Source organism: Grampus griseus (genome assembly GCF_964374135.1).
Source record: "Grampus griseus genome assembly, chromosome: 1".
In the NCBI taxonomy this organism is placed as follows: domain Eukaryota; kingdom Metazoa; phylum Chordata; class Mammalia; order Artiodactyla; family Delphinidae; genus Grampus; species Grampus griseus.
Genome location: NC_139017.1, coordinates 91,330,521 through 91,474,699, shown reverse-complemented (window position 1 = coordinate 91,474,699; position 144,179 = coordinate 91,330,521).

Genomic DNA, 144,179 nt, shown 5'->3' with positions numbered 1-144,179 from the left:
CTTTGTTGTTTAAAGTAACAAGCTTCAAAGTACTTTATATTTTGGAAAGGACAGCGTATAATAGGTGCCCACCATGTGTAACAATGTGATCAAAATGAATTAAGATGATAAAGTGTTAGAAAAACATGATAGTATTTCATTTCTCACTTTCTTCTAGTTTTATTGAGATATAATTGACGTAACGTTGTACAAGTTTAAGGTGCACAACAGAAGGGTTTGATATATGTATATATTGCTCAATGATAGCCACAATTAGTTGCATTAACATCCATCGCCTCACGTAGTTACAAATTTTTTATCCTGTGATGAGAATTTTAAGGTCTACTCTCTCAGCAAATTTCAAATATACAACACAGTATTGTAAACTAGAACTTATAACTGGAAGTTTTTACCTCTTGAAAACTTTCACCCAATTCCCCCACCTTCTACCTCTGGTAACCACAAATCTGATCTCTGTTTCTGTGATTTTGAGTTTTTTAGATTCCACATATAAGTGATATTATACAATGTTTGTCTTTCTCTCTATGACTTATTTCACTTAGCATAATGCCCTCAAAGTCCTATTGTAAATAACGCTGCTGTGAACGTGGGGGTGCACATATTTATTTGGATAGTGATTTTCTTTGCTTGGGTATATATCTAGAAGTAGAACTGCTGGATCATATGCTAGATCCATTTTTGGAAGAGACTTGTGTTTAAATAAATATTGATAAAGAAAATGTCATAAGTCAAGAGAAATTAGTGGGAACCGTGGGAACTAGAGAATGCAGGTGCAATCCAAACTGTGAACAGTTTTCAGTATCAGCCCATTGTTCACTCGTGGCAATGTGGGCCCAGTGTTGACAGATTTTTCTTCTTTATTTTTCTCTTAAGAGAAACTGGCTTTGTGGAATTTTGTGTTGATTTACCAGTTCTTCAACCGTTAAATGATGGATCACTTTTTAACAATTTTTTAATGGTATGACACAAAACCACATGAGGGCCAAGTTGCTACCATGGATTAGCAATTTGTAATCTCTGGGTTATACACTTTAGACAGATAAAGCTGCTCTTTTGTTTATTTTTGTATTGAAGTATAGCCAATCTACAATATTGTGCTAGTTTCAGGTGTACAGAAAAGTGATTCGGTTTTATATCTATATCTATCTGTCTATATAGATATAGATATATAGATAGATTCTTTTTTAAATTAATTTTTATTGGGGTATAGTTGCATTACAACATGTCAGTTTCTTGCTGTACAGCAAAGTGAATCAGTCATATGTATAGATATATCTACATTTTTATTTTATTTTATATTTTTAAATTTTTATTGGAGTATAGTTGCTTTATAATGTTTTGTTAGTTTCTATTGTACAGCAAATTGAGTCACCTATATGTATACATATATCCCCTCTTTTTTGGATTTCCTTCCCGTTTAGGTCACCACAGAGCACTGATTAGAGCTCCCTGTGCTCTACAGTAGGTTCTCATTAGTTATGTTTTATACATAGCAGTGTATATATGTCAATCCCAGTCTCCCAGTTCATCCTACCCCCCCCCACCCCCTTGGTGTCCATATGTTTCTATTTCTGCTTTGCGCATGAGTTCGGCTGTATCATTTTTCTAGATTCCACATATAAGCGATATTATATGATATTTGTTTTTCTCTTTCTGACTTACTTCGCTCTGTATGACAATCTCTAGGTTAATATATTCTTTTTTTTTTTAATTTGTTTCCATTATAGATTGTTACAAGATATCGAACATAGTTCCCTGTGCTATATGGCAAATCCTTGTTGTCTATCCATTTTATGATTTTATGTATGGTAGTGTGTATCTGTCAATCCCATACTCCTAATTTATCTCTCTCCCACACCTCCTCCCCTTTGGTAACCATGAGTTTGTTGTCCATGTCTGTGAGTTTGTCTCTGTTTTGTAAGTAAGTTCATTTGTACAACTTTCTAGATTCCACATATAAGTGATATCATAAGGTATTTGTCTTTCTCTTTTTGACTTACTTCACTTAGTATGATAATCTCTAGGTCCATCCATGTTGCTGCAAAAGACATTATTTCATCCTTTCTTATGGCCAAGTAATATTCCATTGCATGTGTGCATATATATATATATATATATTTATATATATATTTAAAGTTACTGTCTATTTATATATATATAAAGTTACTATCTAACATCCTTTTGTTTCAACTTGAAGTCCTTCAACTTGAAGGACTTCCTTTAGCATTTCTCATAGGGCAAATCTAGTTATAATGGACTCCCTCAGCTTTTGTTTATCAGGGAAAGTCTTAATTTTTCCTTCATTTTTGAGAGTTTCTTCTGGATACAGTATTCTCAGTTGACAGATTTTTTTCCCCAACATGATATATGTATATATCATCCTACTGCATTTCTGCTGAGAAATTGCTTATAATCTTATAGAAAATAGCTTTTATGTGATGAGTCACTTTTCTGTTGCTGCTTTCAAGATTCTGTATTTGATTTTGACAGTTTGATTATAATATTTCTTGGTGCCTAACTCTGGTTTATCCTTCTATAGTTAATATGGCTTTTGTATTTGTGTATTGAATTATTTCCTCAAATTTGGGACTTTTGGGCCATTATTTTGTCAAATATGCTCTCTACTCCTCTCTCTCTCTCTTTCCTTTTTTGGATTCCCATGCTATGTATATTGTTCCATCTAATAGTGTCCCATAAGTCCCTTGGGCTCTTTTCACTTTTCTTTATTATTTTTTTCTATTTGCTCCTCTGACTTGATGATTTCGAATGATCAGTCTCCAAATCCACTAATTTTCTCTTCTGTCTGATCAAGTCTGTTATTTAATACCTCTAATAAATTTTTAATTCATTTATTGTATCTTTTACTCCAGAATTTATCTTTTTTTATCATTTCCCTCTCTTTCTGATATTCTCCTTTTGTTCTTAAATCGTAGTACTAATTTTGTTTACTTGTCTGTCTCCTTTTTTGTTTTGGTCATTGAGTAAATTTAAGACAATGTTTTCAAGTCTTTGTCTAGCCTGAATTTCTTTAGGGTTAGTTTCTGGAGATTTATTGTTACTTTGAATGTTTCTGTTTTTTATGTACCTTGTGATTTTTGTTGAGATTTGGGAACTTGAAAAACTAGCCATTTCTCCCAGTTTTAATGGAATGGCTTTATGTAGAGGAACACCTTCACAGTCCCTGCCCATAATCTCATACCCCAAGTTTTCTGTGGAACTGCAGACTCCCTGCAGCTCCAACAATACCTTCCATTGCTTTCAGTAGCCTCCAGTCTGATATCCAAAATATGCCACCACTCTCATCAGTGTTCTTAGTCAAGCAAGCAAGCAAGAAATCCCTCAATCAACCCCTTAGACAGGACAGAATGTTATAAGAAAGCTCCATCCTTTTCCTTCTGTCCCAAGGTAGAAGTTGAGATTTGAGCTGTTTGCTCCTAACCACACAGAGCTCTGTAGCATGAAGGAGGTTGGGAAAGGGTTCCAAAATGCCACAAACTTCTTGCCAGTTTGAGTTCAGCTTCTTCTTTGTTGGGTGTTCACTTGTTTGGTGCAGCTTCTTAACTGTTTTCTAGAGTTCTCAGAAAACCATTTTGGGTCTGTAAATTGTTGTTTATTCAGTGTCATCTTGCTGAACTTGAGGTCTGTAATGTTTTTGTTTAAACATATTTAAAATATGATTTTATATTTGTTCTTATGTAGTTCAGATTTTTGTCTTAAATAGAACCTTTAAAAGATTCTTTCAGCCTGTTTGTTGCTATCATTTAGAAATGCAAAATTTTATTTTAATTTTTCCTATAATCTTGCTAAACTTATTAATTGTAATAATTTATCTACAGATATTTTGAGGGAGTATTTCTATCTACAGACTCATAACATCTGTAAGCATTAAGATTTTTCTCTCTTTTTTTATTCCTTAGGCATTATTTCTTTTACTTTTTATACTATACTGACTGTGACCACTTTTAAATTTTTGAGGAGAAATAGTTATATGATACATCCTTGAATGATTTATCATCTCAAAGATAAAACTTTCAACATCTTACCATAAATTATGATGCTTGCTCTAGGCTTTTTATATTTAACACTAATTATAAGAAGGAAATCCTACCATGTTTCCTTTTTTTTTTTTTGGTTTAGCATGAAGGATGTTACATTTTATAAAATACCTTATATGTATCTATTAGGAATGTGTTTCTTCTTTATCCTATTACTGTATAGCAAATTACTTTCATTTCTTGAATATACACAACTTGGTTTTGGTGTATTATACCTTTAATTTTTTAACAGACTTTTTACACTTAAAAATAGCTTATTGGGCTTCCCTGGTGGCGCGGTGGTTGAGAGTCCGCCTGCCGATACAGGGCACACGGGTTCGTGCCCCGGCCCGGGAAGATCCCACATGCCCCGGAGCGGCTAGGCCCGTGAGCCTTGGGTGCTGGGCCTGCGCGTCCGGAGCCTGTGCTCCGCAACGGGAGAGGCCACAGCAGTGAGAGGCCCACATACCGCAAAAAAAAAAAAAAAAAAAAAAGCTTATTATTTTCCTTTCTTACAATGTTAATGTCAGGATTTTGTGTCAAGATTATGCTTGACCTCATAAAACAAGTAATTTTTCACTCATTTTTTATTTTTTTGTGTTTTTTAGTAATTTTACATAAGAGTGTTATTTCATCAATAGAAGTTCAGTGCTACTGCTAAATTCATCACAGCAAAGAATATTTGGTGGGGGTATTTTTAAAATTTATTTGTTTTTATTTTTGGCTGTGTTGGGTCTTCATTGCTGCACATGGGCTTTCTCTAGTTGCGGCGAGCGGGGGCTCTCTTTGTTGTGGTGCGTGGGCTTTTCGTTGCAGTGGCTTCTGTTGTTGCAGAGCACGGGCTCTAGGTGCATGGGCTCCAGTAGTTGTGGCACATGGGCTCAGTAGTTGTGGCTTGTGGGCTTAGTTGCTCTGCAGCATGTAGGATCTTCCCGGGCCAGGGATCGAACCTGTGACCCCTGCATTGGCAGGCAGATTCTTAACCACTGCGCCACCAGGGAAGCCCGGTGAGGGGGATTTTTAACGTAGATTTAATTCTTTTAGTAGTTAAATTTTTAATCACATATTCTATTTCCAAATACATTCCATTCACTATTTCTTTTAAAATATAGTGATGTAAAGCTTCCTTATTCATCTTCTTTTTTTGTTTAGTATTTGTGATTCTCTCTTTCCTCTTAATTCTTTTAAGTTTTTATTTTGAAATCATTGTAGATTCACATATATTGGTAAGAAATAATACAGAGGGATCCTGCATATCCTTCACCCAGTTTACCCTAATTAATGGTAACATCTTGCAACTGGGATAATATTTTAAAAATAGATCATTGTGTTTTTATCGTCTGCATTTGTGTACACATTTTTGCCATTAACTCAAGGTCTTTACCTGTTTTGGAATTGGGGAGGAAGAAATGGACAGAGGTAGAGAAGCCAGTAGCATTGTTAAGCTAGGAATGAAATAAAAAGAAGTAGTTACTGACTTGACACTAACATCATAAATAGAACTTCCAAGCAAGACATAATCTTGAAAGTTTTTACCTAAAAAAATGGATTTACAGTTGACTGTTGAACACATGGGTTTGAACTGTGTGAGTCCACTTATATGTGGATATTTTTCAATAGTAAATACTACAGTACTACAAGGTCCTGGTTGGTTGAATCCTATGATACACAGATATGAAGGGCCAACCATAAGTAATATGCAGATTAAGCTTTGCATTTTTCAAGGGTCAACTGTACTAAAATTACTAATTATTATTAATATATTAGAATCAAATTTAATGACCTAACAAATATTTAATAAGAAAATTTCTCAAAATACAGAAAGTGGGAGGGAGCTGTTATGCCCTTTCTGGCCCAAGAAATTGTGGGGAAAAAGGAACAGAATTAGGGAAGACAGATTGATAAGTATATGCTTTCCACTCTCTTGCTTTTAGTTGAAAGAAAGTTTTAGATAAATTGAAGGGAACACAGAGAACAGGAGAGTTTTGCATCACCCTGTAACCTGGATCTACAAAGAAATAGCATTTTATTCTTAAAAGTAACATAGGATAGCTTCTTCATAGTTTGTCAAAGTAAATTTGGCAATATAGGATAATTGTGTATATGAAGGCAACTATTAAATCCTTTTCTGAAGTCACCATCAAATTCTCCTTTGGCATGAATTAGACCCCAAATTTCCCAGATACTTCCAATTGATGTTATAGAGATTCGTGGAATGAAAAGCACCAGAAGTGCCATGAGACCTGCTAAAATGAGGATTGAATTAGACTAAAAAAAGTGACTTGCTAGAACATGGGTAAGAGCTGATTAGCACATAGAACACATGACAGCTAAGGTGAGGCCAAATCAGCCACAGATTACATTAGACCTGGATAGAGATACAAGACCACAGATTTTACAATTTAGCAGTAAACCCCTGCAGAGGGCTTGTAATTGAGATCACTTATACATTAGTGTTTACCAGTTCACAGAGCTTATCACTCCAGTGACTCCACAAGAGGCCAGGCAACATGAGGAATCTGCTGAGGTTTTCTTTCTCTTATGCTGCTAATAGGACATAAAAATCAATATTCCACACCACCTTGGAGAGGCGCAGAGAGACAGAGATACAACTCTGAGAGAATAAACAGTACTAAGGTTAACCTTTAAAAAATAAACATATTTAATGGATTAGAGTAAAATTAAGTATCTTCACTGCCCCATGAGTAGACCTTAAAGATGAGATCAGATACACATAAAGGAACTTTTTATTTGCAGTTGTGGTGTATCATGTGTATATGTTTAATCCAGGTATGCACCTATTGCCCTCTATTTTCTCTTACTGCTCCGCAGCTCATATGTCCCCAAATAGTTTCTTCGCTCACTCCCTCATGTGCTAATTGTCTTTTTTTTTTCTGGCTGGGCCTCGTGGCATGCAGGATCTTAGTTCCCCAACCAGGGATCGAGCCTGTGCCTCCTGCAGTGGAATCGTGGAGTCCTAACCACTGGACCCCCAGGGAATTCCCTCACTAATTGTTTTTTGACTTTTATTTGTACAGTACTTCTTCTTTGATCTTTACTTATACAAAGCATCATATATTCTTCAAAATCAAGGGCCTCTCTCCTCCACAAAGACTTCACTACTGACTTCAACCCATACAATTTTTCCACTTTTCTGAAATATTGTCTGTGGTTACTGTTACTTAGTTTAACATACAATTACAAAAAGCTTCATATATTTCACAGTTCTTTTTTCTCTCCCATCTATCTCATATAAAGTACACATAATAGTGCCTGGTACTTGGTAAGAAAACAATAAATTTTAGAAAGAAGTATTTTCTTATGAAAAGTAGTGTCCAGTGTCATGTCTTAGAGATTTTCTGGGTTTTCCATAGTGTCTAGTAGTCAGACTCCACCTAATTAAATAAATATTATTGTGTTTCATATATTTTCATAAGTTAATTTCTTTACCTAGTTTCACAGAATTTTGAGGAACTGTAAAATGTATAAAATGTGTGAAGTCTTTAAAACTAGGAATTGCTGCGCAAAACATCACAGGCTGTTAGATTTATTTACTGTCTTAACATTAGTGTCATCATTATGAACACTCAAAAGATTCATGCTATTAGATTACACAGCCATATTGTAAAATTATTCCTTTTAAAAATATTATGAAGTAAGCAAAGGAAAAAGTGATTAACAAATAATTAAAAACTTCAACCAATTAATAATTTTACTTTGTCAACTTGACACCAAAGTAGTTAATACAAGTTTTTACTGTATTGTCTGACTGATGTATAGTCAGGGTAATAAGTACTGTCTGGTTTCTTCTCTGTGTAACTGAGAAACTTACAACTGTGGTTAATTCACTGTTAACCTTGTGTGTTTCTGCACAGTTAATCATGAAGGCAGAGGAGATATGTGTGACTGAGAAGAGACAGAAAGGGAGGATAATGGAATTTATGATCCTTTAATAATGCATATTTCCCACATCATTCTTTCTCCTGTTTGCCTTATATTAGCACTGAAGAATAAAAGATATATATCATAGCTTTATAATATATACCACCTTTTAATACATATAAGCACAATAATATTAGTTTGTCATTTTATAATTTTATTTTTTACAAATGTTCTTATTTCTTTTACCCCATCTTCTAAGTCAGAGAATGTTTTTAAAGTGAAAAAAAAAAGAATATATGTCTTTTAAATTTAATCTTCAATCACCTCCCTTGTATGCAATAAAAAATTATGCAATAAAAAAGTTTATTGACATGCTTTGAGATGAATCATATTCATTTTGGTTTTATTTCTAAATAATCACACTTTTTTTTCACAGACATATTCATAAGAGTGAATAATGTGTGCTTTCTATGGAATATAAGTTTGAACTCATTTATTATGCTGAAGAATTTATTATTTAGTATCAGTTTAATTAAAAGTCAGAATGTTGATTTAGGTCACAAAGAAGGGATTTTAAATTAGATGCTGTTATAAAATGCAAGATAATTTCCTTTCAGTCAATATTTTTTATTTTTAACACTTTCTTCAGTTTCATAAGTGGTAGAGATATTGATTATACATATATTTTAATGATAAATAATTCTCTGCAAATAGAATACATATATCTATATCTGTATCTCTATCTATCTAATGTGTGTATCTATAGTTAGAAATTGCTCCCCCAAAGTGACACGCCACTATTAAGAGAAAAGATAAGACCTTAAAAATATTTTTTATAGTCGAAAAGGATATACTCTTTCATGGTATTTGTTAAACTCAATATGTCTCTTGCCATTTTAATAGAAAAATAGATTGATAATTAAAATAATCTCATTTTATGAGTTCCTTGTTTTTTTCCCTTTGGCAATGAGACCAAAATAGTTAAAATGTATTTTCTTAAAGAAGGACAATAAATATTATTTTAAGTGAATCTCAATATTTTAAATACATCCAAGACTGTTCTAGTTAAAGAGATGAGTTCATCATAGTTGTGCATGTTCATTTTCCTGTACAATAATTTCTTAAGAAATATGATTAGAATTTACCCAGCATAAATTATTTGTACTCATCTCATTACTTGCTACTTTTGGTGGCTGACAGGTCTCAATAAATCAACAGTTATGTAGCTCTAAATTTTCTAATATCTGATTGCATGTAAATGATTGTATATTCTGATTTATCTACAGTATTTAGATTAAGTATAAAATATCCTGATTAGATAGGTTTTATTAAAATAAGGCCAGAAATATTAATAAGAATGCTTAAATAAATGCATTTGGAAAGCATGCTCACTGACATATAAGAAGGATGTTTCTTCATATAAATGCAAATAGCAGAGAATTTTAAATGCCTTTTTGAAAAGCAGTATTAATAATCTGAGCTTTAATTTTTTACTTTTCACCTCTTGGGCTCATGCTTTTTATTGAGAATACAGATTTGATTTGAGAAACCAAGAATTAATGCAATTGTGAAGAATGTAGAGCTCTTTTATTGTTTTTATTTTTTAATGTAAAAATATATTTTTTTATTTTTTATTTTTTATTATGTAAAAACCAAATATCTTGGAAAAACAGGAGAGGATGAGTTCCCACATAATATTTTGCTGGTAGTATGAAGTATTACCTGACCAAATTTGAATTATGTATTAGAAGCCTTTATTTAACTCTCAAACAATTCATTTTAACTACCTGGTCAAGACTTTGCCCTAGAAGTAATGCTAGAAATAATCAGACATACAAGCTAAGGTTTGTTTTCAAGGCTGATCATCAGACTGTTATTTATGAGAATGAAAATTCTGGAGGAAACAAAATAGCAAACAACATAGAATTAAAAAAACATTCATACAATATTTAAAGGTTACTTTCCATTTACAGTTACTACAAAATATTGGCTACATTCCCTGTGTTGTACAATACATCCTTGAGCCTTACACTCAATAGTTTGTACTTCCCACTTCCCTGCCCTATATTACCCTTCCCCACCCTCCCACTGGTAACCACTAGTTTGTTCTCTCTGAGTCTGCTTCTATTTTATTATATTCACATAAATGCATATATACATATGCATATATATATACACACACACACACACGCATTGATGAAAATAATTCTTAGAAAGAAATATACAAACTATTAGTAGCAGAATTAAGGTTACTTTTTAAAATTAAATTTAATGTACAAATATATTAAGTACACATTGTGAGTTCCACAGTGCTCATAAACTTATCCCATATTCTCTACTCTCTCCTCTTATAGCTCAATTTACAGATATTGAAAAAGGCTACATCAAAAATGGTCACAGTTTTAAATTCAAGTAGTAAACAATCATACTCTTAACCTACAAATTGAGGTTAAAGAAACTTTGTAAAATATGAAAATATAATAAGACTTATGTGGTGGGGCGTTTTAATTTGAATATGAGATATCAACTGCGTGGATGCAGTGTTTAGAAAGAAAAATTATAGGGCTAGCCAGTCAGAAATTAATTGATGAAGAAATTCATAGAAGAATCCTTACCATAAAGAATAGATGAACTGAGGTACAAATAAAAACTTTGGCCTTGATGGGGAGAAATGATTCTAACTTTGTTCTTGAAGGTGTACACTGGACCAGAGAATGGAATGTAAAGCTTCTCATCAGCACATGATGAAACACAATTGAAAAATGCTGACTTCCTGAATTGTTATGGAGAAGGTGTCAGATAAGGTAAATTCCAAAAAAACAGATCTTGTATTTAATTATTTGTTATATATAAAGATTTCATATATCTACAATTATACATTTTATACTTTTTCAGTTTGTTTCTTATTTCCAATTATGCTCAATCAGTTTGTTTTTATTTGTTTGTTTCTTATTTCCAATTATTTCCAGTTTGTTTCTTACTTCCAATTATGCTCAATTCAGTTTGTTTCTTATTTCCAATTATGCTCAATCCAAAATAAGGTATCTGAAAAATGTGGAGATATATATATATATATTTATATATAAATATTTATATATATATATTTATATATAAATATTTATATATATATAAATTAATGTAATCTTTGATCATAACATTATTCACAAAATAATTCATATAGCATTATTCACAAAAGAGTAGAGGGAGTCATAGGAACAGTTTTGTGAGGAAGATTTAAGATTATAAGAGATGTTTTCTATTTCTTCTGATTCTTTCTTTTAATGGTACACAAAAAAAGACTGAATACATAAAATGTGCTGAGAAGAAAATCACTAAAATCTTTTTTAAAAAGTTTTCCACAAATACACTACTCCTGTTTCTCAGCATAGGTGACTTTATGCTCATTTAGTCATCTCTACAATCACTCTTTTTGCTAAACATTTGTGTTTTTCTATCTTCTTTTTCTTTGGAGAAACTATCCAGAGGGAGCCCAGATGTTGGACTTAAAAGAAAATAAAAGCACCTATTATAAATATGTTCTCAAAATATGAGTACTATAGCACTCATATAATACAAAGTATCATAGATATATTCAAAGAAACCATATTTAATATTTAAAGGAAAGTTTTATGCATTGAGTCAAAAAATTAATAATATCAGCAAAAGATAAAAGAATTATATTAAAAAATGAAAATTCTAAAATTGAAAGTTCAATAACTAAAATAAAAAATTGACTATGGGGCTTCCCTGGTGGTGCAGTGGTTAAGAATCTGCCTGCCAATGCAGGGGACACGGGTTCAAGCCCTGGTCCGGGAAGATCCACATGCCACAGAGCAACTAAGCCCGTATGCCACAACTACTGAGGCTGTGCTCTAGAGCCCGCAAGCCACAACTACTGAAGCCTGCGCACCTAGAGCCTGAGCTCTGCAACAAGAGAAGCCACCACAATGAGAAGCCTGTGCACCGCAACAAAGAGTAGCCCCCGCTCACCACAACTAGAGAAAGCTGTACGCAGCAACAAAGACCCAATGTGGCCCAAAATAAATAATAAATAAATTTATTAAAAAAAATATTGACTATAGGTGCTCACCAGCACATTACAGGTGGCAGAAGGAACAATTGGTAAACTTGAAAACAGGTCAAAAGAGATTATCCAATCTGAAGAACAGTAAAATTTAAGATAGTTTCTCAGAGAACTGTTGTCCACATGGCAAAGCACACATAATGGATAGACCAGAGAAGAGAGAAAGAGAGGTACTGAAAAATATTTCAAGACGTAAGGACTGAAAACTTTCTAAATTCAAAGAAAACATTAATCTACACATCTAAGAAGGTCAACAAACACCACAGAGAATAAACATAAGAGATTCACAACTAGACAGCACAAACTGTTGAGAGCCAAAGACAAAGAGAAAATCTTGAAAGCAAGAAGAGCAAAACAATTCATTATGTGTAGCAAACCACAGTAAGATTAGCAGCCGAATTCTCATCAGACATATTGTGGAACTCCTCTGAGGCCTCATATTAGTAAATAGTAAAGCAGATGTACAGATTTTGTGGCCATCATTTAGACTAGATAAATACCATTTTTCCAGAGTTCAGTCAGTGTCAAAAACTGCCTTACTTTCTTGGTCTCTGGAACCAAGTCTTTAGAAGAAGACTGACTTGCCTGGATCTGAGTGTAAGCCAGAACTTGAGGAAATAGACAATCCAAAGATTAAGTGAGAATACCAAGGTTGGTAGCCTAAAGGAACTAATATAAACAATTTGGTTTCAGATATAGCTGGTGAGCCAGAGTAGCAAGGCATGGAAGAAATAACAGGCAGAAACCTGTTCCAGTTATTAGAATAGATGAATGAGAAGATCATTTGGAAAGACCTGGAAGTAGCATAAATGCCCCATGATTAGATATATATATATTTTTTTTACTAAAGGACAATGCACAGTACACAATGCACATATGCTGGATCATTTCAGTGGTCAGAGTTGTAGTGGTAACAATGACCTAATCCTTTACTACTAGTAAATAAAGGGGAATTTTCTTAAAAGACTGGCATTTCAGCAGAGAGTAGAGAAGAATATGAAGGGTAAAATAAATATAATCATCAAAAGACTGGCATGTGCTGTGATGTTATTAAATATCATATTAAATATCATGTGCTGTGATGTTATTAAATAAATATTAAAAAGTGTAAGAAGTCTTTTAAAATGTTGAATATTACAAGGTAACTGCCAAGAAAGCAAAGTGCTAGGAATATAATCCAGAATTTAAAGGGAAAGTTTTGAAAGAGTATGAGCAAATGTAGACCCACAGTAGACATATTTCTGACTCAAGAAATTTGGGAAGACTTAAACCAATTTTGAAAGATCTACTGGAAAAGATTTGGGGTTTTTAGGTAAATACTTTCATAGGTCATAAAGATGTAGGGAGTGAAATAATTTGATGGCAGAAAATTATGAAAGAAATAGAAGGGGTTTAGGACAGATTCAGGAATGAAGACCAACATGAAGGGCATTTTAAATTCCTACACAAGAAGGGAAGCAGTGTAGACTACACAGTTTTTTGTTTTAGATTCCATATATATGCGTTAGCATACGGTATTTGTTTTTCTCTTTCTGACTTAGTTCACTCTGTATGACAGACTGTAGATCTCTCCACCTCACTACAAATAACTCAATTTCGTTTCTTTTTATGGCTGAGTAATATTCCATTGTATGTATGTGCCACATCTTCTTTATCCATTCATCTGTTGATGGATATTTAGGTTGGTTCCATGTCCTGGGTATTGCAAATAGCTGCAATGAACATTGGACTACACAGTTCTTTAAGACTTTTTAGGAAAGGAGTAAAGAAACAAAAATTTGACTGTTTATTAAAAGAAATGTATGCACTCTAATATAAAAATAACTAAATAGCTGTATTAATGTGAATATTTTTGGATTATATGGAAATGTATTTCTTGAAAATAAGAAATTTGAGGTAGTAGAATTCATTTGTCCTCTACCATTACAATTTGTAATACATCCCAAAACTTGCAGTAATGGCTGGAAATTTGCCTCTCCACCTTACTATTATTTAAATGTACATTGGCCAGTAGGTAAACTGTGGACATTCACTTAGAGTCCACATTAGAATAATCCCAAATTGTATTATTTGACCTAGAAGTTTTAAATATATCATTAGAGTGGACTTGTACTTTTACAGTTGTGATGGGTAAGCAGGTAGAAGATTTCTGTCAAATCAAAATCTTTCTATAGACATATTCTGTCTGTGACACATGCAAAGCTCAAGTGTCAGATCTGGGTCTTGAACATTGAGATGTACACTTTGCATTTTCACCATCTCATTATTTTGACAGGGTGTCTGGGAGAGCTGGGATATACTAGCTGTAATAGGAGTTGTGAATGTTGGCAGTGTAAGCACCCAAACACATAACTCCAGAAAACTTTCTTGGATCATAATAGTCTAAGAATTCTAGCAGGTTATGACTCATCAATTAGAGAGTTTGCCTTATAAGTAAGGAAAATAAGGCACCAGTGTAATATTGCTATTTTGGGTGGATCTTACTGTAAGCCTTATGGCTACTCATAAATATTTATGTGTGTGTGTGTGTGTGTATATATATATATATATATATATATATATATATATTCATGTGTCAAATATAAATGTAGGTAATTACTAGAGCAAGCTTGACATTGAATAGTTGAACTCCTGTGAGAACACTGTGGTTCTTTTAGACTTCAGCCCCATGGTAACTGACATTTTGCCTCCATTTTATTTGCTGCAAACAATGTGGGGACTCTTAAAATTGTGCGGTAATGAATTCCCTTTGGTTTCTCTCTCTTCCCCATGTATGCCTCCCATGCTTTTCCTGTTGCTTCCTGACTAGTCTCCAGATGCCAGTGGCCAAGTTTTAGCTCCCTTGCCCTTCTTCTTCGAAGACGGCTCCATCCAAGCTAGCCTTCTGCAATCAGCCTTATTTCCTGATACCGTCTTCTCACGAGAATATAATTTTAATTCCTTATCTTAACTAAGATTCATGTAATTAAACATGTCTGCATGTTAAATAAAATGAAGACCAGTCACACTCATTTACGTAAGACCAACCTCACCAAAATAATCACAGTGAGGAAGGTGTGTATTCATGGAAGGAATTAATATCTTTATAGAAGCATTTCAGGTCACAAGGCAGGCAATCCATGGAGATAGTGTGATCTGCGTTTGTGCAGATGGTGGGGGAAGTCTGCGCCTCACTTTTTTACCCATGTATGCCAGCACCTGTTTCATGTAGTACTAAAATATTCCATGGCTTAAGTATGACAATCCCAATTTTGGAATAGCACTGTGTGCCTTTACTGTACTGCTGAGATTTTTTCTTTGTTCTGTGTTCTTGGAAAAGTCTCCAGGGCTTATAGTCCTCTCTTTGCAAAGCCTCTTCTCCACTTTCCCAAGAGTAGGCACATTGGCTTCTTCTGTTTTGTGATCCAGCTCTTAGCAGGGTGCAGGCTTCAGGGTGTGCTCCATAAATACCTGCTCAATGAAGAAATTTAGCTGAGTGACTGACATATTTACTTACAAGGACTTTTTAAAACCTCTGAAGAAAACGTGTATAACTTTGTCAGGAGCTCAGCTGAGCTGGAAAGAGCTAAATTCTCAGGTATTCAAGTAGCTGATCAAAGCAACAAACCCCAAATGAAAGTAACTATCAAACCTTTAATAACTTACTAGATGGTATATGCAAGATGCTAAAACCAGAGTTTGTGCCTACTAGATCTGATCATTACCCCCTGCCCAAGAACACAGGAGGTTCCCCAGGTGAGGGGCAGGTGCATTAGCACCTCACTGTCCAGGGAACTCTGAACCATGACTCCTGTAGTTTTATGGACCCTGGGGCAGGGGTAAGGAGACTCTAGAGGCTAGGAGGGGAAAACTGACTGAGTACTAAGTCAGAGAAGGGAAGAAATGTATCTTCAACACTTCCCCCTCCTCCCCCACCTCATAAAGGTGCCTGTGGAGGCCCCAATAAATAGACCTAGGAATTAAAGTGCCTAGGCTAAAAATGCAGGTTATGTGTACAGGGTGCAGGCGGAACCTGCGCAGGCTCGCAGGGCCAACTAAGGGACGACTGTATGTACAAATACACAGAGGGCCCTGAGTCCTTGATTGCAAGTCTCGTGAGACTCTAATCCACTCACTGTGCACCACATCTGACATTGGGATGTGCAGCTTTTCCCCATGAAGCCCGTCAGGGAAAGTCTTTGTGGTAGTCTATGGTCAGGCCTAGAAAACCACACATAGATTTTTAACCAGTATTCAGGTTCCTCAAACTTAAAGTGTATTATTAAAAATCTGCATAAATGCTTTAGGGGTTGTTTGGGGGGGGGGCTTTCTTTAACCTTTCTTCTCTGTAGAGAAAATTATAAAACATTTCATTGACTATGAACATTTTTCTCTACCAGTATACAAGGAAGATGACATATATTTTAAATAAACAATGTACGTGTTTCTTTCTGAAATGGCTCACATAAATAGCATCCACAGTCTTATACGTTATTTTAAGGAAACAAGGAAAATCTCGTTTTATGGAATTGCAACACTGAGGATTCTGTAGCAAGCCATTTTCTCTTTTAATGGTCCTTATTTATGCCAAAACACATGCAGTGTTTATTTATCTAGGCATGACACCTCTCATAATCTCTCTTCTCCCTAATTTTGAAAATGAAATATAACATCTTTTCTTTACAAGTTAATTGTGTAGAAAAAATGGTACTACATTCCTGAAGACTAGAAAAGAGCATTTAGGGAGACACGTACTGCTTTAAATATTTTGAAGAGCATCTGGAATAATCTCAGGCTTAGTCACTCTTCACAGTTTTCTAACTCTCAGGATGATGCGCAGTATACATCTAATAAATAGTCACGAATGCATAAATGAATGAATGAGCTCCTTCGTCTTGCTGGTTTTGGTGCCCATTATGAATCTCTCCAGGGAACGACTTTGCACTGGCATCCACTGCTGTTATCATATAATTCTGCATGCTCTTCTCATTCTCTGCTCTGGTTGTAGTTGCAAGTATTAATACAATATCCTGTGTAAAAGAGGAAAGAGACTTGGCAATTATACAAAAAGCTAGTATGTAGCACACAGACTGTTTCCACATAGGAAGAAACTTATATTTGTTAAAACATATAGAGGAAGATGGCTCTAGAGCTGAATTTCAGCTGTATCATTTCAGTTTTACTGCACAGGGAACTGAAAAAAGAATAAAACCCCACATAATTCTTTTTCTCAAATGTGTTTGGGATGATTAAATAAATAGTAGCAGAATTCCTGGTGAAGTTAGAATTATATCTACTAAAGTGTGGCACAGACACACTCTAGTCAAAAACCTCAGTATGTACAGCAAGGTGATGGTAGTTAATAATACTGGATTGTATACTTGAAATTTGCTAAGAGAGTAGATCCTTTTTTTTTTTAATAGTGCTAAAATCTTTTTCTTTTTTTTTTAACATCTTTATTGGGGTACAGTTGCTTTACAATGGTGTGTCAGTTTCTGCTCTACAACAAAGTGAATCAGTTATACATATACATATGTTCCCATATCTCTTCCCTCTTGCGTCTCCCTCCCTCCCACCTTCCCTATCCCACCCCTCCAGGCGGTCACAAAGCACAGAGCTGATCTCCCTGTGCTATGCGGCTGCTTCCCACTAGCTATCTGTCTTACCTTTGGTGGTGTATATATGTCCATGCCTCACTGTCGCTTTGTCACACCTCACCCTTCCCCCTCCCCATATCCTCAAGTCCGTTCTCCAGTAGGTCTGTGTCTTTATTCCTGTCTTACCCCTGGGTTCTTCATGACATTTTTTTTTTTTCTTAAATTCCATATATATGTGTTAGCATACGGTATTTGTCTTTAAGAAAGTAGATCTTAAGCATATTCACCAGAAAAAAAAAAAAAGAAACTACGTGTGGTAATGGATATATTAATTGACTTATTTGTGGTAATCATTTCACAATGCATACATGGTATATCCAATTATCACATATACGTGTTAAACGTATACAATTTTATTTGTTAATTAACCTCAATAATGCCAGAAAAAATAATAAGGGAAACTTAGTGTGGACTATATGGGAACTTTCCTGCTTCCACTTCTATGCTGATTCTCCTGATGTTATAGGTGTTGAGTTCCATGGGGGAAAATGGCACAGGTTGAGGCGGCACTTCCTTTGGTTTTAGACTCTTGCTTATACCAATTGCAGTTAGTGATTAAAGGCTTAACTCTAATTTTTGGCTTGTTGCTTTAATTGGTCGCTCTGATACCTAGCAGCTCGGCTCTTCCAGCTCAGCTGAGTGCCTGACAATAATCACAGGTATATCGAAAACCTCTTTTGTGCAAAGTCAAAACTATTTTATCTCATTTAATACTCACACCCTCCTGCACAATAAGATGTACCTTTCCATATTGTTTTACAGTTGAATCTACTTAACACCACAGAATGCCTAAAGATTCAGGGTACCTGAATAATATTTGAGGTCCTGGTTTTGAGGCTGTGTCTGTGTTATCGTACCCTCCCTAAGTTTTAGCCTTAATCCCAGGCAGTGGTCACAGCTTTGTTCAGCCTTATTTCATAGGTAAGAAGTCCTATCCCAATTTCTTGCAGTGAGCCTGCATGACATGTTAAACATTTCTTATTCCTTTTATTAAGGCATCTAGTTCTTGGCTACCTCTGTTTGCTTTTGGGCCATCAGCTCAACAGCTTTAAGTTTCATTTCAACTTATTTGTATTCCTTTCTGGTTTTGGTGGAAGTGTTTTTCTTGATTTTGAAAATGGAAATTTTTTTTTTTTTTTTTTTTTTTTGTGGTACGCGGGCCTCTCACTGTTGTGGCCTCTCCCGTTGCGGAGCACAGGCTCCAGACGCGCAGGCTCAGCGGCCATGGCTCACAGGCCCAGCCTCTCCGCGGCACGTGGGATCTTCCCGGACCGGGGCACAAACCCGTGTCCCTTGCATCGGCAGGCGGACTCTCAACCACTGCGCCACCAGGGAAGCCCCTGGATATGTCTTTTTAATTTTCTTTTATGTATTTGTTTTCCATTGGAATGTATTTATAGTTATTGGTCAGTAATTTTTTTCTATCCTTTTATATTTAATAGTGATTATTTTTTAACTATAGTTATCAGAAATACAACCTCTATATAATTGAAGTTTTGTTGAGTTGAGAATTAAAAGCAACCAGTGGATTTTACACATAATTTTTAATGAAGAATAATTGACCAATATTTTTTAACTAAAACAGTTGCATCTTTATTCTGATTACATGACTATAAATGTCAATTTTCTGCATTACTTACCTACATTTTTTCTAGTCCCACCCGCCTACATTTCAAGTAAATTAATGTAATATTTATAAACGCTGTTATTATTCAAATACATCTTTCTAGATTTTATAACTTTAAGAGTTTGATAACAAAACAAGAGTCTTTGGAGAAAATATGGAATTTTAGAATACAATGGACCTTCTTATGCATTGTTTTATCTAATTTCTGCTCATTCTGTTAATTCTCATATTCTTAGAGTACATTATTCTCTACTACACTTCAATTAAGTGCATCCCAACTAAATTTGAGTATATATAAGCACATAATTAGAAAAAATAAGTAAACACTATCTTTAAATTATAATGCTATACATTATTTTAAATCCCCAGATAGATGAAACTGCATATATAAAGGATTGTGGCGCTAATGGTTTTTTAACTCAAAATTCTTGAATATCAGTTTTTGAGAATATTTAAACAGATAATAATAAAAATAAATTAACCTTTAAAAAATTTTAAGGCACTGTTCTCAGTGAAAGAAGTCAGACATAAAAGAATACATATTATATGATTTCACTTATATGAACTAACCAGAAAAGACAAATCTACAGAGATAGAAAAATAGAGTAATAGTTACCTAGGGAGAGGGGTGGGCACAAATTTTCTTTTTAGGATATGCGAATGTTTTAAATTGGTAAAAACATTTTAAATGTTTGGTAAAATGTAGTGATGGTTTTAGAATTCTTTAAATAGACTAAATTCATTGAGTTTTCAAAACATGGTTATTTTGATAGAAAAATTTGATATAAAATAGTTTGACCAAAAAAAAAAAAAAAAAAAAAAAACATGATCTGTGGCTTTAAAGTCAGAGTTAGGTTTACGTCATAGCTTCATCATTCATTGGCTATCTGACTTTGAACAACTTATTTAACTTCTCTGCGCCTTAGTTTTTCTCTATGAAGTGGGGTAATAGTACATACTCCACAGTGTTGAATTAGAGTTAACTGAGATAAGGTAGGTAAAACATGTAGCATATTTTCGAGCAAATAGTAAGGATTTAGTTAATGGGACAAGATCTGCTTGAGATATTTTGGCATGTCTTGCTGTAGGAAAATAAAATTGGCCTCTTGGACCCACATCAAATTTTTTTTTTCTGTAGCAAACATGGGGAACTAGAACTACCCTGTCCCCACCATGAAATCTTGCATAATGTATTTCTCATTCAAGTGCCAGCATTATTTTCTCAGTTAAAAATTTTTTTTCTGCCTCTTTAAGATCAAAATTGCACACAGATTTGAATATTAACATAAGGAAGGTTGGGATTTAATGTTCTTTGTTGCTGTTGTTGATGTCTTAGTTACAGAAAGGAGACAGCAGTAGTATCCCATTAAAACTTGACTGTGATTTGATTTGTTCAATACCTCTACACACCTCTTTGTGAATACATTTGATGTAAGGGTACCATGAGAAATGAAAAGTGCTGAGGCTCTAATTTAAAAATTTTGTTTCTCTTGGGCTAATAGGCACCACAGTTAATTTCAACTACTGGCAGTAAACAACTCCAATGTGAGGGCTATTAAACTGCAATCATTTTAGCAAAGCTTCCTGGGTGACAGAGCCTATGGCTCCAGCAACTCACTGAAAAGACTGAAGCCACAAATACTAAGAAAGTCTAACTGAGCCCTAAGGATTAATGAGATATATTAATGTAATGCAGAGGAGCAAGGCTTCATAGCCTGTTTAACTGGATGTGATTTTATTAAATATGCCATTAAATTTGAAAGCAAGGCATTAGATAGTCTTTGTCCCTATATCTATGTGTCTCTGAATTAAAAATGAAGAAACATATTCAGTTGTAAAATCTCAGAATATATGTGAAAAAAGTGATGTTCTTTTCCCTTGATATTTCCACTACTGTTTCTCTTATAAAAACCCAAAGGGGTTTTGTAATACAGACACTAAACTGATTCAGATATGGTAATGCTGCATTTCAATACTTTTTATCCTTTGTGTACTCAGAAATATTAAAAATCAAACACTTCTAGGCACTTTTTTCCTTACTCCCACAAGGATACTTTAAATTGTTTTGTGGTTTCTAGGCAAGGTAATGTTGTGGCTGCTTCATGCCATAGCCTTAGGCTGCAAATGCTCTGAGTCCTCCAATTTTATCCTTCAAAACTGTTCAGACTGTCTCAGTGGTTTGTTGAGCAGTAGCACTGGCTCTCACATTCAGTATCAGCCATGTGAACATCCCCAATAATTAGCACTCCTTCAACTTTTAAATAGCACATTGCCTATGACACTTAGGATATGCAGATCTCTGTGTTAAGTACAAATACTTCTGCTAAAGCTTTTCCAAAGACTGTAATGATTCAGAATTCAAAAGTCAGACAGTGAGAAAAAAAAAAGTTGAGACTGAACTCATTATTGATTATATGCTATCCTAGCAGTAACTGGTATCAATTTGATAAACTGAGATCGTTTATATTTGATCATTATTGATATTTTTTTCTGAACATGTTTTACAAGGTTCGCTTTTTGGAGTATTCCATTGGAGTATTACCTTTTAGATTTTCCTGTTTCTCAAATGGTTTATAATACTTGGTTTGCATATTACCTTAGAATACACACATAAGTTAGAGTTAGAAGAATTGTCCTTCACCATCAGTGTGCATATTATGGTGACAGTGAAGATAATTATGAAGATTTATTGTTTACTTTATTTTTAATTATATTTAAAAGATTATTTTAGAGCTGTTTTAGGCTTATAACAAAGCTGAGAGGAAGGCACAGAGATTTCCTCTGTAACCCCTGTCCCTATGCATGCATAGCCTCCCAGTTATCAAAAGCACTCGCGAGATGGTACATTTTTATGAGAGATGCATCTACATTGACACATCATAATCACTCAAAGTCCATAGTTTACCTTAGAATTCACTCTTGGTGTTGTATATTCTGTAAGTTTTAACAAATGTATAATGACATATATACATCAATATAATTTCATACAGAGTATTTTCACTGCACTAAAAAGCCTATGCTCTGCCTATTTATTGCCTTTTGCCAGTGTTTACTTTTTACCAGACTGTAAACTATGAATTTTCAATGAACTGTCTTATTTAAACCTTATAGCAAACTCCCTAGCTGAAGTTAATGGGCCAGGAGGATTTACTTCATCTGAACCAGTTCAAGCAGATTCTTTCATTTGGATATTTGGAATTGGTGTGGGACAAATTGCAGGAGCAAAGGATAAAATCTAGTGGGGCTGCCACCAGATGCTGTGGCCTCCTTATGTTTTTCCTGTGTGCAAGGAGAATTAAATAATGGATGCTGGGGGAAAATAATTAGGCAATCATAGAAGAGAAGCAAAAATAAAATGCATTAAGAGAGAATAGCCTGAGTTCTGGATTTCTGATGATTTTCTAGTTCCTGCCATTTATGAGACTCTACTGTACTTGAATTATACAAGATATTTCAGTATATGCTTTCCTTCCTTACATTAGCTTGAATTCTGTTATCTGCAGTCCACAAAACTTTGACTGAAGCTAATATTTTGATCTACTGTTTCATATGTACATAAAATCATAAATAAAGCACTTCTCCCATCATTTCAAATTACTGAGCTTTGTGTCCCAATGTAGATTTCAGTTAATCAGCCCAACCAAGAGTTATGACAACAAGAACAACAAAACGAAAATGGTCAATATACCTAGAATATATTCATTGTTCATTAGTGCATTGGGGATCTTGAATAAATCACCACTTTTTGTATGTTAGTTTCTTAAACTGTCCAAGTAGATAAGATTACATAAGTAGTTGCAATTATACCTAGGCTTGTCAGATGTTTACACAAAGGTGTTTTAAGAATTTCTTGAAGGGGCTAAGTGGGTAAGGAAAGTGAGTGGGTGGGGTCTTTTGTCCTTTGAAAAGCCCTGTTTTTACACACACACACACACACACACACACACACACACACATTCACACACACTTTCACACACACTTTCACACACACACATAAACTTACACATAAACATGTACTTGTAAATTCTGTGTGAAAAAAATTTATTGCTTTAATAAAATTTAAAAACCATTGACTTTGTAAATCTAAAATATTTTGTTACTAACATTCTGTGATATTAAGAGCATAGATACATATAACCAAGTGCAGTGTACATATAACCCATATGATTGGGAAGAGAAGTTTTAAGGAACAAAACAGAGGCCAGTCCTCACCAGTGGGAATCTTTAAGTCTAAATCTCTTCTTTTCAGTTAGGAACAGGCTTTGAAATTAGAAACAGAAATCCAAGAGTAGCTGGAGAGTTTGTTCAGGTCTTGAAGAAGTGTAAATTATCTAAGATCTGTGACCAGGAGTAGTTCTGAAAATAAAAAATATTCTGTTTCTTTTGACTTCAATATTTTTTTTTTCCAACTAAGACCCAGAGTTACCTGGCCATGAAAATGTATACTTTTTTCATAGGTTTCAAAGGGCAATGCGAACAGTGATAAAAGGAAAGTAAAAGTAGCTGCAGAGTATTTTACAGTTAAGATAGCAAGTGCTTCTGTAAGATAATTGGATACTGAAATAGAAAAGTGTCTCTTTTCCCTTTCAAACTTAATACTATTAAAAATAATTAATACAACAACTAGAACAATGAGAATGGTATAGGTCATTAAGAAAATGAGTTATCCAAAGGAAAAAAACGATAGTATGGAGAGACAACATGATAGAAAACAGAATAGGAAGCTCCAGGAATCAGTTCCTTCACCAAAACAACTATTGAGCTGGTAAGAACTGCCTGAAGAGAATTAAGAGAATGAGAAGACAAGCCACAGACTGAGAGAAAATATTTGTGAAAGATTCATCTGATAAAGGACTTATCCAAAATATACAAAGAACTCTTAAAACTTACCAATAAGAAAACCTAGTTAAGAAATGGACCAAAGACCTTAACAGACTTCTCACCAAAAAAGATGTACAGATGGCAAGTAAGCATATGAAAAGATGCTCCACATCATATGTCATCAGGGAAACGCAAATTAAAATGAGATACCACTACCAACCTAGTAGAATGGCCAAAATGGCCAAAATCTAGAACACCAATATCACAAAATGATGGCAAGTATATGGAGCAACAGGATCTCTTCTTCATTGCTGGTAGAATGCAAAATGGTATAGTCACTTTGGAAGACAGTTTGGCAGTTTCTTACAAAATTAAACGTATTTTACCAGATAATCCAGAATTTGTTCCCCTTGATATTTTTATCCAAAGGAATTGAAAACGTATGTCCACACAGAAACCTGCACGTGGATGTTTATAGCAGCGTTATTTATAGTTGCCAAAACTTGGAAGCAGCTAAAGGTGTCCTTCAGTAGGTAAATGCATCAATAAACTGCAGCACATCCAGACAGTGGAATATTATTTCTCAGTAAAACAAAATGTGCTAGCAATCTATCAAAAGACATGAATGAAGGAACCTTAAATGCATAATAGTATGTTTAAAAAGCCAATCTGTAAAGGCTTTCATAATACATGATTCCAAGTATATGACAGTATGGAAAAGGCAAAACTACAGAGACAGTAGAAAGATCGGGGGTGGGCATTAGGGGACGAATAATAGAGCACAGAAGATTTTTGTGGCAGTGAAAATACACCGTATGATACTATAATGATGGATTCATTGCATTATACATTTGTCCAAACCCACAGAATTTACAACAAGAGTGAACCCTAATGTAAACTATAGAATTTAGGTTTATGATGTGTCAATGTAGGTTCATCTGTTGTAACAGTGTACTGCTCTGTTGCAGTATGTTGCTACGACAGAGTCTCTGCATGTGTGGGGGTAGGAGGTAATGGGAAATCTCTGTACCTTCCTCTTCATTTTGCTGTGGACCTAAAACTGCTCTAAAATTATAAAGGTTTTTTTAAGAAAAGAAAATAAAGATTATTGGTATAGATAACTACTTAAGTAAATATAAACACTAGTATATTTTATTTTTGATATGTAACTCCTCTTTCTTGTTTCCTGTATTGTTTTAAAGCAAGTGCATACAACAATAACTATGTTACTGCACAAAAATAGAGTGGTAGAATTTGTGACAAATAACAACTAACAATATAAAGGTGGTAGCAGAGTTGGATAAGAGCAGCATTAATGTATTCTATTAAAGATACTTTGGTATCAATTCAAAATAAGTTGTTATAAAGTTAAAATGTGAACTGTAATCTTCATGGTAACCACTAAGAAAATAACTCAGAAAATATAAAGTAAAGGCAATGAAGAGGTGATTAAAATGGTACACTGGAAAAAATTTTTAAAACTTCAAAAGAAGGTAATATTGGAAAAATTGAAGAATAAAAATATGTAACAATAATAAATGGCAGAAACAATTACTCCATTATTAGTAATTACTTTAAATATAAACAGATTAAACTTACCAATTAATTTACAGATATTGTAAGAACGGAAGAAAACAACAACCATGATCCGACCAAGTGATGCTTGCAAGAGACTAACATTCAACCAAAAGATACAAAGAGGATAAAAGTGAAAGAATGGAAATAGATATTTCATACAAATAGTAACCAAAAATGAACCAGGATGGCTTTACTACTCTCAGAAAATATCAATTTTAAGACAAAAAATTTAGAAGAGGTACATTTTATATTGATGACAGAGTCAGTTCATCAAGAAGGGATATCAAGCATAAACATACATCTAACAGTAAAGCCTCAAAATATTTGAAGTAAAAATTCACAGAATTGAAGGGAAAAATAGACACTTCTCAATAATAGTTGGAGACTTTAAACCCCACCATCAATAATGGATAAAGCATCTTGAGTGAAGATCAATAAGGAAATAGAGAACTTGAACAATACTCTAAAAACAACTAGCCCTAATAATATACAGAAACACTCCACGTAACAATCGATTACACATTCTTGTCAACTACACATGGAACATCTTCCAGAATAAAGCAAATTTTAGGCCATCAAATAATTTTCAATAAACTTAAAAAGAATGAAGTAATAGAAAGTTCCATGTCTTGACTGCAATGGAATAAACCTAGAAAGAAATAAAAGAAAGGAAACTGGAATATTTACAAATATGTGGAAATTAAACAGCATACTCTCAACGAACCAATAGGTCAAAGAAGAATCACTAAGGAAACTATAATATACTTTGAAATGAATAAAAATGAAAACACATCATACCGAAACTTATGGGCTGCAGCAAACTACTAAAAGGACATCTATAGCTTTTATATATTTATTATTATTTATTTATATATATTTATACTTATTTATATTTATTATCTATATTAATGAGAAGAAAGATCTCAAATTAACAACCTGCCTTTATCCCTAAAGAGGTAGAAATATAAGGGCGAACCAACATAAAGTCATCAGAAGGAAGAAAATAATAAATATTGCAGTAGAGATAAATGAAATAGAGAATAGAAAACAATAGAATCAATGAAACCAAAATTTATTTCTTTTCATTATTAAAATGAACAGATGTTTAGCCAAACTCACTAATGAAGAGAGAGAGAGAGACACCCAAATAACTAAAATTGGATATGCAAAAAGGAATATTACTCTCCATTTTACAGAAACTAAAAGGATCATAAGAGAATACTATAATCTGTTATAAACCAACAGATTATACATTCAAGGACACATTTCTTGACATACATCCCAATTGCCTTTTAGCAGAAATGGAGAAGTCAATCCTCAAATTCACATGGAGCTGCAGTGGGCCTCCAATAGCTAAAACAATATTGAAAAAGAATTTAAAAAATTGGAGGAATTATGCTTCCGGATTTCGAAACTCACAACAAAGCTAAAATAATCAGAACAGTGTTGTACTGGTATAAAGATAGACATGTAGACCAGTTGAATGGACTTGACAGTACAGAACTAAACCCAAATATGTATCACTAATTGATGAGTCACCAAGCCTATTCAGTGGAGAAAGAATAGTCTTGTCAACATATGATGCTGGGACAACTGGATATCTACATGCAAAAGAATGAAGTTATATCACTCCATATACAGTAATTAATTGAAAGTGCATCAACATAAGAGCTAAAATTCTTAAATACTATTAGAAAAAATAGGAGTAAATCTTTATGATCTCCGATTTGGCAATGAATTCTTGATTTGACAATGAAAGCATGATCAACTAAAGAAAAAAAATTGGACATTAAAGGACTTGATAACATTTTAGTGAGATGGACAAGGGAAAAGGAAGAGTCAAATTTGATCCCAACATTTTAAGGGGTTTACTCTTTGTGTTCTACACTCTATGAGTCTTGACAAATAATGACATGTTACCACCATTATAATATCATATAGAATAGTTTCACTACTCTAAAATTCCCCTCTGCTTAACCTATTCATCCTTCTCTGCCTGCTCTGAAACCAAGGCAATCTGTTCATTTTACTATCTCTGTAGTTTTGCCTTTTCCAGAATGCTTTGTAACTGGAATCATATGGTATGTAGCCTTTTCAGATTCACTTCTTTCAGTTAGCAGTTTGCATTTGTTTCCTCCATGCCTTTTAGGTCACTTTTAAGAGCTCTTTCTATATTATAGTTTTAGTTCAGTGGCTGTCATCTGTGCTTCATAGAATTTTGTCCATATATTATTAATTATTTATGAATTTATTGACTGTTTTAGTATCTTTGGTTAACCAACATTTTTCAAAATATTTTTAGTCAATTAGATCAAATTAATATCTAGATTTATCTAACTTGCTTAACGTTCTCAAACAACTACGTGAACTTTCTTAGAGTTTACTAAAATTATTTAACATGTTTAACATTTGTTTAATCTAATTGAAAACTTTTGTAAATGTAGTAATACAGTGATCAAAATTAATATTTTCCTAAATGTACCAGGCTTATCTATAACATAATTTATCACTTTCTCATTAATTATGCCCAGTTTTGTCAAATATCAAATTTATACACATATTAAAAATTATTTCTGTAATCTTAAAGGGGAAAGGCTAAATGATAAATAACTGAAAAATATATATGGAAAATTAAACATCAAAGACAGGTAGAATCACACAAATCACCAAATACATAATTTTAGATAATCAATCCAGTGAATTATTGATTCAGGTATTCTGCTTTTTACATTTAGATATTATGTTTCACTGACCAGTTTCCCTTTGCCTTCATAGAGAGTATTATAACTGAAAGTCATTTGCCTACACTGGTAACTAAATAAAAATTCTAGTGCTACACCTGGAAAAGACTAGAGGAGAGAGATATGGAATTGAGGGGCACAATATTCTCATAAAGATATAAATTTATAAATACATTTATGAAAATATCTTCCAGAATATAGTTAATATTAAACAATCTTATGATCATGTCTACTTATAAAAAACTATATGTTGAACAAGAATGTTGTAAAAATAATCAAAAATTTTTTGATTAGTATCATTGCCATACCTAAATTTGCCACATGCTTTTCAATCCTTTTCTCTTTATGCCCCCGAATCTTTAGCAGCAGTAGCAAGCCAACCTAGATAAATTGAACATTCTTTTACATTGCATGACGAAGAAAAAATGAAAACTAGTTAACCAAAACCAACGTGTTAACATAAAATAAGTTTAGAGAAATGGTCATTCAACTAATGGGCCATTTTCAAATTAGTACAAATTGAACAATTACTGAACTGGCAAGAATTAACTTGGATCAATGAAAATTGCTCTAACAATCCCATAAACATAATCTCATAGCATTTAAGTGGAAAGGAATTCATAGGGATGCAGAGGAGTACCACAAAATAAGACAGCCAATGAAAAAGATACTATAAATCTTTTATAAATGTATTATAAATTTGTATTTACCTAAAAAAAAAGACATGAAATATATAAGCCAAATTGCACAAACTAAAAGAGCCACAAAAAGGTGGTGATATATTTTAAAAGGATTTAATCAGAAACTGATTAGTAAAGCTGTCAGTTTTTCTAAGGATTCAGAAGATTTAAACAATATAATAAATGCAATTAATTTAAAATATATTTTAGAAGCTTTTGTCCAAAAATCATTACAAATTGAGCATCTACAGAATCAATGAAATAAACTATAAAATAAGACACACTATCTGAAAGACATATTCTCTGACTAAAAATGCCATATAATAAGAAAGTAACCATTAAGCAAAGTCTGAATACGTCATGGATTAATAGAAAATTACATTGGATGCTGAAATAGTTATCAATGAATGACGGGGGAGACATTATATAATATAAAAACTTGTGTATTACAACATAAGTGGAACATTAAAAGATTTTATAATTATAATTTTAAATCCATTAATTTAAAAATATTTAAAATGAGTTCAGTTTTTAAATCATAGGATATTAAATAATAGCTGTATTAACCTTTTGTAAATAAAAGGTAGTAATAAAATATTGAAATGGAATAAAATAAGGCTCAAAAATATCAAAAGATGATTTTAGGAAACAACAGATAAAATAGACATTCATATAGCAAGATGAAAGTGATCAAAAACAAAGAGAAGACAAAAATAAACATTATGAGCAATATGCCCACATAACAGGCAAGGTATTAACATCCACAATAAAAAATCTAATAAAATATGTGAGGAACTACAACTCAGTCAAAAATTGAGCAAAGGAAAAAGGTAGGAAATCTATATGGAGAATAAAAACCTTTTGAAAATAGGAACTCTTGAAGTGCTTGTGGGAGGGTAAATTTTTTGTAAAACCACCTTACCACCTTGGAGTGCTGCTTAGCAATTGTGCAAATCTCCATATACTGATTCAAATTACACATATATGCTAGAGACATTTGGTGGATTTAAATAAGGAAACATATAAGGATAATCATTTCAGTTTTTTGGTAATTGTAAACCTTTAAAAGGAATCTAAGAATCCATTAGTATGGGACTGGTTAAATTTTTAGATATTTATTCATTATAGATAGTTTTCAAAGCTAATATTGTCCCATGAAAAACAAGTTTCAAGAAAATACAGTTTTTGGAAATTTAATTAAAAATTAAAATATTGTATATGTTATTCATATATATATACATATCTATCTATCTATATATACACGTACACACACACACACACAGATATTAAATGGCTTTATGCATCCAAATTCATGATAGTGGTTGGCTTTAAGGAGGGATGCAAAGGAATAGGATTATGAAGACAAAGTGTAGGAAAATATTTTTTCCATTAAAATAATCTATATCATAATATTCTTTCTATATGACATACTGTAAAAGGCAAAACTGTAGATAGTAAAAAGATCATTGGTTGCCAGGGGTTAGGGAGAGAGAGGGATGAATAGCTGAACCATAGAAGATTTTTAGGGCAGTGGAAATACTCTGGATGATACTATGATGGTGAATACATGCTATCCCTATGGTTATGCAAACCTATAGAAAGTATCAATACAACAAGAGTGAAACCTAATGTAAACTATGACTGATGATAATGATGTGTCAGTATAGGTGCAAATCTCTGTACCTTCCTCTCAATTTTACTGTGAACCTAAAACTACTCTAAAAAAAGGTTCTTAAAATTTTTGAAAAATGTAAATTATCTAGGATGATGTAAGATTTGGTTTATAATTTTGAATAAGCATGATTTCTTCGAGGAAGTAGAGAGTAACTCAGATGATTACTTCTGGTATTGACCATAACGTCCATCAAGCCTTATAAGAAGGAAAATTCTAAAGCTCTTGGCAGCAGTTGTACACTTTCTGGTCTTGATGTTTACTAAGCTTGCTGCCTGAGATGTTGTCTCTCCCCAAATAGTAAGGGATCTGCAATGAGCATTTACCCTGGTTTATTATCCTGCAACTGACTTTTGCTGATTCGAGTGCTTGCCCTTTGGCTAGGGCCTGCTTTACTCACATCTGCATTCTGTGGTCAGATGATGGTACATATGGATATGTATTGTCATGAAGCTAAGCAGAGGAACACAACCTGGGATAAATAGCCAAGTCTGAGACTTAAAAGGACAGTTCTTAGGATAAACTTACTCTGATACTCACATTACAGCTATCATAAAGATTATAAAAAGTAATTAGGCACCACTTCTGCTAGTGGCTATTGTTGGTGTGTGTGTTTAACAGCTTTGTCTACAGGTAAATTATAGCACTGTTTGCATGTTTATCAGTGCCTGTTTTCTATCAGTCTTTTGAAGCAGCCTCCGCTTCACGTTTGTATTCCTCTCTATATGGTACTTGTTATGTTGTTTTACCTTAAGCCAAAAAATAAATTAAAAAAAAGTCCAAAGTACAAGTTGAGGACACCTGATTTGTTATCTTGGTGTTCTAAGGGGTTTCTTTTAGTAGTTTGTTAATAATATATCAATCTCAAGTAGAGTGTGATCCAAGACTTCAATGATCTGGGTAAATCTGGATGTATGCAACAGGGAAAAATAACCCACAGAAGGGATATGATAGGAGATAGAGCCAGAGGAAATCTCACGGTTTACTGTCTTCTCTTTACTGTTGTACTACGCCACTATAAACGCACTATATAAGAATGGTATTTTTCATAATCTGCAATATTTAACAAAGGTAATTTCATGTTTTTTCTGCTTGTGTGCATACCTTATTCCTGCATTACCATGAATTTTTCTTTTAAAAACTCAACTACCTTCTTTTTTGCTTCATATAGCATTCTTTATTTGTCCTTTTCATTATTTTGACGGTCCTATAGAGTAATGCAATCATAAGAAAAATGTATAGCTTAAAATCATAGTTTGTCATTGGAAAACTAGCATGAGACACATAATAAGAGAATTCTCAGTAGGAACTTAGATGAACTGAGGGAGGCTTCTGCTTAGCTGACAATATTTAGGTTGTTGTCTGTTTTGTAATTTAAATTCCTCCTGCAGTTCTCTAAAGGACAGTAATTTAGATATATCATTTAAACTTCTACTGTCACACTGTCTTGCCACAGTTATTCAAGTTGAAGTGAAAAATTACTCCCCAGCTATTCTTAACCTGATATTTTATCAAATAAAGGAATATATGAATTGTTCTAGGGAGCATTTAAATAATAAATGAAAAGAATTCCAGATGAATACATTGTCCTTTTAAGTTAGAAAGGTTTCCTTTCTCAAAGGAACAATTAAGATGCCAAGGCGTCTCCATGTTGACTTATTATTGTCACCAAAAGGAAGTAAATTGTTGGACAAATAACAAAGAAAATAGACATATGATCTTCATGTGAATTATTCATGCTCAGTAGATGTATTAGTTTCTGTTGAAATGTAAAGAACTATATATAGAAACACACACACATACTGCCACACTCAACACTTTAATAAATATTATTTGCCTGCAACATATTTTATACTAGTACAATTATGAATAAAAAAGAATTTAGAAACTAGGAATCTTAAGAAGGACCAGTCTGGCTCTCACTGGAACTTGAAATAACAGTAGTAGGAACTCAATAGGAACTTGAAATAAAAGTAATCTGTGCACTCTTCCAATCCATCACTCAGATTTTCAACTGATATATCTATAAGGTTTTCTCTTATACTTATTTTTTCTTTCTCCTCCTTTAATATAGAACAGTTAGTAAATTAATAATAAGAACCAAAATATGCATCATCAATCAATTTTTAAAAATCTTTGTTATTAACTAATTTATTATCTTTCCTCTTATTCCCTCAGTTAGGAAACATTTGTTTCCCAGAAACTTTGGAAAAGATAATAGCGATTTTTCATCAGACTAGCACAGTTCATAAGACCTGATGATTAAATCCTACTTGGTCTTTTTTCAAATATAGCAACTAAATTGTATGTTATATTGTATCCATTATCAGTTTCTTCGAAGAAGTATCAGGTATCCTTGAAAACAATTCAGGCTTTGAAATCGAATGTACCTGATTTAGTCTCAGTTCTCTCAATGTCTGCCCACATGAGCATAGGCAATAATTTCTGATCTTTAACTTCTTCAACTAGATTTTGTACTCTCGGGTTGCTCTGAACCTCTTTTTTTATGTTTATAATTTCATTTATTATTGAGGTATAATTGACATAACATTATATTAGTTTCAGATATAAAAATAATAGTTCAATATTTGTATACATTGTGGAACGATCAGCATAATATTGATGTCTAGTTAACATTTGTCACCTTATATAGTTAACCCCCCAAATTTTCTTTCCTGTGATGAGAACTTTCAAGATTTACTCTCTGGCAACTTTCAAATATGTAATAGAGTATTATTAACTATGGCCACCATCCTGTACATTACTTCACCATGACTTATTTACTTTATAACTGAGAGTTTGTATCTTGACCCCCTTCACCCATTTGTAATTTAAATTACTCCTGCAGTTCTCTAAAGGACAGTAATTTAGATGTATCATTTAAACTGTTACTGTCACACTGTCTTCCCACAATTATTCAAGTTGAAGTGAAAAATTACTTACCCTTCAGCCTCTGGCAATCACCAGTCTGTTCTCTGTATCTATGAGCTTTTTGTTTGTGTTTTTGTTTTCAGATTCCACATATAAGTGAGATCATACAGTACTTGTCTTTCTCTGTCTGACTTATTTCACTTAGCATAATTCCCTCAAAGTCCATTCATGTTGTTGCAAATGGCAAGATTTCATTCTTTTATGGCCGAATAATATTATATTATATATGTATATACCAAAATGTCTTTATCCATTTCTCCATCGATGGACACTTAGGTTGTTTCCAGGTCTTGGCTATTGTAAATAATGCTGCGGGGCTTCCCTGGTGGCGCAGTGGTTGAGAATCCGCCTGCCGATGCAGGGGACACGGGTTCATGCCCCGGTCCAGGAGGTTCCCACATGCCGCGGAGCGGCTGGGCCCGTGAGCCATGGCCGCTGGGCCTGCGCGTCCGGAGCCTGTGCTCCGCAGCGGAAGAGGCCACAACAGTGAGAGGCCCACGTACTGCAAAAAAAAAAAAAAAATAGTAATAATAAAAAAATAATGCTGTGATGAACATGGGGCATAGATCTTTTTAAGTTAGTGTTTTTATTTTCTTCAGATAAATACCCAGGAGTGGAAATGCTGGATCATTCTATGGTAGTTATATTTTTAATTTTTTGAGGAATCTTTGTACCGTTTTCTATAGTGGCTGCACCAATTTACATTCCCACCAGCAGTGCACAAGGAGTTCCCTTTTTCTCTACGTCCTTGCCAACACTTGTTATTTCCTGTCATCTTGGTAACTGCATTTCTAAAAGGTGTGAGGTAATATCTCACTGTGGTTTTGACTTGCATTTCCCTGAGGATTAGTGATGTTGAGCAGCTTTTCATGTACCTGTTGGCCATCTGTATGTCTCTTTTGGAAAAATATCTATTCAGATCTTCTGCTTACTTTTTAATCGAATTGTTGTTGTTGTTTTGCTGTTAGGTTGTATGAGTTCTTTGTATGTTTTGGATGTTAACCCCTTACCAGATATATGATTTGTAAAAATTTTCTCCCACTTAGCAGGTTGCTTTTTCCTTTTATTGATAGTTTTCTTTGCTGTGCAGAAGCTTTTTAGTATGAGGCAGTACTGCTTGTCTATTTTTCTTTTGTTGCTTTTGCTTTTGATGTCAGATTAAAAAATCATTGCCAAGGCCTATGTCAAGAAGCTTACTGCTTAAGTTTTCTTCTAGGAATTTTATGTTTTCAGGTCTTACATTTAAGTCTTTAATCCATTTGGAGTTAATTTTTGTGTATGGTGTAAGATAGTCACCCAGTTTCATTCTCTGGCATGTAGCTGTCTAGTTTTCCCAACACCATTTATTAAAGATACAGTGCTTTCTCCATTGTACATTCTTGATTCCTTTGTCATAAATTAATTAACCACATATGTGTGGGTAAAAAATCTTAAAGCATTCTTTAAGTTTATGTGATAATTATTAATAATAAAATAAGTTAATCACCTGATAAAAGTAAGCAGTCCCAATAGTTCATAATATCATTATTGCTTTCTATTATTTTCACTTCAGTCATTGTCCTTTTTTCTCCCGTGAATAGAGTTATTTGTTTGCTTTAGTCAAATATTTAATTAAGAACCCTCCTTACCATGGACAATTTCCCCAACTCTTTATGACCTGGTGTCCCTATAATAGGACAATTTTAATACCTCTCTCACATTAGGACCAATATACCCACTTTACCTGAAATATGATTGGCTATATTGTCTGACTTATTTATTGAAAATGTATTAACAAATGATTATATATGATGTCATCTCTTTCCTAGGTACTTGGATCTCTCTGTTAAAATAGAGACCTTCTGGATCATTCAAATGGTAGGAATTTCGGGGTTATTCCTTTTAAGGTCTTTTAAAATTTTCCTTTGTGTAGTGAAAGTCCTAACTAGTCATTTTTAGTTAATATCTCATATTGCTGAAAAAAATACATAAGCAGCTAGCTGGTAAGGTTATCTCCCACAAAGATCTCTTCCATCTCTGGGACTGATGATTCAAATGGGACATAAAGATGTCGGTACATTTGTGTTACCACTAGAATGTTTAAATTTTGTCTCAAAATCAATCTCATGGGCTTTATTCACATATTGACGTTTTGTTGGTTAATGCCCTAAATTGTCCCTGAAAAGTTGTATCTAATGTATGGCAGGATTACAGGACACTAAAACACTACTACTACCTTTGCCTTTAAAGGAGTTGATAATGCAGTTGATTATTTTAGTTAAGACTATTGTGAGAATAGTATTGGATAATATTGGGTTGGCTAAAAAGTTCATTTGGGTTTTTCTGTAACGTCTTATGGAAAACCCAAATGAGCTTTTTGGCCAACCCAATAAATATTCACATTTAAATTTGGAAATTATTAACCTTAATTAAAAATTCATTCAATTTTATTCTTCCTAAATTGTTATAGTATATGCAGACTTGATATTGGTCAGTGTTAAAACATTGGTGTTGCATAAATATATCTGTAAAAAATATATTTACTTCTCAATCTTGTAAAATGCAAAAAATGCCTTCTAGACTGTACACCTCCATCATCAAATAGAGTTGGGACTCAAAAGTATGAATAATATTGCACAGTATATTCCTAAATCTGTTGATACAGTTCATAGGCATATGATAGCATTTAAGTTATGTCATACCAATCTTTTATGTGCTGAATAAAATTTGGCTAGGAGGATGTGTTACAATTTTCTATTATAATTGTGGATTTGTGAATTTCTTATAAGTTTGTGGGTTTTATCTGTATTTTTTCTTTGTATAATTTGACTATATTTTAGTTACATATATATATGACTCTTTTTAAATATTACTTGTATACCCTGACTTTTCTTAGTATGTATTTTTCTACTTGATATTTTTGTCTTAAGTTAATTTTTTATTATAAATATTGAGGCACAAGAATTTTCTTGGGAGGGAGATTCCTCTTTTTCAGGTTTTTCTTCTATCCATTAATTTCTACTTATTCTGTGAAGGTGTGCTGAGTTTTATTACTTAAAACAGTACATAGATACAAGGGAAGTGCTCTCATTTTTAATAGATGAGATTATAGTGACTATAGGGATATATTGCAGTTATTATCACCTTAAGTTGTGTTTTTTATTTGCTGTGCTTTTTGTTACTTTTTCCAATTTCTTAATTTTGTAGGATTGATAAAGTCCTTTTTATATAGACTTTTTTCTTTAATGGTTTATAAAATACACGTATTAGTTTTTCCATAGCATATTTAATATTTTAGCATGAATATGTTAATTTGTAATTAAAATTAATTAGAATCTTTGGCCTCTTGTAGAATAATAGTCAGAGGGCAAAGATTTCTCTTTGAACTTCTCTTTTCCTTTTCTATATTATTTATATCTATACTTTCCAGTTTGTTTTGAATGGAAGATTTGCATTATTATTGATTGATTAATTAATTAATTTAATGTTTAAAATAAATATTATTTGTACCTTCTGATTTGCAATATGAATTTCTTTGTTCACCCTAGCTTCCCCCTCCTTTTTTTAATTTCTGGATTAATTTTTCTACTGAATTAATTTTTCATTTTAATGAATGATAGTCTTTAGTAATCCATTTACTCAGGGTCTCTAGATAGTACATTTCTGCATCATTTCCCCAATATGTTGACAGTGTACTCTTTCACTTGAACAACAGTAGAGAGTAACTGAATGCTAATTTACCGTTATTTTCCATTCACTCTGAAGCTGTGACTCCAGTGTTTACTGATTCATTCCTGCTTATAACATATCTGCTATTAATTTGATTGTTGTACTTTTTCAGATCAGTCTTTTCTCTTTGATTTTCATATTTGTCTTTATATTTGATGTTCAACTTCACTATGCAATGATTAAGTGATGATTTTTCTAAAATTAACTTAGCTCTGCTAATGTAACCTGATAATGCTTTCAATCTGAGGATTTATATATTATTTAATGTTAAAAAATATTTAATCATAATATTCCTTTATTTTTAAGTAGTCTCCAGATATTCCTTTATCCTCATTGTCAGTATTCCCTCCCTCGATAACTTATTTTAACTATGTGGTGGAGCTACTCATTCTAGCCACAGTTATTTCTCTTCATGTTTCATTTCACACTGTTTATTCTGCAATTCACTAAATATTTTTTCAGCTGCATTGTGTCTAATATTTATTCTGTTAACTGTATGTGAATTTTTATGTGAACATCTGAATATTTTCATTTCTCAGATCTTTTCTTATCATTTCTTATTTGTATATTTTCTATTGCTATTTAATGAATTACCAAACTTTACTGGCTGAAAAAAAAACACACTTTCATTGTCACAGCTTCTGTGAACCAGGAGTCCTGTCATGGCTTAGCTGGACACTGCTCCAGGTCTTAAAATGCTATGGTCAAAGTGTGGGCCAGCCTGCATTTTCTTTTGGTAACTTGACTGGGGAAGAATATGATTCCAAGTTCATTTAGGTTACTGTCAGGATTCATTTCCTTGTGACTCTATAACTGAGGCCCTCGGATTCTTCTTACTGACCATTGACTTGTGGGCTCCACAAGGTTCTGGAGGCTGCCCACAAGGATCTCATAGAGATCCTTTCACAGCATGGAAGCTTACTTCTTCAAGGCCAGCAGGAGAATACCTCTATCACTATCTTTCTCTCCGCAGTGGCTAGGAGTCTTACATAACAAACACAATCATGGGAGTGACATCCCATTATCATTGTCAAGTTCTATTGATTAGAAGCAAGTTACAGATTCCACCTGTACTCCAGGAAGTATACTAAGCGTGACTCATTTAGGGTCACCTATTATGTGTTCAGTACATTATTTAATAAATTTCTTTATTCACTGCATGTTTTCTACTCTTCATACTTTGAGACATCCTCAACAATATTCATGGTCCTCTGGGGAATGCCACATAATATTTCTATCTATTGATGTTTAATATCCTTAATTTTTTGCATTTTCTGTTAAAAAAGGTAATGCTTGTTTGAAAGCTTATGAGCTCTGTAATTTTTATTTGAAAGTTCATGTTATATGAGATTATTTTTCTTCGTTGTATTTCATCTTCTTGCATGATATTTCATTTGACTCTTTGCTGTCATCTATGTTGCAGATTCCTGACGTGGGTCTTATGTTAGGAAACTCAGAGTTTTGTACTACATGAAGAACAGCCTATCTGCCAAAACTAACTTATCTGTGAGGCACAGGTGGCATAGTACCTAGAGCCTACAATATTCTAGGGGCCTAGGGAAATGTTTTCATTTTAATATCTTTTAAAATCAGAAGAAAAATGAATATAATAAGAAGAAATATATAGCAATGAATTTAGCCTGGCTTGTATTCATTTTTATACTAGCACAGTCATAATATATAAGTTCTAATATATATATTTATATTTTACTGAGGAAGGGACCCACACAGACAAAATTCCTAGAACTCATAACAGCCGTGATACTGTCCCACTGGACATTTTAGCCATATATAGTATTGGCTTATACTCTTCTCATTTCCAGAAGGAGAAAAATCAATGTTCTTTGATACTTGCAGATCATTTCATTGAACTATTTTAGAACCCCATTCACTTGCTCAGTCCTGGGTCACAGTTTCTATCACCATTTAAGAAATCCAGATCTGATTTCCTGTCTCTCATGAGGCTTGCTTTAATACCTCTGTCTGTGTATGCCTGTGTAGGCTGATCCTTATTTTCTGTATTCCAGTGTCACTGGCTTTTTCCATCCATGACTGTCCATTTCTTCTCAGACCCATTATATTAGTTACTGTCTCTTATTTTTTTTCAAGTGTAGCTGTTTGCTTTTTTTTCAAGTGTAGCTGTCTGTAGCTGAATGTATAGTTAAATCTCTTTTATCTGGCATTTCTTTGAATTAGGAGAAAATGTGGGTCACTATGCTTTTGTTCAGTCTGCCATCTTGACAAGTAATCTCATTTGTCTTCCAAGGGAAACAGTTTTTTTTACAGTCTTGCTTGTGTCCAAAATAGTATTAAAATCATTTAAAAAGTTATTAGTGACTTCCAAATTTCCAAACTAAATGATGTTTTCAAAGTCATTATCTTCAATGATGTTTTTACAGATTTTTATTATTTTAAGCTGACTTTAGCACAAGAAGACCCTGAATACAAAATTTTTAAATAAATGAATCAATGACATCTCACACATCTTGTCTGACAAAATAAAGCTTCTGTGTTCTCTATTTCCCCTCTCTTACCACCTAAATTAGTGTGCTGGATCTTCAACATTAGCCACCCTAGATCCATTCACTGCTCTATGTATCTGTTTTTGAGCCAGGAGACTGTCCTATGTACAAAACTGACCCTCTTGCCCTCGATCATATGATTGAATTTAGCCAATGACAGGTGCTAGTAGAAGATTGAAGTGAGGAAGTACTCAAAGCATTTATTCCCTAATATCCTTCTCTACTATTATATGAATTGTTAGTGGTTGTGTTCTAAGGCATCTATTATTTTCCTTCAGCCCTTGCCTCTAATTTTAGCTGTTGCTCTCTCCATGTTCTGGCAAAGGCATCCCTCTAGGGCCTCCTCATTCTTTGTTGGTGTGCCTTAATCCTATTCATACTTTTATAGATGGTCTCTTCATTAAACTCTCTCAATTACCCCATTTACATATGACATTTGTTTCTAGCTTAAAACTATAATTTGTATTATATGGGAGTTTATGTTACATGGGGGTTACAACAAAGCTTTAACCTTAGACTTCTCTTAGTATGTTTAGAGGATAACTTGATAATCTTCTCTATAGCCATAACTTCAACTCTCATCAGGAAGTGGGCAACTTATATAGCTTTACTATGCAAATGATTCTCTCTCTAGCACCTCAAATATAATATTTCTAATACTAAATGTTTGTCTATCTCCATTCATACAAAGATTTAATCTTCCTGAATTCCCTCCCTTGCTATTTGTTGCCAATATCATTCTACCAGAACTCAAACTGATTATTTCTAGCTGGACATTATAATAAAAAGTGAATAATTATTTTAAAATATTTTAATTATTTAAGCTATTTTATATAAAGCTGTCAGATTAACCTTTCTAAATTATAGTTTAGATCTGCATCACATTATATGGTAATCATTAGCATCATGTGGCTATTAAAATGTAAATTAAGATGAAATTAAAACTTATTCACACTATCACTGTTTCAACACTTGATAGACATATGCGATCAGCACCTTCCATACTGACTGTATATATGAATATTTCCAGCATTGCAGACAGTTTGGTTGGCTTAGGTCATCACAGTTCTCTTAAAAAATAATCCATATTTTTTCATTGCCCACTGATTAATTCCAAATACTTTTGTCTGGCATTCAAGGCCACCACAGTCCTTTTATAATTTGCTTATCCTAGGTGATTAGCGAAAGATAAGCTTGGAATTTTATATTAAGGTGAAGAGTATGGAGCTTTTATAATAGTAATAAGGAAAAAAGAAAGGGGAAGGTCCCAAGGTACAACTTTCACCTTTCGAGGTCCAGGTCTGGCTAAGGGAAGGGGGTCCCTGCGGAGGGTGGGGGTTACTCTGCCCCAGAGCGTTCGTCCAGCACTCAGTCTGGGTCCTCCCATCAGTGCCCAGGCCTGGCTGAAGAGGCAGATCACAGTTGGTGGCTCTCTCAGGGCCAGGTCCCCAGACCCTGCCCAGCTGTCATTGCTGAGGGAACCAGGCACCCAGGACCCAACTGGCCCTCAGGCTCCTCAGGCCACCCAAAAGGTGGGGGCCAGGGTCTGTGTCCCATGCAGACTTCCGCTGCCATTAGGTCGCAAAGGAAGGGATGGGGGGACACATTCACAGCCGCCACAGGGCCTGGGCCTGGCCAGTGGGCGGTTCTGGCGAGGGCTCTGGAGCCCTGCAGGACACACCCCCAGCCTGTTTTCTGGGTCCCCAAGGTCACCCGCCAGCCCGAGGCCGGGTGAGCTGGAGGGCCCCAGGGAGAAGGCCGGGATTTGCCTCTTACCTCACTCTCCACCTGACAACCTGCTGACAGTTGGCCTAATCCCCTCTAATGGTCGCTCTTTGACAGTTGCTCGCTTGGGGGTGGGCCACTGCAGCGCCGACCAATGGGTGAATAGCCCACTAACTGTCACTCATTGACAGATGCTTGCTTAGGGGAGGGGCCCACTGCGGCACCGACCAGTGGCTGAGCAGGACCTCTAACACGGCTCTAACTGTTGCACATTAATGGTCTCCCGGTAACCGTTGCCTGGTAACAGGGTGCTTGTGTGTGTGGGGGGGGGGGGTAACGGCGGGCAGCAATGACGGAGTGCTAAGGGTGCTGCACACTGCAGTGCTCTATTACAACTTAACCAATTTTCTTTGCTTCTCCATGAAGATAAGTGGTGGCATCTGGAAGTTGAACCCATTTACCTGATTGCTTGGTCTCATGTATAACTTTTTCCAAGTTTGTTTGTATATTGGTAGTTCACAGAAGTTATAGTAAACAGAGACTGAATTCTAGCCTGTGATAACTTTTTCTGGGAAAAACTTTAAAGAAAATTTTTGTTGGAGAATAGTTGATTTACAATGTTGTATTAGTTTCAGGTGTACAAAGTGAATCAGTTATACATATACATATAGCCACTCTTTTTTTTTTAGATTCTTTTCCCATATAGTCCATTACAGAGTATTGAGTAGAGTTCCCTGTGCTATACAGCAGGTTCTTATTATCTCTTTTATGTATAGTAGTATGTATATGTCAATCCCAGTCTACCAATTTATCCCTCCCCCCTTATCCCCTGGTAACCATAAGTTTGTTTTCTACATCTGTGACATCTGTGACAGCATCAGGTCTTCTGGGGTCTTCTGGATATCTGCTAAGGCGTTACACTCACTTGCAGCAAATTTATAGTTCTGTTCTGTTTTGTAAATAAGTTTATTTGTACCCTTTTTTTTTTAGATTCCACATATAAGCAGTATCATATGTTTGTCTTTCTGTGTCTGACTTACTTCACTCAGTATGACAATCTCTAGGTCCATCTATCTTGCTGCAAATGGCATTATTTTGTTCTTTTTGTTCTTATTCCACTGTATATATGTGCCACATCTTCTTTATCCATTCCTCTGTTGATGGGGAAAAACACTTATGATGAGATTCAGCTCCTTTTGTGTAATCACCTGGATTGGCAGGTAGAACCCAGGGTTGATATGGGATGTAGGTTGGAGATGAGAAAATAATGAAGCCTCTGGATACTTGGATGTGAAAATATGAGACCATATCTTGTGGCAGAAGTTGAGATATTGACTGGTGTCCTAGAATGCATGCTCAGTTCTGTGACGTAAAAATTTTATTAAAAGCTGTGTAGATGATACTGTAAGAAAAAGGATGAACTCCTTAAAATTTTTAGCATAAAAAAATGGACTGCTTACAGAGCTGTCCACAGAGTTAATGCATGACACTTTTCTCTCCTAATTGCTCATTTAACTAAGTCTGAAAGTCAGATCAGAAACTTTTGGCTTTAGGCTGGTTAACATAATCTTGATCCAGAATCAGTTAAAAAGCAAAACAATAGACAGTTAAACATGCTTAAATATTGGTGAAAAAATGAAACAGTGGGGTCTAAAATGAAGGGATGAGGCAGAATCATTGCATATATCTTTTTTCATTCTGACAGCATTACTAAATCCACTTTGTTGAGCTTCTCTGGTGATGTCTGGGCAAAACTGTGACCATTTCAGGTAATTCCAAATCCATCACAGATTCTAAGATATCTTAAAGAAATACTCTTGCAATTCAGTCTTGCTAAAAGAGTGGTGTTGGCGGTTAATGTTAAAATGAGAATGTTGGAATCATTCCAAACTCTCTGGCAGTGGTAGTTATGTTGTTACCTAACAAGAACAAGGCGTATTCATTAATTGGTCTGCTCTATACTCCTGAGTAGTAAATGAATTGGGAGACCCAAAGGTTCCTGTCTGTAGAGGTGTAATGTATGCAGCACTGGCTGCTGGGGAAGTAGTCAATCTGTAATTTTGCTATTCAGGAAGGCAGAGGAGTATCAGAGAGAAAGATTAGATGGGATGATAAAAGTTGTATCCTCATTATAAATTTGCTGCAAGTGAGTGTAACGCCTTAGCAGATATCCAGAAGACCCCAGAAGACCTGATGCTATCAGCAAAGGAAAATAAGATTATTTAACCATCTTGCCCTGAGGCTGCTCTTTGACTATTAGGGCTTCCAGTAACACACCATCATTCATCCCCCTGAGATACATGATGACTTCCATTGATGGCAAGGAATCCATAAAAATGCATTATTGACATTAAGCACCACTATATTTATCTTGCTTTTATCAGTTGAATCTTATTTTTTACTGATTAAAAGTCTTCTGTTATTCTAATTTGGTTGCTATTTAATTTTTTTCTCCCAGTTTTTAATATTTTTCCCTTTATTCCGGGTATTTTGTCATTTCATTATGTTATACCTGTGTGTAAAAAAATTTGTGTTCCTCTTGCTTGGTACTTGGTATGCTCTCCATCTGAAGAAGACTAATGAGAGGAGTGGCCAAGATGGTTGAATATAAAGAAGACAAATAAAGAAACCATTTGTTTTTTCATCAATTTTGAAAAAAAAGTTCAGCTCAGATTGTCCAGGGTATTACTTTCCTATAATTCTTGCTCGTCACTCCTGCTAGGTTCCCAATGGGTGGTGCTGGACCTCCTGAGCTGAACTTCTATATTTGTGAATATCTGTGTTGTAACTTTATATGTTTGTGGCTTGCCGAAAGTATTTTTTAAAGTAATTATCTTGTGTGTATATATACATAGAGGCATCCATATATTTCTATCTCTGCAAACACATGCACACACACTCAAAATCCAGGTTCATTATTCTTTATATATAGTAGTTTTTATTAAGATCTGGCTATATTTGTTTCCTATTATTTAGAAGCATTATTTTTATGTGTGTGTTCATACACATGCATGTGTGTGTACACATATTCTGTTGTCATTTTGACTTAGAGTTGGGTATTTCACATGTAAACTCATAGCATCATCTTGATTAGAAATTTGCTGTTTAAATGTAGGGATGTTTTCCTCAAGTGGAAATTTGGAAATGTTTTGATAATACATGAGATAGTTTAATTTAAATCTTGATAATTCCATTTCCCATTATATCTTTGGTATATTCTAAAATCCAGTAGGAAAATTGGAACAAATGTTGTGCTTTGCGCTCATGGTAACTTAATGGGAGGCAATAAAACATGATGGGTAAGACCACAGTTCCAAGTCAAAGCTTCCTGGATTCCCATTTGATTCTAACTGTGTGCCTTTGGACAATTCACTATGTATTTTTCTGCCTCAAATTCCTTATCTGAAAAATAAGGATATTAATATTTTCTCACAGGAATCTTCCAAGGACTAATGAGCCTATACATATATAGGGCACTTAGAAGAGTGACTAACACATAGTAGATAGTAAGCCTCAAGTAAGGACCAATTCTTGTTAGCATAGGGTTAATATTTGTAGTTCTAGGCTTATAGTGGTTTAAACACTATTACCACAGTTTGGATAGTTGATAGGAGTATTTTTAAGAACTAGTAATTTTGTTGGTCTGAATTTAAAAAATGCATTAAGACAAGTTATATTTTTTCACATTTCCCTTTAAAAAGATAAAATAAAAAACTTTCACTGTAATGCCCAAACCATTTAATCCATTCAACCAATGACTATAAATGATATATAGAAAAATTATATTTAATATAGCAAGTACATTCTACCAGTACATAATATGTCAAGCAAGATTGTTCTCTAAGTCCAATTAATTTTGCATACATGTTAAAATCCTGATTTACACCAAGACTAAAAACTTCCTGTTCTTACATTTATTTGTAAATGACTGTTTTTGCTACCCTGTATAAAGCCAGTGGATCTTTGGGACTATGTATTTTAACCTATCCTTAGGCATTCCATCTTCTAAATTTCTAAGGAGCAACTTCCTATCTACCTAAGATTCTGATCTTGTCTAATTCGATGATTTATCTTTCCAAAATCAGACATAGTCTAGGTCTTTATGATTTAACTGTATTCAGACCTTGCTATTTTCTCCCTTCCTATTCATATGGCTAAGTATAGACTGGAAGAGTACTATACATCATAATTCCTTTCAAGTGTCTTTTACATGAATCAGGAAAAGTCATGGCAACACGTTAGATGTATTTATTTTTTAAGTGCTTACTATGTACGTGGCACTGTTCTAAACCCTTGGGATCCTGTATAAGAAATACAGGTTATAATCTAGTGGGTTGGGGGGGGTGCTAAACAAATGAACCAGTACCTAAATAATAAGTTATGTGGTGATAAGTTTTAAATTGTAAGACATGTGCTGTGTAACATGCTATGTACAACGAGGGGAGGTGTTGGGGTTTTGTTCAGTTTCTTACATTGATGTTATGAATAGAAAATTTAGCATTTTACAGACAGCCATGGCTTTTGGAAAAAGACTGTTTTAACAAAGATTACACTTTAGATCTCACATGTTAATTTTTAAAAACTTGTTACTAAGGTTTTTTTTAGTATTGCCTATGTAGAAATTTCTGTGAAAATTCTACAGAAGTTTGGGAGGGAGTGTTAAATAATATTTATGCCACACAGTTAAATAAATAGGCTAAAGAAATGATCACATAATAGTTTATCCACAAGTTCCTTTTAAGAAATTTACCAGGTAAACTTGAAACTAGATATAATAGTGATAATTATATAACATGTTCTTGCTAGGTCTATAGCTATTTAAGTCACTTATATAGTTAAAATGTGCTTATTCAATATATTTACTGTTTACTCTCATCACTTAAATTCTTCATGTGATTATAGATTGGAATGCAACCCGCATTTTACAATACTGATCACCATTTTATAACAAGTATTAGCCAGTCAAGGTTCCTTATTACCCAGGTCATCAGAAACTTTTGCCAGTTCCTTCTCAAAACTTTAATAATATACCTAAATGACCTTAGATTTTCTTTCCTTACTCAGCTATCAGTTCAGAATGCCTCAGGCTGAAATAATATTTATTGCCTGTAGCAACCCCATACCACCTGCCCCAACTTGAACCACCCTCACTTTCTCCATCTCCCAACTCTTACATTGATTATATCATATTGTATTTGATTCTTTAGGTTGAATTTAAACTCCAGGTTAAGGTCATTCCTCACATTTTTTGATTTGTATTTCCTTTGCCTTTCTCCTTTTTAATATACAGAAGCTAATATTTCATTTTGCAGTGATTTTTTTCTTCTCTATCTTCTCATCACTATTCCCTTTAATGACAAATTATTTAATGACTTCTAAGACTGACATGTTGTGGTTTGTCCATTATTCCCTACAGGACCATAAACCCCACATAGCTCAGTTACCTTTAATTTTACAGTCCCACTGAAATAAAGTCAATAATGCATCCATGACACATAGGCCATCTTAACACTTTTATTTTGTCATCTAACTTAGTTACTAAGTTTTATATCTTATAGGTGATTTATAAAGTATCACCTACATTAAAATAACTTAGTAAAATAAATCTAACATGTAATGAAAACATCACATTACTATTTTTAAAATTTATTTATTTTCCTTTTTTTTTTTTTTTTTTTTGGCCATGCCATGCAGTATGCATGATGTTAGTTTCCCAGCCAAGGATCGAACCTGTGCCTCCTGCAGTGGAAGCAAGGAGTTCTAACCACTTGACCACGAGGGAATTCCCTCACATTACTATTTTTGAATAATAAAACTGACAGTCTCAATTTATTTATCTAGAAAGGCCTCTCATTATTAGGGGAGTTATAGGAGTTACATTGTGTCATTTACATAACACAATTCTAATGTACGGGGGGCTAATTGAAAAACAATGAAATTGTTGAACTTATTTTTCTGTATAAAAAAAGGCTAATGTCGGGGGTTGGGTGGTGGTGGTGGGATGAATTGGGAGATTGGGATTGACATATATACAGTAATATGTACAAAATAGGTAACTAATAAGAACCTGCTGTATTAAAAAAAAATAATAAAATTCAAAAAAGTGAAAGCCTAATGTCAAAATGAGTAAAATAAACAGTAGATCGGTACATACTAGGTCTTCTCATTTACTTTTGTGGAAGCTCAAACTACCTTTCTTCAAGACCCCAGAAGTCCTCATAGACTAGTAAGAAACACATTACTGTATTTTAGTGTGCAGAATTAGAGGAGCCTGTCTAAGAAGCCTGTCTATACTTCTCTAAATATAAAGCATTTCTAAATATAAATATCCTCTAAATAAAAAGCATGTCTAACTAGAAAGCATTTCTTGTGTTTTTGGATAATGAGAACTCATTTAAAGGTCATTTTGCCAAAACTAATTAGAAAAGATATCAATACAATCAATTTCTAATTATGCATATGAGAATTATCTGATTAATTATCAAAATAATACAATGTTTTAAAAATTAAAATCAGCTTGTATTTAATATCCTCATAGATTCTTCTACCTCATCAATGTTTTCTAAATGAACATTTTAGACAAATTCTAAAAAAATTGCCTGAGAATGACTGCTAGTTTTACCTATGTCCTTTATGCAAGTCTTAAAAACAGTTTAAAAAATGAAGCATCTACATGTGCAAGGATACATTCCAAATGTTGAGAAAGACCACACCTCTTATAGATCAGTTTAATAAATAATCAAGGAAATATAAGTCTAAAAGAAGGAAAGAATGACTTTTATGTATGTGTGTTTAAATTCAACCTAAAAATTATAAAGAATTTGTGATATAATCCATGGAAGCATTGAGAAAGGATAAAAGGAATTGGTTCAATTTGGGGCAGGTTGTCAAGAGGCCTCTATAGACAAGGAAAGATCAGAAAGGAAACTTTTCCTTCATTAATTTATTTATTCAATCTATGTTTATTGAGAATCTACTGGGTACCAAACAAAATTCTAGGTACTTAGTAAACAGCAATGATACAAAATAATTAATATGTATTATAGTCATGGAAACTATATTCTAGCAGTGATAGAAAGACTAGTACAATGAATAATTAAATAATATATTATGCTAGAAAACAACAAATGGTATTTTTTTAAAAGTAAAGCATGAGGGAGTACAATAAGGTATACTAGGGATGAGGGTAGTGATTTTTAGCTCTAAAATGCTTGGTCCTTTGCTCAGGATCCCTGACCTAAATTCCTGCCACAATTCCTCTTTCAGTATAGCTTTGTTATTTTAATTTTACTCCCCAAATCTTGCAATTGTATTCAATATTGCATTTAATAGTAAGTAAATTGTTGTTGATGTGCCTGGTTAGATCAGAGAAATTTGTGATAAATTGAGGATATTCTCAATTTTCTGGCAGTAAGTGAGAAGACAGATTATATATGGCAACATGCAAATGTTGCCAGGTAGGAATATATGGTAATGTGATTCTGTGGAAGTTATGGAACTAACAATTGATGAGAGTGGCTTAGACTGAGAGGTGATCCTACTTATTGCGGATTTGACATTCGGGCTAAGTTTAATAGAAGAACAGCATTTGGGTGATGGAATATACTAGCTATCACTTCTGTCTCAAAGCCAAATTCTACCCCTAAGTTGTCTCTTATAATCTAAGCCAGCCCCTGAAAATAATCATTTAACACAGTAATGCTGAGATTTTCCTGAAGATCAAAGTTACCTTAACAAGTGAAATAATTGTCTTTCAAATAAAAACTACTGTGTTGTGTTCTTTCATGAAGACACAGAGACCATCCGCAATCATCTTGAAGGGGCTTAGGAATATAGGAACATGTGATTCCCTAGATCCTCAGTTAGATTAATTGCAGGCATCAACATTTCTTTTCAGCAGTGGCAGAGAAAGATTTTTCTTCCACCCCCACCATCCTCTAACTTCCACTAAGGGAACACCACGATTATCTGTCAGAATTAGCAAAACATACAATTTGGAACAGAAAATAAAGGAACTTGCCATATCTGGGTTATTGATTATAGGAGAGTGAATAAGAAGTCTAGAAAAAAAAAGATGTTATCAGTGAAGCCGTGAGGAAGATGAGTGGGAAAATTAAGGTTGAATATTGGCACCATTTTGTCAAATTCTACGCTTATAAATGTGAAGATATTATAAGAAGCTTATACTTAATGTTTTATAGAATAATTGGAATTCCTAGTTAAGATGGTACTAGAATAAAATTTAGTCTTGCTCATATAGCGAAAAATAGAATGAAGATAAACAGGGAATTATCATAATTGTACATGCAAGGATCAAAATGTCAATTTACTTAATTTTCCAAAATGCTGTTAGAACTAGTGATGTTCCCAGCTAAACCTGCCCTGTTTCATTTGCTTTCCTTAAAGTTACACATTGCTGAGTTGTATGAGGGTCCAATGTACTGCCCTGTTGACAGTGATTACCCAAGTTTTTGTAAGATATCAAAGAAAATATAAAGTAGAACAGAGGAAAGATCACAACACTTTGAGTTAGAAGACTTGGGTTTAGTCAAAACACCATCAGTTATTAAATATTATCTCAATCCAATCACAATTTCTAGGAGGTAGTTTTCTCATTTGCAAAATGGATATTACAGAAATTACCCTGTGAACCCCAGAGTGTTAACGTGAGATCATGCGAATCCCAGTTATTCGGAAACTTTAAGGAGCTTTAAGATGTTATTGTGATTTTATTTTGTTTTTTTTAAATTTTTATTGGAGTATAATTGCTTTACAATGTTGTGTTAGTTTCTACTGTACAGCAAAGTGAATCAGCTATACGTATACATATATCCCTCTTTTTTGGATTTCCTTCTCATTTAGGTCACCACAGAGCATTGAGTCGAGTTCCCTGTGCTATACAGTAGGTTCTCATTAGTTATCTATTTTATACATAGTATCAATAGTGTATATATGTCCATCCCCATCTCCCAATTCATTCCACCCTCGCTTCCCCCCTTGGTGTCAGTACGTTTGTTCTCTACATCTGTGTCTCTATTTCTACTTTGCCAATAAGAACATCTATACCATTTTTCTAGATTCCACATATATGTGTTAATATACGATGTTTCTTTTTCTCTTTCTGACTTACTTCACTCTGTATGACAAACTCTAGGTCCATCTACATCTCTACAAATGACCCAATTTCGTTCCTTTTTATGGCTGAGTAACATTCCATTGTATATATGTACCACATCTACATGTAAAACAATGAAATTAGAATACTCCCTAACACCATTCATAAAAATAAACTCCAAATGGATTAAAGACCTAAATGTAAGGCCAGACACTATAAAACTCTTAGAGGAAAACAAAGGCAGAACACTCTTTGACATAAATCACAGCAAGATCTTTTTTGATCCACCTTCTAGAGTAATGAGAATAAAAACAAAAATAAACAAATGGAACATAATTAAACATAAAAGCTTTTGCACAGCAAAGGAAACCTTAAACTAGACAAAAAGACAAACCTCAGAATGGGAGAAAATAGTTGCAAATGAAGCAGCGGACAAAGGATTAATCTCTGAAATATACAAACAACTCATGCAGTTCAATATCCAAAAAACAACCCAATCAAAAAATGGGTGGAAGGGCTTCCCTGGTGGTGCAGTGGTTGAGAGTCCGCCTGCCGATGCAGGGGACACGGGTTCGTGCCCCGGTCCGGGAAGGTCCCACATGCCGCGGAGCGGCTGGGCCTGTGAGCCATGGCCACTGAGCCTGCGCGTCTGGAGCCTGTGCGCCGCAACGGGAGAGGCCACAACAGTGAGAGGCCCACATACCGCAAAAAAAAAAAAAAAAAAGAGTGGAAGACCTAAATAGACATTTCTCCAAAGAAGACATATGGATGGCCAGGAGGCACATGAAAAGATTCTCAACATCACTAATAATTAGAGAAATGCAAATCAAAACTACAGTGAGGTATCACCTCACACCAGTCAGAGTGGCCATCATCAAAAAATCTACCAACAGTAAATGCTGGAGAGGGTATAGAGAAAAGGGAACCTTCTTGCAATGTTGGTGGGAATGTAAATTGATAACAACCACTACGGAGAACAGTATGGAGGTTCCTTAAAAAACTAAAAATAGAACTACTATATGACCCAGCAATTCCACTTCTGAGCATATACCTAGAGAAAACCATAATTCAAAAAGACACATGCACCCCAGTGTTCATTGCAGCACTATTTACAATAGCCAGGGCATGGAAGCAACCTAAATGTCCATCAACAGAGGAGTAGATATTGTGATATTTATAATAGTCAATACTTATTGAAAAATTGATATGGTTAAATATTTTGTTTGTGAAATATCCGAAAAGGACCCTTATACAATTCATACACCTACAGTAAATCTAACATGCTTCTTAGTGTGATTCTGACACCCAGAGTGGCAAGAACTTACATTTAGCACACTAGTTCTAAATACCTCTCTTGTAAACTAATATTTGGATTGGACTTCTCCATATTTCATAAGATTTATGTGATTTTCTTGTCAAATAGGTGAAAAATAAGGGGTAAATCATTTCAACTTATTGAGAATAAATCCAGAATTTTATAATTTGATCATAATTATTTCATTAACTGTAAATGGAGAACATAAATCATAGCTAAATTTCAGTATTTTCATTCTAATTCCCCATGTGAATTTTAATTAAGATATAAGATTGTATTAATTTATTATTTATTAATTGATATAACATTTATAAGGTTTAGAAATTATATTGTATGGTTAATTAAGCAGAAGTGGGGGTTTCTTTTTTCCTGATTTATTTATTTTCTTAAGCACTTTTTCAGAATAGTTTTAGATTTACAGAAGTATGGATATAGTTTGAGAACTCCCATATATCTCACATCATTTACTATATTATCAATAATACTATATTAATCAACATCCTATATTAATATGGTACCTTTGTCACAAATAAAGAACCTATATTGGTACATAATTACCAACTAAGTTCAGATTTCCTTTTTTTTTTCAGCCTTTTTTTGTGTTCTAGGATCCAGTCCAGGATTCCACATTACATTTTGTTGTCATGTTTCATTAGGCTTTTCTTGGCTGTGACAGTTTCTCAGACTTTCCTTTTGTAAAGATTACCTGAGAGTTGAGGATCACTGGCAAGATATTTTGTAGGATGCCTCTCTATTGGAATTTGTCTGATTTTTTTTATCCCTCATGATTAAACTGAGGTTATGGTTTTGGGGGAGAAAAACCATAGAGTTAAGTGAAAATCCCATCGTCTCATATTAAGGGTACATAACTTAGCATGACTTATCATGGTTTATCATTGTTGGCCACCTGGCTGATGTAATATTTTTCAGCTTTCCCCTTGGTAAAATTATACTTTTTCCCCTTTCCATAATGTACTCCTTGAAAAGAAATCACAATGCATAGCTCACACTTAAGAAGTGAGGAGTTATGCTCCACCTCCTTGAGGGTGGAGTATCTATATAAATATTGGAGTTCTTCTCTATGAGAGATTTGTCTCTTCTCCTCTACTGGTTTATTTATTCAATAATTTATTTATATCAGAATAGGCCTGTGGATATTTTTAAAACTTTGTGTTATAATCCAGTACTACTTCATATTTTTGTGCTCAAATTATTTCAGCTTTGGCCATTGGGAGCTCTTTCAGTTGGCTCTTGGGTATGTCCCATCATTGTGGTATATGTGTGCGTGTGCGTGTGTGTGTGTGTGTGTGTGTGTGTGTGTGTGTTTAAGCATTTCCCTACTTTCTGGCACTGTGAGATAGTCTAGGCTAATCATGTGTATTTCCTGCCTCAGTTCTAGAATCAGCCAGGTCTCTAAGGAGCTTTGGTTCCTTTTATTGGAGAATGATATTACAGACTGGAATTTGGGTCTAGGTGTGCTTGTTGCTGCCTGAGTGACTTTACACATACGCTGTGAGCTGACAGAAAGGAAATATGAGTATGATAACCTGTGGATATAAGCATATCTATAAATATTTTTGTATCTAACCATCTATTTTTAAGTATTAGTTCAAACTAATATCTCCAGTCTAATCTATTACCTTACCACATGAATCATTCTAGCCTTCCCCACCTTGCTTATCTGTTACCTATCATTGAAACCTGTTTCCCATCATCTGACATCCACTTACTTAACTGATCAATAAGTTTTAGATAGGAATTATTAAAATGTGGGACCTTCAGAAATCAGTTTGGACATATTAAAGGCTTATATAGCTATACTTACTGATGGAACCTTCAGAAATTTGGAATTTGTTTTGGACATATGACACCTTAGAATTGCACTATCCAATAATTATACAATGTAAGCCACATATATAATTTAAGATTTTCTTGTAAGGACATTAAAAAAGTACAGAGAAGCACGTGAACACCAACCAAACAAAAAACATATAAATAGCAGTTTAAAATTGTTAACTAAGGATAACAACTAGAATCAAGTGTTAATTTTATTTAAAGTGCTAGTACAGTTTCTTTTGCCTTTAGTCTTGTAGAATCCATTCATCCCAGTAACTTAAGTCAACAACTCTTCCACCACTCTTTTCAGTGAGGTTATTTCATACATATTCAATCGTTAGATTATTATGTCAAATTCTAGATTTTATCCTGGGATTCCTTGACTCCTAAATGATTTTTTTTTTTTTTGCAGACATAAGGCTGACTCTTTTTTTTAATTTTTTACATCTTTATTGGAGTATAATTGCTTTACAATGGTGTGTTACTTTCTGCTTTATAACAAAATGAATCAGTTATACATATACATATGTTCCCATATCTCTTCCCTCTTGCATCTCCCTCCCTCCCACCCTTCCTATCCCACCCCTCCAGGCGGTCACAAAGCACCGAGCTGATCTCCCTGTGCTATGTGGCTGCTTCCCACTAGCTATCTGCCTTACGTTTGGTAGTGTATAAAGGCTGACTCTTAATGCTAAAAAGTTCTGTGTGTTTTGACAAAAGTTTCCACCATTACAGTATCACCCAAAATAATTTCACTCAGAAATCCCCTGTGCTTTATCTATTAACCCTCCACTTCAAACTCCTACCAGCAACTGACTTGTTGTTATCTCTATAGGTTTTCCTTTTCCAGAGTGTCGTATAATTGTAATTAAAAAGTATGTAGTCTTTTCAGACTGGCTTTTTAAAGTTATCAATATTCATTTAAAATTCATTCATGTCTTTGCATGGTTTATTACTTTTCTAATGCTCAATATTATTCCATTTTAATCAAGGTACCACAGTTTATTTTTCCAGTAGCCCATTGAAGGATATCTTGGTTGCTTCCTGTTTTGGCAATAATGAATAAAGTTGCTATAAATATTCACATGCAGATTTTGGTATTTTTAAAATCAGTTAGTAAATATCTAACAGCACCATTGTTGGAACATAAAGATAAGATTGCATTCAGTTTTGTGTGATACTGCTGAACTGTCTTCCAAAGTGGCTCTATTATTTTGTAGTCCCACCAGCAATGAATGAGAGTTCCTGTTGCTCAACATCCTCACCAACAATTGCTATTGTCAGTTTTTGGAATGTAGCTATTTTAATAAATAATGAATGCTATCCCACAGTGTTGTAATTTGCATTTCTCTAATGACATATGATGTTGACCATCTTTTCATATGCTTATTTGTATCTGTATATCTTCATTGGAAAAATGTCTGGTCGTACTTTTTCCACATTACATAGTTTTTTTTTTTTTTCTCATTGTTGAGTTTTAAGGATTCTTTATATGTTTTGGATATATATCCTTAATCAGATAAATGTTTTGCAAATATTTTCTTTTGGCTTATAGCTTAACTCTCTTAGTAGTATCTTTTACAAAGCAAAACTTTTAATAAAGTCCAACTATTTTTTTCGTTTCATGGATCATGCTTTTGATTGTGTATCTAAACGTAATGGTGAATACTTGTAGACATCCATGCATTGTTCATAATCTTAGATGAAAAGCATCCTGTCTTTCATCATAAAGTATGATGTTATCTGAAAGTTTTTTTATTGATGTTCTTTACGCCTTCCATTCCTAATTTGCTGAGAGTTTTTAATCATAAATGGATTTGGATTTTGTCAAATGTTTTTTCTGCATCAATAGATAGAATCATGATTTTTTTCTCTTTAACTTGTTGATATATTGGATTACAATGATTCATTTTTGAATGTTGAACCGACCATGCATACCTGGAATAACCCACTTAGTCTTGATTCAGTTACTTTTTAGCATAATAAATAAAAATATATATTCAGCAAAATTCTGGTAATTGTAAAACCTATATAATTTTTTAAGTACAACTTTATTATGTTTTAGGCAATCACTCTGATGTACCTCATTTAATATATTGATGTTTTAAATCTAAAATGTACTGTTACCATCATTGAATTCCATCATGGTAATTAAGTTGATTGGATCTATGTAAAATTATAGAAACTTGTATTTTTTTGTAATATGTATTTATACATTCTGCATTTAAAAAAACTAGAAGATGAGGATTGTAAGAGTATTTGCTTTCCATATGTTCTATTTAACCCCAAACAACTAGCATCTCCTAGGTTGCTTTTTCTATGAATTACTTTAAATATATTTTTTTTTGTTTTGTTTGTTTTTTCTCCTTTTCTTTGGGAGTGAAATATAATAGAACACCACATAGAACATCCGTTTTCTTTGGTTTGTTAATATTTACAATGTTTTTCTGCATTTATTAAGAAATATACAATTCCCTATAGTTAGAGCCATTCAAACTAACAGTCGGAAATTTTTGTGTTGATAAAACTATTGATCATACAAACATTAAAATTATGTCTCTTGTAGTAAGTGCCAATACAAGAGTTGTACATTAATTAGGAAATCAATAGAATTGTCAATAAAAAGGCAACCTTTGATAGGATGATATTGTCAGAAGACCAAGTGGCTGAGGGGCCAGAAGCTAAATAACTCAGCAAGTGACCTATTTATTTGATTTCAGGCTACTCTCAAATTGTATATGAAGAAATACCAGGTAGAACCAAAACACAGGAAGCTGTATATTGCCCATTAATGTAATTTATTTTATAAGAGTAAAGGCTAGCTTATTATTGCAGTAAATTTACTTGTTTAATTTCTAAAACAGTTACTTTGTGTTTTCTATCGTAACTCTATAATTGTTCCAAACTGGCAGAATATTTATGAAAAACATAAATCGCAATTTTATCCTTTCCCACAAACCCTGTTCATTATTATTTATTTTAAACTACTCTTTTTAGCAATATATGTTGGAGAATCTGTGTATTTAATTCTAGGAATATAGCTAAATTATGTAAATATTTCAGGCCAACACAATTCAAAAGTAATAATAAAAGGATAATTGCCCCATCAAAAAAGACCTCAGATTTTCATTCTAAATTATTTTATTCCAGATGATCAATCAATCTTCCATTTACTCATTTTTAAGGAAATAAATATCAGTCTTGATTTTTTTCATTTGTTTGCATTTTGTTGTTTGGAAATATTTTACCTTGCTTAATTTTCAAGTCAATTAAGAGCATTTTAATGAGTCATAATGGTCCAAATTGTAATATTATAGAATAGTTCTGCAAATGATGCTTTTTCCATAATGGGTTTTGTTCTATCAGGACTTGTAGAAAGGGAAATAACAAATAATAACAACAACAGAAAGAGTGTCAAGGTTGAGTTCCTTTGTTTTCCTAGGAATGCCTGAATTCTATAATTGAAATTGTTATTGGTATTGATTTCATTGTATATATAATTACATGTTATATACATATTATATAGTATAATGTTATATATGTTATAGTGTATATAATGAATATGTTATATTATTTTGCTGTAATTAATGATAATATTCAACAAGTGTTTAAAATTTGAATTTCCAACAAATATTTACAAGATAGCCATAAGCTAACTTTTGCTAAAAATCTCCTTCCAAGTCTGTAGGGCTATCTTTTCTTCTGCCCTCTTAAATACTACAGGTAGTGACTAGTTGAGAACAGCATAAATTTATATCATTTCTTTTAAGGAATAGTAAATTATCCAAAAATGGGAATGAAATAATGCTTATAAATTATTTGTCTCCCATATATAAAGATAGAACACAATATAGAACACAAAATCAAAATTTATATCATGCCAAACATAAATATTCTAAAAGAATTTTGTTGAAGTATAGAAGTAATTCATTTGTTAACAGAAGTCATGAGAGAAAATTTTAAAAGTCATGTACCCAGAGTTAAACACCACAAAGAAGCCTGAGAGTCATAGTTTTACTGAAATTGCCGTTATTGTTGTTAAAAGTTATATTTTGTTGAAATTAATAAGGGAATTATAACTTTATTAAGGAGATCATCTCATGTGTTCAGGACAGTTTCTTGTGATTATGTCTCTTTGTTCTCATTCCAAACAAATGTTTCACAGTTTAAATATCACATATTACAGATGCCTCAAATTAAATAATGCAAGCAGATTTGACATAGTCAATTCATATTACTTTAAAATGCTTCCTATAGCTATTGGAATGTACATTTACTTTTTTGTAATATGTAACGTGATTAACATTCTCTTCAAAAACTTTTGATACTCTCAGTTCTGTTAGAAATTGCTAAAGTGTATTCTGAAAAAAGTTAATACATAAGGAATGCCATTAGCATTTATTTTCTAAAAGAATTACTTAAATGCTCAATAGTTACATGTAATTAAAAATAGTGTATTCTTAATTTTTAATACCATAATTACTTTCTTATTACTTTAAGTATGAATTTTGAAAGATTTTGTTGGTCTTTGCCTACCAAAAGAATAATGGAAGGACAGTGTTATTAGAATATATTTTTAAACATAAATATTAAAAAAAATTTTGTTTTAATAAATATGGCAGAAAGTAGTATGTGCTATGTGTTTGAAGATAGGTAACAGTACATGGAGAAAATATTTCTAAATAAAGAATTTTAAGAAAGAATAATAGTGAAGTCATTTGAATTAAATTATAAATTAGTTTTAAATTTACCTTAAGGGTAGAAGGACATAGCTGGGAAGTTAAATCTACAGAGAAAAAGTACTCTGGGAAGCAACATATTAACTATTTGAGCATTGTTTTCAGTTTAAGTTATTGACTGTACTGTTTTCTGTGATTAACCTAGCTAATCAAAACTGACAATAATTAGGCTTTTATAAATATATATTCTACACATATTGGTCCATGATTTCTGTCATGCACAAAGGCTGTCATTAAATCATATAGCAACAGCAAAGTTAAAATAATTCACAATGCTAATTCCCTTTGCCAGAGATTTTAACAGTTTAATTATTTTCTTGTTGGAGGATCTTTAATTCTAACAATGTATTCCTTCAAGCGATTCTAATTATATGGAGTTTGAAGTTGATTTTATACATTGATTAATACCACAAGCAATCAAGTTTAGGTGTTAGAAGAGTCTGAGTTTCTAAGTCATTAAACTGTGTATTTTAATACAGACTCATTTGGAAACCAAAGAGATCAAATCTTAATGTTCCTGTTTAGAACAACAACAAATTATTCAAATATTGTAATTTCAAATTATTTACTTTAGCTTTTGTTTTAAAACATTCTCTCTTGAAAATTAATTTTTCAAATATGATTTTATTACATTCAAATTTAAGAATGTCTATTTATCATCTATAGGACTTTGGAATTTGAGAAGAGAAATGCTGTCTGCTTCCGCTAAATATGTTTTAGGCCCTGTATATGCATTTGGTTTATTTCTTACTCTATGAAGTGCATTTGTCTTACTAGGGCCTCTAAGGTGCTATATATTTCTTGATTGTTCATCTTAATTAACATAATATAGTGGATTGAGGTGATGTTGTATTGGGATAACCAAATGGTCCAGATATTTTAGTACTATAAAATGGTAGAGGACAGAAGAGGTAATATAGCTCAGGAGCAAAATTGTAAATGTATATTGTTACCTGTTCCATGTAAATATGAACTGTTTCTAATCTTCTTTTCTGATAATAATAAATAGTAAAAAATAATGCACTTACCAAATCAATGCTGCATCCCTATGTCCAAGGCCATAATAATCTATTCTAGCAAGGACTACATTTCTAGCACTGCAGTTGAGGCTCCTACTTGTTTGAGTTGGTAATAACCTAGAGTCACCCTCCAAGATCCATGTATTTTCTGCAGGGGCCAGACTGGTAAACTAAATGGAGATATGATGGGGACCATTGCCTCTGCATCCTTTAGGTCCTTATTAATTTATACTATTTGGACAAGGATGCATTACTGTTTTCTATTTAGTGTCATGGCAGAGTGGCAGTTTCAGTGTCTTCATTTTGCCTCTGTGCCATGAGAGACCTTACTGCACAGACCAAGGAATCATTGTGGGAGTTAAGCCAAGTGTAAGTATGCCAATCACAATTATACATTTAGGTATTGTAAAATGACAACTAAGTGGATTCATGGGTCCTAGTAGATCCACAGTAAGCTGAACCTTGCTTAGGATGCCGTTATAAGAAGGGGAGCCATAATGATGGTTTAGAAGTCTCGGTGTCTAACAGGTCTCAAAACATCAATTTCCTTTTGCCCTAAATGACCATAGGTGTCTCCATGGAAAGACTGGATATTTATTAATTGTTATGTTTGCCATAGTAGTTCTGCATACTTCTTCTCAAAGACTTGGCCGCCTCTTCAGTCAGTAGATTCTGAATCTGAAAATAACTTAAGTCCAGAAACTGGGCAAGGGATCATAACATTTTTATTAGGTTGGCTGCCTTCAACCACCTAGTCAGCCATTCTCTATTTCCTGTGATGGTAGTATCTGGAGAGTGCCCTTGTTCACTGACCATTTATTTTGTTCTCAGGGACACTATGTGCTATGAACCATAGAACCATCTCCATAACTATCTGTGAGTCAAAACCTTGGCTGCCACTCTGACCCTGCAAGTCATTAAGATATCGTGATATCCCAGCTCTTGGCACTAAAGCACTGATCTCTATCCTATATTGTCTCTATTGTTTCAGGGTTCTACCATCTGTGTTGCTTCCAGTAAGCCTAGTTCTGTATTAGTCACTCAAACGTCAGAGTGCCTTACAGAGAAGAGTTACATGATCTTGTTGAGTCATATTAGTGTCTCTCTCACCAGTGCATTCTTCATAGCTTTGGTGAATGTGAATCCTCTGGGCTGTCAAATGGAGCATGATTATCTGGTGAGTCCTATAGTCTCACGTTGTATATCCATCCCAGCATAATGACTTCATCAAACTGTTATTCCCTCTTCCATTGTCTGCTACAGCAAATCTGAAGTTTCATCTAGTCTTAACTTTGCTTTTTCATGCTTCTAAGAGCCATCATATAGTCAATTTGCACAGTCTTCAGGGATTTTAAACCATGTATCTTGGGAGAAAGTTCCCAAATCAATAAATTATTCCCTATCCATTATTTTGTTCTGGTTCACTTTATCATTGCAAATTCAATGCAGACTTGGGCAATACCATGGAGAAATTTGCAGCAATATAAGGCCATTAGAGTGGCTCCATGTTATACTGAAATGAAAACCTTTGTATCTCCACTTATCAAAATGTTCATGAATGGAGACTGCCTTGTAAAGGTGTGCCCTTATGCAAGATAGTTCCTTGCAGCTGAGGCAGACTCTGAAGAACCAAGAGCAGGAGTCTGTCTGCTGAAAGCTTGGGCAATAACTCCTTCCTTGAGAGGTGATCTGGGTGGTGCATCTCATTCTTCACCATACATTGAAGTAAACATTATCTCAAAGTATCTAGATAATTTAGATAACTGAAGAAAGCTTTCTGTTACTTTGGAAGCAAACAGAAGTCAACTTGTACTTTTATTGCATTGACCAGATGATTTGGCAATTCGTTGAGGATGTTGTTCATTGCTGTATAACAATCGATGTAACCTAATAATCAGGTTTAATTTGTCAGGGCTAAGTGCTTTCCCTAATTATAATATTTTAATACTTCCTCCAAGAAAAAAGGCACATAGGTGGAACAGATGATCAAGGATAAGACAATAGCATATTCCATCCACAGAACCACAAAGCTTGGTTTTCTGAACTTGGTTTGTGATCTAACAAAAACACTGTGGTAGAAGATACTTTGTTAACTGTCTTTTTCTATCTATGTCAAAAGGATTGCATTTATATATACAAAGTAACTTAGTATGAGAAACATTAATTATAAAACTAAATATATACAAGACACAAAACCATTTCTTTTTACATTCAACATAAAATTTTATGTTTCCACAATATTAAATGATTATAGTAAGTCCCCTACATAAGAACCTTCAAGTTGCGAACTTTCAAAGATGCGAATGTGCATTTGCATGTCCAATCACATAAGTTAGTTCATGTATCTAGCATACATTGTCACATGCATGCATCCTATACAAGAGGTTGTGCTTTTGTGTACTTTACTGTACAGTACCGTGTAGAGAACAGTAGTACAGTATCTTTATTTCAAGCCCAGGATGTCCGGAAGCAAGTGTAAAAGCAGTGGTGATGTAGCTGGTACTGCTAAGAAGCGCCAAGCGATAACAATGTAAACAAAAGTCAAAATAATTGAGAGAGTGGAGTGAGGCAAATAGATGGTAGACATCGCTTGTCAACCATTGTTCATGAATCGTTCAACCATCAGCATGATTCTAAAGAGCAAGAACAAGATCATGGAACGTGTGAAGTCTGCTGTGCCGATGATGTCGACAATAATGTCAAAGAAGCGTGGAAAAGTGATGGACAAGATGGAGAAACTTCTCAGTGTGTGGATGTAGGATCAGCATCAGCGTTGAGTCCTGCTCAGCTTAATGCTGATTCAAGAGAAAGCTAAAAGCCTTTATGAAGACTTGAAGAAGAAACACAGCGAAGAATCAGAGGGCGTATCTTCTAATGCCAGCCATGGAGGTTTCACCAGTTCAAGGCTAGAGACGACCTTCATAACATAAAAGTAAGTGAGTGCAGATATGGTAGCTGCCTGGGAATTTCCTGAAATGCTTCGAGAAATTATTGATGAAGGCGCATATTTACCCAAGCAGGTTTTTAATGTGGATGAGACAGGACTGTACTGGAAGAGGATGCCAGACTGAAGTTATATCAGTAAGGAGGAAAAGTTGATGCCAGGCTATAAAGCAGCAAAGGATAGGCTAACTCTGTTGTTTGGTGGCAATGCTTCCGGTGATATGAAGCTGAAGCCTCTCTTAGTTTATCATTCAGAGAACACAAGAGCCTTTAAAAACATAGCCAAGGTCTCTCTTCCTATTATGTGGAAGAGTAACCCCAAGGCCTGGGTTACACAGACCATTTTCCAGGACTGGATTTTCCACCACTTTATCCCAGAGGTAGAGAAATATTGCTTGGAGAAGGACATCCCATTCAGCATTCTTTTGCTGCTTGACAATGCTCCAGGCCACCCCCCATTCATGGATGATTTTCATTCCAATGTCAAAGTAGTGCATCTGCCACCAAATACTACATTGCTCATTCAACCTATGGACCAGGGAGTTATAGCGACTTTCAAGAAATATTATTTACATCACACTTTTTTTCAGGCAGTAAAGGCAAGTGGCAAATCTGGAACAACCTTGCGACAATTTTGGAAGGACTATAACATTTACAAGGCCATAAAAACATTGACTTTGCTTGACGTGAGGTTACCACCATCACCATGAATGGGGTTTGGAAGAACCTTTGCCCACAGTTTGTTTACTATTTTCATGGATTCGAGAAGGTGAATGAGAAGTACAGAGAGGTCTTCAGCAACTTAGTGACCCTCAGTGAGAAGCTGGAGCTAGATCTGCAAGAGGACTTCATTGAACTCCTTGCTGTGCAACACAAGGAGCTTACTAATGAAGACCTGATGGAATTGGAGGCCCAGAGAAAGGACAAAGACAAGAGGAAGAAGAAGTAACTGAAGAACTGAAGAGATTCATGACTCAGGAAATGGCAAGGGACTTTTCTTTATTTGAGGAGACACTTAGTTTTTGAGGCACAGGACCTGAACGTAGAATGGTACACAAGCGTTGCAGCAGCTGTTCAGAATGCAGTCCAGTGCTACGGTGTCATCTATGATGAAAAAAAAACAGCTACTATCCAGACATCACTGGATCGTTTTTTTAAGAGGGTAGATAGAATAGAATCCAGCAAGGAAAAAGAACCTGTGCCATCAGTGTCAGGCGTGAGTGAAATTGCAGCTTGTCCTCCATCTCCTATTGCTGACGATCCTTCAGCTCTACCGTCTCCCACCTCCTCTCCTTCCTCCAGTCAGTAACTTTTCTTGCCTTTTCACTCAGTGTCAGTCCCTGTATGCCAGCTGTTGTACTGTACTACTGTTCAAGGTACTGTACTGTAAGATTAAAAATATTTTCTTTATTTTTTGTTTTTTGTTTGTTTTTTATGTATTATTTGTGTGAAAAGTATTACAAACCTATTACAGTACAGTATTATATAGCCAGTTGTGTTAGTTGGGTACCTAGGCTAACTTTGTTGGACTTAACGAACAAATTGGACTTATGAATGCGCTCTTGGAATGGAACTGGTTCATATGTAGGGGACTTACTCTACATTCTTTTCTAAATACTTGCTACGAGTTTTTGTATTTATCTCATTGTGGACTGATAACTAAGAGTTTGCATACTGGTTATGGAATGTGAACTTTCAGCTACTCTGATCTAAACTATTTCAATCAGAGACTTTCAGGTTTTTTCCAGGAAATTCAAAGACAAAGACACATTTTTTTTTCTGCTTATGTGAACACAAGAGATTATTACTCCAGCAAACATGAGGGGAGCTATTTTCACATGAAACTGATTCTACAAAGAGCAGAGAAGAAAGGAGGAGGAAATGTAGCTTAGGTGATATCACTGAGCTGAGGGATTATCGCTTGGTGCAGCCCTACTTTGAAATTTTCAGTGATCCAATACTCAAAATTATTTAATACACTTTAACTCAGATTTTTTGTTACTTCAAACTGAAACAACTTTACTGACTGAAATATTATAATAATTTTACAAGTGAGGGAGTTTTTTTCTCAAGTAACATGTGATATGAAGTTGTAATAGGCAGCACTTTTTGCAAGAGAAATAAACTAAACTTTTACCAGTTTAGAATGAAAAAAGCACAAAGCAAAAAAGAAAATGTTAATAATGAATAAAACCAAAATAAAACAAACAATTATTAGCTCACATAATCAACTGTGGGAAGGGTAAAAATATAGATTACCTCAGCCAGTGCAATTCCAATAGGACTCTATTTTTTTATTTCTTCCTTTCTAGTTTGCTTTGTGTTTTGGTTTTATTCTACGGTGCTGAGTTTTTCAACCAGGCAGGAATCATGAACACAAATAACTTCTAGGCTCACATTTTTCTGTCTCTGCCATCAGGGAGTATGAATTCTTTTTCCTTTAGTTTAAACTTGAAAGGACTAGAGAAGAATTCTGGCTGACCCCAGTCAGATCAAACACCTACTGATGTGTTCAGAGATGCAATAGCTACCAATTAGTAATCTCGACAGTAGCTCTGTAGTTGGAGCTGGAAAAAATAATTCTCCCTGAAGAAAGTTCTATGAATAGGAGTATGGAAGCATTCCAAAAACAATATTAAAATAGATGTCTACTAAAATCAGAACTGGTTTCAGAATGGGTCTGACTCCAAGGTCTGTGCTTTTATTGACAATGGATAATTAATAAAAGCTTTTTACAATTGATTAAATTATGGGGTTTGTCACCAGTATTAGAATTGTAACTTTAGGGTAGATTTAAATAAATGAGATAAAATATGAATAAGGTATTTCAAGAAAACCTTATAGTCACCTAATAGAAATGAACAAAGCTTCTTAATTTCATTTCACTATTTAAATATTGATAACCTACTTATGGAATGATAAAAACTAATGATTTTTTTTTCAGCAAATAAACCATTCTTTAAATGTTCAACTAGTAATTGTAATAATTTTTAAAATATACCTTTTACAACTCTGTTTCATGTAAATCCTAAAGGACATTTAGCTTCAGATGACATTACTTCTTATACAGAGAATAGCTGAAATTATTTCCCCACCAGTGTCTGAGATAATATTGAAAAGTATTTTGTATTTCCCAAAATTGGAATAAACCTATTATACAGGGAGACATTATGGGATTTTTTTTTGCCAAACTTGATTTCCTACATTTATATTTTATATAAAACCATTATTGTCAAAATCTAGTTTCAAAATCTGGATGATTCAGAGTCATATGATATACTGAAACTGTTTGATCTCTACAGGGACATTAAAAATCTTTTCTGTCTGAGTTACTAACACTTCATCTTCACTTAACTCTTCTAACTTTCCTTATTTTTCAAGTGATTGGTTTACTGCCATTACTCTTGTAATAATGATTATTACTTCTAACTGGCAAACTTTCAGCTAAAAAATAAGATGTGTTTTCTTCCTAAACTCAAATAAAGAATAAAATGTGTTATCAGTAATCAGAGTTATATATCGTCATCATTAGCCTCCAAAAAATTCTTATTTTGCTTATTGAGAAATGATAATTGATATTAAATTTTATGTCCTTTTGAAAAAACTTAGCCATAACTAGTGCATTTGAAAATGTCATTGCAGTCACACAGTTCGAATTTTCTAACAGTTTTCTACCTTCTTAATTCTCCATTCATTTAGAAATATTTAGTGAATAGGAATGGGAAACTATTGTATAGTTTCTGAAATAGTTTCTAATTTGCTGCATTTAACAACTTCATGTTAACAAAATATAGTTCTTAGAAAGGGGTCATATTATGTTTTTCATTTATTTTCATTCCCTCCCCTAGTAAATTAGACATATGTACAAGCAACTGAGGTAATGAGTCAAATACTTTAAGTTCCAGGAGAGTGGGTGTAATGTCTTCTGATTCTCTGTATATCTAGTGTCTCGTACAGTACAAGCACAATGGACTTTCATAAATATTGAATTAATTGAATTGAATTTGATAATATAGTGTAAAACATTTATTGAGACAAAGGGGATTGTATGTATTCAATATAACAGTTAGTTACTTTTATTCTGTTAATATTGCCCTGACCTGTAACCTGGATCACAGATGAAACACAGAGAGAAAAAAAAAAGGAAATAAAGAAAAGATTACGAAGACTCAGTATAAGCAATGCATGATTATTTTTGCCATAATTACTAGGTACTTAACATACAGTGCTCTTCTTTGCAGGATATTTTCCTAGCTATCTTGGCAGGGGATTTTCAAATAAAGAAGTATATCATGGAAAATATCTGTGCAACATAAATTTAAGAAGCATAGCCTCTAACCCAAGTGAGTTTTGTGACACATTCACATAAGAAGAACCTCCTGTGGGTCTCCTTTCCCATTTATTTGTAAGACAGGCAGACAAAGGAAAAGTTAAGTATATATAACAATAGATCTTTTAACTGCAACCTGAAGATCTGAGACTAATATATCAAATTTATTGAGGCTGTACTAGCAATATACAATATAATTTTTTTTTAAGTTTTAAAAGCACCATCATAATCTGGGTGAAAAGCTTGGGATATGGTTCAGATGTGAGCATGGAGGAATCAGGATTATTGTGATAGGGTGTAGTAATTGGGGGAAGAGTGTGAGCAGCTCTCTTTTCATGACACAGTTAAGATCACTCTATCTCCCTAGAGAAGTAGATAAGGAAGTTCCTAGGATCTTGCCATAGGTCTGCTCTTATGCATGACAGGTACTCTGATTCCTTCCACCCACAATAGTTGGGATATATGGACTATATTGATTGATATTCCTATTAAGACTTGGGTCAGGAACTTGGGAAATTATGTTAGTGAAAGAAACAATGTGCTGTAGACATAAGGAATCCTTAAAGAGACAACGTGCCATAAACATAAGGAATCCTGTCTACATTTAGAAATTCCTTGGGTTCTAGTATGTATTTGATATACTGTAAAGCAGCGGTACCCAACCTTTTTGGCACCAGGGACCAGTTTTGTGGAAGACAATTTTTCCACGGATGGGGTGGGGCAGGGGGTATGGTTCAGGCGTTACTGGGAGCGATGGGGGAGTGATGGGGAGCGGCAGATGAAGCTTTTCTCTCTTGCCTGCCTGCCGCTCACCTCCTGCTGTGCGTGCCCACCGACTGGGAACCCCTGCTATAAAGGCTTGGCTATTATTATACTCATACAGTTTTACGTTATCTATTAAACAGTATTTCCTGAGTGATTACTGTGTTCAAGTATTATGCCTGAAACAAATAGTAAATATGATAACACATGATCTATATTCTCAAATAATTGATAATTTAGAAGATCCTATAAAATGGCCCTAGTGAGTGGTCACAAGCCAAGGAATGCAGACACCAGAAGAAGCTGGAGAAAGCAAGGAATAGAATCTCCTCCAAAGTCTGAAGGGAGCCCAGCCCTGATGACACATCAGTTTCAGATTTCTGACCTCCAGAACAGTAATAGAATAAAATTCTGTTGTGTTAAGTCAGCAAGTTTATGAAAATTTGTTATAGAAAATGTGTTACAGATAGGAAAAGTAAGAGAGCAAAATGAAACACACTCTGACATAAATCCTCACACACACAGAAAGTATTTATCAGCAACATAAGATCATAAACCCAAAATTAGGACTTGGTGGACAAAATGACAACCACATGTGTAGCTTGTAATCAGCAACTATGCAGGAAGAAGCCAAGGAAAAGGAAGGCAAAGGAAGTTCCCATAGTCTTAAAAATCACAAAACTGTACTATCCCCAACAAATACCCACAGTAAGTCTTGGCAGGCTAATTTGGGCATGGCAGCAAATTTGGGCAGTGATCTACAGGTGAGAGAAATGCAGATGAGCAGAGAACCACAGAAAGATTGGAGTTGTCTGCGCCCTACAAACTCTCCAAACTAACCAACCAAAGATCCTTTCCAGGACAAAGACCAACACTGAAAAGAAATGTCTAGAAGTAGAACCCAGATTGAGGTAATAGGAGCATTGGAAAGAGAAAATCCAGGTGAAGAGGGGGAGACAGTGGACTCAGAGACACTTTGAGAAACAGAAGAGAGAGATCTAGGTTTTTGAAATTAGAAAAAGCTGTTTTGGCCCACCTCCTATTTTAGAACTACAGAGAAACCCCTCTTAGAAACCTTAGCAACAGAACATAACTAATATTAAATGCTATAAAGCTATTATTAAAAAATGAAATACAGATTAATATCCATTCAGACAATAAATACATGCCAAAATGAGATGCTTTACCCTAATATTTTACCCTAACTTTACCCTAATATTTTCAAGCATGATAAAAATGATGTATCAAATTATAGAAGCTGTGAAAAATCAAAAAGTATAAATCAGATTTAGAAAAATTCAGTGAGGTTATTTGGAGAATATAAAAGATTTTTGAGAGAACTGTTAGAAGGTAGAAAATATTAAGGTTAAAATAACAAAATTATTTCAGAAATAGACACCAAGCTAGAATATATTTAATAGCAAATAAATACCATGGATGTTGATTTAAGAGAAATATAATATGTTTTTAAAACGTTTTTAATTAAAAAGAAAATACAAAGTCACTGAAGACAGGCAAAGATGATTCAACATACATTTAACAGGAACTCCTTACCTACCGTCCCTAAAGTGTTAGTTATCTATATGGTCTAACATATTAACTTAAGCTTAGAGACTTAAAACAGCATACACTTACTATCTCACAGTTTCTCTTTGGCCACAGCTCATGAATCACCGTATAATTGCATGTCTGGTCATTTCAGCTTCCAAGAAGAGTGAACAACCAGGCGCACTTCTCTAAATTCTGCTCCCTGGGAGAGTTTCCCTTCACCACTATCCTTCGGGGATGGCCCAGAGAGGGGCCGTAGTGCTACAGTTGCCCACTTTCAGGTGCATGCATGTCATACAGAACCATGTATAGACCAGACCTGAGTCTTCTCTTCCTCTTCCAACTGATTGTAGGGCCATAGGTGCAGGTTGAGAGAGAGAAGGCAGTGTAGCGGAAGTGGCAACCATGGGTATCTGGGCCACTTCTTCCTGTAACATATATGTGTCTTCAGAGCCTGCTAAGGACTGCTCACATATATACTACTCATATTAATATTTGATGATGAAGTGTTGCTGTGCGCTTCCAACATTATGGGTTGTTGGTCAGATGGGCAGCTCAGGTTGCATGTGCTGACCCATGGTTAAGTGTTCAGTCTCTGCTAAGGCCACTAGCAGGCCAAGAGCTGTTTCTCAAAAGGAGTAGTTATCTGTAGAGGATGGCAGGACTTTGGCCCACAATCCTAAAGGCCTGCACTGAGATTCACATATAAAGGCCTGTCAGAAGCTTCCACAGCTTTCCTCTCTGCCACTGCCACTTTAAGCACCATTGCATCTGCTGGACCAAATTGCCCAAGTAGCAAAGCAACTTGCATAGCAGCCTGGACCTGTTGCAGAACGTTCTCTTGTTCTGGGCTCCACACAAAAGACGCAGCTCTTTAGGCCACTCAGTAAATAGGCTGGAGCAACACACCCATATGATGAATATGTTGCCTCCAAAATGCAAAGACTAAATCAAGATTGAAATCTTTTTTTTTCCTTTTGCAGTAAATGATACCTTGAAGAAAGGGAAAAGACAAGCCATAGAATGGAAAAAAAAAATATTTGCAAATCATGTATCTAATTAGGGACTGGTATCCAGTATATATAAAGGACTCTGCAACTGAATAATAAATAGAAATAAATAACAACTGCATAATACAAAGCCAAATAACTCAATTTGATAATGGATAAAGGATTTGAATAGTCATTTCTACAAAGATGATATACAAGTAGCCAACAAGCATGTGAAATATGCTCAAAATCATTAATCATTAAGGAAATACAAATCAAAATCACGTGTTACCATTTTATATCCAATAGAGTAGCTATGTTCTCAAGACAGGTGATAATCAGTGAGAATTAAGGTAATTTGGAACTCTCATAGACTTCTGGTAAGACTGTTAATTGATGCAGCTACTTTGGGAAATAATTTGGCACTTCCTCAAAAAGTTAAATGCAGAATTACTGTATGACCCAGCAGTTCCACTCCTAGGTATATATCAAGTAAAATGAAAACAGAAGTCCTTGCAAAACCTTATTGCCATATTTAGTCAAGGACAAATAAAAATATATACGTGTACACATAAAGGTTTATTATGACAATATTTTGATTTAAATAACAGGGTTTTGATGTATTCTTTGTTTTAATAGTCTTTATTCTGCATTTTGGTAGAAACCTTAAATTATTAATTGGTTGTAAAATGATACTGTTCTTTTCTATCTGTTAACTAAATACGTAAATTAAAAACCACTTATGTAACTTGTCTAAATCTAAATACAATCCATGATACTTCAGTGTTGCAAGAAGAATTGAAACCCAGTAGCTTTTTTAATACGTACATTTTTAGACTCTGGAGTAGAAAAGTTACTTCCACTATAAAATAGTGTTGTAAATTTGTTTTCTTACTGCATTCTAATCCTGAGTACCAATTAGCACATTTTATGACTTTATTTGGATAATCTCCAAGTTTATATCCATGCCAGTACACTTCACAATTACTTTATTTAAAGAGGCTGCATCAGACCCTTGCCACTTAGAGGTGGTCTGCTATCAACTTCTGGAATTACTACGTATATTAAGCAGATGTCAACACTGCAGATTTTTAATTAGTTACAAAGTATTTGTATAATTTCCTCATATTTCCAAGTACCATAGTCATCCATTGCCAGACCTCCATGTCACCATTCAAATCAGACAGAAAACACCCTAGGGAAGGTGGCAGCCAAGGCCAAGCATATGTTACCACTGCCCTTTCTTAGGGTAATGACTTGGCAGTAAAAATGGAGATATACAAAAGAAAGAAACAGAGAATCTATAAATAAATGCATTCTCACTTCACTCCCAATGAAGACTTAAACTGCACTAACAATTCTCAGAGAATGTTTCTCATTTTAAACAACAACTTCAGTGGAGAGAATATTGCTTAAATGTTAACGTGTCAGTAGCTGCTATGGTATAAGTAAAGTTTTGCATCATAAGATAGCACAGAAAACTGCCAGAAAAATTGAGACAGGCATTTAGAATCTATATGAAAAAACTGAAAGGAAAAGTTTAAGATAATTCTCATATTTGAAACCCAAGAATCTTGATTATAACATATCCAGGCAAAGCCATTTTGTATAATGATGAAAATACAGGTTTTACAGTGAGACAGGCTTGGCTTGCATCCCTGGTCTGTCCCTTGGTAGGTGTAGGACCATAGAGAAGTTATTTAATACCTCTGGGTCTCATTCATGTATTCATGCATTTAAAAAGATAGTGAGCATATATTGGACAAACACAATGCTAGCTACTGGAAATAAAAGTCAAATAATATTTTTTCCTTATTGGAACTTACATTCTTTGGGGGGAGGTATATCTCATCCAATTAAAAATCAATTAATAAATTCACAATAGACTTTGGTACGTGCTAGCAAAAAAAAAAAAAGAAACAAAATACAAAACTAGAGAGAACAACGTAGTGCATTATGAGGGTGTTCAGGTAAAGCCTGTTGAGAGAGTTGGAAAGTTAGATCAGACCTGAAGAATGAAAACTACGATTATCTGTAGAATAGAGATTTGTTGTACACATGATAAAAAATAATTTCCCTAAAGATTTTTTAGCATAGTTTCTGGCATAAAATAAACACTCAAAATTGGGGGATAGTACATTATTATCATTATTTAAATTCTATTTGAAAATCAGAAAATATGTATTGAGGATCTCTTGGGATACATACCTTATCTGAATCTGATTGACTGACTTGGGGTTTGGAGCTCTTATAATTGTCTGTTTTAAATATAAAGGAAACTCACCAACCCCTTAGTACTTTTTTAGACCATCTTTTGAAATGCATTTATTTACTATTTAAGAAACTTTACCACATTTTTCATGCTTTAGGAGGATTTTTTTTTTTAAAGACAGAGTGTATTTGTAAAGTGTATCAGAGGTCTTCTTCAGTGCCTGGCATTCACAAGATTATAATCCATTTCTTGGAATTATTTGCTCTCTTTATTCATTAATTGTAAACATTTTTGTTGGGTTTTTTCATCTTTATTATTTCATATCCTAAATGGGACATATGAGATATTTTGTTTATTTACTGTGTTATTGAAGTATAGTTGATTTACAATGTTGTATTAATTTCAGGTGTACAGCAAAATGATTCATATATATGTATAAATATATATTCTTTTTCAAATACTTTTCCATTATAGTTTGTTACAAGATATTGAATATAGTTTCCTGTGCTATACAGTAGGACCTTGTTTATCTATTTTATATGTAGTAGTTTGTATTTGCTAATTTCAAACTCTTGATTTATCCCTCTTGCCCCCTTTCCCCTTTGGTAACCATAAGTTTGTTTTCTATGTCTGTGAGTCTCTTTCTGTTTTGTTAAATAACTTCATTTGTATAATTTTTTAGATTCCACATACAAATGATATCATACGATGTTTGTCTTTCTCTGTCGCTTACTTCACTTAGTATGAAATGGCAATATTTCATTCTTCTTTATGGCTGAGTCATATTCCATTGTATATATGTATACCACATCTTCTTTATCCATTCATCTGCCAGTGGACATTTAGTTGCTTCCATGTCTTGGCTATTATAAATAGTGCTGCTATGAACATTGGAGCTCATGTATCTTTTTGAATTAGAGTTTCCTCTAGATATATTCACAGGAGTGGGATTGCTGCATCATATGGCAACTCTATTTTTAGTTTTTAAGGACATGGGAGGTATTTTGGATTAGAGATGGAGCTCTTATTAAATACTTTACAGTATGTAATGGTGTGCTGGTCCCTCTTTACCCTTATCCTTATTCTTCATGGCAACACAGTGAGAGATAGGTCAATTGTCCAAGGTGAGTAGCTGGATACTCCACAGTGAGAGAAGAAGCAACTTTTCTTTGCTTATAGAGACATAAGGACCAATTGTCCCCCTCCTCTTCTGAAAGGATTTCCTCCTTATTCCAGAACTTTCGTATGTAAATAAAATATCTTCAGGAGCCAGAAAGCCCTAGGAGGGTTGACTTTTACAATATAGAGATGTCTTCCTGAAAAATAAATAGCTAGGAAAATAATGCTCCAGTCTTTTTGGTACCTTCAGAGCTAACCTAGGTGCCTATCCCAAAATGAAACTAAGAGAGAAGAGAAGTTTTAAATAAATGACTACAGATCTAACCTTATGGTGTGTTAACATGTTTCTAGGAGAAATGAAGCAAACATTCTCTAACTTTATAGCATATGTTTCTTTGTCTTTCAAGGCTAGGGTTCTATAAAAGTACACTGAGAAACCTACTGAAGTTTTATTTTCCCCAAAATTTGTATAGAAGAAGCTAAGAGGATATGTAGAAAATATTCCTGTTATGCAAAAAGGAAAAGAAACACATTATCATATCAAATCTGTTATATCACACTGAGTAAGATGTGTTTTTACTTCCTGATATTTTATAGTGTATCCTATACCTTTATATTTACAACTTTATTATCTTACTATTATATGAAATCATGCTGAGATAAAACAAGAGTCCACTTGACCTTCTGAAAAAAAGTAAGTTTCTAAGCCTTGTTTTCAGAGAATTTAAAATGCAAATTCATTAAGAAAATATTATTCAAGTGGAGTTTGACTTATAGTTTTTGGGTCAGAGGTTTTGAAATTTGCCTTTCTAAAAGTGATGATTGCTTTTATGATACCAATGGTAGGCAGTATTGTACTATATTTAATTTTAGTTCCAATGTGTGTTTAATCTAATTAAAGTCATATCTTCAGATTGGTAAATGTCCCCAAATGTGTGGGAACAAAGAAACCTGCTCTCAAGGGCATCTGACTCCTAGTCTGTAACACATGGTTTCACCTTTCCCTTCACCCACACCCAACGTGTACATCAATATGGGGAGATATGCAGTTCCATTCGGGCCCCTTTGTGATTCAATATGCTCCAGAGAGTTGGATGTTGAAAACAAAAGATAAAAGGTGCTGAAATGCATTTTGATTAAAGCAATCTTCAATAATAGTCCAATTGTACATATTAAAAAACTACCAACCACCTTCCCATAAAGGCTTATATTTTAAGGAGAACATTTTATACATATATATGGCCACAGAATGTGAATATATAGATTATCTATATATCAGCATCAGACTTATTTATTAATCATTATATATGTAACAGAAATATATATAATATCTGTGTATTCACATGTATGTGTATATGTTTTAATTACAGATTTCTAATTTTAAAACATTATTTTGATGTATAGTATACTTCATTCTTTTTTAATGGACTGTGGCTTAAGTAAAAAAAAAAAAAAATCACTTTTTTATTCATTTTGAAGATGTGTCCATCCTTGGAGCAGCAAAAACTTCCTAGGAAGGAATGGCAGAACATGATTCCAATGGCGGAAAGAGGATATTAATAGAACTCTAGAGGTCTGAGTGTTTGAATTTCTGTTACTTACCAGGTCAACTAGATTTGTGGAAGAATCTTACCTTAAAGAAGAATCATAAAGTAGTGTCATAATTTAGATTAAAGCCATATATCTAGTATAATTTGAAACATGTATCACATAATGTATAAATGATTTATTGTACTGTTAGAAAAGGTTGACTACAAATTCTAATTCAGAAAACAAAACCAAGAGTTAACTAGATACCAGGCCAACAAAAGAAAAAAAAGAAAAAAAGAACTACTGACCAGAGTAGGAGGTCAGTCATAAGATTTATGGTCATGCTTGCTGTGAGACTGTATTCTTATCCATGACCTCCATCACCATTTAGAATTTGGTGTGTTAACATTTGTCTTGTTTTAACCCTTAAAATTATTTTTAGTTTTACTGAAGTAATATTTGTACATATTTAAAATAGAATCCATTTCTGTATGTCAAATTAAACAGAAGAATTTAATAGTGAATTTTTAACATATAATTTTAAATCAATATCAGAAAAAAGACAAATAGAATGAAAGGTAATTAAAGATATGAAAGATTTTATGGGTAACATGACAAAACTTTATTGAAGATATTAAAGTCATCTTTAGTAAATGGAGAGACAGTCCATGGTCATGCCATAAAACTACAATATTTTTAAATCTTTAGTTTTCCCTAAAATTAATATATAAGTTCAAAGACTTTAAAGATCTAATTTTTGGTAGAAAATTGATATGCTGTATCTAAAAACCGTGTGAGAAATGTGTGAGAACACAAAAGGTCAAGAATAATTTATCAATATTGAAGTAGAATAAAAATGTGGAAATAATTGTCCCTAAGGCATATTAATTTATATTTTAAAATTATAGTTCTATAAAAGTAGTGATTTGCTGAGCTAGGCCAAAATAATAGAATAAAGAGGAGAGAAACTGTTCACAGATTTATGGCAGTCTACTATATGGAGAGGGTGACATTGTAGACTGATATTGAAAGAATGGACTGAGAATGCACTGGGGAAATTGGTTATTTCTTGTAGAATAAGTGTAGTTGGATTCTCATTTTTTAAGAATACATAGAAACCTGCCTCTGGTAAATATATCTAATTATGAAAACAAAATTTAAAACATCTGTAATAAGCATCAGTGTGTATTTTTAAGGCCTCAAAATAAGCAAGGATTTTATAAATAATATACAAAAAGAAGCAAAGGAAAAACCACTAAGGAAAATATTGATACATTTTAATATATTAAATTTCAAATTTTTTCACTATAGGAGGCCAGAAAATGGTTTTTTAAAGAGTAATAAATTAACAAATTGAGAAAATATATTTGTGACACAAACATTAAAGGGTTATATTAATATGTATATTGAAAGACATAAAACAATAATGACATGTAAAGTTATGTGATAGGAAAAAAGGCAAATTATCTAAACAGATAATTTCTAGAAAAGGAACTACAACTAATATGAAGGTTGCAGGATTAAGAGAATGTTCAAACAAACATTATCTGTTTCTTTTCCAAATGTTTTATGGGATATCAGCCAGCCCCAGCCCTCTGGCTGGTATTCAAGTGATCACTCACATTAATGGCTTCAAAAAGTTAAATTAGTTACCTTTCTTATTGCTATCCTGCTCACTACCTAATTGGCTCTTTGTCTATTCACTGTTGCACACATAATAGTGGCTGTGTTTGCCTCTAGATAAAGCCAATCTTACCTGGTTTAACTTGTGTGGGCAATTTCCTTTTTCCTTTCAGTTGACTCCATGAAGGTCAGGGCTCTTGACGAGTAAAATTGCAGTTGAAGAATGAAGACAATCTCCTCCCTAACACACACATGCACACACACATATCCATAACTGAGTAGGCAGATTAGAAAAACCCAACATTCTACATTGAGTTAGTAAAATGTTGAAATATACTTTCTTATATTAAGATGCATGTCTCAATTTAGTATTTGAATATTTCCTTTATTTCTAATTGATTCATTTTATCTTATATAAAAATAACTGAATTATATGTAATTCTTCTGATATCAAAGAAAAGGATCAATTTCAAACTATTCCAAAGGCCAAGCATGCCTAGTGAATTGGCTGAACCCATAAAAGTTTCAATTGACAAATTAAATTTGATGGTTGACAAAATCTGTTGTTCAATTCCAGTCTGTGTTAGTTTCCCTTATTCTTTGTTCCTAACACAAACTAATTACATCTCTCTCACAGAACTGGTCACATTGCCCTGTAATTAATAGTCTAGACTTTGAGGCAGTTGAAAGAGGAAACAGCCTTCCTATCTCCACAAACTTAGCAGCACTCACTGTATCAGGGAGGCTGGAAAGAGGAAAAAATATTCCTAAATTTGAGCATCACAGCTCAGCAAGGGGAACATTATACAAATGTATATTTGTTGGGAAACATTTCTCCATGTCACATATGTAAATCTTGTGTCAGTGTTTGTTCCAGGTGTATCTTTCTGAAAATGTTCGTATAGCAGGCAGCCTTGAAAGATAGTGTCTTCCTCTAGGGCAGAAGGTAGCTTTGTTTCTTGACCAGTATAATATAGAAAATGTCTTCTTAGGGTAAAGTTTGGGCAAGTCTACCAGTAGCATCCTTATAAAATAGGGAGTTTCTTAAGCTGTGACACACACTTATTTCGTGTGCAACATCTGTCTGGGCCCCACTTCCCCATCACCCTTGTGGGACTTGGGGGGAATGGGCAACCCATGTGACATGAAGCTCATGCTGCCTGCTATGCTATGAATAATATAGTCCTTTTATTCTGTCCCAGGAGTTTCATGTCTTCTGCCAAATCCATTGAAACTGTGGCAAGCTAATTTGTTAGCTGGGCACGTTGGGTAAAATCTCAGATCCTTCATAGCTCTTTACAATATGCATTACACTAATTCAGTTAATTATTTCTGTAGTCTAATTCTACTAGTAATGATATGCCAGAATCTTTTATATAATTTTCAACCATTTTCTTTGCCTTACTTTGAAATTTGCTTTCAATTGGAAGCACATATTTTAATCACAAGATTATTCATAACCATCAAAATAACAATGAACATATCTTATTAAAGCAATAATTGTGACATTAGACTGTTTATTGAATCAAATTGTTAATTTGATTAATTCAAACTGTTAATTCAATCAAATTGAATCAAGTCAACCTTAAGAAATAAAACTATTGTAGAGAAATAGTTTTCTTGATAAAATCCTTTATTTTTATGTGAGACAGATGCTACTGATCATGTATTATAGTGATGAAAAATATATACCAGCATCCCTTGTTTAAACAAGGACATCTAAAGGTACATTTAACAAAGAATAAAACTTTAGTGCTTTGATACTATTGCCAGAAATATTTTGGAAATTCCTCCTTTGGAACTGCTTTTAGAGATAAAAGGATTTTTTGAGTATGTCAAACTATGGTAAATATTCATGTTTCTAAGTAATATTTTATTTTTAGAAACTGCCAGTACATATTAAGAGCAAAATCTATTAATAAAGGAAGGTTATGAATCTGAGTAATAGCATTTAAAAAAGGATATAGCTATGTAGACACACTGGCAATAATTTTTTTCTGTTGGCTGATAAAATTGTTCTTCATATGCATGAGCTCTTATAGCTACATTGAATAATACTTAGAAAAAAGCGTGGAAAATCTGATTCAGGATGAGATTTAATTCATTTGTTGAGATCTTAACACCTTGTTCTTTTGAGCAGAGGGATATGATATCAGAGAGAAGTAGTCTAGTGATCTTGGGTAACTTGCTTAGAATTTTTGAGCATTTTTATGTTCAGTGGGGATAACCCTAACTAACTTACCCAGGTATTTTAATTTTTTTTTTTTTTTTTTTTTTTTTTTTTTTTGCCGTACGCGGTATCTCACTGTTGTGGCCTCTCCCGTTGCGGAGCACAGGCTCCAGACACGCAGGCCCAGTGGCCATGGCTCACGGGCCCAGCTGCTCCGCAGCATGTGGGATCTTCCCAGACCCGGGCACGAACCCGTGTCCCCTGCATCGGCAGGCGGACTCTCAACCACTGCACCACCAGGGAAGCCCTAAGTTTCCCTTTTCTACACATCCTTGCCAGAATTTTTATTTGTTGTCTTTTTAATGATAGCCATTCTGGCAGGTGTGAGGTGATATCTCATTGTGGTTCTGATTTGGATTTCTCTGATGATTAGTGATGTTGAGCATCTTTTCGTGTGCCTACTGGCCATCTGTATGTCTTCTTTGGAAAAATGTCTATTCAGGTCTTCTGTAAATTTTTTTAATTAAGTTTTTTTTTTTGGTGTAGAGTTGTATGAGTTGTTTATATATTTTGGATATTAACACTTTATAGGTCATATAATTTGTGAATATTTTCTCCATTTAGTAGGTTGTCTTTTCACTTTGTTGATGGTTTCCTTTGCTGTGCAAAAGATATCAGCTCTTCCCTTGATGGAAATCTTGGGCCCTTATGAGTCTGGCTGTAATAAATAATGCTGTTGTAAACTGTTTTGAACATTTTTTCGTGTGGATATGCATGCATTTCTGTTGATTATATTCCAGTAGATAATATCACAAAGTTTTATTTCAAAGTAGTTTATTTCAAAGTACTTAGGAGATTCTCAGAGTATTTGTAGGAATGACATTCCTGTAATCGATGTATGGCAGTAACAGATGTCTTTTCTTCCTGTCAGTATTTCATGTTTTACTCATTTTTGACTTTTAGCCAATCTATTTGTATATAATGATGTGTTACTAATTTAAAATTTTCATCTCCCCAGTATCTCGTTTAGTTAAGCACCTTCTTATATATTTACTAGACTTTTGATATGATCTTTTGTGGCGTGACCGTTCAAGTTTCCACACAGTTTTCCACTGAGGTGTTTGAATTTTTGTTATTTATATTAGGAATTTAAATTATATTCTGGATATAACTTGTAACTCTTTGGTTATACAGATTGAAAATAAATTTTCCTGCACTATGGGTACCATTTTCCCTGTCATATTAGTGTTTCATGAAGAACTTTCTTAATATAAATGTGGTCAGATTTACCAGTCTTTTCTTTTATGGCGAGTGCTTATTTGTCATGTGTAGGAAATAATTTGCTACTCCCCAGTTAAAATGCAATATCATAAGAGTACTGCTTGGTGAATTATCACAAAGGAAATACAGTCATGTATCCTCCTCAAATATTCAGCTTTAGCAAATCCTAATTCCTGTTCTTGTCCTTCCACACTCACTATATCCTTCTCCCTTCCTAAAGTTAATTTCTATCCTTATTCCTAATATTTCTTAATTTTGCCCATTTTCCTTTTAAACTTTATAAATATTACAGGATTTCTTCTTTTCATGGATTCTTTTGTTTAAAATTTTGTTTGTAAGGATCTCTCTTGATGTTGCTGAAGTAGTAATTTGTTTATCGCATCATGGTGTAATACTTTATCTGAATATAGCGTACATTAAGTAGCTATTCCAGTGTTTATGTGAATTGTTTCCAGGTTTGGGGTATTTTTAGTAATGCTGCCAACTATAAAAGTATTTTTATACAGTTATGTATGCTTTTCCCTTAGATATATACATAAGATTGGAATTGCTGTGTCATAAAGTAGTCTGATATTAAATTTTAGTAAATACTACTAAACAGTATCAAGTATTTGTATCAATTTATACTTCCATTGACAGTATATAAAAATTTTAGTTACTGCACACACTTGGCAACACTTGGTATTGATTTTCTCATAAATCGTAGCTATTCTAAAGGTTGATATATTATTAAGGGAGTATATACTAGTATAATTACAAACTTTTAAGCATATTTTTTTACCATCTTTCTTTAGGTTTTTTTGCAAGTTGGGTAACTTTTACATGAAGTACCTTTAAGAATTCTCCCCATTAAATTTTTTTTCTGTCTTTTTCACACAGTTTTGTATTGGTCTTTAGCATTATAAATACACATAATTATTTTCATGATACATACTGAAAATATATTTTGACACTCCATCATTTCCATTTTTGGATATTTTATTTATTTATTTTTATTTATTTTTGTGTTTTCTTATCTAACTATAGTCAATTTACAGTATTGTGTTAGTTTCAGGTGTACAACAAAGTGATTCAGTTCTATGTGCATATATATAATATATATATCAGATTATTTTCCATTGTAGGTTATTACACGATATTGAATATAGATCCCTGTGTTATACAGTAAATATTTGCTTCTTATCTATTTTATATATAGTAGTTTGTATCTATTAATCCCATACTCCTAATTTATCCCTCCCCTCTGCCTTTCCCCTTTGGTAACCATAAGTATATTTTCTATGTCTGTGAGTCTGTTTCTGTTTTGTATATAGATTCATTTGCACTATTTTTTAGATTCCACATATAAGTGATATAATACTGGTCCTTCTCTGTCTGATTTACTTCACTAAGTATGATATTCTCTAGGTCCATCCATGTTGCTACAAATGGCAATATTTCATTCTTTTTTTATGGCTGAATTATATTACATTGTATATATATATATATATATATATATACATATATATATATATATTTTTTTTTTCTTAAAGCAGTCCTCTGTTGATGAGCACTTGAGTTGTTTCCATGTCTTAGCTACTGTAAATAGTGCTGCTGTGAACATTGGGGTGCATGTATTGTTGTGAATTACAATTTCACAACATTCTTGGGTTATATGCCCAAGAATGGGATTGCTGGATCATATGGTAGCTCTATTTTTAGTTTTTTAAGGAACCTGCATACTGTTTTGCATAGTGGATGCACCAATTTATGTTCTCACCAAGAGTACAGGAGTGGTCCCTTTTTTTCACCCTTTCCATCATTTACTATTTGAGACTTCTTGATGATAGCCATTCTGACCGGTGTGAGATGATACCTCATTGTAGTTTTGATTTGCATTTCTTTAAAAATTAGTGATGCTGAGCATCTTTTCATGTGCCTGTTGGCCATCTGTATGTCTTCTATGGAGAAATATCTGTTTAGGTTTTCTGCCCATTTTTTGATTGGGTTGTTTGTTTTTGGGGTATTGAATTGTATGAGCTGTTTGTGTAGTTTGGATATTAACCCCTTGTTGGTTACATCATTTGTAAATATTTTCTCCCATTCTGTGGGTTGTCTTTTCATTTTGTTTATGGCTTCCTTTGCTGTGTAACAGCTTTTAAATTTGATTAGGTCCCATTTGTTAATTTTGCTTTATTTCTTTTTCCCTGGGAGACTGATCTAAGAAAATATTGCTGCAATTTATGTCCAAGAACATTTTGTTTATATTCTTTTCTAGGAGTTTTATGGTATCATGTCTTATATTCAGTTCTTTAAACTATTTAGAGTTTATTTTCGTATATGGTGTGAAAGAATGTTCTAATTTCATTGATTTACTTGTAGCTGGCCAACTTTCCCAACACCACTTTTTGAACAGATTGTCTTTTCCCCATTGTGTATTCTTGCCTTGTTATTCTTAGATTACTTGACCATGTAGACATGGGTTTATTTCTGGGCTCTCTATCCTGTTCCACTGATCTATATGTCTGCTTCTGTGCCAGTAGCATGCTGTTTTGATTACTGTAGCTTTGTAGTACTGTCTGAAGTCTGGAAAGGTTATACCTTCAGCTTTGTTCTTTTTCTCAGGACTTCTGGTTCTTTGCTGGTTCCATATAAATTTTAGGATTATTTGTTCTATTTCTGTGAAAAATATCTGGGTATTTTGATAAGGATCACACTAAATCTGTAGATTGCTTTGGGTATTATGGCCATTTTAACAATATTAAGTCTTGCAATCCAGGAGCATGGTATATATTTCCATTTCTTTGAATCGTATTCAGTTTCCTTTACCATTGTTTTATAGTTTTCAGTGTGTATAGGTCTTTCACATCCTTGCTCATTTTACTCCTAGGTATTTCTTTTCCACAATTTTAAATGGGATTTTTTTTTTAAATTTCTGTTTCTGATATTTCATTGTTAGTGTAAAGAAATGAAACTGATTTCTGTATGTTGATCTTGTATCGTGCTACCTTTCTGAATTCACTTATTAGTTCTAATAGTTTTTGTGTGGAATCTTTAGCGTTCTCTATATAGAGTATCATATCATCTGAAAATAATGAGTTTTACCTCTTCCCTTCCAATTTGGATATCTTTTACTTCTTTATATTTTCTGATTGCTGTGGCTAGGACTTCCAATACTACGTTGAATAGAAGTGATCAGAGTGGGCATTCTTGTCTTATTCCTGAATTTAGTGGGAAGGCTTACAGCTTTTCACCATTGAGTATTATGTTACCTGTGGGCTTGTCATAAATGACTTTTATTATGTGAAGATGTGTTCCCCCTATCCCTACTTTGGTGAGAGTTTTATCATGAATAGATGTTGAATTTTATCAAATGCTTTTTCTACATCTATTGAGAATATCATATCATTTTTCTCTCTTTTTGTTCTTGTTAGTGTGGTGTATCACATTGATTGATTTGTGTATGTTGAACCATCCTTGAACCCTGGAATGAATCGAACTTGATGTATGATCTTTCTTTTTTTTTTTTTTTTTGCAGTATGTGGGCCTCTAACTGTTGTGGCCTCTCCCGTTGTGGAGCACAGGCTCTGGACGCACAGGGTCAATGGCCATGGCTCACGGGCCCAGCCGCTCCGCGGCATGTGGGATCCTCCTGGACCGGGGCACGAACCTGTGTCCCCTGCATCGGCAGGCAGACTCTCAACAACTGCGCCACCAGGGAAGCCCTCATATGATCACTTTTATGCTTTGTTTGATTAGGTTTGCTAACATTTTGTTGAAGACTTTTACATCTTTATTCATCAAAGATATTGGCCTGTAATTTTCTTTTTTGTAGTGTCTTTGTCTGGTTTTGGTATCAGAGTGATGGTGGCTTCATAAAACAAATGTAGGAGTGTTCCCTCTTTTTCAATCTTTTAGAATAGTTTGAGTAGGATAGGTATAAGTTCTTCTTCGTATGTTTGGTAGATTTCCCCAGTGAAGCCATCTGGTCCTGGACTTTTGTTTGCAGGGATTGTTTATATTACAAATTCTATTTCACATCTAGTGATAGGTCTGATCAAATTACTTGTTTCTTCTTGACTCAATTTGGCATGCTATATGTTTCTAGAAACTTGTCCACTTCTTCTTAAGTTGTCCAATTTGTTGGCATATAATTGTTCATAGTATTCTCATGTTTTTTTATTTTTACAGTATTGGTTGTTATTTCTCCTCTTTCATTTCTTATTTTGTTTCTTTAGGTTCTCTTTCTTTTCTTCTTGGTGAGCCTGGCTAGAAGTTTGTTGATTTTGTTTATCTTTTCAAAAATATATCAGCTCTCAGTTTTATTGATCTTTTCTATTGTTTTTTTAACTCTATTTTATTTATTTCCTCTCTTTACCATTTCCTTTCTTCTGCTGACTTTGAGTTTTGTTTGTTCTTCTTTTTCTAGTTCTTTTAGGTGGCAGGATAGGTTGTTTACTTGAGATTTTTCTTATTTCTGGAGGAAGGCCTGTATCACTGTGAACTTCCCTCTTAGAACTGCTTTTGCTGCATCCTGTAGATTTTGTAGGGTTTTGTTTTCATTGTTGTTTGTATCGAGGTATTTTTTAATTTCCTTTTTGATTTCCTCCTTTGATCCATTGGCTTTTTAGTAGCACATTGTTTAATTTCCATGTGATTGTTTACCTCTGTTTTTTGTTTTTTTTCCTTTGATTGATTTCTAGTTTCACACTAGAGAAGATGCTTGGTCCAAAAAGATGCTTGACATAATTTCTGTCTTCTTAATTTGTTGAGGTTTGTTTTGTGACTTAGTATATTGTCTTATCCTAGAGAATGTTCCATGCATGCTTGAAAAGAATGTGTATTCTGGTTTTTTGGATGTAGTGCCCTATAGACATTAATTAAGTCCAACTAGTCTGGCATGTAGGACCTGTGTTACCTTATCTATTTTATGTCTGAAAGATCTGTCCATTGATTCAATGAGGTGTTAAAGTTTCCCCTATTCCTGTCAACTTCTCCCTTTAGGTCTGTTAGTCTTTGTTTTATTTATTTAGGTGCTCCTGTATTGGGTGCATATGTTAATGAGTATAATAACCTCTTCTTACATCAATCTCTTCATCATTATATAATGTCCTTCTTTGCCTTTATTTACAGAATTTCTTTTAAAGTCTATTTTGTCTGATATGAGTGTTACTTCCCTCACTTTCTTGTCATTTCCATTTGCATGAAATATCTTTTACCATTCTCTCACTTGCAATCTGTGTGTCTTTCATCCTGAAGTGAGTCTCTAGTAGGCAGCATATTATAGGCTCTTGTTTTTTTCTTTTTAATTCAATCTGCCACTCTGAGTCTTTTGAGGCAAACATTTAGTCCATTGACATTTAAAGTAATTATTGATAGGTATGCTTTTATTGCCATGTCCTCCTACTCCACAGTCTTGCTCTCCTCTCACTCTGTCTTTTCTTATCCATCTCTTAATGGAGGAATTTGACTGTTAGAAGTTTCCAATTTTTATGTAACTTAAATTGTCAATACTTTCTTCATGGAAGTGGCCTTTATGTTTTATTTAAGAGATCTTTGCCTGCAAAGAAAACATGATCTATTCTCCTGTTTGCATTTTTGAAGCCATGTTGCTTTTTGTAAAAAATATTGGCAGAAAATCATTAACTGATACACTGTAATATTTTTCCCAGCTTTAGAGCTGCATAAGGATCTTATTCTTGTTTGAACTTCCTTCTATTAAGTTAAGGAAAATGATGGTCTTACTGAGTTAACTAAATTCATTTACAGGAATGGATATATGAATGCATATGTGGTTGTTGGGAATTTATAGGCTATACATGAACACTGTACCTTTTTAGCAACATTATCTAGGACATTTACTTGTAATTGATGAGTTGTAGCTTATTCAACGAATGCAAGCCTCACACTGAGGAAGTTGTGTGACTAGCAAGGTATAAAGTTGGAGAGACCCAGAACTGATAACTGCCTTGTGCAAAGATGGTCTACACCCATTTAAGCTTATCTTGTGGTGTGTACAAGTACATGTGCATGAGTATGTGTGTGTGTGTCTGTGTGTGTGTTTGTGTGTCTAGGATTATTGAAAGCTGTGCCTGGGTGTTGGGAGAACTCTGCCATGCTGTTCCTATCCTGTACCTTTTCTTAAACCTCACTAAACTTGGTGCTAGGTCAAGTCTATGATGTCTTATGATTCTGATTATCATTCCAATCCTAAACCCTCCCTTTATGGTGGCCATACATACATTTAGATCTATAATCCACCAGAAATCAATTTACTTGGATGTTGGGTAGTGATCAGAAATTTAATTGTGCTTAATAAAGATAACCAAAGAACCCTCTAGAATTTATGGAACTGTCCTTTTCACTCTGCTCTGCAATGCCTATTTTTTCATAAAAAATTGCCCATATATATGTTTCAGGATTCTCTGTTATTCCACTGCTTTGCTTCCATTCTTTTACCAACAGTATGTCTTCTTAAAAGTGCAGCTTTGTACTATATCTTTGTATGTCTATGGGTTATCTTCAACTTTTGTCTTTATTCTTCAAGATTTTTCTTGGTTAATGATAGGCCTTCTTATTTTTATGTAAAATATAGAATCAAATAGTCAACATTATAAATATACTGACTCAAGGAATGAATGGAACTTATAGGTCAATTTGGGGAAAATTGATCTCTTGACAGTGTTTAAATTTCAAAATAGAATGACATGTTACATCCTTCTAATCTAAGTTAAATAAAATTGTAAACTGAACAAATAGGGAAATACTTGTTTAATTTCTGTTATATTCAAAGTCCTATGCTGTGCTCTTTTATAATCATTATTTATGTCCTAACAGTAATCCTGTGACAGTAATTTTATTATTTTTGCTTTACAGCCAAAGATGCTGGTAATTTCTAAAACTAAATTATTTCTCTTTTTCTTTCCACTATAGCACTAAAGCTTTTTTCAAAAATTTTGTTATTATTTTAGTCTTATGTTGTCTAATAATTTTTTGCATTAAAATCTTCTTGTTTCCCATTTCATTTCACTGCTTTAATTACATGTATTAATAACAATCTATTCTTATCACTACGTTTATTTGTATAGTTTTTATTTTATAAATCTATTCCACAGCTGCAGTGATTTCATAGGATTGTTTAATTGAAAGTACTCATAAAACTCCACAGACCATACTCAGTAAGGCTTTAACCAAGGTAAAGGATATAGTAAAACAGGAGAAAGGAAGCAGGGGCAAACATCAGGAACCCAAAGATATACCCAGATGCATCCCCCAAGGTCCTTCTTAGCAACACAAGATGTGCTTCGTCTTTGGATTATGAACCAGTAAAATGAATGCAAGTAATCTTGGTTTCAGGAGAACTGGGACAGAAGTTTCTGGTAGGACCTCACTAATCATGTTTCCAAGGCATTTATTTAATCAGTTTAACCAAATATAAGCTCACCACCTACATATCTCTAAAAGTATTAAAACAAAATAAAACAAAACAGACCCTGGGTGCCTCCAAGGGAATTTCAAACTTTAAATAGCACATTATAAATTTACTAATTAGTCCATTTCATCCTTAACTTGGTCAAGAGTCAGTACCAAAGTTCCAGGCATCTTTGGAAGTAGGCATAGATATATCCCAGTCTGGTAGGATAACTTTATCTTCACAGTAAACCCAACTATATGTTATTTATATGACTTTAATTAACCACTTTACATGTTAAAACTTTGGATCTCCTAAGATGGATGTTATGTAAATTTTATACTGGAAAATAGTCTCATTTTATAGTGTCAAAATTTTTGGAAGAGGACTTCCCTGGCAGTCCAGTGGTTAAGACTCCACACTTCCACTGCAAGGGGTGCAGGTTCCATCCCTGGTCAGGGAACTAAGATCCCACATGCTGTGAGGCATGGCCAAAAAAAAAAAAGATAACAGTATGAAAAAAATTTTTTTGGAAGAAACTAAATTTTATAACTTAAAAAAATCTAAAAAAATAAGCACATTATACTTATCTACAGCTATTCATTAGAGTTTATTTCTAAGCCAGAAAATTCTGAAGTGTTGGGGGAATGAAACAAGTATACCTCAGAAAAAGTAATACATAAAAAGGTTGTAGAAGTTACCAAGCAGACAGAAATACTCATGATACTGAAAAGTAGTACTCTACTGCTTATATGGAAATATACTAGTTTATAGAGAGAATACTAATTTTGAATAAAGAAGTGGCCTACCATAGTAATTTAGAAACCATGTAGTATCAACAAACTTTCTTAGAGTTGGAGAGAAGACATAAGTAGGTATAAAAGGGAACAAGTTTTGGAGGGACTTTTAGTTGTATGTTATTATTCACACAGTTGTTGGGCTGAGTTAGGTCAATTAATAGATTTACTCCATCTTGATAGAAAATACTTACATCTTTTTGGAAGTCATTGTTATATAATGAATAAAGAATGTAACCGGAAATCAGAAAACCCTTTTTTTCCTGAGAACCCAGGCAGTAACTCTCAGTTTTAAGAGATAGTTTTTTAATGTATTTATAAACATTAAAAAATAGAAATTCTTCAGAAAATGTCTAATATATCCTTAGCTTGTTGTTATGTGGAAGCTTAAAATATCTTTTTGGTTAGAAAAACTGGAGTATGGCAGCTCTGCTGTTAATCATGGGTAATAGGAAGAAGATAAGGTCCTAGGAAATAGACAAAGCAGCAGCACATCCTGATAGAAATGTAGATAGCAAAGTTCTGATTAATATATAGGAATAAGTTTTGGTGGTTTTAATTAGCAATTTCCTGATAACTAATGAATCTGAATATGTTTTCATAAGATTATTGGTCTTTTAAATATTCTCTCCTCTGAAATGTCTAGTATGGGTATGATTAAACATTTTTAAAGGAAGATAGATACATACATACATACATACATACATACCAACAATCTGTTGGGGAAAAATGGAAAGAGTACATAGGTAGGTAAGAGGTCATTACCTATAGGAAATAGGTTGTTGGATATATTCTGCTCCTTGTTTGACAGTGTTTTTACATATATTCATAAATAAATATGCCCAAGTTTTAAAAAATAGAACAGTTCTCATGAAACAAAAACTATGCATTATTCACCTGAGATCCAAAACAATTAGCCAGTTAAATAAATATATGTCACATACATATTTATTTCATACCAAATCAATGTTACTGTTACCTGAAGGACATTACATTTTTTTAAACATCTTTATTGAAGTATAATTGCTTTACATTGTTATGTAAGTTTCTACTGTATAACAAAGTGAATCAGCTATACATATACATATATCCCATATCCCCTCCCTCTTGCATCTCCCTCCCATGCTCCCTATCCCACCCCTCTAGATGGTCACAAAGCACTGAGATGATCTCCTTGTGCTATGCGGCTGCTTCCCACTAGCTATCTATTTTACATTTGGTAGTATATATATGTCAGTGCCACTCTCTCTTTTCGTTCCAGCTTACCCTTCCCCCTCCCCATCTCCTCAGGTCCACGCTGTATACATCTGTGTCTTTATTCCTGAAGGGCATTTACATTTTTAACTGCATTTCTTTATATTAAGAAATCCTGTAAGCTTTCTTAATTATCAATTGATCTAATGACAAAAATTAGTGGTTATTAATAAAATTCACATATAAAGTTGATATTTTAATAAGATCTGAGTAGAATAAAAACCAATTTATTCTAATACATTTTGAAAGTTGTAATAACTGTTTTCCTCCAAGAGGAGCTTTATGTTTAACCAGATTGAAAGTTGCAGACCTGCTCAGATTGAAAGTTGAAGACCTGCTCATATAAATGCAAACTAGATGTGCTATACAGGAAAGGCCATTTCCTCAATCTAAATCTCTTTAAACATCTGATCTAATATTGGAAAAATTCCATCAGAAAAGTCAAAATAAACTTTCCTATAAAGGCCAAGGAGAATCCAAAAGAAAATGGGAAAATAAATAATTACAGGCACAATATGCATTAGTTACTTTTACCAGTGCATTCTTCCATACACACAGAGTTTATTATTCCCTATACCCCAGAAAATCTTTCCCTATAACATAAAGACTACTCTATGCTTATAGGAAAGAACCTAAAGGTCTTGCTATTTTAAACAGGTATGTACGTAAAAGAATAATGACTAATTTTCACCACTGTCAAATGAAAAAAGAGCCTTTGAAAAGGAATACAGTTTTCTCAAGGAACTGTTGCATGGTGTTTGAGACACCCAAAGGGAGGTGTGTTATATTTTTGTTCTTTTAAGCTTGCAGTTTTTCATACATACAATACTATTTTCTTGCAATTCTAATTCTGCACAGAAGACCTTGCCAACCAGTGTCATTTTATAGGTGTAGAGGGAGGAAAATGAAGATTGTTTATCAATCACATATTATGGGATCAACATTGTTATTATTTTTTTTCATGGTGCCTAAAAGTATTCCTAACTCAGAACTCTGAACAGACCCCTTTTCTTCTTCTGTTTGTTTATTGGTGATCTCATGTAGATTCAAATGCCATCTACATGATGACAACTCCTACGTGTACATCCTTAACTAAGTCATCTCCTCTGAACTCCAGACTTAAGTACTCAATTGTTTACTATATATTTTCACTTGGATGCTTGTATTGGGCTTCCCACAGTTAACATGTCTAACACTGAGTTCTGAATATTCCCTCAAAACCTGTCATAGACTTCCTCATTTTTACCAAATAAGAAGTCAATTGTTTTGGTTCCAAGATGGAACCCAGATGCCACCTTTCACACTTTCTCTCCACTTTACATTCAATCTCCTAGAGTATTCTGTGGACTCTAGTTGAAATACATATCCAGAATTCTGATCACTTCTCAAAATCTCCATTGATACTTCTGCCGAAGTCACCAAGTCTCTCATAAATTATTGCAATACTGTAATTGGTCCCCCTTTGACTTTACTTTATTATTTTCTCCTATCCAGTAGCAACCAAAGAGAACTTTTAGGAATATAATTCAGATAATGTCACAACAGTGTTCCAAATTCTCTAAAGCTTTTCTCTGTTACTTTGAGTAAAAGCAAGAGTTCTGTTCTCCCATTATCTTTCTGAAATTGTTATGTACGGCTCTACTCCTTATCAAAAGACCTCAGCTTCCTCGCTGTTCTGTGTACACATCAGACATTTTCCTTATTATAGGACCTTTGACCAAGGCTCAGTCCCACACCACACCTATGTACTTCTTTAAGTGCTAACTGAGATGGCAAGATGTCAAGTCTGCCATTTACCATTTGACATATACTCAATTAATATTTATTTATTTATTTATACATACACACATATATATATATATATACACACACACACATAGATATATATTCTACCTATCTACCTTTAGCCACTTTTGAGTGTCTTATTCTTGATTTATATATTATTTATGATGATTTTTTTTTAATTTAGAGTTAATTCTTTTCAAGTAAAAATTCTTTCGGTCATTATCCCTCAGAATAGTATTTATAGCTTATAAAGAAAACATTTTCCTATGTAATGCATATTACCAAGATATGAAATGGAAGAATTATTGTCTCCTTTTCTCACTTAAGAAAACTAAGGCTAAGCCATATTATATTATAGGTCATAAATGCAATGCATGGGGGAAAAAACAAACATGATTTCCCTCTGTCTAAAACTCAATCTGAGTTTTTCATTAACTTTTGGGGAAATTAATTTGTTCTTCTGTGAATTACCTACTCTTTTACTATTCTTACCTTAGAGTGTTTGTTTTATTCTTTGAGTGTATTTATATGCTGTGAAAAAACGTTTGAAGACCTTTTCAAAGATTCAAAGATCTTTTTGTTTGAAAGAAATTTTTTCTTTCATATTTACTTTATATTTTGCCATAATTTAAACACTAATCTTAGATAGTGAAGTATAATGAATTTTTTTCTTTAAATTTTTTTTACTTAGAAATAATTTTAGAATTATAGAATTGCAGATTCTTCTAGTATTCTAGTATAGAGAGTTCCTGTGTTACCTCCCCAGCTTCCTGTACTAATAACATCTTACAAAACCATGGATCTGCGTCAAAATAAAAAAGTTAATATTGATACAATACTGCTACTACAGACCTGAATTATAGATCTCATCTTAATTTCACCAATTTTTACAAGCACTGTTTTTTTCTTTTCTTGGTTGTGTGTGTGTGTATATATATATATATATATATATTATATATATATATATATGAAATTTTTTTACATGTGTAGGTTTTTATAACCACCACCATCATTAGGATACAGAATTATCCTGTGACACTCCCATGAATAAGAAACTCCGCTGTACTGCTCCTTTATAGTCACACCCTTCCTCATACCTAATCCCTTGGCAATCAGTGAATTGTTCTCCAAAATTATAATTTTATCATCTTGAGAATTTTATATAAGTGGAATCACACAGTATGGAATGTATTGAGATTGGCTTTCTTTTATTCAGCATAATGCTCTTGAAACCAATGAAGCTTGTCACATATATCAACAGTTTGTACTTTGCACTGCTGAATAGTACCCTATCTTATGATATATCACAGTTTATTTATTGATCCATTTAGGGACACATGTTGTTTTAAATTTTGGGTTATTATATAAATTTTTATTTCTTTAGTGTAAATGCCTGGGAGTGTTATTGTTGTGTTATATGGTAGCTACATGTATAACTTTATAAGAAACTGTCAAATTGTTTTCCAGGATGGCTACGTCATTTTACATCCCCACCAATCATGTATGAGAGATCCACTGGCTCTGCATCTTTGTCAGTATCTTACTTTTATACATTTAATTTTCAGTCTTGGTTAGGTAGCCCTTCCTGATCCCTAGATTGTAGATTTTTTACATCTTTATTGTTTAAATTATTTTGCATTTGAATACATAACTCATGAATATTTTTATGGTATGAGATATGGATTCATATTTATTGTTTTCCATATAGATATCAAATATGCCATTGTCATTAATCAAATTTTTTAAAAATTTTATTTATTTATTTATTTTTGGCTGTGTTGGGTCTTCGTTGCTGCGTGCAGGCTTTCTCTAGTTGCGGTGAGCAGGGGCTACTCTTCATTGCGGTGTGCAGGCTTCTCATTGTGGTGTCTTTTCTTGTTGCAGAGCATGGGATCTAGGCACACGGGCTTCAGTAGTTGTAGCATGAGGGCTCAGTACTTGTGGCACGTGGGCTCTAGAGTGCAGGCTCAGTAGTTGTGGTGCATGGGCTTAGTTGCTCTGCGGCATGTGGGATCTTACTGGACCAGGGATCGAACCCGTATCCCCTGCATTGGCAGGCATTTTCTTAACCACTGCGCCACCAGGGAAGTCCCATTAATCAAATTTTAATTTTTTTCCTTTTAACCCAATGAATTGGAAGCCGTCTTTTCTTCCTTCCCCAATGGTTTCTCTATTCTGCTCTACCGATCCATTTACAACCTTTTATATCAAAATATTTTTAAATGAATAGTGTACTTTTATTTGATGTTTTAATATCTGATAAAACAAAGCCATTTATCTAATAAAACAAAATTCACAATTTACTTATTTTCTTGACTTTTTCTGAATATTTGTATGATCCAATTACAATGATATTTTGGGAAATTTTAAGTAAAATATTACTAAATTGTATATTACAGTTGAACAATTTATATTTAATCATATTAAGCCTTTCATCTAATATGTCATATACTTTTCCATGTGTTTCAATTTAGTTATATCTTTTTCTGATTTTTTAGATGTAACCTTTTCATTAAATTTATTCTTGAGAATATTAAGCAATAATGTTCATGTAATAATTTTCTAATTTATTTATGGGCACATATAGCTATATTTAGAAAAGTATTAATATTTATGTTTATTTTTAATCTGCTCACTTGCTCAAATTTAATTTTTATAGCTATTACATCTCCTAATTATAAAATCATATCATAAGCAAAAAGGAAATTGTTTTATTTTTATTCCTGACATAATTTCAATATTTTGTATTGAAGATTTATATGTTTCAGGTGTACAACATAGTGATTTGATATTTTTATAGATTGTAATCAATTTAAAGTTATTATAAAATATTGGCTGTATCCCCTGTGCTTTACATTACATCCTTGTATCTTGTGTATTTTATAGTTAGTAGTTTATATCTCTAATTCCCTTCCCCAATCTTGCCCCTACTCCCATCCCTCTTCCCACTAGTAACCACTGATTTGTTCCCTGTATCTATGAGTCTTTTTCTGTTTTGTTATATTCATCTGTTTGTTTTATTTCTTACATTCCACATACAACTGAAAACATAAAATATTTGTCTTTTTCTGTCCAACTTATTTCACTAAGTACAGTACCCTCCCAATTCATCCATGTTGTTGCAAATTGCAAAATTTCATTATTTTTATGGCTGAGTAACATTACATTGTATATATACACTTTGTGTGTGTGTATATATGTGTGTGTACATACACACATATTCTATATATATACATATACACAGATACCAAATCTTCTTTATCCATTCATCTGTTGATGATTACTTAGATTGTTTCCTATGTTGGCTGTTGTAAACAATGCTGCTATCAATATTGGGGTGTATATAACTTTTTGAATTAGTGTATCCATTTTCATTGGATGTATACCCAGAAGTGGAATTACTGGATCATATAGTAGTTCTATTTTAATTTTCTGAGGAGCCTCCCTACTGTTTTCCATAATGGCTGTTCCAATTTACATTCCCACCAGCAGTGTACTAAGATTCCCTTTTCTACACATCCTGGCCAGTATTTATTATTTGTTGTCTTTTTAATGATAGCCATTCTGGCAGGTGTGAGATGATATCTCATTGTGGTTTTGATTTCCATTTCCCTGACAGTTAATTATGTTGAGCATCTTTTCACATGCCAATTGGCCATCAGTATGTGTCTTCTTTGGAAAAATGACTCTCTACCCATTTTTATAGCAGGTTGTTTGTTTTTTTGTTATTGAGTTGAATATTTTTATATTCAACTTTATATATTTTGGATATTAAGCACTTAACGGTCATATCATTTGCATATATCTTCTCCCATTCAGTAGGTTGTCTTTTTGTTTGGTTTATGATTTCCTTCAAGGTGCAAAAGTTTTTACGTTTAATAAGATCACATTTGCTAATGATTGCTTTTGTTTCCCTTGCCTGAGGAAACAGATCCAAAAAATTATTGCTGAGACTTATATCAGAGTATACTACCTATGTTTTCTTCCAGGAGTTTTATGGCTTCCAGTCTTATATTTAGGTCCTTAATACATTTTAACTTTATCTTGTATACGGTGTTAGAGAATGTTCTAATATCCTTCTTTGACATGTAGTTGTCCAGTTTTCCCAACACCACTTATTGAAGAGTGTTGGGAAAGATAGTAAAGTAGTCTTGTTCAGGCTTCATAGGCAGCACTAGGCCTCTCTCTGACCACACAATGATGCTAAAGCTGGCTGCATGACAAACTGTTGAGCTACACCCAGGCCAGCAGGGGTGGAGCCAGCACACATTGTAAACCACTAGATAAGATAGGCAGTAAGTCATGGGACTTCTTGCATCTTGAGGGCCTGGCCAGCCCCCAGGGATCAAGAACATACCAAGACTTAAGAGTTAAGACCAAGGCATTTATGACAACAACCAGAGCTGCAAACTTGCACGTAGGCTGATTGTTATCAGCCTGTGGCTTGGTGCTAAAAGCTGGGCTCCTTCGAGTGGCAAACTGAAGTCTTACCCGTGGGGTGGATGCACTGCCCCAGACCTTCCCAACTGGGACTACAGATTGCTGTTCAAGGGACTTCCCAGCGCTGCTTGGATCTGCATGTAGGTGCTTCCTCAGTTCAGTGATATATAAACCTCTGTCTTTACTATTCTTTCTTAGTTAGTTGTACTATTCTTTTCTCAATTAGTATACTGTAATCTTCGTTAATTCAATAAACTCTCTCTAAATTGTTATTTAACTGAGTGTAGAGTGGTTATTTTGCCAGCGAATTCTATGAACCTTGAAACTGAAAGTAAGGCTTTCAGCAAAACAAAGAGACTGTCTTCTCCCATGTGTATTTTTGCCTCCTTTGTCGTAGATTAATAGACTGTGTGTGGGTTTATTTCTGGGCTCTGTATTTTATTCCACTGAACTATGTGTCTGTTTTTGTGCCAGTACACACTGTTTTGATTACTGTACCTGTGTAGTATAGTCTGAAGTCAAGAAGCATGATACCTCCTGTTTTGTTCTTTTATCTCAAGATTGCTTTGGCTATTTGGGGTCTTTTGTGGTTCCATGAAAATTTTAGGATTATTGTTCTAGTTCTATGAAAAAATGCCATGGGTATTTTGATAGAGATTGCATTAAATCTGTAGATTGCTTTAGATAGTATGGATACTTCAACAATATTAATTCTTCCAATCCATGAACACAGGATATCCATCCATTTCTTTGTATTATCTTCAGTTTTCTTCATCAGTGCTTTATAGTTTTCAGAGTATAGGTCTTTCACCTCCTGGATTAAGCTATTCCTAGGTACTTTATTCTTTTTGATGTGATTGTAAATGAAATTGTTTTCTTGCTTTCTGTTTCTGATAGTTTATTATAAATGTGTAGAAAATCAATGTATTTCTGTGTATTAATCTGTATCCTGAGACTTTACTGAATTCACTTATTAGTTCTACTAGTTTTTTGATGGAGACTTTAGGGTTTTCTATATATCGTATCATGTCATCTGAAAATAGTGATAGATTTACTTCTTCCCTTCCAATTTGGATGTCTTTTATTTCTTTTCTTATCTGATTGCTGTGGCTAGGACTTCCAATAATATGTTAACCAGGAATGGCAAGAGTAGGTATCCTCATCTTGTTCCTGATCTGAAAGAAAAAGCTTTGTTTCTCACCGGTTAGTATAATGTTTGCTGTGGGTTTGTCATAAATGGCCTTTATTTTGCTGAGATATGTTCCTTCTTTACCAACTTTGTCATAAGATTTTATCATATGGTGTTGTTTATCTAATGCTGTTCTGCATCTATTCAGGTGATCATGTGATTTTTATCCTTCATTTTGTTAATGTGTTGTGTCACATTGATTGATTAGCAGATATGGAACCATCCTCACATCCCTGGAATATATCCCACTAGAGCATGGTGTGTGATCCTTTTTATGTATTGTTGAATTCAGTTTGCTAATATTTTGTTGAGGATTTTTGAATATATATTTATCAGAGATATTGGTCTGTAATTTTCTTTTTTGAAGTGTCTTTGTCTAGTTTTGATATCAGCGTAATGGTGGCCTGATAGAATTAATTTGGAATCTTCCCTCCTCTTAAAATTTTTGGAATAGTTCGCAAAGGATTGATATTAACTCTTCTTTATATATTTGCTAGAATTCATCTGTGAAGCCATCCAGTCCTGAGCTTTTTTTTTTTTTGCGGTATGCGGGCCTTTCACTGTTGTGGCCTCTCCTGTTGTGGAGCACAGGCTCTGGACGCGCAGCCTCAGAGGCCATGGCTCATGGGCCTAGCCACTCCGTAGCATGTGGGATCTTCCCGGACTGGGGCATGAACCCGTGTCCCCTGCATCAGCAGGTGGACTCTCAACCACTGCGCCACCAGGGAAGCCCTGGGTTTTTGTTTTTTGGGAGTTTTAGATTAATGATTCAATTTCAATACTAGTTATTGGTCTGTTCAGATTATCTATCTGTCCCTGATTCAGTCTTAGAAAATTGTACGTTTCTAGGAATTTATCCATTTTTTCTAGGTTGTCCAATTTGTTGGCATATAACTATTTATAGTATTCTCTTATGATTGTTGTATTTCTCTGATATCCATTGTAGTTTCTCTTCTTTCATTTCTTATTTTGTTTAATTGGGTTCTATTGCTTGTTTTTTTCTTAATGAGCCTGGCTACAAACTTATTAATTTTCTTTATCTTTAAAAAAACAGCTCTTGGTTTTATTGGTTATTTCTACTGTTTTTTGGTCTCTATTTCCACTCTGATCTTTATTATTGTCTTCCTTCTGGAGACTTTAGGCTTTGTTCTTCTTTTTCTAATTCTTTTAGATGGTAGGTTAGGTTGCTTATTTAAGATTTTTCTTGTTTCTTTAGGTAGGCCTGTATGTCTGTAAACTTCCCTCTTAGAACTGCTTTTGCTGTATTCCATCGATTTAAGGAAGCTTTGTTTTATCTTCATTTGTCTCAAATTATTTTCTGATTTTCTTTTTGATTTTATTGTTGGTTTATTAGTTTATTAGTTTATTATTAGGTTTATTAGTAGCCTGTTGTTTAGTCTCCACAGTTTTGTGTTTTTTTGTGTTTTTTTTTCCATTTTTTGTGGTTTTTTTCCATTTTTCTTCCTGTAATTGATTTCTATGTTTATACTATTGTGGTCAGAAAAGATGCTTGACATAATTTCTGTCCTCTTAAATTGGGACTTGTTTTGTGGCTAGCATGTAATATGTCCTGGAGAACATTTCATGTACACTTGAAAAGAATGTGTATTCTGCTATTTTTGGATGGAATGTCCTGTAGATATCATTTAAATCCAACTGGTCTAATGTGTCATTTAAGGCCACTGTTTCCTTAATGCTTTTCTGTCTGGATGATATGTGGGCTGTTAAAGTTCCCTACTACTATTGAATTATTGTCAAATTCTCCCTTTATGTCTATTAATATTTGCTTTATATATTTGGATGCTCCTATATTAGGTGCATATATGTTAACAAATATTATATCCTCTTCTTATATTGGGCCCTTTATCATTATATATACAATGCCCTTCTCTGTCTTGTATTATAGATTTTAAGTTTACTTTGTCTGATATGAGTTTTACTCTCCCAGCCTTCTTTTCCTTTCCATTTGCAAGGGTTAATTTTTCCATCTCCTCATTTTCAATCTGTGTGTACCTTTAGCTCTGAAGTGAGTCTCTTATACACATACATGGATTAATCATGTTTTTTATTCAGTTAGCCCCCCTATGTCTTTTGATTGGAGCATTTAGTCCATTGACATTTAAAGTGATTATTAAATGTGTACTTACTGCCATTTTGTTACTTGTTTTCAGGGTGTTTTTGTAGTTCTCCTCTGTTCTTTTCTTCTTCCTTTAGTCTCTTCCCTTGTGGTTTGATGATTTTCTTTAGTGTGGTTTGTGTTCCTTTCTGTCTAGTTTTTGTGTATCTATTGTAGGTTTTTGATTTTTGGTAACTATGGAGTTCATATAGTCATTTAAGTTCAAACATTCTCAAAGCTCTGCCTAAACTTCCTGCCACATTTTGTGTTTTTGATGTCATATTTTACATATTTATGTCTATCCCTTAACTATTTATTGTAGTTAAGAGTTGATTTAGTCACTTTTTTCTGTTTTCAGTCTTCATAGCAGCTTATTTAAGTGGTTGATTCACAGCCTTTACCTTTACCACTGGGATTTTTCCCTTCCTATAATTTCTTTTTGTTGTGGCCTTTTCTTTCTCACTTAAAGAAGACCTGTTAACACTTCTTGTGTAGTCAGTTTGGTATTGATGAACTCTTTTAATTTTTGCTTGTCTGAGAAGCTTTTTCTCCCTCCTTCAATTCTGAATGATAACCTTGCTGGGTAGGGTGTACTAGATTGTAGGTTTTTCCCTTTCAGCATTTTAAATATATCATGCCACTCCTTTGTGGCTTGCAAAGTTTGTGCTGAAAAATAGCTGATAGCCTTATGGGAGCTCCCTTCTACGTGCCCTTTTTTTTTTTTTTTTTTTTTTTTTTTTTTTGCTTGCTGCCTTTAAAATTCTCTCTTTAACTTTTCCATTTTAATTATGGTATGTGTTAGTCTGGGTCTCTTTGTATTCACCTTGTTTAGGACTCTCTGTGCTTCCTGTACCTGAATATCTGTTTCCTTCTTCACATTTGGGCTGTTCTCAGCCATAATTTCATCAAATACATTTTCTACCCTTTTCTCTCTCTCTGCTCCTTGTGGGACCCCTATAATATAAAGGTTACTATGTTTAATGTTGTCCCAGAGGTCCCTTAAACTATTCTTTTTTTTTACTTTGTTTTTCTTTTTACTGTTCTGATTGGGTGATTTCCATTATTCTATCTTCCAGATCACTTATGTGTGATTCTGTATCACCTAATCTCCTGTTAATTCCTCTAGTGTATTTTTTCATTTCAGTAATTGTCTTCTTTACCTCTGACTGGTTCTTTTTTTATATATATTCTAGTTCTTTGTTAAAATTCTCACTGTGTTCATCTATTCTTTTCCCAAGCTCAGTTAGCATTCTTATTACTATTGCTTTGATCTCTTTATCAGGTAAATTATTTATCTCTGTTTTACTAGGGTATTTTTCAGGGCTTTTTTTTTCTTGTTCTTTCATTTGAAACATATTCATCTGTCTTCTTATTTTGTTTTACTTTATCTGTCTCTGTGAAATTAGATAAAACAGTTACCTATTCTGGTCTTGAAGGTGTTTCTTTGTATGGGAGCATTCCTATGCAGTCTCTGTATGCACAGTGGCTTTGGTGAGAGAGCTGGATCTGAAGTAAGCATGGGCCATGTCTTCCCCCAGGTGTGCTTGCAGCCACTGACTTGGTGGGAGGTAGGGATGGAGTTGGAGGGGTTAGAGGAAAAACCAGGTCAAGCCTAGCCTTCTTCTATGCTCAGTGACTGTCAGTTCCCTATGAAGGGTAAATTCAGGGCACAAGGGGCTAGAGCAGGAGTCCTGAGAGAGTTGGGTTTCTCCTGAGTGCTTTGACAGTTTCTACATTGGTTTGGGGCATGGCCAGGGCCTGAGAGCTTGAGGCAGCACTTCTCTGCTGGTTTCACTTTTTCCCTGGTTTGCGTGCCTTTCTTAGAGGCTGGTTGAGACTAGATGGGTTGATGCCACACCACTGAGCTGGCTTCACTCCCACCCAAGTGTGTACAGCGAAATGCACTCCAGTGATTATCATCTCCGCCCTGGAGCTAGTTTCACTCCCTCCTGAGTGTGTGCACTGAAGCCTGTGCTGGCAGTAGACCCCTCTTCCCTGGTCAGAGGCAGTGCTGGGGTCCAGGCCAGCTTGATTCCCTCCAAGTATGCATACGCTCATTGGCAATGGCAGCCTCCACCTTACTGAGGAATAGTGCCAGAGCAAAAGGGACTGGAGTTGGAGCCTTGCGGACACACTGGGGCGGTTCTGGCAAGCCAACCAGAGCCCCAGGCAGTTTTCAGTAGCTGTTTCCTTGCAGTGACTGAGAGCAAGCAAGTCTGTTTGCACACTCTTCATGAATAGAGTCTTGGTTTCTTACAGCTCTTCAATAAGTCCTGGTGTTTTTCAAACCAGCTAAGAGGGCTTGTCTTCCCAGTGTCAGACCCCAGGGCTGGGGTGCTTAATATGTGACTCAAACCTTTTGCTCCTCAGGGAGGATTCTCGAGCCTACAATATCCTCCTCCTCTTCTGTGCACTCCTCTAGGGGTTTGGGTCCCAACCAGATCACTTCTCTGTTCCTACAGGACTCCATGTGGATCATTCTTTACAGCTTTGATCATGGAGGAGCCGTCTTTCTAGTCCCCAGATAGATTTCAGCAAGAGTTGCTCTATATGTAGTTGTACTTCTGATGTGTTCATGACAGGAGTTGAACCCTGTGTCCTCCTACTCTACCATCTCCATCTCTCCTTAATTACAATAATTATGTGTTTTATTTTATCTACAAATGCATATCTTTGTGATGTATTTCTTATTTTATCCTTTATATATTTACTTGAGCTTTACCTAGTTTTTTTAAGGAATTGAATTTGTCTTTCTAATTAATTGTGTTCTCATTTTACTTATTTTTTAAATACTTTAAAATTTTTAGGACAGTTTTTGATTTAAAGAAATATTGTGAGTTAGTACAAAGAGATCCTACATAACCTGCACCCATTTTCCCCTATTATTAACACCTTATATTAGTATAGTACATTTGTTACTATTAATGAAACAAGACTGACACATTATCATTAACTAAAGTCAGTACTTTATTCAGATTCCACTAGGTTTTACCTAATATTCTTATTCTTTTCCCAGATCCCATACAGAATACCATATTACGTTTGGTCATATGTTTGCTTAAGTTCCTCTTGACTGTGATAGTTTCTCAGACTTTCACTCCTTTTAATGACCTTGATAATTTGATAAGTAATGGTTAGGCATTTCATAGAGTATCTCTCAAATGAGGTTTGTCTGATATTTTTCTTATAATTAGACTGGGATTAAAGATTTGGGGGAGGGAGACCACAGAGGTTAAATGGCCAAACATCATCTTATATCAGGGGTACACATATCACTGTTGATGCTAATTTTGATCACCTAGCTAAGGTAATGTAAATGTAAAGTTACATTTTTTGAGTTACTCTTTTTTTTGGCCTTTTTCTGTATTGCACTTTTTGAAAATAAATAAATATACAGAGCTCACAATTAAGCAATAGGAGTTATGTTCCACTTCCTTCAGAGTGGAATATATAGATACATTTTTGAAATTTTTTGGCAAGGAAAATTGCCTAATCTCTTGCCTATTGAATAAATTTATTTATTTGGTCTGGTTTATATTCTAATACTATCTCATTGTGTCTCTCAAATTGTCACTAGCCCTAGTAATTATTAAATCCAGCCAAACACAGTTTGGTTTCAAGGTCTGGGAATAATTCTTTATGGCTCCCAGCAAAGCCCTCTGGGCTATTGGCTTCATCATCTGTGCTTGATGAAACACAGCTTGATGATCCCAACCTCAGTGTCATCCTTCCTTTTTGTGAAAGCTACCATGTATGTAGAACTGATTAGATGTATCAACCTGGTTTTTACCTAAAATTTAGATCATCTGGCAGCCTTCTTTCATTTTTTTCATTCTCTTTATCCCTTTAATCCAAGCTGATGGTGTTTCTGCTAGTATAAAATTTTCATGAGCCTTGTAGGTCTCCTTTGTAACTCCATGAAACGTGAATCTTCTCCATTGACCTTTTGTGGATAGTCTTATCTCTACCCTTGAATTCTTCAGAGATGGCTGAGAGAATTTATACATGCCTAATTTCTTCAAAGAACCTTCTGTGTGATTGAATAATCTTTCAATTCTTCTGCGACACTAGCAAAAGATTGTCCTGAAATACTCTGAGATTTCTCTCCACAGCACATGGGCCTGAAAGTGACTCTCTTATGGCCTGAAAGTGACTCTCTTAATTATAGCATCTTTTGTAATCTGGATAGACTGGGAATTTTCCAAATCATCAAATTCTGGCTCTTTTTTATTTAAAAGTTCTTCCCTCAAATTAATTCTTTCTTCTCACATTTTGTTACAAGTAGTAAGAAGAATCTAGGCCATTCCTTCAATACTTTGCTTGGAAATCTCCTCAGTTAAATGGTATAGTTCATTGTTTACAAGTTATATTGTTTCAGGACACACTTCAGCTAAGCTTTCTGCCACTACATAACAAGTTTCCCTTTCTTCCAGTTTCCAATAACATATTTCTCATTTTTATGTCACCCCTCACTGAGAGTATCTTTTTCATCATATTTCTACTAACAGTTTGTTAAAGAGCAGTTTGGGTATTCTCTGAGATCATATATGTTTTCTCTACCATGCTTCTCACATCCTTCTAAGCCTCCACTAGCAAAATCTTTACCATCCACATTGCTAATGACAGTCTGTTGGAGGCAATCTGGGCTTTGTCAGTCATGCTCCTCAAATGTCTTTCATCCTCTGCTCATTGTGAAATTCTAAATAAACTTCCAAACCCACATCTTTACATATTAAACAGGTACTAAAATCTGGTTTAGTTTGTTATTGGTATGGAAAATTACTGCATACTTGGTGGCTTAAAACTCTTCAAATTTGTTATCTTGAATTAGTGATCAGAATACTGAAATGAAAATCACTTGGCTAAAATGAATGTATCAGCAGGACAGCATTTCTTTCTGGAAGCTCTAAGGGAGAATCTGTTTTCATGCTTTTTCCAGGTTCTGGAGATACCCATATTCCTTGACTCATGGCACCTTTCTATCTTCAAATGCAACAATGGCTAGTCCAGTCTTTCTTATATAACGTCACCCTGACACTGATTTTGACTCTTCTGTTTCCCTATTTAACATTTTAAGGGCCCTTGTGATTTAGTTGGGTCAACTGGAATAATCCAGGAAAAGCTCCCTATTTTATTATTAGTTGATTAAAAGTCTTAGTTCCATTTGCAATTTTAATTCCTCCTTGCCATGTAACCTGGCATATTGACAGATTCCAAAGATTAGGACATAAAAATATTTGAAAGATCATTACTCTTCTCATTACATATTGTTAATTGTGTTCTTTTGCATTTTAAATTCCAATTGTTCATTGGTGATATGTAGGAAAATAATTGAATTTTATATATCAGTCTTATATCCTACAACTTTGTTATATTTGCTTATAAGTTACAAAAGGTTTTTTGTTTGATTCTTTGGAATATTCTATATGAACAATTATGTCATCTACAAACAAAGACAACTTAATTTTTTTCTTCCCAATCTGTGTAGTTTTTATTTCCTTTTCATGTCTTATTACACTACCCAGGGCTTCTAGTACAATGCTGAATAGGAGTTTTGAGAGAGGAAATCCTTACCTCATTACTGAGGTTGGGGGTGGGGAGAATCCAGTTTCTCACCATTAAATATGATGTTAAGTGTAAGCTTTTTATAGATGTGAGACAGTTCCCCAGTATCCTTAGTTTGGTGGTAATTTTAGTCATTAAATGATGTTGGATTTTGTTACATACTTTTTCTATATTATTTGATATGATTATATGATTTTCTGTCTTTTCTGTAGATGTGATGGATTATAGTTATTGATTTTGAAATGTTGAGCCAACCTTACATAGCTAGAAAGATCCCACTGAATATACTACATAATTCTTTTCATACTTTTTAAAAATTTAATTTGCTAATGTCTTGTTGAGGGCATTTATACCTATTTTCATGAGTTTTGCCTTATTACAAGTTCTTTAGTCTCTAATTTTTTCTCTAATACTTTTTTCTCTAATTTTTTCTCTAATACATTCATATATTTTTAGTATTAGGGTGATACTAATAGGGTATTAATATAATTCTAACTCAGAATGAATTAAATTTTGGGTAGGACTTTACCCATAATCACATGAGCCAATTCCTATAATAAATGTCCTCTTATATATCTAAATATACCCTATTGACTTTGTTTCTCTGGAGAACCCTGACTAATCATACACATGATATTCCTAGGTGTGGATTTGTTCATATTTGTCTTGTATTTTATTCTCTTAGCTTCCTGGATCTGTGGCTTTGTGTCATCATTGATTTTTCAAAAGTTTTGGCCATTATTGTGTCAAACATATTTCTATTCTATTCTCCCTTATTCTTCTTCTTGCAGTCCAATTATTTATATGTTATGCCTTTTGAAGTTGTTCCACAGTCCATGAATGTTCTTTTCACATCTTTTTATTTTTTTCTCTTTGTATTTCAGTTTGGGGAGTTTCGTTTGACCAATATTCATCCTCATTGATATTTTCCTCTGGTGGGTCCAGTCTACTATTGAGCCCCAACAAAGACATAGTTCATTTCTGTTTTTGGTTTCAGATTTTTAGCATTTCCTTTTCATTTTTTTTAGTTTCCATCTCTCTGTTTGCATTACTTATCCATTCTTGCATGTTGTCTACGTTTTCTATTACAACCCTTAATATATTAATCGTAGTTATTATACATTCCCTTTCTGATAATTCCAAAATCTTTGTCATATATGAGTCTGGTTCAGATTCTTTCTTTGTCTATTCAAGGCAGTATTATTTTCTGTTTTTAACATTTTTAGTTGAAAGGCAAACATGATATATTAGGTAATAGAAACCGAGATAAACAAACCTTTACTGTGAGACTTTATTCTAATATGGCCAAGATTGTGCTATTTCATATTTTCTATAGCTGTAGTTGCTAGGGGCTTCAAATTACTCTGGTGTGTAGTGTTTTGTCTCCCCTGGATCTTTGGACTTCCCTGAGACCTCCTCTCAGAGTATTGTTTTTTTTGGCATCTTAAGTCTTTTTCAAATAATCCACTCTTATTTTAATGGAGTTCTACTTGTTTAGTGGTAATATGTGGTGGAGGGTAGGCTTTCCATTATCTTATGGTTAAATCTCTGACTTTCATTGAGCTAGTGTCTCTGGGCTGTAACATTCACAAGTGTTACTTATCTCCAAGCCATCCTCTTAGGTTAGACATGAGAGCTAGAGAGAAACTGAGGTTGAATAATGTCCCTTACGTCATGTCAGAAAAAGCTCTGGTAAAGTCACTCCCAACCCCAACTAAGCCTTTCTTATAGAGAATCCTCTGGATGTATTTCACAATGGTTAATGTTTTTTCTCCCTGTTCCAGAGCTTGCAAGGGATCTTTCTTAGCTTTTTATGATGAGTTTCTGGTAAATCTGGTAATATAGGCAGGTAGATAGATAGATAGATGTGTATGTATATATACATATAAGTATTAATCTGATATATATATGTATATAGATATCACTGAAAGTTGGAGAGGGCATTGACATGACTGAGGCTCATACATTCAAACTATCCCACACTCAGCTTTCAGAAATTTATAAATGTTACCCTTTGTGTTCCTACCAATTTATTGCTCCAGCAGCTTCTGCTCCAGGTAAGCAGATCTTAGCTCTGACTATCTTTATTCAACTGTATCTTCAGATTTGTGGGTAGTGATTTGTCCTGCAAACCCAGTTTTCTGATGAGTCCAGTTTTCTGATGAGCTGTTTTTTCAGCTCTTAATTTGCTATAATAATGGAATAACAACTTCCAAGCTCATTGTGTGTTAGGGCTGCTACTTATTTATTAAGATTAGTGTTCTATTCTAAAATGCCACTGTTAGCAGAGTTCTTTGGGATTGAGTTAATATTTAAACTCAAACAGCACCAGTGTTACCTAGGTTTTGAAAAGAATGCAGGTTAAGAAATAACACAGCATTCACTGTATCAGAATAAATCCATGACTCAAGAAACAACTTGTGCCCCCCAATATTTTCTTGAGCGCAAGATGATCTGAATGTATGTGACTACCTCCAATCAGGGAAATCTAACTTAGGGAGTTATTTAAGCATATATACCTAGTCACACAATTCCCTCTGGTACATGTAACTTGCTGTCACAGGATTCACTCAGCTCCCTCAGAAGTGCTATTAGCCCTCATTCTCTGAAACACCTGTATCTCATCAATACAAGTTATCCTTTACTCAGTCTTAATAATGACATTGGTACATAGTTTCAAATATATTTTCATGTGTCACGTATCTGGTATAGGTAAACCCTTAAAATATCTTGGATTTAATATTGAAAGGGGCTTTGACTAAAGAGCAAATCTGCAGACATTTTGAAGCTAAGAAAGGGCAGAAAACCGACTCTAAACCATTTTCTTCCATACTATTTTATATTCCAAAGTTTTTCTTCTGAGAATGCTGTTTACTGCTTTGAAGATACAGGGCAATGGAGTAGCATCTTCAATCTACTGACAGGAAAATACTTCAACCCAAGAGTCCCACTTCATCCCAAGTTTTAAATCTATTAATATTTTTACTTTTTAAACTAAGATATTTCTTGCGTTTATAGTCAGTAATTAGGGAATCTACTATAACTATATTCTACTTTATTTTATCTACTGTATTCTTAAATAATAAAACACAAATTCTGTTATTAAAATTAATTTGTATTCTTAATTTTCCTCTCTTTTAAAAATTTTGGTTTTCTCTTATTAGTTTTCTTTAATTGGAAATGGGTTTTTATCTTCCTGTCTGTCTGAAAATTTGTCACTTTTTAGTGACTTGTTTTTATTTGCCAATTCATCGTATTTCATTATATTGTTGCAGTTTCCTAACAATTGTTGCGAGATGAAAAGTTCTTTTCCTCAGGCATCTAGAACAAAGAATGTAGGCGGTCAGTCCCCTGCTGAGAAACTGTAAGAAGTCTTCCTGATTTAAGCTACATCTATATTATCCACCTTATGAGGCAGGAAATATACCACAATTCTTCTGCCCCGTCACAGGAGGTGATAGCTAATTTTGGACTTGGAAAATCTGGGGAGAGTTCACAGAACTTATTATTGGTTTAGAGGGAGGTATGATATAAATAGTGGAATCAGTCATGATTGAACTGGTGGCAGTTCTCTCTCTTACAGCAGCATCCAATACAAACATGCATAACTTTCTGTTACCGAACCAAACTTGGGTCTGCTTGCCATCATGCAGTAAAGCCAAGCTACTGACGCCAGGTTGTGGTGTAGGAAGTGCAGTGTTCATTGTAGTCACCATACAAGGAGTCCCAGTACCTCATGCTCTACAAAACCCAAACTACCCCATGGGTTTCAGGGAAGCATTTTTAAAGGCAAGGTGAGAGAGGGGAGCCAGAGGGTGTGTGATCAGCTTATGCACAATTCTCTTATTTGTTGATGGTGAGGTAACAGGGTGGTGTCCCAGGGTTTAACATTATCAGTCTTCAGGCTCCACCCAGTCTGGAGGCAACATGCTCATGGTCATCATGTAGTTAACTTCTTCCTTTTGGTGGGGGCTTTAGTATCTGTAAAACAACTTAGAAATGTGCATCAGATACTGTTATCTGTGTACTTCAGGGAGGAGCTAAAGATTCTGTGACTGACACATAGCTGATTTACTGTTTAAATTGTTACCAGTTCTCCTGGCCCAGCTGCTTCTTTTGTCACTACATGTTCACATCCTTTCAATCATTAATTATTGAGCCAGGCTTTTTTGACTTAGGGGAGGCCTGGGAGACTACAGCTTTTCTACAACAAGAGGCAGGGAGAGGATATGGGGGGAGGAGGTCTGTCACAGGAAGGCCCCATAGGGTCCTGCTTGGCTACATTTCTACTGTCATCCTCATAGTGTAGTTATATCAACCATTGTTATATCAGCATTCTGTTTTTACATTATTTTACTTGTGAAAATGTTTTTCCACAGATGAGCCATATAGAATGGCAGTTTGTTTCATAGAAAATATTTTTATTTCCCTGGAAATAATAAATTTCTCAATTTTGTTCATTTTTTATGTATTTAACACATTCTAAAAGTAATAAACTCTTATTATAAGGTAAAATTCCTCAAGTAACATACTCATTCCATTTTTCTCTCCCCAGCATCCTTCAGCATTCCTTTATCATCTTTTCAGTCTGGGTATGTGCTTTCTAAGTCTGCTCTTATTATTTTAAATGACTGGGAAATTTTTTCTGTCATTTGGAGTTGTCTTTCCTCCCCTTTCTTGAGTTGGACCTGGTTTTTCCAAAAACCCATGTCTTCCTAAATTACTTTTGTCTTCTTGAGTTACTTAGTTCCCTATTTTGTTGCAAAAAATCATTTTGTGGTTAAAATGAGTAAAAATGCACAGGAAGTAAGTTTTTGTGATCTTTGAGATCTTGTGGAATGAAGATATATTTCAACTATATATCTGCTCTGTTTAGTTTTCTCCTCTTAGTTATTTCTTTCTAATTGTTTTTGCCTAAATTTTTTTGCTTGGAGTATTTATGAATTATATACTAATAAGCTGTTTGGAAGCTCTCTGGGCATTGATGATCCTTACCGTAGAAACTGATAGGTCAGTAAAATGGGTCTTTCGTTGGAGAATCCACTAAAATTAGTATACAGTTGTCCTTTTCTCTTGGCCAAATTAGTTTCCTCAGAAAGAAATTATCACTCTTCTGCCTCAGAGAATGTAAACTTAGATTTTATTATTCTGAGATAAATCTAAAAGAAAGAACTTGGAGGTGTCAAAACCCACTGTGAAAATTTTCACTTAACTATATGTTTTTAATAGGGCACCTCATTGTCATTCTCACCTGTGTCTAGTGTTCATATTCTGGTATTTATTTTTTTGAGTGTCAGAGAGTAAACTATTTACTTCCGCCAACATTTGGGAGGGACAATTGCTTGATGATAGGGCTGGAAGAAGGACTCTGGGGGTTAACCTTCTCCTTAACAAGATATTTAATCAATGCTCCTTCTTTTAGATTTTAATATACAGATTTTAAAATTACCCAAATTTGCAATTCTCTATCCTTTTCAGAGTTTTCTGTAGAACATTGCTTTTTATTTCCACTGTGCTGACAGTTAATTTTTATTTAAAAATTTGATTTGCTAAGTCATTTCATTTGTGTGTCTTCTTTATACTCTCCAAAGTTTTACTGACATTTACAGTGTGCTTTTACCTCCTTTCCCATTATTTTTCTATTTCTTTTTGTTTTAATTTGTTTGCTTTTGTTTTCTGTTTTTAATTTTAGAGGTATAATGTCAGAAATATTTTCACCCAGTTTGGTCTAACAATATATTATCTGCTCTTCGTTTGCAGAGTTGAATGAAGAACATGTAACAAAGAGAAAAGTAATTTAAAGTATGCCCTTATATTTTATCTTTTATAATTAGAAAAGTATGGCTTATAAAAAGGAAAATACAAGCTAAACAAAAAACCAAAAAGATATTTATGCCTACTTTGAAGTCTTCTCCAGATAAAATTTGAACCAAGGGAATTTAAGAGAGGTGAAAAATATATTTAGATCAAAAATAAAATGATATGATCTTTCACCTGAGTTTTGCACCTTGGGGAATGGAGTTGCAGTTGCTTCTATCTTCACTCAAAATTTCCATTATGGAGCCCATTACTTTGTAGATTAATTTTTTTGGTATGATTTAACATATCTTATTACATATCTTATTACATCCTAAGACTGATAGGCTCTCTAAGTCTCCTCTAGACTTTGAATTTTACAGGTATATGAACATTTTCAGATATCTCAGGCATAATTTTATTTTTCTTATATAACAAAAATGTACACATTCACTTTTTTCCCATGGTACATACATTTTATTTGTAATCTACTCAGTATACCCATACCACTGCTAGATAACAGGAGGAAAAAAAAAGTATATATGTATTTCCATACAGAGGATGCAATGAGGATGAGAAATCAAGATGCCTTACAGAAAGCATAATAGAAAACTATAGGATGTAAATTATCCTCTGTTACTGCTCGGTGATGTTGTCTCACAATTGTCATTTAAAATAAGGTATAGTGGGGTTCCCTTGGCTCTCTGCCCTGGAGATTGCATGAAGGGTTCCCTCAGCTCTCTAATCTCGGTTTAACTATTTGTTAATCCCATGGGCAACTCATTCTGCCAGGCGTCTTCCTTCCTTTTCTTCCCTGCTTACTACATGCTTTACCATTACTGCACTTACTTAGTTTAATATCTTCATAAATAGCAAAAATTTACCAAAACTTTACCAGATTTTTCAAAGGCAATTTGGAACTTCAGTGACCTCTTTGCGAAACTTGAGGTCTTCCCAAACTGGCTCATCCAGGACTTGCCCCTTCCCATCATTTCCATTCCTTCTTCCTCCTTTCACTACCTTTGCTCTTCCCTGCAGCTCCCTTAAGTCCTTTGATCTGTCTGCCCCCTTTCAACACCCCTGCCGGACTTTTCTCTTCCCACTCCAGTCCCTCAGCTTCCTATAGTCACTAGAGCTTTAGGCCTCCTGACTCTATTGGGGGACTCTCAGAGGCAACCACCTGAGGCTGAAAAAGCTAACTGGAAACAGACTGGCTATTTTATCCACTCAGATGTCTTTGGAGACACCCAGATGGCTGCTGGGTATCTCTTTGGTCCCTCTCCCCATATTTATTCCACAAGCTCCATAGGATTACACATCAGGTCAAAGAAGATGGTGGGAAACTCTAAGCCCTCATATTGAACAGATAACCTCAACTTGTTCCATCAGTCAGAATAATCCTGATTAATAATATAAAGTGGGGCAAAGACAAGGGCCAAAACTCTGTTATATAAACCAGGGAGTTTTGTATTTCTGTGTTTATGCATGACTCAACTAATATTTTAGAATGAAAGCTATAAGATCTTTATATGTATCTGTCTGTATGTTTATGTATGTGTGTATGTTATGAATATGTGATATTTTCCAAACTTCAGATGGCATTACCAAATTGTTCAAATATCCTGACAACTTCTGACATTTTGCCTTCTCCACATCTAATCCCAATTGATATCCTTTATACCCAAAATTGACTTTGGGGTTTCCCACAGGGCCACTGGAAAATCACAAAGGATTTGTTTTTTCATCTTGTAAAAAGAGGTGCTAAAAATAATTAGGTTTATTTAATATTATATAGATGATTATATAAATTGCATGGGAAGTGTTGTCAAAAAATACTTAGATTTCCCTAGATTAAAGTTGTTTGGGTAAAATGTTATTAATATAAATATTTCAAAAATTACTATAAAGAATAAAATAAAATAAGGTGCAGTAAGGCATGGTGTGATCTCCTTGGTGGTTTGGCTTTGGGATAGATTTTCTAAATACTCTAAGACAAAAATGTTACTGCAAAGAAACAAGCAGAAAGAATGGGGAGACATTTATTATTAACTTGTAAAAAGTGTCATCTGAAGATATATCACAGTACAATGTGGTAATCATTATTCAGCTATGTTTAAGTCTGCATTGTTTAAGTTTATTTTACTTTGGCTGGAAACAACTTTAAAATATATATACAGATCTAGCTTGGTAATATGTTATTAATATGATTTTATAACCTTATAAAATTAAAAAATAGCTTAGTTAAAAATCAATTTGAAAGGAAAAGACTTGAAAATCTTTATAGCCTTGTGAAAACAGACTTGATTTTATGTGTAAATATAAAAGAAGAAAGTAGAATGAGAGCTATAATATTATATGAGTGAGATTAAAGAATTGCACATCTGAACCAGAAAGAAAGAAGTCATTAGTGTTAAGTAAGCAGAGTACTCCAAACACACAGAACTATGAAATGCCAGTCTCCATAAAAGCCAAATATTTAGAGTCTTCTCTAAAGAGCATTTTGTTTTAGCTTTTATTGGTAAAATGCATGCATTATTTAGAGATAGCCATCACTTTTATTAACACTTCTTTGTGTTAATTTTTTAATCCTAAAGATTAACTTAAAGTAAAATGTGTTAATTATATATTAGTAATAATAGTGTATTGTACTTTAAGTTAATCTTTAGGATAAAAGTGTACAAGTAATGAATTAATGTGGGCTGTAATTTTCAAACCTATAAATACTTTCTGGAATGGAAACAAAGCAGTCCTCACATTTTACATTCAATTAAAGCATGCGTGATTAGTCAAGGTGTGTTTTATTTTAAAATTTATTTTAACATACAGTGCCATACTAATTAATACTTTTAACATAATAGTTAGATTTTTTTTCCTATGTAATGTTTGTGAAGTCACTGGATTATTATTTGGGCTACCCAATATAATCAAATGAGTCCTGAAATGTGGAAGCGAGAGGCATAGAGTCAATGACAAAGAGTGACAGGATGTGAAAAACTCAGCTGACCATTACTGTCTTTGAAGATAGAAGGGGACCATGAGCCAGGAAATGCGGGCAGTCTCCAGAAGTTGGAAAAGGGAAGAAAATTGCTTGTGCCCTAGAGCGTCCAGAAAGGAACGTAGCCCTGAAAACATGTATTTCAGACTAGTGTGACCAATTTTCAAATTCTGACCTCTAAAACCATAAGGTAATAAATTTGTGCTCTTTTATGCCACTAAATTTGTAATAATTTGTTACAGTAGCAATGTGAAACCAATAAAAGAATAACAAAAAAATTCAAATAGTTTAACAGAATGCACAAACGGTACAAATAGAAGACAAAACCTAAACATAATCAATGAAAAACTGAACAAAGTAGTCTAAATAACCCAAATAAAAGTGGTGCTTGTCACATTAAATAAAAAGTAAGACACAATTCTGTTTCCTCTAAGAAAAACAATTTAAGTATAAGACCCCAATAGGTAAAAAGTAAAATAATAATAAGATAGGTAGTACTAACACTAGTCAAAGAAAATTGGAATGACTATATTAAAATACCAGACTAAGAATATTTCAGAAAACAGAATGTTATCAGGGTTAAGGAAAGTCATTTCTTAGAGTGTCAATTTATCAAACATACATAATTTAAAATATCAACACAGATAATAAAAAGGTATTCAAAACACATGTAATAAACACATTCACAATTATAGTCAGAGATTTTAACACTACTCTTATAATTGGTAGAATATACAGAAAATCAGCAAGGATGTAGATTTGAACATTATTAACCAACTAAATGGTAATTATAGAACACTCCACCCACAAAAAGTTGAATATACACAGAATATTTGCAGCGATAGGCCATATTCTGAGCAATAAAACAAGTCACAATAAATTTAAAAGGATTTAATTCATACAAGGTTTGTCCTAGCAAAAGATATGATAGACAGGTTCACTTAATATTATGAAACATTGTTAGAAAAAAAATTTTAAATCGTAAATAAATGAGGAGAGGCTTGTGGCATTTTTCTTCATGTGTATCTTTAGATTCGCACAATCCCTACCAAAAAATTAACTCAAAATGGATCATAGACCTAAATTTAACACGCTAAAATTACAAAACTTTTAGGAAAGAACATTTGTGATCTTGAATTAGGCAAATATTTCTTAGACGTGACACCAAAAGCATGATCTATAGAAGAAAAGTATGTTTAATTGGACTTAACCAAAATTAAAATTATTTGATCTTCAAACAGCCACAAGAGAGAGAAAATACTAGCCATAGATAAGGGAAAAAATATTTGCAAAGTATATATCCAATAAAGGAATTGTATCCAGAATAAATATTTTTCAAAACCCAGTTGACTAGTTTCTAATTACTGCTGTATAAATTGCTACCAACTAAGTGGCTTAAAACAAAGCAATTTTATTTTCTTACAGTTCTAGAGGCAGTAAATCTGAATTCAGTTTCATTGGGCTAAAGTCAAGGTGGTGGCAAGACTGTGGTCCTTTAGGAGACTCTAAGGGGAGAATCTGTTTCCTTACCTTTTCTAGTTTCTACAGGCTACCTAACATTCCTTGGCTCATGGCTCCTTATTCCATGGCTCCATATTCTTTGGCTCATGGTTCAAAGCCAGCAGCTTAATATCGTCTCTCTAATTTCTGCTATCATCCTTACATCTCATCTAAAAGGTTGTTCAGACACACTCTAAGGAGCATGTTTCCTTGACAGTGGTGCATCTCCTAATTTTAACATCTTTTCCAATGAGGATAGGCTGATAATTTCCCAAATTATGAAGTGCTGGTTCATTTTGCTTAACAGTTCTTGCTTTAATTCATCTTGTTCGTTTCCCATTTTACTATAAGTGGCAAGACGAAACCAGGTCCCACCAACTTGTTTGGAAATTTCCTCAGCTAAATTTCAGAGTTTAACATTTACAAGTTTTGCTTTCTACATAACTACAGGACACACTTCAGCTGAGCATTCTGCCACTATATAATAAGGATTCTCTTTTTGCTAGTTTCTAATAACATGTTCCTCATATCCATCTGAACCCTCCCCAAGAGTCCCTTTCACATCTGTATTTTTACCAATCTTCTGTTAAAGATGATTTTTGTATTAAGCCCATGTGTGTTTTCTCTTGTATATTCCTCATCCTTTCTGAACCCTCATCAGAAGCACCTTTCATGTACATATTTCTACAACAGTCCGTTTATGATCATTTAGATATTATCTAAAATAATAGTTTTTCTCTACTATGCTCGTCACTTATTTCTGAGTTCTCTTTAGTAAAATCATTAACATTCATATATTTACCCACAGTCTATTCAAAGCAATCTAGGCCTTTTCTATCATGATCCCCCAAATTCATCCAGCCTCTGCCCATTGCCTAATCTCAAAGCCCTTTCTGTGTTTTTATGTATTTGTTACAGAAGCATCACACCCCCATGCCATAATCTGTCATTAGTCTCCTGTTAGTGCTATAACAAATTGCCACAAACTTATTGGCTTAAAACAAATAAATATAATATAGTTCTGGAGGCCTGAAATCTGAAATCAGTATTACTGGAATAAAATCAAGATGTCAGCAGGGCTGGTCCCTACTGGAATTTCTAGGAAAGAATTCCTTGTCTCAAAGTCCCTTCCTCCGTCTCTAAAGCCAGCAGCATAAAATCTTCTCTGACCTCTGATTTTGTCTTTTATATCTCCTTTCTCCTTCTGAATCTCCTGCCTCTTTTAAGGACCCTCATGTTTATGTTAGGCCCACCCAGATAATCCAGAATAATTTCCCCATCTCAGGATCTTTAATTAAATAATTTCTTCAATGTTGCTTTTACTATGTAAGTAAACATATTCATAGGTTCTGGAGATTATGATGTGGACATATTTTGGAAACTATTATTCAGCTGAGCACAGTCAATAATAAGGAAATAGCCAACCCAGTGAAAGAGTGAAAAAAACATTTGGACATTTCAAATGATGTCAGAGAAACACACAGAGAGATTATTGACATCATTAATCATTGGGAAATGCAAACTAAAACCATAATGATATACTGCATACCTCTTAGAGTATTCAACAACTGACCATAACTAACCCTAAGTGTTGCTGAGGACTTGCAACCCTCTTTCACTGCTGAAGGGAAGGCAAAATAGTACAACCCCAATGGAAAACAAGATGGCAAATTCTTAACATTGAATCATCTACGTACTACATTATTCAAGTCGTTCCACACCTAGATATTTTCACAAGAGAAATGGAAGTATACAGCCATAAATGGCATGTACAGCTTTTTTTGTAATAGTCAAAACTGGAACCAACTCAAATATTCTAATGGATAATCAGTTTCTGGAATGTTCACTCATGGAATACTATTCAGCAGTAAATAGGAATTAATTATTGATATATGATATACAATGGACAGATGTTAATGTAATTATACTGACTGAAAGAAGACCAAAAAAGAGTACCTAATCTATGATGCCATTTATCTAAAATTCTAGAAAATACAAACTAATCTATAGTGACAAGAAAGGAAATCAGTTTTTGCCTGTGGTTGTGGTAGAGGTGGAAAGATTTGTGAAAAGGAGCAAGAGAGATTACAAAGGGACATAAAGAAACTTCTGGAGCATGATGACTATAGTTAATAATATTGTATGGAAAACTGGGAATCTGCTAAGAGAGTAGATTTCAAGTGCTCTCATCACAAAAAATAACTGAGTGAGGAGAGGAGATGATATGTTACTTAGCTGGACCATAGTAATCATTTCATTATGTATATGTATATCAAATCACCATCTTTATACCTTATATGTACACATTTTTTATTTTAAAAAAGGAACTTTTGGAGATGATGAATATATTCATTAATTTGATTTTGGTGATGGTTCCCTGGGTATATGTATATGCCCAAACTTACCAAAGTGTACACTTTAGATATGTTCAGTTTATTGTGTGCAAATTACGCCTCTATAAAATTCTTAAATACTTAATAATAAAAATAACATTTGTATATAGAAAGATACCACTAAAGGTGAGAAAATAAACACCACACAATGAAAAGAGATATTTGCAATACATTTTTCTATCACAAAATCTTCTCTTAAATATCACAGAATATTTTTAAAAATACTGACAATAAACAATATTGATGAGTATTCCTATTGTGATTATGTAGGCACTTTTGTCTTATGCTGCAGGAGTACAAATTTGTAAAACTTTAGTCCAAAGCAGTTTATCAAAATATATGTATATTTTAAAGCATAAATATGTGCATACTCTTTGATCACAAAAATATACCTCTAAGATTTTACCATAAGTATATTCAAACAAGGATCTTGGATATGTGTAAATGAATTTCATTGCAGCATTTTTATAAATAGGTAAAAAACTGGAAAACTAAATGTCCATGGTAGAGAACTGCTAAAATATATTATGGCAACTTCAAACAAGAGAGTTTGGAATCAATGGTAATTTAGATATTTTCAAAAGAAAGATATTTAAGATAAAACATTTTATTTTTGCTTATATATATAGAATATGTATGTGTGTTATATACACACACACACATTAAAAAACCCCTTACTGCGTGATAACTAATCTTACTAGTGAGTCATGACTAATGCTGTGAAAGTAAGTATACATTTTTTCCAAATAAAAAGCTTTTTAGAATAAACAATCAATGAAATCACCCAAACCAAAAATCCACCATTACATAATAGCCTTTTGAATTAATGGGAGAGAGTAAGCCTGTGGAATGAAGACAGTCCCTTTTCCTTAATCTATTCAATAGTTTGATATTAGGACTTTAGAAAAATTCATTTACATTAAAGAAATAAACTTACACTACAAATCATACTTTTTTTTTTTTACAATTCAGTATATCTTAAAGAAGGAGAATATCTGAGTTCAAGGAAAGAGAAAGGCACAGGAACGTCATGACATAAATTAACTTGCTGCCATTATTTTCCATTTCTTAAAAATTTTTAAATGTCATTTATTTTTATAATGGCTTAATCATTTCCAGCACATTCATTTAAGACAATAACATTTAAACTGTTTCTGTTAAATGGAAACCACTGTGGTAGCTGACACAAGTAGACAAGGCTTGTACTAAATGAAATTAGAGGAATTTCCTCTTTATTATAGGTTTTGGAAGATCAAAAGGGTTAAACTTTTTATTTTATAGATTTTTGATGCATGAAAGTTTGTGACAGTAAAATGATAAAGATAATGTGTTATCCTTACCCACCACAGAATACTATGATTTACAAAATATATAAATCCAATACTTTCATGCTAGTGGGGACTCTGTACTCTATTTTGCAATCTCAAAATTTTTTCACACAGAAAGTATTTTTTGATTAAAACAAAATCTTGTCATGTATCTGTAAATGAATATTACCCTCATGTGATTTAGCTTGTAATAATATTTCCTAAAAGTACCACTTGGAAAATATTAGAAGCATATATAGTTCTTAAACAGTCAAAAGTATAATTGGACTTTCCTTGTCTTCCTCTTAAATCTGTATACACAAACACTGTCAGCTTACAATTTATGGCATTCAGGAAATACCTTAGAAATCACTAGTATCCCAATCAAGTACAATCAATATATTTAAAACCTATTTATTTTTACGTTAAAATTATTACTGTTTGTACTTCGGCTTAATCTAATTTCAATATCCCATGTTTTTGAATAGTAATTGTGCTAAAAATTGATTCCAATAAGGGATCATTTTAAAATATTTATTCCATAATGTAATGATTTAAAGTATTAATATATGTGTGAGAAATACAGAAGTATAAGCTCCAATTATTCAAAATCCAAGATATCCTTCTCTAGTCTAATAAAATCAGTTAAATCTGTAGAAGTGAGTGTTGTGTTGTTTTCATTTTTCTGAAAATCTTCAGGATTCAGATTGTGGAGGCATTGAAGAAGTGTAAGAAAGTCGTAAGGTTTGGAAATCTGCCTAAGGGGATTGGTATTCTGTAATGGTCATCTGGATTTGGGAAACAGAATTAAATAGATAAAAGCTTTGAAAGGTAAGGTTCTGATACCCTACTACTAGGTTTTATTAGTATAGTGTGATAGAAGTGGTGAGGGCAGATTTCAGCTCATGCTGAAAGGAAAGAGTCTGATATTTAGAGGAAAGAAGTTTCCTCTAAACTAATCACTATAGATTAGTTTGTATTTTCTAGAATTTTAGATAAATGGCATCATTTAGAGGAAAATTTAGAGGAAAGAAGTCTGATAAATTTATCTCTTTCTCAACAGCTGAATGGAATAATTCAAAAAACCCTGAAATACCAGTATACTACAGCCACAGTTCTTGATTTAGGTAACAAGATGGGCTGCTGATTTGGAGGTATTACCAAGTTTTATTTTGTTTTTTGTTTTCTAACTAATTGGTTTACATTGTTTTTAAAAATTTATTTTCAATTTACTATTGTAATTAAAAATTAGGAATATCTAATTATATGCAAAGCCAAACACACACTGGAATATTACTACATTGGTATTTTAAAATGATAATATAATCAATATTTTAATCAGTATTTACATATTTTGAGTAATGTTCTTTTTACTACAGAAACCTTGGAAATACACAAACTTCCCTTATTCTTACTACAGCCAAGCAGAATTAGTAACTTTAAGTGGATTATTATAGAAAAATGGTTTATGGGGAGATTACACCTGGTTGCTTAAATATATTGATAAATGATATTAGCTGGCACATTGTCTTTCTTATAGATTGAACATAATATACATTCAGAAATTTATAGGGAAAGGATGTATGCCTAATTATATAAATGTAAAAAAATAATTTATTTGTACATTTTTTTCAGTTATATATATATTTTTCAGATACTTTTCTGTTATAGGTTATTAAATCCTTGTTGCTTATCTGCTTTATGTATGGTATTGGACTGGCCAAAATGTTCGTTCGGATTTTTCTGTAAGATGGCTCCAGTAGCACTTGGTTGTCTTTAACTTCATTCGAAACAGTTTTGTTAAATTGTATGTGACAGCTGTCATATCAGTGTGCATTTATTTATTTATATATTTTTAAATTTTATTTATTTATTTATTTTTGGCTGTGTTAGGTCTTTGTTGCTACGCGGGATTTCTCTAGTTGCAGTGAGATGGAGCTACTCTTTGTTGCAGTGTGCGGGCCTCTCATTGCGGTGGCTTCTCTTGTGGAGCACGGGCTCCAGGCTCACAGGCTCCAGTAGTTGTCGCTCATGGGCTCCAGAGGGCAGGCTCAGTAGTCGTGGCACACGGGCCTAGTTGCTCCGTGGCATGTGGGATCTTCCCGGACCAGGGCTTGAACCTGTGTCCCCTGCATTGGCAGGCGGATTCCTAACCACTGCACGCTGAGGGCTTCCCTCAGCCCTCAGCATGCATTTAAAAAAAGGCTTATCAAAACCAGTGAATTTTTGTGTAGCCATTTTAATACTGAAGATGGAAGAAAAACAACATTTTTGGCATATTATGCTTCATTATTCCAAGAAAGGTAAAAACACAACCAAAATGCAAAAAAAGATTTGGGCAGTGTATGGAGAAGGTGCTGTGACTGATGAATGTGTCAAAAGTGTTTTGTGAAGTTTTGTGCTGTTGATTTCTCTCTGGATGATGCTCCACAGTTGTGTAGGCCAGTTGAAGTTGATAGCGATCAAATTGAGACATTAATTGAGAACAATAAACATTATAACACGTGGGAGGTAGCCAACATACTCAAAATATCCACGTCTAGCATTGAAAATCATTTGCACCCTCTTGGTTACGTTAATTGCTTTGATGTTTGGGTTCCACATAAGTTAAGCCAAAAAAAACCTTCTTGATCGTATTTCCGCATGCGATTCTCTACTTAAATGTAACGAAAATATTCCATTTTAAAACAATTGTGATGGGCAATGAAAAGTGGATACTGTACAATAATGTGGAACAGAAGGGATCATGGGGCAAGTGAAATGAACCACTACCAACCACACCAAAGGCTGGTCTTCATCCAAAGAAGGTGATGTTGTGTATATGATAGGATTGGAAGGGAGTCCTCTAGTATCAGCTCCTTCTCGAAAATGAAACGATTAATTCCAACAAGTACTGCTCCCAGTTAGACCAACTGAAAGTGGCACTCGATGAAAAGCATCCAGAATTAATCAACAGAAGACACATAATCTTCCATCAGGATACCGGAAGACTGCATGTTTCTTTGATGACCAGGCAAAAACTGTTACATCATGTCTGGGAAGTTCTGATTCATCCACCATATTCACCAGACGTTGCACCTTCGGATTTCCATTTCTTTAGGTCTTTACAAAATTCTCTTAATAAAAAATATTTCAATTCCCTGGAAGACTGTAATAGGCACCTAGAACAGTTCTTTGCTCAAAAATATGAAAAGTTTTGAGAAGATGGAATTATGAAGTTGTCTGAAAAATGGCAGAAGGTAATGGGAAAAAAGAGTGAATATGTTGTTCAATAAAGTTCTTGGCAAAAATGTGTCTTTTATTTTTACTTAAAAGCCGAAGGCACTTTTTGACCAACCCAATAGATGGTACCTGTTAATTCCATACTCATGATTTACCTCTCCATTCCCCTTTGGTAACCGTAAGTTTGTTTTCTGTGTCTGTGAGTCTGTTTCTGTTTTGTATATAGATTCATTTGTGTTATTTCTTAGATTTCACACATAAGTGATATCGTATTATACTTGTCATTCTCTGTCTGATTTACTTCATTTTGGTATGATAATCTCTAGGTCCATCTATGTTGCTAGAAATGGCAATATTTCATTCTTTTTTATGCCACGGTAATATTCCATTGTATATATATATATGTGTGTGTGTGTGTGTGTGTGTGTGTATATATATATGTATACATCTTAAACCAATCTTCTTAAACCAATCCTCTGTTGATGGGCACTCAGGTTGTTTCCATGTCTTGTATTATAAATAATACTGCTGTGAACATTGAGGTACATGTATCTTTTGAATTAGAGTTTTCATCTTTTCCAGATATATGCCCAGGAGTGGGATTGCTGAATCCTGTGGTATTTGTATTTTTAGTTTTTTAAGGAACCTCATATAGTTTTCCAAATTGGTTGCACTAGTTTACATTCCCTCCAACAGTGTGGGAGGATTCTATTTTCTCCACATCCTCTCCAGCATTTATTATTTGTAGACATTTTGATGACAGCCATTCTGACTGGTGTGAGGTGATACCTCATTGTGGTTTTGATTTCATTTCTCTAATAGTTAGCAATGTTGGGCATCTTTTCACATGTCTATTGACCATCTATATGTCTTCTTTGGGGAAGTGTCTGTTTAGGTCTTCTGCTCATTTTTTTGATTGGTTTGATATTTTTTTTCTTTTTTTGTTATAGGGTTGAATGAGCTGTTTGTATCTTTTGGATATTAACCCCTTGTCAGTCGCATTGTTTGCAAATGTTTTCTCCCAGTCTATAGGTTGTCTTTTTGCTTTGTTGATGGTTTACTTTGCTGTGCAAAAGCTTTTAAGTTTTATTAGGTCCTATATATTTATTTTTGCTTTTATTTCTTTTTCCTTGGAAGACTGATCAAGAAAATATTGCTACGATTTACGTCTGAGAATGTTTTGCCTATGTTCTTTTCTAAGATTTTTATGGTGTCATGTCTTATATTTAGTTTTGAGTTTATTTTTATATATGATCAGGAAGTGTTCTAATTTAATTGGTTTACATGTAGCTGTCCAACACCACTTATTGAAAATAATGTCTTTTCTCCACTGTATATTCTTACCTCCTTTGTCATAGATTAATTGAACATTGGTTTGTGAGTTTATTTCTGGGCTTTCTATTCCACTCCATTGAGCTGTATATCTGTTTTTGTGCCAGTACCATGCTGTTTTGATTACTGTAGCTTTGTAGTATTATCTGAAGTCTGGAAGGGTTATGCCTCCAGCTTTGTTCTTTTTCCTCAGGATTTCTTTGGCAATTCTGGTTCTTTTGTGGTTCCATATAAATTTGGGGTTTATTTGTTCTAATTCTGTGAAAAGTATCCTGGGTATTTTGATAGGGATCGCATTAAATCTGTAGATTGCTTTGGGTAGTTTGGCTGTTTTAGCAATATTAATTCTTCCAATTCAAGAGTGTGGTATTTTCTTACATTTCTTTGAATCATATTTAATTTCCTTTATTAATGCTTCATAGTTTTCTGTGTAGAGGTTTTTCACCTCCTTGGTTAAGATTATTCCAGGTATTTTTTTTTAAAGCAATTTTCAACAAGATTTTTTACTTTCTGTTTCTGATATTTTATTGTTAGTGTAAAGAAATACAATCGATTTCTGTATGTTAATCTTGTAATCTGCTACCTTGCTGAATTTATTAGGTTCTAATAGTATTTGTGTGGTGTCTTTAGGGTTCTCTATATAGAGTATCATGTCATCTGTGAATAATGACAGTTTTACCTCTTCCCTTCCAACTTGGATACCTTTTGCTTTCTTTTTCTTGTCTGATTGCTGTGGCTAGGACTTCCAATATTATGTTGAGTAGAAGTGATGAGAGTGGACATCCCCTTCTCTCTATTTTCTCCTTCTAGAATCCCTATTATGTGTAGTTTGGCATGCTTTATATTACCCCATAGATCTCGTATGTTGCTCTTATTTTTTTTCATGTTTCTTTCTGTCTGCTCTTCTGATTGGGTGATTCCCATCATTCTGTCTTCCAGATCACTTATTCATTCTTCTACATTATTTAGTCTGGTATTCATTGCTTCTGGATTGGTTTTTATCCTAGCAATTGAGTTGTATAATTTTGATTGGTTCCTCTTTGTAGTTTCTAGTTCCTCACTACAGTGATCTGCATTTCTATTGATAATCTTTCTTTATTCCTTTAGCATTTTTCTTACCTCCTTTTTGAACTCAGGATCTAGAAGACCTGAGTGAGGTCTGATTTATTATTTGTTCTTTCAGGAGATTTTTCTTATTCTTTTAATTGGGAGAATTAAAAGTCTCTGCTTTTACATTTTACTTAACTTTCTCTGTCTCTATTAGTTTAGGAGAAAGTTATCTACTGTGGTCTCGAAGTGCTGTTTTTATGTGGAAACATACTGTGTAGACTGCATGAGTTCAATATTTTTGGTACAAGGGCTCTTTCTGGTATGAATTCCCTTCATGTCTTTCCTCAGAGTGTGCTGGATGTTATGCACTTTATAGGGTGTTGGATTGGTGGTGTGACCAGATCCTACACTGGATGTTGGGTGGGGCCCCCTCTTTGCTCCCTAGCTGTCACAGCCCTGTTGGGGGTTGGGTCTGCTCCACAGTTGTTGGAGTAGAAACCCTGAGGGTCAGGTTCCGTAAGGCTCTATTGCCCTTGAGTACATGCTCTGTCCCAAAGGAGGTGTGCACTGAGGCAAGTGAGTCCCATGTGTCCACAGTGAACCTATGTGCCTCCCATGTAGGGGTCCACAGTTTTGCCCAGAAGCAGCTCAGGGTTGTGTCCCCTTTTCCGCTGTGTTCGTCCCAGACCTAGTGCTAGGCTGTGGTGTGGAGTGGGCTGGTACTGCAGGCTGGTTAGTGTGGCTGCAGGAACCGTGGTAGTTGTGTGCAGCCTGGGACCTGGGTTGCCTCTTTGGCAGGCCTCTCCCAGGACCTGTCTATACTAGATCTGGCTTCAAGCTGCAGTGTGAGGTGGGCAGAACTGAAGTGCTTGGAGAATCGAACCACTGTGTACCTCTCCCAAGGGGCTGTCCACCCAAGACGTGGCATTTTTCTGTTGCCACCCAGTGTGCGTGCAGACAAAGCCTGCCACTGCTGGACCCACCCCTGCCATGTGTGAGTTGACAATGGGCTCTAAGGTTCAACACCCCAGGCCCTCAGGGCTGTCTCCAAATAGGTAGACCAAGTCCTCTCCCAGGGCCCATCTGCCTGAGATTCAGCACCCAGCCGCCGTTTGTACTAGCAGTCTCGCCCAGCACGCATTTCAGGCTGAGAAGTGCAACAAGGTAGCAGCTGTCAGCTCAGGTCTCTCTCCTCCCTGATTGCTGGTAAGCCAGCACATGTGTACTCTTCCTGAGCAGAGCCAGGCCCCTCCAGTGCTCCTTCTGTCCCAGTGGATTTCCCAGCAGGCAAGGGGGCCGCCCCCCAGTGCAAGGACCTGCTGATGTACACCTTTCCTCCTTCACAAATCCCTTCTAGTGGTGCCAGTCCCGTCCTGATGCTTTTTTTTTTTTTTAAAGTCCTACTTAATTATGTGGAGATGTTTCTTGCAGCTTTAGTTGTATTAGAGAGCGTCTTCCCATTTCCATTTGGTTTTCTGTGAGAATTGTACCACGTGTAGATGTATTTTTTTTGATATGTTTGTGAGGGGAGGTAAAGTCCATGTTCTCCTACTCTGCCATCTTGATTCTCTCCAGAGTTGTACATTTTTCTGTTCTTTCTGCTGTTTATATGAAAAGGCTTAGAGAAGACAAATTTTGTTTATTAACACACAATAATAAAAATGTATAGCCAAAACTTATTTGCAATAGTGGGTACAGAAAAGATAGATTTTAAAAATCCATGTTTTCTTATATTTCATAGCCTCTTTTGAGTTAGTTTAGAGCCAGCTTCATTCTGATTCATGAACTGTGACAGAAGTGACATGGGTCCCTTGTGAGAAAAGTCATTAAGACCAACATCCCTCCTCAATATCTCTTCCCCTTCAGTAGTGACTAAGAATTTCATGTGTTGAGTGATTGTGGAACAAGATAGAAACTGCCTAGATATTAGAATCACTGCACTGAGGATTGGTGCTTTGGAGGGTGTCCCAGCCAACATCAGATTTTGTGTGAGAGAGAAATATAAGGAGATACACCATTGCTGTGTTTTGATATGTAACATTTCAAGGTCTACTGTCATTGATTAATACAAAGAGCACAGAGATTAATTACACTGGTTAAGAAGGGCACTGAATATAAGCACTGGAAGGTGTTGGTAAAAATGAGGGCAAGAGGACCATCTCATGACAAGATGAGCTTGAGTGGAGTGGTAAGCTAGGTTTAAAAAGGTAGGAGGGAAGGGGGTAATAATGAGTAGGAAAAAAGCCACATGGAAGGAATTATAGATAAAATTTTAGGACTATGGTATAGTCTACAAAATCTTTTCCTTTATTGTTATATGGTGTACGGAACATCTTGATTCTTAGGAGTAATTAAGGAGTGTGGGAAACTGAACTTTACCAGTTATTTTTGTCAATTATACTGGCTCTCATTTATTTCATTTGCCTTAGTCTCCTTCCTGTAAAATAACTACTGTATGAGCCAGGATATCATCAGGGAATGGAGAGTACAGACTAATTAGGATATATAAGGAAGGTGTAAAAAGGAGTCATTTACAAAGTTTTGCACAACATAAAGGTGAACATCAAAAATAAGTCTAAACCAACGCAAGCATTAGAGTTGCTGTTATCATCCCTAAGACAATGAAAGACAAAGAAAAGGTGCACGTTACTGGGACTGAGAAGGAAACGGTCTTAGAGATAAGTTACTTGGGGCAATGGCTTTCATTTATGAGGCACAATCAGCATAAATCTATCTCAGAGGGAGAGTTAGGGAAACAAATACCCTGATCTCACTTCTCTTTCCAAACATATGGAGGATTCCTTTTGACAAAGTTGGACTTAAATAGGCTAAAGGATCCTATTGATGCAATCTATGTAGGTTGACTTCCTGGAGCAGATAGCAGGGTGGAAAGAGATTGAGTAGAATGGAAAGTCAAAGAGAAGATAGTTGTCTTTGTTCACACACCTGGATGAAAAGTTCATGTCCCAGACACAGGTGATGTGCAAATCAGGTTAGCCACCTTATAATTAAAGTGATGTCAGTTCTTTCATATTTCCATGTGAAAACTAAAATCCTATTCACTACTGACCTTGTTTCTGTGGCTGGGCAATGAGGTGTAAAATGGTATAGATGCCTTCCTCTACTATCCATTCCAGGTTCCCACTGACTTTTATGAGCATCTCAGTTGTATATGGTTCTTTACTTGATGGCACGATATGAGTTCTTGGTAGTCTTTTGTGTTTGTGTGGTGTGTGTGTGTGTGTGTGTGTGTTGTTTTGATATTTTTCCTAGGAAATATTTGACAAGGAATTACTAAAAGGCACCCTAATCAACCCTGGGACTCCAAATATAGTCCTACTTGCCCCATTGTGTTGCATTTGTAACCTACTGTATCAAATTGTCAATTTATAAATTGGAACCAAATTGGTTACTACTGAAGTCAAATTTGTCAATCAACTTAGCCAGTAGTGTTCAAGGGTCTAGCTTGAACCTCTTTAAATGATGGATGTCCTTCAGAGAATCAAGGTGGAAGGTGCCAGACCTTTTACAGGTCAGCTGATACCTGGCACTGTGTTACTTCCCTGCATTCTCTTGATCAAAGCCAATAAAAAGTCCAGCTCAGGTTCAAAGGAAGGAAAAATGGCCTTCCATCTCTTGCTGGGAGACTGGCATGTACAGTTATAGGTAAAATTATTAGTCACCATCTTTGGAAACAATCTACCATAATTACTTTTTGCCATAGATAAATCCAATTATCATTGAATTTGCTGGGCCCTAATGCCAAGTTCAAGGAAGCTTGCACTATAGCTTGAATCTTCTGTAGCATCCTTTCTTGCTGCAGGCCATACTCCAAACACCCTTAAGGAAACTGGGTAAATAGGTTATAGAAAAATGTTCAGTGTTGTATATGTTTTCTCCAAAATCTAAAAAGACCCACATAATGCGATGTCGTTTTTCATGGTAGTTATGTTTTTCTCAGATTAGAGAGGATAAACTGACTTGCACCAGATCTCTGGACTCTTGAAAATTTAACTTCCAGCATCAGTATCTTTTATTAAATAATTTCATTTTCTTACTTCCTATTCACCATATCCAATTAGCATAACATCATCAATGTAAAGAGCAATGGTTTTTGAGGCTCATAGGTTTCCTCCAGGTTATGACAGAAATGGAGAATTTATATTGCCTTGACGTAAGACTTTAATATTTGACAACACTCTGTTCTCTCAAGTAAGCAAACTACTTCTGATTTTCTTTAATGATATAAATAGGGGGGAAAGAACCCTTTTCAGGTGAATAATTGCAAACCAGGTCATTGTTCTGCTCATGAGCTTTTGCCTTCTCAAGAGCAGTGTTGGAAGAAAATCAACAATTTTGGAGGACCAAACTATAGCATTTGGAACTGTACCTGTGATTGTTATTAAGAGATGAATTTTTATACTTACAAAGCCAGCTAAGTGCTTAATCCTCCTTGGATAGCTTTCAGCTTTGTCCCCATCCTTTTATATCTAGTTAAATAACAATATGTTTTTAGTGACCTGCCTTTATTGAATTTTTTTCAGTGCACATAACTTCATTAGATTTTGTAGAAACAACTTACTTTTGCCTTCATATTATGCTGGTTCATATTATTTTAATTAAATTTAGTTAATTTAGAAAATTAATTAATGTAGAAAAACAAGTGCAACTAACACAACAGACTTTAGAAAAATACAACCGACTCTTGGTAAGGCAACAATACAGAATTGGTGGGATGGGACCATAACTGCATGGGCATATTAGAGAATAGCCAACTAGCTACAAATTCATCTGGGCACTGGCCATTGGCCAGAGTGTTTTGCACAGAGACTGCTGAGTGTCTGTAATCTAGAGAGTTGTTTATATCAAGATCAGTTAAGAGAGAAGTTAATGTACATTTAAAAGATAGAAGATGCTCTGATCAAAGCTGAGGCAGGAGACCTGAGGGCCTGCTCTTTCAGTCTACTCCTCATCTTAAAGAGAGAGATAGAGATAGAGATAGGGAGAGAGAGAGAAAGAGAGAGACTCTGAGATGACTTTTTCATTGGCCAAACAACCTACTTAAAAGAGATGTATTAACAGTCTCAGGAGTAGAAAATAAAATGGCAATATTTGGAATTTTGATGAGATATATATTTACCCATCTGGATTTTGCACTGGCCAAAAAAGTTAGCTAAATGAGAATGTATTAGCAGACTTATTGTATTAGTTCTTTATTGCTGCTGTAACAAATTATCACAAACACAAGTGATTTAAAACAACACCAGTTTTTCTCTTAGAGTATTTGAATTCAGAAGTCTCAGAGTGTCTACAGGGAAGACATTATGGGGGGGGGGGCGTCAAGGAAGAATCTGTTTCCTTGTCTTATCAGCTTTTAGAGGCCACCTTTACCTCTTGGCTCATGGCCTCTCCTATATAGCACTGTAACTTCTTTCATTTGTGCTCATATCTCCTGATACTGAGTCTGATCCTTTTGCTTCTCTCTTATAAGAACTCTTAGGATTACTTTGGATCCACTCTCAAAGTTGGTTAACCACCCATCTCAAGATCCTTAACTTAATCACATCTGTAAGGTCCCTTTTACCATGTAAGGTAACATATTCATATATTCTGATGATTAGCATGTGAATATCTGTTGAAGGCTATTATTCAGCCTGTGACACTCAGGAAGAGAAATTTGAGAGAATGGAAGAATATCAGTATTCAAAACTGTGTTGAAGTACATGTGATATTTTCATTCTATTCTTAATAATTTTAACTACTCTTCATATTCTCCATATTCTTGTCTCTCTGCAAATTTTGCACAATTTTCACATTTACTGTCTAGTTCATTAATCTCTGTCCAACGTTTTCTAATCTACAATGTAGGACATACTTTTTATTTATAAACAATTCTACCTTTTTCATTTATAAAATTTCCTGTTGGTGCTTTTATATAATACTTATAGGCATTTGTGTGTTCCCCAAATTTCCATTAAACGTTTTATTTGTAGTCACTTATACTCAGTACAAATCATTTCAATATTTAATGTACATGATAATATAAATCTTTATATATTGTTTTGCTGAATCTCATACCTGGTTCACCATTCTTTGTTTGCTATTAATAGATATATACATATGTATATGCATTTTATATATATGAAAGTTAGTATATGAAAGATTATATATGTGTGTATATATATAAAATGAAAATCACAAGTATATAAATCCTACTTGTTCAGACCAATGAAGTGTTACAAAGTGAACACACTTCTCTAACTATACCAGGTCAAGAAGTGGAAAATTTCAGCTCCCAGAAATAGCTTCCATGCACAGCTTCTCCCACAAAGATTGCACGATCTTGTCTAACTCTGTATATTATCTTGTTTCAAGATAATGGGTTTTTTTCTTTAATTTTTTTTACTCACCATTTTGTTAGTATTTTGGAGTTCGACCATTTGGGTTAAAATTTATTCTCCTGTACTTCTTAAATTTTGGGGCTTTAAGAAGTTGGGCAAGTTAATTAACATTTTTGTACATCATTTTCTATGCCTGCAAAGTGAAAATATGAAGAGTAGATACCTGTTGATCTGATCTTAGAATTAAGAAAACCTATGCAAACTTGCAAGTAAAGTTTCTGATATATAAAAGCCCGAATAATTGTCAATAATTATTAATGTTATCATTATTTCCTCATAATAAACCTGGATGAAAATATTATTATGCCTTTTTATTTATATATAAAAATACTGTAGGCTTTTGATTAGTTAATTTGCCTAATATCAGAGGGCAGTTTATTCAGAACTCAAAAATCTGATAATGACTACAAATTCCATGCATTTTCCACCAGGCTATGATCCTGCTGTTGCTTAAGTTAGAGAAAGGGACAATGAGAATTTTGTGAACTTCAGCAAATATATGTCTCTGTTTGAAATTTTTAGCATAACTTTATAGATGTGACCATGGGAGATCACAGTCAAAAACATCTCAAAACCTTGGAGTATACTAGTTAATTGTCTTCAGCATAGTAGATTAGGTAGCCAATTTTCCTTTGCTTATCATTATATTGATAGATGAAATATAGATGATAGGTAGATAGAGATATAAATATATATTTATTCAAATGCAGTTTCAATAATATATAAAATTTTATATATTCTTTTATTTACCAATTTATCAATTACTTATTTACCAATAATTTCTAATTAAAAATCAAAGAGTCTGTTCATGTCTGGTTTCTTAGAACTATGTAGAATTTTAAACAACATTTTAAATAATTCTGTTTTATCTATGAATATAGAAATACATGCAGTAACAATTCCTTTTTATATTCATGATGTTTTATACTATTTGAAGGTAGCTGTGCTTAGTATAATAAATAACAAGATGATAATATAGTGACTAAATCAGAATAAGACTAATGTACCACACATCCTCCCTTTTTGGTCCTCTTCTCTCAATTCTTGTTCCACTGGTGATCTCTTATTTTCCTTAGGCTTTATCCATCACTTCTATAGAGACAGCTATGAAAGCAGTAAATTCAAACTTGATATTTCATATTCTCGGATATATTTCTACTTTCCTAAACCTTCTCCTGGAATTTTATCAAGAAGCTCGAGCACTGATACATTAATCAACTCCCACACAGAAATGGTTTCTACTCTTTATTCACAACACCAACATTTTTTTATCCAGAGACCCTGAGTCAGATAATAATACTGACATTGAGCACCTGAAAAGTGTCACATATTATCTCATATTCTTTACATGTAAAATGCACATATAGATAGGGTTCCTTATTATCCCTATCTTACATGCGAGTAACGAGGAGGCTATGCAACTTGTATGTGGTTTCTCAGCTGTAATTTATGCATCCAGGATCTAAATTCAGGCAATTCCGTTCCAGATGTCACTATGAAGTATTACCTTAGTATGAAATCCAGGGTCATTTGTTAGTCCTCCAATATCTTTTTATTTATTTGTTTGTTTGTTTGGTTGGTTGGTTGCACCAGGTTTTAGTTGAGGCAGGCAGGCTCCTTAGTTGCAGCTCGCCAGCTGCTTAGTTGTGGCATGTGAACTCTTAGTTGTGGCACGAATATAGGATCTAGTTCCCTGACCAGGGATAAAACCTGGCCCCCTGCATTGGGAGCCCAGAGTCTTAACCACTACACCACCAGGGAAATCCCACTCCTCCAATATCTTAATGATTAAGAAAAAGAGTTGGTAGTGAAGACCCATTTCTTCTCCCCTTATGTAAGAAATTGGAGGAGTAACAAATGACCCTGGATTTCATACTAAGGTAGCATTGCATAGTGACATCTGGAACAGAATTGCCTGAATTTAGATCCTAGATGCACAATTTACAGCTGAACAACCTGATGCAAATTCCATAGTCTCCCATTGCTCATATGTAAAATGGTGACAATAAGCAATCCTATTTAAAAGTGGTTTGACATGTAGGATAATATCTGACACATTTTAGCTACTCAATAAATATACATGTATTTTCCATCCATTCCCACTTATTCATTCTTGTAGCTGTTATTTTCTGTTATTAATTATAATCTGTTAATATATTGTGCACTCTGTTAATTAGTTTTTCTGCCTTGCATTTCCCTGTTTATTTTGGGGCCAACTTCCCAAGCACTTCCACAGACACAGAAAATTTAGATTAATTTGAATAGTAAATCCCTCTGATTGATTTTCTTCCCTGATGAAACTATATATTTATATGACTGACAGCTTACCAATCAGAGTTATATTTTTTTAACTTGAAAATTAATATCTTCATCAGCTTTCCCAAATTTACTTCACAGTGTCCTCCTTTCAGGTAGAGCAAAACAAAAGAAAGCAAAAACAAATACAAATTATACCTCTGTCCTTAGCTACCATTATTTTTTGTTGCGGATTAGAACATTGGTTTAAAAAGGATTAACAGTAACAATAAACATTATAAATAAAACAAATAGCAAAGTAATCATAAAAGGAGAGAGTAACTTCCAAACATGAAAGACTTGATTATAACCTAACAGAATATGTTAAGAAAACCAACAATAAATGTAACGCAAACAAATGTGAATTAGTCAATCATATAATCAGAGAACAAGGAGAGTAACCAAAGGAAGTGATAGAATTCTCCAAACATTATTCTATGTAGAATGGGCTTTGATCAAAAGATGGAAATTATGGTTCTACAGGCAAGGCATTCCTCAATGTGGTAATGTATATAAAAATGTTGAACATAATAAATATGAACATTACAATACTTAATAAAAAGTGGATATGTTAGACTGGCTTAGACTGATACCATTAAATATTTGAACAGTAATTGTGGTTTTCTAATTGTACACATTTCACTGTGGGTTCTTGATGTGGGTTCATGATGAAACATTTCACAGATTTTCTAAAGGTGGACAATCAACTGATAATGCAGAACAAACCAATTTGTATCTTGTTATAGTTATATATTTAGTTGTAAATTCATAATTTAGCATTTCAATTTTATATAGTAGCCTAAGAAAATTTAATAATGTCAAATGCCCCTTAGATATAAACTTAAATAGTGATGGTATTTCAGGAATGGGGGCAACTATTTCCTGAGCCTACAGGCATGAGGATCCGATTGTTTTGCAGCGTAAATGCAATAAAATTATGAATGGCATTATATCTTTTAAGATTCTTACTTGGAAGCAAAATTAACCAATTCTTGCTAGTTTGAGTAGAAAAGTGATTTATTCTAAAGATATTGAATAGGTTGTAGTATCTTCAGAACTTTCCCAAAGCCAGGGAAATAATGCCTCAATTCACATGGTAGGTCAAAGAAGGTAATACTTTCACTTCGGATGTGCACATGGATAAGCTGGCATCACAGACTCCTCCAAAACTGGCCCACTGGACAATGCTAGAATAGCTACCACTACTTGCCTCTGGACAGTAGATGCAAATCCGCCACTGCCTCCGACTTTGACTTTTATTTCTGTCCATGAAGAATTAAATGCTATAAGAATTGTCTTTCTGCCATAAACATCCAGGAAAACAGACAATATGTATGAAATAATAATATCCAAACATTGAGCAACAGGCAGTGTAGCACTGGGATCATAAGAAGAGGAAAAAAATAGAGATGTTATACAGTTTCCTCAGCTTATCATTAGAGGCACTTTCTAGACCACAGAGAAGGAGAGGGAACCCAGCCCTAGACAGGTCTGGGAAGAATTTGCATTGCATCAGCCAGAGTAGAGGTACCTCTTAACACAGGGCAATGAGAAGAGTCATCAGAAAGGTCCTGCCTTAGGATGGGGCTAAATTAGCCTTAGATGAATCTTGCTCTGAGCATGTCTGAAAAAAATTCTTAAAACAGACACACACACACACACACACACACACACACACTTTAAATGGCTGAATTGATTTGTGAGTAACTTAACTGCATGCCAGAACAAAACCTAACACTATTTGAAGGAAAACAACAAAACTCTACGAGCAACAAAATAAAATTCATCGTGCCCAGAAAAATTACCAGGTATCAAAACAAAACAAAACCGGTATATATGACCTGTGAGACAAGAATAATTTTAACAAATCAAAATGGATGCAGAAATGACAGAGATGATCTGTCTGCAGACAAACCAGTTACAATATTATAAATATTGCCAAGAATGGGAATGAAAACAGGACAGTAGGAGAGTAAATAAAGATATAAAACATACTTAAATGGAACAAAAGAAAAGAAAAATACAATGCATAAAATTAAAATTCATTGGATGGATTTAATGGCAGAATAGATTACTGAAAAAAATCTGTAAAGTTGAAGATATAATGATAGATATTTTCTAAACTGAAGTACACAGAGGAAAAAAGACTGAGAAAGTGAACTGGGCTTAACTGACATTTAAGACAATATAAAGCAGATTCCGTTCATGCATTTGGCATCCTAAAATGAGCAGAATGAGAGAAGGGGGGAAGGCAAAATATATATTTGAAGAGATAATGTTTGTAAAATTTCTATAAGTTATGAAAACTATAAACCGCGGAAACCAGATGCTCAGTGAATCCCAAGCAGAATAAACCTAGAGAAAACAATGTCAAGTTACATTATAACCAAATTGTTGAAAAACTGTTTGGGAGAAAATCTTAAAAGAAATAAATCAGAGGAAAAAATTGACACATGTATGCTATACATATTACAAACTGTAATAAACATTACATTTCTCTCAATATAAACAAGGCTAAAATAAGCACTTTATACAACTTTGGTGCCTTTTAATTTTATCTCCTAAATATAACATTTTAGAAGAAAAATTACTGGGTCAAAAATATGTGCAATATAAAAACGTTGCATACGCACTGCCTAATATCCCTTTGAAAAGTTTGCACAGATTTAGCCTGCCACCTTCATTTTATACACATTGCTAACCTATAGCCTTGTGAAAAGTGAATATTATGATTTGTAATAATTACCAAAATCTAGTTATCCTAAGTAAACTTATATGAGAAAACCCTCCTCATCTTTTCATTTTTTAAATAGTAAGAAAATTTCTCATAAAATAATGCCATTTCTAAAGCTTGGCTTTTTATATCAATTCTGACTTTTGCTCTGAATCTTTTGAGCTCTTTGATTTTTACTATTACTTTGAAACTTTTAAATAGATTTAATATGTTAATGAATCAAATACAAGAGATACCGAAAATCAAATAGCAAAGAGATAAAGAGATAAAAGTAAGTTAAGACATTTGGGTGGTGGAGCCAAGAGACCTGGCATTGAAATACAACCTTTTCCAGGAAGTGTAAAAAATCAACAAATGCAGCAGAGGCAATACTTAAACACCAGCAGAAAATTTGGGAGAGCTGAAGAAAAAGCAGGATCTGTGGATTGAAAGCACTCACTGTGTTCCAGGCTGGACAGATGAGAAAAGAAAGAAACATAAACAACATTCCTGAACCCTAATAATAAATAGAAAAATTTACAAGCTCCTGCACAGAAAGTAGAAGTTATGGACAGAGTGGTATATGACCTCTGAACTGGAGTGTTGTAAGCACGAAGGTGGAATTCTATCAACAGTCTATTGAGACAAAAGTTCGCAAACTGTGAAACCTTATCTGTCAGGATGAAAGAAAGATACTGAGTATAGCAAGGAACAGACAGTATATCAACCATGTACAACAACTGAGAAAAATTCATGGAAAAATACATTTACCAAACAGCAGTTAACCAGAGCAGCAACCTCAAGATGGGGAAAGAAGAAGAGAATGAAAATATTGTTGACCAATGACTCATGACTGGGGAATTACTTTTTATTATTATTACAGTACCCATTAATATTTTGGAGTTCCAATTTTCTAATTTAAAGCAGGTTAAGGCTCCTGTAAAATGATTACACACATATGATATAAAATGGATATGGATATCGGAGCTAAGCAAGGTGAAAAAATTCTGGGACCATTGATCAAGAAAGGAAACATTGGGACACAATATCAGAAAAATTATCAGAAGAGTGTACACAATTTTCACAAAACATCAAGGTGAATATCTGCAGCAGTTCAACTGAGTCAGGAGTTAAAATCAGAATGAGGTAGTTGAACCAAGAAAATGCAAAATCAAAGGAATCAGATATGCAGAAACAAGCTGAGTGAAAAGAGAGGGACTTAGAGTTGTCTTCAGAGCTGTATGTGCATTGTAGCTACCTTCTATGCTTTACCTCTATGGGGCATTGCTTTATATTTTATAGCCCCATACATATTGATCATAAAAATCTCTTGCTAACTAATTGACAGGGGAAGAGACCCTAATAGATCTCTTTCTGCATTTTCATTTCCCAGTGTCTATTTCTCAGTACTCGCATGGCATATAAGATGACTACTTTTACTTCTTTCCCCAAAGACCCCTGCAAAATATCCACACATACAAACACACATATGATCACATCAGTCTGTTGATTTTTGTCTTCCAGGTACCCATAAAATGATATCTGGAATATATTTGTTGACAAAAATGACCTAATACAATGTGTCCTTCTTCAGACTTTTCTACTTTTTCTCATCCGTTGCCTCCATATGTCCTACATAGTAGCAAAACTGAAATACAAATATTCCTCAAACTCATCATGTTGTTCTTCTGTTTTTGCTTACACTATTCTTTTAACCTAGAATTTTTTATTCACTTTTGTTATCTATCTATCTTAAACTTTAATTTTTAAAGACTTAGCCCAAGTTTCATTCATCTGTCAGACTTATTTACTAACCTAGTCTGTTATCCACTGCATTCTAAAGAATTATGTTAATATCTTCATACATCAATATAGCCTTTTATTGTAATTATCTGATTGCAATCATAAGTTATACATCTCAGAATAAGAAAAAAATTTTATTTATCTCTACATATCCATATCCAAAAAATTTTATTTATCATCCATATCCAAATTATAACACAATAACTGATATCTGATAGTTGCTCAATAAATAAATTTAAGAGAATGAGTAAATCTACTATAATATATATTTTACTCTTGTCGTTTCTTCATTAAGCTAATTATACTATTTATATCATTAACATTAAAGTTTATTCTGATTTTCTGTTTGTTTGTTTTACTGAGGGATTACTACCATAGCAGGCCTCAGTCCACATACTTTCCTTAAAGTGGTAGTGGGAAAATCTAGTTACAGTCGTTGTTTGTTAATTCTTCCATTCTAATATATTTGTCATGTTTTGATAAATTTTAAAAGCCCTTAATAATTAAAATACTCAGTTTAATTGAAATATAAAGTTTCTGGGAGAGTAGATTAATAGTTTTGACATTTAAGGCTGAATTTTGATGTAGGTTCCATAATTGCATATACAAATTTTCCATGTGAAGAGATAATTTTCATGTACAAATTAAACAGAATAGTTAGATTTCTTAGTAAACCGTTCACATACATACTTTTGAAAGTCACTTTGAACTTTTAGAAAATTAGTCCCCTTAATAAGTTGCTATGCTTTTTTAAAAAGTTACAGAACTGGTATACTTTTAACAAAGAAAAGAAAACTAACCTTTTAAAACACATTATCAGCTTACATCTTGATACCCAAATGACCAGCAGTTTAATATATATTAAATATACCCATTTTAATTTTTTGATGATATACTCTCGCAACCTTAAAATTCACAATTGATCAAGAAATAAATAATAAAATATGAACTGTTTCAATACCTGAGAAAATTAAACAAAGAAAAACTCTACCTTCTGTATTTGTAAATGCATATACATCAGCAATAGTCCAGTTAAGATAGAGACATGGATGGACCTAGAGACTGTCATACAGAGTGAAGTAAGTCAGAAAGAGAAAAACAAATATTGTATATTAATGCATATATGTGGAATCTGAAAAAAATGGTATAGACGATCTTATTTACAAAGCAGAAATAGAGACACAGACGTAGAGAACAAACGTATGGATACCAAGGGGGAAGGGGGGTGGGGTGGGATGAAATGGGAGATTGGGATTGACATATATATACTATTGATACTATATATAAAATAGATAACTAATGAGAACCTACTGTATAGCACAGGGAACTCTACTCAATGTTCTGTGGTGACCTAAATGAGAAGGAAATCCAAAAAAGAGGGGATATAGGTATACGTATAACTGGTTCACTTTGCTGTACAATATAAGCTAACACAATATTGTAAAAGCAACTATACTCCAATAAAAATTAACAACAGAAAAAGAAATTCAATAAGGGCCATTTAAGAACACAAAGATGCTTCTAATGGAAGACAGAGTTTGGCATTGCCTTATTACTGAACTATGATGAACATGAGAATACATGTGACATTGTTAGTATGGTTGGGTTAACTCACCTGCTTTCTGAAATTAAGCAATTAAGGAGCCAGTTAGCTTTGAGCAGCAAGGTCACTTTTTAATCACTGATTGATGATTAAAGAAACCCTCTTAAAGAGAAATAAAACTTAAAATAAGACCTTGTTAAGATCTTTTCTCATGCTTAATTTTCCCCTAGTTTCTTATTCCTTCTTTCCCCTACCCCCAATTCCAGCAAACCCACTCTAATACTGAAAGAGTCAGAATTCTTGGCTAACAAACTGGGGAAAGGAGGCAGGTTGACAGATGTGTGTATAAGTAGCTAAACATGCTCCACATCACTTTCTCTCTCCAGAATTCTTTCAGGAAGTAGGTCTAGGGTAAGAGGGTTGTGACCTTGTTCTGTGACCAAAAGTGTCCAAGATATTTTAATTGTCTGAACATTTGCAAGGAAAATATTAAAATATAAGATTTTTTTGTTTTATGATCTCATTGCCTTGGGTTGCTCAACCTAATGGTAAACACATTAAAAGAAGGATAGGAATGTGCTTAAGTTTGACTCCAAAGAAAGACTGTGCAGTGTCATGGCTAACATGAATCCTTTATAGTCAGTGACTAGAAGATTTAGACAAACTCAAGTGAAAAAATGTTAACAGTTAAATGAGAACACACCCATTATGCATATAATTATTTACTTCATCTGCCCATACCTTGTCTGTTAAAACAGCTAGCAGTTCGTGTGTAGCGGTTCTGTTTTGTTTTATTATAATAATTAATAAGTTAGCTTCCAAAATGTTGACTTACTGAACCCCAATTTGGGTGCTTTTGAAATAGAAGTTACCTAAAAAAAATCTCCAGTTCATCATTCATATATAAAACTATCAAATGATTCACTATTCACTTGATTGAATCACTACTTACTTTTTTTGTATTGCTCAACAGTTAAAATCGTCATTTTACTTGATTTTTGTATTGCTGAACAAATTTAATAATACATCCCCATTGTTGTGCTATCACTTACTATCTATATCCAGATACCATGAGATACCATGCATATTATCATTATACTAGACTTTTGGCTTAGTACTATCACCAAATACCTATTCAAATATCTGTCAGGGAGTTCTGGAAAACATATCAGTCTCAGTGGTAGCTTCAGAGAAGTTGCTCAGTGGTTCTATTTTTTTCTATCACAAATAATGCTATTGACTTTAAAGGTACAACTAGACAACTTGGAAAATAAGCCTCACCTAACCCTAAGAACTATTTGTTTCGGTTTGGTAGCTGGAAGGCTTATACTTATTAAGAAATACCACATTCTTTTTAGAAGCCATGTCCAAAATTGTAAGAAGCTGGATCAATTTGGCCAGCAGAGTAGAGATTCTTTCCCAGGGCACATACCATACTTTATCTACCTTTTCACTATGGCAACTTTGTAGTTTTATTAGGTAAGAATTACAAGGGCTGATGATACAATACTTAATATCCTGACCCAAGCATAAGCACTAGGATTAAAACTTAAAAATAATTTTAAAAAACAATAGTTTGCTTTTAACAGTTCCTAAGATTTTTCTCCTACATACTTAGTTCTCAGCTGTAATGCCACTTTATTGAGAACCCTTCCCTGATGTTATTTTTTCCATGATCCATACTAAAGTTTCTTTACTTACAATAACATTGGTTTTACATTTTATTATAATAATAAATATGTTATTTTATTGTTATAATGGTGTGATTAAGTGTCTGTCTTCTTTGCTCAACTGTGACTATAAGCCCTGAAATGACAAGAACCATGAGAACCTTGTTCTTTGCTCTATACTCAGTAATCAGAAGAGTGGCCAGAACCTTTAATTACACATAAACATTTGTTAAAAATTGAATTAATATTGGACCCTTATGTGGAAGGTGATATAATTATTATGGGGTAATTATTTGGTATAAAATACTAGACCGAGGTGTAGTTTGTTAGTAGATTTGTCACATTTAGTTCAAATGAGAAATTTTTTTTTCACCAGTCTACTTCAGGATACTCAGCTTTGTCATGCCCCAGGAAACTCAACATTGTATTTTCCTGTGTTCCTCTGTAAATGAGGGATCATACATGAAGATTCGTTATCACTCCCTAAATGCAATAAGGACTATGGTGGAGATAACCTTGAATATTCTGTAGCTTTCTGGACACAAAAAATAAATAGTGCCCAAGGAGGAAACAAAGTAGTGTTAATGAGTCCGTGAAAGCCATAAAATACCAGTTCCTGGATTTCAGATTTTCATTTCAAAGTGATTCCTACTGGATAACTAGTAAAATGCATTTTTATTGTTTTTACTCAGTTGGCTTTTAGTCTTAGGTATCCTACTAAATATCACTTTAGTTTCATATTTGCATTAACTGTTACTACTTTATTGGCCTACAAATAGTTCACATAGTATTACATTACAGGAATATCATTAGTATGGTGATCCCACTTAATGCTTCATGTTCACTTTCTTTCTTAAAACAATAAAACAAGCTTAGGTGAATCATTTTCTGCCCATGTCTCACTTCCATTTTCCAGATAATTTTGTTTCTAACTTGCATGTACGCTATTCATCTTAAGAGGGATTAGGGTAATTTGGGGGCAAAATGTTACTAACAATAAATTGGCTTAAACATAGAAATGTAATACTTCTGAGAAGTTGTACTAGCCTTAAATACATTTAAGATTAGTATAATAAAAATGGTAAATATTGTTCCAATCTTTCATTGATTGGAAGTTCTTTTTAGGTTTTGTTTTGTTTTGTTTTGCGGTACGCGGGCCTCTCACTGTTGTGGCCTCTCCTGATGCGGAGCACAGGCTCCGGACACGCAGGCTCAGCGGCCATGGCTCATGGGCCCAGCCGCTCCGCGGCATGTGGGATCTTCCTGGACCGGGGCATGAACCCGTGTCTCCTGCATCGGCAGGCGGACTCTCAACCACTGCGCCACCAGGGAAGCCCTCTTTTTAGATTTTTACTAGAGATTTTCTACTTTATTTCAGGCAGCTGTCTTCTTAACAAGAAATATTTGTAGACATGGGAACTAACAAAGATAGGAATCACTTTTGAAAAAGTTGTAAGAGGAGAGATATGACATGAATAGTCTCAGGGCAGCCTCTTGTTTCAATTCTGGATGGAAAGTCCTCCTGAAGTCTTTCTAATTCTGGATCTCTCAGAGGAATATATTTTCACATGGCTGAAATTCACAGAACTTAACTTCTGGGAAATGATTGCTCACAATAGTTGCTTCCCCTGGCACATAAAACATTTTTTGAAAAAGAAACTCACAGATGTGAAATATGACGAAAAGTAGTACATAAAACCAGTTTCCAGAAGATCACATGGACATGATAGTATTACTGTCTTGGAATATTGCAGGGATACAATACTGCTACAATACATCAAAAGAAATGGACCAAAATAAAATTCATATAGTTTTTCTAAACCTTTTAGAAAAACAACGTTTTATTTGAATTTGTGTTATTGCAGGAATGATGAAGCTGTGACAGAAGGTGCTAAATGTTTTAGGCCACAGGCTAGCCTTTTCAGCCCAGATTTATCGGGTAGACAGATTTTTTTAAAATAAAGGTTCATCTATAAGTTGACAAAAATAATCCATTGATTAACATTTAGATGTAATGAAATAATAAAAAAGAACTCTGAAATAGAGGTAGAAATTCAGGTTTTGGTTTTGACTCTGGCATTTATTCATTGTGTTACTTTCAATATTTTATCTCTAATTGCAAAAGGGTTCTCTCTTGATATATACCACTCGTTATTTCCAGGATCAGTTTGTATAATAAGTCTAGATTCCTAGAGCATCATTCTACCTTTAGTACTCCATGAGACTCTGCTAAGGTTGGATTCAATCAAAAATGGAAAACCTTCTCAGGGAGAGGAGAGCTACTCTTCAATCCAGTCTTCTTGAGCTAGATCTCAATCCCTAATACATAGATAATAATTTTTGCCCTATATCATGTAGCATGGGCATCAGATAATATGTTTGTGAATTTCCACCCAAGCTAAGTGAGAAGGCTAAAAAAAAGAAAGGCCAAATGTCTGTAACTTGATGATTCTAATTCAAAATATTGATTAAGCCAAAAGTTTTTACTATTTTTAAATTGAAATGATTGATGATAAAGGAAATGATACTGGAGTCAACTTTGAGCTGACAGACTCTATATACACACAGAGTATGTCATTGACCATGTTATTAAAATTATGCATTTCTGGTATTAATATAAAACCTAAATGAGAAGGTATAGCATCATGTTGAAATATTCTTAGTCTCATATTCTATGATGATAAAACTTATTGGGAATCCCTTATGCACATAAAAGTATCTGTTTCCTTCAGCATGTGTTCCTCCTATATAAAAAAAAATTAAACACATATTTCTGTGGCAAATAGGTTACAAATCCTTAAAAAATAGGTTTAAATTAACTTTCATTATCTATAGGGAATTCCCAAAGTTTGAATAAAATTTTCTGAAACTTATTTAAAATGCAATAATTATTTTATCGCTCACAATTGTTTAAAATCACTATAAATTTCAGGAAGTTTAACCAAGAGTATAAATGTTTTCATATTACTAAAACACCATGTGTAAGAGTTCTCATTTTTGCAGTACAATAGGCTTATACTCCTTATATACATTTATAATATTTAGCACTATTTTCCAGCAGACCATTTATAACCATTAGCATCATAGGGTACATCTTAGCTCAGATATTTTCTTTCTTTTCTTTTCCTTTCTCTTGTTTCTTTTCTATTTTTGCAATTCCAGTCACATTTAAAACTCCAAAATGGAGACCTTTTCTTGGCCCATGGTTTCACATTTTTCATTATTTTGTGCTGTGGATTTTTTTCATTGTCTATAATTCTGCTTCCAATTAACACAAATCTCGTTTCACATAAAGGCATTTTAAAAATTAGTACTGTTAGACTGCAGTTAAAAGTAAAGGACTTTAGATGAACAAGACCAGTTGCTCCTTGTATTGCATGTTTCCAATATTGACTATCCACTGGTTTGAGGCACAGATATATGAATCAATTAATACATTGAAAAATAGTTT